General features: G+C 33.6%; 2 protein-coding genes across 2 annotated transcripts; both read right to left on the bottom strand.

Annotated features, from left to right (window-relative positions):
* Positions 1–109,254: 109,254 nt before the first annotated feature.
* On the bottom strand, positions 109,255–111,073 carry LOC139900914 (uncharacterized). Its single transcript, XM_071883662.1, has 3 exons — positions 111,050–111,073; positions 110,288–110,799; positions 109,255–109,879 (listed from the first exon to the last, which is right to left on the bottom strand). The coding sequence occupies exons 1-3, from the start codon at positions 111,071–111,073 to the stop codon at positions 109,255–109,257; spliced, it is 1,161 nt and encodes a 386-aa protein (XP_071739763.1).
* A 40-nt stretch (positions 111,074–111,113) lies between these two features.
* On the bottom strand, positions 111,114–112,001 carry LOC139900915 (uncharacterized). The gene has a single exon (XM_071883663.1). It carries the CDS (start codon positions 111,999–112,001, stop codon positions 111,114–111,116), a length of 888 nt encoding a protein of 295 aa, XP_071739764.1.
* Positions 112,002–144,179: the final 32,178 nt, after the last annotated feature.

A 144,179-nucleotide genomic window follows, 5' to 3' on the forward strand; every position in this document is an offset into this window, starting at 1 on the left:
GACTTGGTTAAGATGATGTAGATACATCAATGAGTTGTACACTTGAAGTTATATGCATCAAGGATGAGAACCATGATGAACATCAAGCACCAAGACCACCGGAACCCTTTTTAAACTCACTGTTCTGTCCAAAACCTACTGACCTGATGCTTCTAGAAAAGACCAATAGACCTGGGCTGTTCTAACCTTGATTTTTAGATAGAACTTTTCGAGTAGATAACTTTTCATATAGGACTCGTCTTAATCCGAGTTACAGTTTAGGATTTATGGCCCTCCGATCGTTACTATGTCCTTTAACGTTGTGCAGAAATTTCTGACCTACTCGCACTTAGACCGTCGCCACGGTCAAACCAAGATGAGTTTGCTTCTGTAAATTTTACCACACTTAAGGGACTCATAGACGGAGCCATGGCCACTGGTCTCACCTTAATTCAGTAAGGGTAGAGGCCGTGGTGACTGACTGAATTCAGACTTTGTTTTAAGCTACTTTCATAAGCGAAACCTACTTTACGCCTTTTGTTTAATGATGATTGATGATGACCCTTAAGACCTTAAATACATACTTTTAAACCTATTAAGACGATTTACTGACTTAGTACTATTTGACTTAGGTTGAGGACTTCGGACCATTTACTTGCACACCTTTCCCGACTACTACTTTACCGCTACATATCATTGTGAGTTATAGCATTCCCTTTTTACTTTAACTTATTTTGGGAACTGAGAATACATGCGGATTTTATGTTTTACATACTAGGCACGAGTACTTAAACTTATATATGTGTGGGTTATACAACGGCATAAACATTCCCTTTAGCTCGGTAACGTTTAATCATTGGTTTTTGAACCGTGAACGCGAATCTTAGATATGGATCCATAGGGTTTGACATCCCCACTCGGGCTAGTCGTGCTAGCAGTCAACAAGTGTTTAATACTTCGTAAACATACGCACTCGCCAAGTGTACTTTCAGGGGGTATTTTAAACGTTAAGTTAGTTACCAAGTGCCCACGGTTAACATATACTTTATCATACTGTTTTGAAACGCTCTTTGTAGCACTGAAATCTCGTGGCCTACCTTACATACTGTTATACTTAAACTATAGCTCACCAACCATTGTGTTGACATTTTTAAGCATGTATTTCTCAGGTGCTTGAGGTTGCTTCCGCTGTGTACTAGTCGTGCTGTAGAACCCGCTGCTTAGAGTTGTCCACGCATGAACTACTTTACTTTGCATTCAAACATTCGTACTTTTGAACTATGACTTGTAATGACCATTGTGGTCACGTACACTTATTATTTGCTTCTACTTAGTGAAGCATGCTTTTGAAATGTAAAACATTTGATGTCGGTTATGACATCAGCTTTTTATCATGAGTGCAACTTCTTTAATTACAGCATATAGTACTTAACCTTGTAATGATCCTGTCGTTGATGATGCGTACACGATGGTTTTGTACGGGGCATCACATTTGGTATCAGAGCATTGGTTGTAGGGAATTAGGTTGCATTAGTGAGTCTAAGACCGACCCGAGTAGGATTCACTAATAGGACTAATCTACAACTTGCTAGTTTACTTGTTTCCACTGAGCTTACTACATGCTAATGCTTACTTTTTCTGCTATATGCCGTATGCTACTACATGATTTCACTACTGCATGATATTACTTGCTTTCGATTGCATGCTACTTCTGTACGATTCGTTATTATTGCCATGCTACTTATTGTTATACATGATTTAAACTGTTGGCCTATTATTTGCTTGCTTTATGACATACTGACATGAAAAATTTATTTTTCCTTGTTCAGATGTCGGATGTTCCACCTACTGGCATTTCGGGCAGTACAGACTCAGACCCCGTCGCCCTACCTACTGCTACACCTGCTGCTGCTACTGCCGATACACACTAGTGATCCCGGTGCTTCTACTTCCGGAGCTGGTACTAGTGCACCTACCCCAGTTTCTGCTCCCGGACCCTCGAGGTCACAGCCCCGCATTGGTGGTATTGAGATCCCCGCGGAGTTCGGGGAAGGGCTGTTTCGTAACCACATGCGCACGCCTTGCCGACGCACTCCGGACGGACATTTAGTCGTGATTCCGCCAGGCAGACACAGACAGATGTTGGCCGCCTTCGGACGTTTCGGATTACCAGCTCAGCCACCAGTGTCACCATCACACGATTCGGATGACTCATCATCCGCCGATTCTTCATCATCAGACAACTCCAGCGATGATGAGGATCCTGCTGATAGACCTATTCAGGCACCCTCCACCCCGCCGAAGAAGCGGTACCGTTCCGACGGCACCGTCATTCCAGGGGTGAATGGAGGTCGTGCTTTTACTGACGCATTTGGCCATCATCGTAGGGTTACTGCTCGTAAACGAGTTGTGCCATACCCTGCCGACCCACAGATAAGTAAGGTTCCCCGTTACGTATTGACTATTCCTGGAACCGTACCACCTAGATTTAGATACGGACCACTTACATCTAGGGACGTACCGTCTACATCCGGAGCCGGACCATCTACATCAGCACCACCGGCACCTCCCGCACCACCCGCCCCACCTGCACCGCCTGCCCCACCAGCTCCCTCTAACGAGGAACTGATGAGGGAGATTGAGACTCTCCGAGCTCGAGTCACTTTCTCGAGGAGCAGTTGGCTCGAGGAGCAGTTCACCCGCCTTCACCGTAGGACTTTGTATTTAGATTTCATGATGTAATCTAGATATAGTTTCATGTATTTCATATGTATTGTACGAACTTATTCAGATGTATGAAACTTATTATTATTAATGAATGGAACTTTGCGTTATTTAATTCTTGCACGATGTTCTATTTACATTGCTGTACGATGATTCTGTGGTATTTGTACCTAGGTGCATTATTTAATAACATGTGATGTTTTGATTCCATGTTGGTCACTATATACTGTATTATTACTACTTGCATACTGGATTTTGACTTGAGCCAAAAATTTTGTTTAGAATACCATGGCTAACGGAAGATCCACACCTACCGCCGCCCAGATTGAGGACATGATCAACGAAAGGGTCGTTGCAGCCCTAGCAGAAAGAAATCTCGAAGCTCCACCGCCACCACCACCGGTTATTCCACCCGTTCGAAATGGGTGTACATACAAGGAATTCCAGAGCTGCAAACTGCATAACTTCATCGGCACCGAGGGACCAGTTGGTCTCACCAGATGGTTCGAAAAACTTGAATCAATATTCCGAGTTAGCAACTGTTCGGAGGACAATAAGACCAAGTTTGCACCTTGCACGCTATCAGACGGCGCTCTAACGTGGTGGAACACGTTAGCTCAAGCGAAAGGTATCGATGAGGCGTATGCTACGCCATGGGAGGAATTCAAGGCGGCTATGATTGATGAGTATTGTCCGAGAACCAAAATTTAGAAGATGGAAATTGAATTCATGCAGTTGAAGGCCGTAGGGAATGACCTTAACAGTTATAATCGTAGGTTTTTGGAGTTAGCATTAATGTGTTCGACCATGGTCACCCCCGAATTCAAGCGCATGGAGAAATACTTCTCGGGACTTCCTAAGTCCATCAAAGGAAATGTCACCTCATCCAAACCACCGAATGTTCCCGAAGCAATGCGCATGGCGCATACTCTCATGAATCAGATCCTTATTGATGAGCCGGAGAAGGCTAAGTTTGAAGCTGGTAGTAGCGAAAAGAGGAAATGGGATAACAACCACAACAACCACAACAACAATAACAACAACAGGGGTAGAAGCTATGATCAAAACCCGGCGAAGCGACATGAAGGGTTCAGGAAAAACAACAACAACCCCAACCCCAACAACAACAACTCCAACCCGAACTACAAGGGCACGCTACCACAATGCAAGAGGTGCTACAAGCACCACACCGGGTATTGTAATGCTGTTTGTGAGAAGTGCAAGAAGAGCGGGCACATCGGTAGAGACTGCAAGACTACCACGATGACAGGGAGGTCGAACACCAACGGGCCGAAAAAGTGCTACGAATGCGGACAGACGGGCCATTTCAGAAATGCGTGCCCAAACAAGCGAAAAGACGGAGGACCACCCCGTGGTAGAGCTTTTAATGTTAATGCAAGAGATGCACGCGATAACCCCGACTTGGTGACAGGTATATTCAAAATCAACAATCTTTTAGCTTCTGTCTTGTTTGATACTGGTGTGGATAGAAGTTATGTATGTAGACATTTTTGCTATAAGATTAATTGGTCATTAGTCCCGTTAAAAGAAAGTATGCTTGTCGAGGTCGCAAATGGAAAACTTGAAAAGGTTGACCATATTAGTCGTGGAGCTATTATCAACATAGTTGGTGCAAATTTCGAAATTGATTTGATACCTATCAAACTGGGAAGTTTTGACGTGATCGTTGGTATGGATTTGTTGAGCAAGATAAAGGCCGATATTATCTGTGGAGATAAAGCACTTCGCATACCACAAGAAGATGGCGAACCACTGGTTATCTATGGAGAGAGATGTACCTCGAAGTTGAACCTCATTAGTTGCGTGAAAGTGCAAAAGATTATGAAGAAGGGACGCTTTTCTGTCCTAGCACATGTGAAAGCAGTAGAAACTGAGGTGAAGAGCGTGAACGACGTTCGAATTGTGAACGAATTTTCCGATGTCTTCCCAGAGGAATTGCCTGGATAACCGCCGCAGAGAGCAGTAGAGTTTCAGATTGACTTAGTGCCAGGAGCTGCACCTGTAGCTCGCGCACCTTATAGACTCGCACCTTCCGAGATGCAAGAATTACAGAGTCAACTACAAGAGCTGTTAGATCGTGGATTTATTCAACCAAGTTTCTCACCTTGGGGCGCACCTGTGTTGTTTGTGAAGAAAAAGGATGGATCCTTCCGTATGTGTATCGACTACCGTGAACTTAACAAATTGACAATCAAGAATCGGTATCCTCTTCCGCGAATTGATGATCTTTTTGATCAACTACAAGGATCGAGCGTTTATTCAAAGATCGATTTGCGATCCGGCTATCACCAGTTGAGGGTGAAGGAGAGTGATGTGATGAAAACTGCATTCAGAACCCGCTATGGTCATTATGAGTTTCTTGTGATGCCATTCGGTTTGACAAATGCACCTGCCGTGTTCATGGACCTCATGAATTATGTCTGCAAGCCTTACTTGGACAAGTTTGTTATCGTCTTCATAGATGATATCCTCATCTACTCTAAGAGCGAAGAAGAACATGAGCAACACCTCCGATTCGTGCTTGAACTCTTAAGACAAGAGCAACTTTACGCCAAATTCTCCAAGTGTGAATTTTGGTTGAAGGAAGTACAATTTTTGGGTTATGTTGTTAGCGACCAGGGTATCAAAGTTGATCCCGCCAAGATTGAAGCTATCAGCAAGTGGGAGACCCCCACTACTCCAACGCATATTCGCCAATTCCTAGGTCTCGCCGGTTATTACCGAAGATTCATCGAAGGATTTTCTCTGATTGCGCGTCCTTTGACCGCGCTGACTCACAAGGGCAAGAAGTTCATTTGGGAACCCGCACATGAATCGGCATTTCAAACTTTGAAGAAGAAGTTAACCACCGCACCTATCCTATCACTTCCTGAAGGCAGTGACGACTTTGTTGTTTATTGCGATGCTTCGAAGAGTGTTTTTGGTTGTGTACTGATGCAACGATCAAAGGTTATTGCCTATGCCTCCCGCCAATTGAAGATTCACGAGCGGAACTACACTACACATGATCTTGAACTTGGAGCCGTTGTCTTTGCGCTTAAATTATGGAGACATTATCTTTATGGAACTAAGAGCACTATCTTCACCGACCACAAGAGTCTCCAGCACATCTTTGATCAGAAGCAACTAAATATGAGACAGCGTCGATGGATCGAGATGCTCAACGACTACGATTGTGAACTCCGTTATCACCCTGGCAAGGCCAATGTTGTAGCTGACGCCCTAAGCCGAAAGGAGAGGACGGCACCTCTTCGTGTTAGGGCTCTGAACATCACCATTCATTCGAACCTCAACAACCAGATCAGAGTAGCCCAAGTTGAGGCTCTCAAGGAGGAGAACATATCTCACGAACATCTGAACATACTTGTCTCTCGATTCGAGGTTAGGGAGTCTGGACTCCGATGTTATGCCGGAAGAATTTGGGTACCTTATTATGGAGATCTACGAAACCTGATACTTGATGAAGCATACAAATCGAGATATTCGATTCACCCCGGTGCGGGCAAGATGTACCACGACCTTAAAGAACAGTATTGGTGTCCGAATCTTAAGAAGGACGTTGCGACTTATGTTGGTAAGTGTTTGACTTGCTCGAAGGTTAAAGCCGAGCATCAGAGACCTTCTGGTTTACTTCAGCAACCGGAGATCCCACAATGGAAGTGGGAAAGGATAACAATGGATTTCATTACTAAGCTACCAAAGACGGTGGGCGGATACGATACTATTTGGGTTATTGTTGACCGGCTTACCAAATCTGCACACTTCCTAGCGATGAAGGAAACTGATACAATGGAGAGACTTGCTCAGTTATACATCAAAGAGGTTGTATCTCGTCATGGTGTACCTTTATCGATCATCTCCGATCGCGATCCCCGTTTTGCTTCCAGATTTTGGCGTTCTTTGCAAGAAGCCATGGGAACTCGTCTCGACATGAGTACTGCTTATCATCCTCAGACTGACGGGCAAAGTGAACGAACGATTCAGACCTTGGAGGACATGCTGCGTGCATGTGTCATTGATTTTGGAAAGGCCTGGGAAAGACATTTGCCACTCGCCGAATTCTCGTACAACAACAGTTATCACTCTAGTATTAATGCTGCACCTTTTGAAGCATTGTATGGCCGTAAGTGCCGATCTCCTATTTGTTGGGCCGAAGTAGGCGAAAAGCAAATCACCGGACCCGAGGTAGTCCACGAAACCACGGAGAAGATTGCTCAGATTCAAGCTAGACTTAAGACTGCCCGTGATCGTCAAAAGAGTTATGCCGATCTTAAACGTAAAGACTTTGAATTCAATGTTGGTGATCGTGTAATGTTAAAGGTTGCACCTAGGAAAGGTGTGATCCGTTTTGGAAAATGTGGAAAGTTGAACCCACGATACATTGGTCCTTTCGAGATCTTGGAACGTGTTGGACCAGTTGCATACCGTTTGGATCTACCAGCACAATTGAGCTCAGTTCATCCTACCTTCCATGTATCGAACTTGAAGAAGTGTCTTGCTGCACCCGAACTTATCATACCATTGGAAGAACTTACTATTGACGACAAACTCCACTTTGTGGAGGAACCTGTTGAAATTATGGATCGTGAGATCAAAACTTTGAAACGCAACAAGATTCCAATTGTACGAGTACGATGGAATGCCAAACGAGGACCTGAGTTTACTTGGGAGCGAGAGGATCAAATGATGCGAAAGTATCCTCACCTTTTCCCGACTCCTCCATCTACTTCAGCTTAAATTTTGGGACGAAATTTTCTTTAACAGGTGGGTAATGTAACGACCCTGGAATTTCCAACATTTATTTATTAATAATTACTATTATTAATACGCGTGTTTAAACGAATGTACGTTATTACATTTACATGTTGCCATGATTGCCCGTACTTGACTTTTAAGGGCCCGAAACGTCTTTGTGACACCCGGAACTTTCACGAATAATATTTTTAGATATTATTTACATTCATGATTAAATTTATTAATCATTTTAATTAACTAAGGCTATTAGTTAGTTACTTGGGCTTTAATTGGTTTAACTTGTGATTTATTTGAACTTGGGCTTTGTTAGTGTAATGGACTCATGTTATTGGACTTCCAAGCCCACCCTACATTATTAATGGACTTAGTTAGCCCATGTCATTCACTTGTATGTATCATTTAGTGAGGAACTAGCTAGTTAAAAGAATTGGAATCTAGTTAACTTGTTATCCCCATGCATGCACCCTTAATAACCACACTTTTAGACTTTTACATGCTTGTAACCAACAAACACTTCTCTTCCCTTCTTTTTTTCTGCTGACCAACGACTTTCAAGGGGTGGGAGGGTGTTCAAAATTCTTTTCTTTGTATTACTTGTGCACTAGAAACCTCTCATTCAAACACACACATACTTGCAACTTTCTTTCCTCTCTTTTTTTCTCTCATTTTGTAAGTAACTTGAGACAACTCTTTCTTCTTTTCTTCTTGCAAAACCAAATACATACACACATGTATCATCATCATCTTTTTATCTTTGATGTTGTTTAATTACTTGATACTTGTTAGATGTTGTTGTTATTATCTTTATTTACTTGCATGTTTTCAAGAATCAAACTTCTTAGTTTAATTCTTCTTTTATTTTGAATCTTCAAGAACATACAAGACATAAACTCTCTAGTTTATGATCTCCACTAAATACTTGTTCAAAGTTTATAAAGTTCATGGTTGAAAGACATACTTGAAGTTCATGAAGTAAACTTTAAAGTTTACTTTCTAAAGATCAAACCTTGGTTTGAATCTTTAAAGTATGAACAACCATGAACCTTTTCTTGTTTATTTAAGTTTACTTCTTCAATTTATACACTTTAATTTCATGTAGTTATTTTACATGGTCAAGTACTACAAGTTAGTCTTGATCTCATATCTCTTGAACAAATTAAGTTAACTTTGAAAGTTCAAGAACACACAAATAAGTTTTCCTTAAATATAACTTTGGATCTAGACTTTTGAGTCTTGGATCTTCAAGATCAAACTAAGAACTATGTTCTACTACTTATGATCTTGATTAGTTAGTTTACTTTCAAGTTTGTAACTTGTTATTAGCTTTAAAGGCCATGTATGTGTTAGATCTAAGACCTTGATGCAACTTTGGTTCATCAAACTTCATACAACTCTTAAGTGAGTTGTGCTTCATGTCTTAGACTTGCACATGGGTTATGATGGTCAAGACTTGGTTAAGATGATGTAGATACATCAATGAGTTGTACATTTGAAGTTATATGCATCAAGGATGAGAACCATGATGAACATCAAGCACCAAGACCACCGGAACCCTTTTTAAACTCACTGTTCTGTCCAAAACCTACTGACCTGATGCTTCTGGAACAGACCAATAGACCTGGTGTAGCGACCCGACCAAATCATCATTGACGGCGCCGTCTACTTAGGTCCCGTTACGTGGTCATAAGTCTTTAAAACAACGTTTGACCAAAAGATATGTCGCATTCATTTCAAATGTAAAGGTTGTTCAAGTTTACATGAATAGTTCCACCACAAGTTACGATACAAAGTTTTAAGTACAAATGAAACTTATGCGACACAATTTAAAAGTATCCAAAAGACGCTCCATGTATGCATATATACTCGACATCCAATGCAAGTATCAAAATAATGAGCGGAAGCATGTATCATGTATCGTTCAAGGACCTGAGAAAAACATAGAAATCTGTCAACGAAAACGTTGGTGAAATCATAGGTTTAAGTAAGTAAGTACAAGTGAACCACAAGATTTGCATCAAAGAAATAATAGTAATACATTCCAAAAGTTTGTTTCACGAGCACCCAATTATCAAAGCTTAACATTCCATCCATTGTATACCCCATCCATAGTGCTAGAACAAACACTGATTCTCGAAAATATATTTCATCCGTAGACGGTAGCGAACCGTCAAAGATGAGGGTTGTCAACCCATATGGCCATATAACATAAGTTCTCGCTTACACCCGGCAAGTGTAACTAATGATAATCGAATTGAGGATTTTTGTTCTAAACTCGTATGTAGAATGTTTGTTTTCCCGTTCTTGTGTTCACTTAGTTCAAAAGAATCGTTTATGTTTTCTCATCCCAAATATAAGTTCAAAAAGAGTAAAAGTGGGACTATGATCTCACCTTTGATTGCAAGAGTGAAATAGTACTTCAACAAGTAAACGTGCAAAGAACAATGCTAGTCTCGACCTAAACAATTAGGTTGTATTAATAACGATAGTCACGAAGGGTCAAAGATGTTCAATTAGTCCTATGGCTCAATACGACTCGATTAATATAGCATGTGAAGCAAATTGTCATGTTTCATGCAAGATACAAGTATAAAAGCATGTTAGGAAGATTGCATAATTAATTGGTTAAGTTTGACAAAAAGTCAAACTTGGTCGGGTCAAAGTCAACGAAAAAGTCAACATGTTCGGGTCGGGTCCCGGACAAATTTTCCATGCTAATTATTCATATACAAGTATATTAAAACAAGTTTCATGTGAATCGGAGGTCGGTAGCTAGTCAAACATTTCACGTTAAAAGGGACCTGGAGGTCAGAATCTGTCCAGGCCATTTGGCGCGCCGCGCGGGGTAGGGTGCGCGCCGCGCGACCTGTGGTTCAGCTATTTTTCTGTCTTTCAAACTATGCACGAGCCAAAACCAATTCTAACACAATTCTTGACCCGCAAACACTTATAACGCCTATCATACACCGTTGGAAAGGTATTTTGACGAGGAATGCAACTAAACACATATCATCAATCAAACTTCCACTTATAACAACCAAAAACCGCAATTAAACATTCATAATCAAAGTTCAAGTTCCAAAAACGCATTTTATGATTCGGGCAACCAAATTACATGTATGTTATGCCGTTTCGAAGGTAATCAAACACACATTGCAACAAAACACTTAACAACAATATCTCATAGCATTTGACGCATCAAAATTTCATGTAAAGCTCATCAAACCCTAATCCAAGTTCTCAAAATCATTAATCATGTTCTTGGAGTTTCCTTAATCAACCTATACATGAAAACGAAGCTAATGATACTAGTAACACTTTTAAAACATGCACTTTAACAATCTAACAACATTTGATCATCCAAAATCAAGGATTTAGCAAGTAATTTTCATATTGGACTAGTTACGCCAAAAACAACGAATCGAGCATACGAATTACATACACGACATCACAATGAGCCATAGACACTAATTAACAACTTTATAACTCAAAAATCTCAAGAACACATAAAATTAGTGATTTTAGAAAGTTACCCAAATGAGATGAAGTTGGTATCAAATTGAAGAGGATGAAGAGAGGATTCCAAATATGTAGTTTATTTTGTTGTAAGCCTCCTAGATCGAATTTAGATGATGATTGAATGAATTGGGAAATTGGGTGTGTTCTTGCTAGAGAGAAAGAGAGAGAGAGTGTGAGGTGGTTGAATGGTGGTGATTGGGGTAGACTAGGTGACCTAGTCAACTAGTTTGCCCCGTGTCAATTTTAGTCCCTCGAGTTTGTAGTCGGGTGCGGAAAATACCTAAACGGAATATTTTAAAACGCGTATTAACGGGAGATGTTATAAACATATAACGGAGTTTAAATTAGTATAACGGAAAAGAAAACGGAAAAAGGTGGGATGTTACATTACCTACTCCTTAAAAGAAATTTCGTCCCGAAATTTAAGTAGGCGTAGTAGTCGTTGTTTCTTCCTCGAGATCTTGCGTTTCTGAATTCACAAATAGATGAGGATACTTCCTTTGCATTTGATCTTGTCTTTCCCAAGTAAACTCGGGTCCTCTTTTGGCATCCCAACGAACCTTGACAATCGGGATTCGGCTTTGTTTCAATGTCTTGACGGAGGTGTCCACAATTTCAACCGGTTCCTCCACAAAATGAAGTTTGTCATCCATAGTAAGTTCTTCGAGAGGGATGACGATATCGGGTTCGGCAAGACACTTTTTCAAGTTAGATACATGGAAGGTAGGATGAACGGAGTTCAATTGAGGCGGAAGATCTAAACGATAAGCAACGGTTCCAATACGCTCCAAGATTTCGAAAGGACCAATATACCGCGGATTTAGCTTCCCGCGTTTCCCAAAACGGATTACACCCTTCCAAGGTGCGACTTTTAACATTACTCGGTCACCGACTTGAAATTCAAGATCGTTGCGTCGTTTGTCGGTATAGCTCTTTTGACGACTTCGGGCCGTCCTAAGCCTATCTCGGATTTGAACGATTTTCTCGGTGGTTTCGTGAATGAGTTCTGGTCCGGTGATTTGCACGTCGCCTACCTCTGCCCAACAAAGAGGTGAACGACATTTGCGGCCATATAGCGCTTCAAAAGGTGCGGCTTTAATACTCGCGTGATAACTATTGTTGTAAGAGAACTCGGCGAGAGGTAAGTGCTTGTCCCAAGCTTTTCCGAAATCAACCACGCAAGCTCGTAACATGTCCTCTAAGGTTTGAATTGTACGTTCGCTTTGTCCATCGGTTTGAGGATGATATGCGGTGCTCATGTCTAAACGCGTTCCCAACGCTTCTTGCAATGTACGCCAAAATCTAGAAACGAAACGGCCATCTCGGTCGGAGATAATCGATAAAGGTACACCGTGTCGTGCTACGATCTCCTTAATGTAAAGTTGTGCAAGTTTCTCCATTTTGTCCGTTTCTTTCATGGCAAGGAAGTGTGCGGATTTGGTGAGACGGTCAACAATAACCCAAATGGTATCATAACCGCCCGTCGTTTTTGGTAGCTTGGTGATAAAATCCATCGTTATCCTTTCCCACTTCCATTGCGGGATCTCGGGTTGTTGAAGTAGTCCGGACGGTCTTTGGTGTTCGGCTTTGACTTTGGAACATGTCAAACACTTGGAAACATAAGTAGCTACGTCCCTTTTGATGTTCGGCCACCAATATAGTTGTTTAAGGTCGTGGTACATCTTATTGGCACCGGGGTGAATCGAGTATCGTGACTTATGGGCTTCATCTAAAATAAGGCTTCGTAGGTCCCCATAACTAGGCACCCAAATCCTTCCGGCGTAATATCGGAGTCCGGTCTCCCTAATTTCGAATCGAGAGACGAGAATGTTCAAGAGCTCGTGTGAAAGGTTTTCATCCTTGAGAGCCTCATCTTGGGCTACCCGAATTTGGCTATTAAGGTTTGTGTGGATGGTGATGTTTAAGGCTCGGACACGAAGAGGCACCGCTCTTTCTTTTCGACTTAAGGCATCGGCTACTACATTTGCCTTCCCGGGATGGTAACGAAGCTCGCAATCGTAATCGTTTAAGGTTTCAATCCACCTTCGTTGTCTCATGTTTAGTTGCTTTTGATCGAAAATGTGTTGGAGGCTTTTGTGGTCGGTAAAGATAGTACTCTTGGTCCCGTAAAGATAGTGTCTCCACATTTTAAGTGCAAAGACAACGACTCCGAGTTCAAGATCATGTGTCGTATAGTTTCGTTCATGAATTTTGAGTTGTCGAGAAGCATAAGCAATGACTTTCGTTCGTTGCATCAATACACACCCAAAACCATGTTTCGAGGCATCACAATATACAACAAAGTCATCATTGCCTTCGGGAAGTGACAAGATAGGAGCGGTGGTTAGCTTCGTTTTCAAGATTTGGAATGCGGATTCATGTTCGGTCGCCCAGATGAATTTCTTTCCCTTGTGAGTCAATGCGGTTAGAGGACGTGCAACCAAAGAGAAGTTTTCGATGAATCTACGATAGTACCCGGCGAGACCCAAAAATTGACGAATGTGAGTAGGAGTAGTAGGAGTCTCCCATTTGCTAATGGCTTCGATTTTTGTTGGATCGACTTTAATACCTTGGTCACTTACAACATGACCAAGAAATTGAACTTCCTTTAACCAAAATTCACACTTGGAGAATTTGGCATAGAGTTGTTCTTGTCTTAAAAGTTCAAGCACAAGTCGGAGATGTTGTTCGTGCTCTTCTTCATTTTTAGAATAGATCAATATGTCATCGATGAACACAATAACGAATTTATCGAGATACGGTTTGCACACGCGGTTCATAAGATCCATGAACACCGCCGGTGCGTTAGTGAGACCAAATGGCATGACAAGGAATTCATAACTACCATAACGAGTTCGGAAAGCGGTTTTGGAGACATCTTCCCCCTTAACTCTCAATTGATGATAACCCGAGCGGAGATCGATTTTCGAATATACACAAGACCCTTGTAGTTGATCAAAGAGGTCATCGATGCGAGGAAGAGGATATTGGTTCTTAACCGTCAATTTATTTAGTTCACGATAATCAATGCACATTCGTAGGGATCCGTCTTTCTTTTTAACAAACAAAATCGGAGCGCCCCAAGGTGAATGGCTAGGTTGGATAAAACCACGATCAAGTAGTTCTTGGATTTGACTTTGCAATTCTTGCATTTCAGATGGAGCGAGTCTATATGGTGCACGCGCTACGGGTGCGGCTCCCGGAATAAGATCGATTTGGAATTCAACCGGTCGATGAGGCAGAAGACCCGGCAATTCGTCGGGAAATACATCGGAATAGTCACTAACAATTGGCACATCATCGATGTGCTTCTCATCGGACTCGACTTTCTTAACGTGAGCAAGGATCGCAAAACAACCCTTACGGAGTAGTTTTCTAACTTTAATACACGAAACGAGGTTGAGTCCGGTGCAACTCTTATCGCCATAGACGATCAAAGGTTCACCATTCTCGATAGGAATTCGGATTGCGTTAAGATCACAAAGAATGTGAGATTTCGTTTTGACTAACCAATTCATACCGATTATTACATCAAAGCTTCCTAGTTCCATGGGTATCAAGTCAATTTCAAATTCCTTACCCAAAATGTTCAAAGTACACCCCCGGTAATATGTGTCGGCACTTAAGAGTTTTCCGTCGGCCACTTCGATGGAATAAGTAGTATCTAAAGGGTGTGGTGGAGTGCAAAGGGTAGGAGCTAAAGTCTTGGACACCAAACATTTATCGGCACCCGAATCGAATAAGCAAGTAACATAAGAGTTGTTGAGAAGAAACGTACCCGTGACTAGTTCATTGTCATCTCGGGCTTCCTCGGTGTTGATGTTAAAGGCTCGGCCTCGGTTGTTGGGGTTGGCTTTCTTCTTTGGGCATGCATTTCTATAATGACCCGTTTGACCACATTCGTAACAAGTGCCCATCTTTGGTGCATTGGGCCACTTTCGAGCAACGGGAGTGGCACTTTTACAATCGTTGGCCTTATGACCAACTCCTTGGCACCGGTGGCAAATTAACTTGCCACATTCACCAAAGTGATGTTTGTTGCATTTGTTGCAAAGAGGTAGGTTCCCGGCATAACCCCTCTTGCCGTCGTTGTTGAAGGGCTTTTTGGTGAAGGTGTTGTTGTTGTAGTTGGTTGATGGAGTGGCTTCCCATTTCCTTTTGTTGCCACCCGACTTGTCCTCGGCCTTAGGAGCCGGCACTACGATTTCGTCAACCGTTTCAATTAGTTGGCGAGCCATGTTCATAGCGGCTTGATGAGTAGTGGGTTTGGATGACATCACCCCTTGTTTGATGCTTTTTGGAAGACCGAGCATGTAGAGCTCAATCTTTTGAGATTCGGGGTTAACAAGATTAGGACACATCAAGGATAGCTCGGCGAAGCGTTGATTATAAGCTTTAAGATCATTTCCGACCGCTTTCAAAGCTCTTAGTTCTTCCTCAAGCTTTCGAGTTTCTTCGCGCGGAAAATATTCAACAATCATCTTTTCCTTTAGATCGGCCCAAGAGAGGGCATGAGCTTCATCGGTACCCACCGATTGAACATAGGTGTTCCACCATGTTAGAGCAATTCCGGAGAAAGTGTGAGTGGAGTATTTGACCTTGTCTTGATCCCGGCAACCGCTTATGCTAAAGACGGCCTCGGTTTGTTCAAACCAACGAGTAAGCACAACCGGTCCCCCGGTTCCATCATAAGTGTGGGGTTTGCACCCCATGAAAGCTTTGTAGGAGCACCCTTCGCTAGAGTTACCGGCTCCTTGGTTGTTGTTGTTGTTGTCGCGGTTGTTATTATTATTGTTGTTGGATGAGTGACCGGCCATGGCCGCATCTACGGCGGTGGCTATCATCCGTTCGAGAGCTTGTTCGGGAGTTTCATTGCGGCGTACACGACGAGGAGCCATTGTTCCTTCAAGACACAAGAATATCATTGATTAGTATTCTCAATAATACTAACCGTGATATAGAATAAAGATAAAGAGAAGTTTTTCCTCGACTCGCCTTAAATTCTTTATGTCATAATGTCGGAACGTTCATATGAGTCACCGTAATATAATCCCGAAAATTATATTACCCTGATTCATATGTGCATTCGACATCATTTCATATAGTCAAGGTGGCGCGTCAATCAAATTAAACAACGTGAGATTAAGATGAACTAAGAGTAGATATGAGTAGAAGCGTTCGAGTATAAATGCACAAGTAGTCAAGTAGTTCCTACTTCAAGTCTATATGCCGGTTGTAGTCTAGACTCACCAGTGTACCCTATGACTCGGGGTTGACACTAATGAACTCTAAATCCCTACAACCAACGCTCTGATACCATCTGTAGCGACCCGACCAAATCATCATTGACGGCGCCGTCTACTTAGGTCCCGTTACGTGGTCATAAGTCTTTAAAACAACGTTTGACCAAAAGATATGTCGCATTCATTTCAAATGTAAAGGTTGTTCAAGTTTACATGAATAGTTCCACCACAAGTTACGATACAAAGTTTTAAGTACAAATGAAACTTATGCGACACAATTTAAAAGTATCCAAAAGACGCTCCATGTATGCATATATACTCGACATCCAATGCAAGTATCAAAATAATGAGCGGAAGCATGTATCATGTATCGTTCAAGGACCTGAGAAAAACATAGAAATCTGTCAACGAAAACGTTGGTGAAATCATAGGTTTAAGTAAGTAAGTACAAGTGAACCACAAGATTTGCATCAAAGAAATAATAGTAATACATTCCAAAAGTTTGTTTCACGAGCACCCAATTATCAAAGCTTAACATTCCATCCATTGTATACCCCATCCATAGTGCTAGAACAAACACTGATTCTCGAAAATATATTTCATCCGTAGACGGTAGCGAACCGTCAAAGATGAGGGTTGTCAACCCATATGGCCATATAACATAAGTTCTCGCTTACACCCGGCAAGTGTAACTAATGATAATCGAATTGAGGATTTTTGTTCTAAACTCGTATGTAGAATGTTTGTTTTCCCGTTCTTGTGTTCACTTAGTTCAAAAGAATCGTTTATGTTTTCTCATCCCAAATATAAGTTCAAAAAGAGTAAAAGTGGGACTATGATCTCACCTTTGATTGCAAGAGTGAAATAGTACTTCAACAAGTAAACGTGCAAAGAACAATGCTAGTCTCGACCTAAACAATTAGGTTGTATCAATAACGATAGTCACGAAGGGTCAAAGATGTTCAATTAGTCCTATGGCTCAATACGACTCGATTAATATAGCATGTGAAGCAAATTGTCATGTTTCATGCAAGATACAAGTATAAAAGCATGTTAGGAAGATTGCATAATTAATTGGTTAAGTTTGACAAAAAGTCAAACTTGGTCGGGTCAAAGTCAACGAAAAAGTCAACATGTTCGGGTCGGGTCCCGGACAAATTTTCCATGCTAATTATTCATATACAAGTATATTAAAACAAGTTTCATGTGAATCGGAGGTCGGTAGCTAGTCAAACATTTCACGTTAAAAGGGACCTGGAGGTCAGAATCTGTCCAGGCCATTTGGCGCGCCGCGCGGGGTAGGGTGCGCGCCGCGCGACCTGTGGTTCAGCTATTTTTCTGTCTTTCAAACTATGCACGAGCCAAAACCAATTCTAACACAATTCTTGACCCGCAAACACTTATAACGCCTATCATACACCGTTGGAAAGGTATTTTGACGAGGAATGCAACTAAACACATATCATCAATCAAACTTCCACTTATAACAACCAAAAACCGCAATTAAACATTCATAATCAAAGTTCAAGTTCCAAAAACGCATTTTATGATTCGGGCAACCAAATTACATGTATGTTATGCCGTTTCGAAGGTAATCAAACACACATTGCAACAAAACACTTAACAACAATATCTCATAGCATTTGACGCATCAAAAGTTCATGTAAAGCTCATCAAACCCTAATCCAAGTTCTCAAAATCATTAATCATGTTCTTGGAGTTTCCTTAATCAACCTATACATGAAAACGAAGCTAATGATACTAGTAACACTTTTAAAACATGCACTTTAACAATCTAACAACATTTGATCATCCAAAATCAAGGATTTAGCAAGTAATTTTCATATTAGACTAGTTACGCCAAAAACAACGAATCGAGCATACGAATTACATACACGACATCACAATGAGCCATAGACACTAATTAACAACTTTATAACTCAAAAATCTCAAGAACACATAAAATTAGTGATTTTAGAAAGTTACCCAAATGAGATGAAGTTGGTATCAAATTGAAGAGGATGAAGAGAGGATTCCAAATATGTAGTTTATTTTGTTGTAAGCCTCCTAGATCGAATTTAGATTATGATTGAATGAATTGGGAAATTGGGTGTGTTCTTGCTAGAGAGAAAGAGAGAGAGAGTGTGTGAGGTGGTTGAATGGTGGTGATTGGGGTAGACTAGGTGACCTAGTCAACTAGTTTGCCCCGTGTCAATTTTAGTCCCTCGAGTTTGTAGTCGGGTGCGGAAAATACCTAAACGGAATATTTTAAAACGCGTATTAACGGGAGATGTTATAAACATATAACGGAGTTTAAATTAGTATAACGGAAAAGAAAACGGAAAAAGGTGGGATGTTACACCTGGGCTGTTCTAACCTTGATTTTTAGATAGAAATTTTCGAGTAGATAACTTTTCATATAGGACTCGTCTTAATTCGAGTTACGGTATAGGATTTATGGCCCTCCGATCGTTACTATGTCCTTTAACGTTGTGCAGAAATTTCTGACCTACTCGCACTTAGACCGTCGCCACGGTCAAACCAAGATGAGTTTGCTTCTGTAAATTTTACCACACTTAAGGGACTCATAGACGGAGCCATTGCCACTGGTCTCACCTTAATTCAGTAAGGGTAGAGGCCGTGGTGACTGACTGAAGTCAGACTTTGTTTTAAGCTAATTTCATAAGCGAAACCTACTTTACGCCTTTTGTTTAATGATGATTGATGATGACCCTTAAGACCTTAAATACATACTTTTAAACCTATTAAGACGATTTACTGACTTAGTACTATTTGACTTAGGTTGAGGACTTCGGACCATTTACTTGCACACCTTTCCCCACTACTACTTTACCGCTACATATCATTGTGAGTTATAGCATTCCCTTTTTACTTTAACTTATTTTGGGAACTGAGAATACATGCGGATTTTATGTTTTACATACTAGGCACGAGTACTTAAACTTATATATGTGTGGGTTATACAACGGCATAAACATTCCCTTTAGCTCGGTAACGTTTAATCATTGGTTTTTGAACCGTGAACGCGAATCTTAGATATGGATCCATAGGGTTTGACATCCCCACTCGGGCTAGTCGCGCTAGTAGTCAACGAGTGTTTAATACTTCGTAAACATACGCACTCGCCAAGTTTACTTTCAGGGGGTATTTTAAACGTTAAGTTAGTTACCAAGTGCCCACGGTTAACATATACTTTATCATACTATTTTGAAACGCTCTTTGTAGCACCGAAATCTCGTGGCCTACCTTACATACTGTTATACTTAAACTATAGCTCACCAACCGTTGTGTTGACGTTTTTAAGCATGTATTTCTCAGGTGCTTGAGGTTGCTTCCGCTGTGTACTAGTCGTGCTGTAGAACCCGCTGCTTAGAGTTGTCCACGCATGAACTTCTTTACTTTGCATTCAAACATTCGTACTTTTGAACTATGACTTGTAATGACCATTGTGGTCACGTACACTTATTATTTGCTTCTACTTAGTGAAGCATGCTTTTGAAATGTAAAACATTTGATGTCGGTTATGACATCAGCTTTTTATCATGAATGCAACTTCTTTAATTACAGCATATAGTACTTAACCTTGTAATGATCCTGTCGTTGATGATGTGTACACGATGGTTTTGTACGGGGCATCACAGGATTCCCCAAAAATCACTAAAAATCGCCCCAAAGTTGCTGGAATTTGTCAGGATAAAAAGTGATAAAAAGTTAGGGTTTAATTCCTTATTTATAGCTCCAAAACCGACAAAAGTAACGACCCGCGCCGCGGGCCTCACAACCGCGCCGCAGCTTAAAATGTAGCCAGAATCCAACATTTTTCACAATGCTCGACCCTCAAAATTAGGCATAACCCGCGCCGCGGCTTAGTACTTGCACAGATTCTCTTCCTTTTTTCACCATAAAAGTGCCCAAACCCAATTTGCTTCATCATATTAAGGCAACTCTGATACAATAACATATAACATACCTCAAAAGGATCAAAAAGGCATACAAAAGATCTTCTCGGCTCTCAAATCATAATCTTCCCAATTATCGCGAATAAAGACCAAAACCGTATCCGAATGGACTAAAAATGACGGATATTGCCATGATTAATATATAAGAAATATGCAATATCAAATCACCCCACACTAGAGTCTTGCTTGTCCTCAAGCAAAGTCGACTAAAAAATAATCTTCTACTAAATGATAACGTCTTCATAAGTGTAAGTAGAGCCAATGAATATAAACCAAAAGAAAAACTAGCATGGGTACAGTTTTAAGAGAACATATCAACAAATGTGACTTCCACTTGTAATCCCAAAATCTCCAACATCCCCAAATAAAGTATCGGCACAATAATAATACTAACTCGAACAACGTGCACCAAATATGTAATCCAAATAAATGTAGAGAATCTCGAACCTGATAATGACTTCAAATATAGAACGAGGATACAAGTGGAAACCATGAGCCGAGAAAGTGAAACCTTCGAACCAAAGAACCCTACGGGCTACCCCGCGATTGGTCAAGCCAATGCCTCCCACAGTACCTAACATCGTAAGATGTTGGTAAGAAAATAATGTGCTTAGGAGGATACACATTACGTCCAGATATCATCGATAATCATGAGGTGATTATCTGTGATGACCCGGAAAATTTCAACTAATTTAAACCAATTCTCTAAATGATTTAATATTATGTATATATATATATATATATATATATATATATATATATATATATATATATATATATATATATATATATATAGATATATATATTATAAGATGTACAAGTAAAACACTAATTGCTACTGTAAAAATGACTTTGCTACAGTAAAACACTATTTGCTACAGTAAAACACTATTTGCAACAGTAAAACACTATTTGCTACAGTGAAATCGTATATTGCTACATTGCTACAGTGGAAAGGCGTTGTATGATTCGGTAAATAAGGAAAGCTAAGTCCTAGGTATGTAGGACCCTTTGAAATCACTGAAAGAATTAGAGCAGTTGCTTATCGATTAAAGCTACCACAAGAACTTAGTAGTGTTCATGACACATTTCACGTGTCAAATTTAAAGAAATATTTAGCTGAAGAGAATGTCGTAATTCCTCTTGACAAAATACGAATCAATGATAAACTCCATTTTATCGAAGAACCTGTTGAAATCATGGACCGTGAGGTCAAACAATTAAAACAAAGCAAAATACCGATACAGTAAAACAATTTCGACTAATTTAAACCAATTCTCTATATGATTTAATATTATGTAAATATATATATATATATATATATATATATATATATATATATATATATATATATATATATATATATATATATATATATATTATAAGATGTACAAGTAAAACACTAATTGCTACTATAAAAACGACTTTGCTATAGTAAAACACTATTTACTACAGTAAAACACTATTTGCTACATTAAAACACTATTTTCTACAGTGAAACCGTATTTTGCTACAGTGCTACAGTGATTTGATACAGTAAACACTATTTGCTACAGTGAACGCTATTTTGCTACAGTAAACACTATTTGCTACAGTACACTATTTGATGTCGACGAACTAGCAAACAAAAACGGATAAGGCGACCATGCGATCGCATGGCAAAAACACTGAAAACTCATGCGATCGCATGAGCTACAGTAAATGAAAAAGTATTATAAATACACCAGTTTGCTCGACGATTTTTTTCAACTCTTTCTTATTCTTCTTCAATTTAAATTTATAATTATAATTATAATTTTAGTTTTAAGTTTAATAATAATAAAGTATATTCGAGGGTGTTTTAATTCGGGTTTCAAAGCGCTTTAAGCTAAGGAAATATTGGGAATTGTTCGGGGTATTGTTCTTGAATCCAAGGCTAACCATACAGTCGTCTACCATCATTACGTCTACGTAATTTGCCTACAATATTGAGTCTCAATATTGAACTGTGAGTTTATAGTCTCCCTTTTTAAATACTTTAAATATTTTTAGGCTGAGAATACATGCAAATTATTTTAAACGCAATAAGACACAAGTACATACTAAATTCTACACTGAGTTAAACCGAAAATCCCTTAGCTTTGGTAACTAGTAGCTGCCGGTACATAGAATATGGACTGGTGGGCGCGAATAATTGTATATGGATCCAGAGGGCTTGACATCCCCGTCCGAGCTAGAGCGCTAGCCTTTTAACGGACGTATGTTATTTGAGTTTAAGACACGTTGGTTTGCGTGTATTAAAACGAATGGGGTAATTATCACTATATCGTTAAGTTTAGTTACCAGGGTGCTCTGTTACGTAGAATCTATTGATAAACTTTTGATGAAATCTTGTGGTCTATCTTTATATATGTTTATGACTCGAGCAATTAAACCTATAACTCACTAACATTCGTGTTGACTTTTTAGCATGTTTTATTCTCAGGTCCTTAGACTGCTTCTGCTATGATGTGCTTGTTGACTGCATGGAGTCTCTCATGCTTTGTACAAAGTTTATTGCATTCAAAATAAAACTGCGTTGTGTAATAAATAATTGGACTGTGATGTCAACCTGTAAATTAAAGACTTATGTATTTTGGGGTTTTGTTTATACCTAAGCACTCGCCCACGTATTTATAACTTTCTATGTTTAGAAAGTCACTTATTTTAATGAATGCAATATTTTATCAAAACGTATCATATAGAGGTCAAAACCTCACTGTGGAATCAATGATTAACGTGCCGCGTTAATAGCAATTTTGACGGGTCGTTACATTATCTAATCCGTTAAATCAATCATAAAGATTGAGGTTCAACAGGCTTAAAAGCTGATATCTTACCTTTACGGAGGTTATCCACAGGGAATCTGATCAATCACTGACACTTTGTGTATCATGGTGCGCTTCCCATTTGGCTAGCAAATCTCCCTCATTGAGATAAGCTTTGACTACCAGTTTTCCTGTTTGATATTGAGGCCTTGTAGATTTCCAGTCGATTTTAGCAATGACTTTTCAAGATTTTTCGTCACCCGACAACTGGTCTGGACTACAACTTCTGAAATAAATCAGCAAGTGTGTCGTTCGGGAGACTTGACTCCCTTAAGGATGGAATGGATACATCCTGTGTGGTTAAATTAAGTGGTCGGACGCAACATTATCCTTGTTAGGAGAAACAATGAGGATCGCCCTATTAAAGTTTTCGATCTAGCGCATGGTCCGGTTTCGACCACACGCTACTATCACCGTTCATACGGTTGACACTCGCCTTGGTGCAAGTGACCTACGTATGAACTTTTACGTTCATGTAGGATTTCACATTCAAAATAATGAACATGTTTTGAAAGTTCAAGACTTTCACCTCTAACAGTACCTCATCGTGAAATGATGGGTAATGAAATGGTACCGCTTAAGAGGTATATGTACCAAATGAAATGGTTGGAAGACTTTACTTCCTTAATGAGTGGATCTGACTCACTCAGGAGTGCCAATCTATTTCAATTGACACTCAGTTTAAATCCCAAAAACCTTTGGGTGCCATAGTGAAATGTCCCGTTCATATTGATTATAAACGTTCCATATTAATTGATTTTGTTGCGAGGTATTGACCTCTATATGAGACGTTTTTCAAAGACTGCATTCATTTTTAAAACAACCATGACCTTTATTTTATCAATAAAGGTTTTAAAAGCATTACATAGATTATCAAATAATGATAATCTAAAATATATTGTTTACACATGACCATTACATAATGGTTTACAATAGAAATATATTACATCGACATATGTTTCTTGAATGTAGTTTTTACACAATATCATACAAACATGGACTCCAAATCTTGTTCTTATTTTAGTATGCAACAGCGGAAGCTCTTAGTATTCACCTGAGAATAAACATGATTTAAACGTCAACAAAAATGTTGGTGAGTTATAGGTTTAACCTATATATATCAAATCGTAACAATAGACAACAAGATTTCATATTTCAATACACATCCCATACATAGAGATAAAAATCATTCATATGGTGAACACCTGGTAACCGACATTAACAAGATGCATATATAAGAATATCCCCATCATTCCGGGACACCCTTCGGATATGATATAAATTTCGAAGTACTAAAGCATCCGGTACTTTAGATGGGGTTTGTTATGCCCAATAGATCGATCTTTAGGATTCGCGTCAATTAGGGTGTCTGTTCCCTAATTCTTAGATTACCAGACTTAATAAAAAGGGGCATATTCGATTTCGATAATTCAACCATAGAATGTAGTTTCACGTACTTGTGTCTATTTTGTAAATCATTTATAAAACCTTCATGTATTCTCATCCCAAAAATATTAGATTTTAAAAGTGGGACTATAACTCACTTTCACAAATATTAGATTTTCCGGGATGGTTGTCGTTCGGAACAAGTGGATGAAAAAGGTTTAGAATTGTGGATAGAATATAATCGTGACGAGATACCCTGGAAATGAGGCTGAAAATGGTGTTTTGGATAGGTTCGACGGTAAGTGCTTCAGGTTCTTCGCCAAGAGGTGAATTTGGTTGTTGGAAGGGATCTCCTTCTTCGCGTCTCCATTGATTATGTCGACTACGAAACCCATCCTCAATTCATCCAGAATTGATGATGGCTGATTGGTTGATCCATTCTGGCTACACTGCTTTCGGAGCTCGAGTGGAAATCCATATCGAAATAGCTGTCGAAATCCGAGGAATTCAAACTGGTTGAGGGATCCATCTCGTACGATCAGATGAAAGATTTTTGATATGAAAAAGATTATAGGATGTAGATTAGTACCCTGCAATACATGATTTACATATGCGTATATAATACTAAAATCCCATAAGTTACGGAGGAATCTACGGAATATGTCAGGCAAAGTTACAGTAACAGATACGCTAAGATATGAAGTAGCAGATACGTTAAGATATGAATTTTGTCTATACATTATTCATGCAATCCAGGCAGTAAGATATGTCTAGATTAAGAATGATAAGCAAGTGATTCCCTAAGAATGATAAGCAGGTAATTTTTGACACGAAATGATAAGCAAAACTTTTGACATGCAGACACGGTCGAAGTCCAGACTCACTAATGCGTCCTAACGACTTATCAGTTAGACACACTAATGCAGACCTGGTTCGCTAAGACCACCGCTCTGATACCAACTGAAAGGACCCGTCCTAATCCATCCGGACGAAGTCACCAACAACTGGTTCCATTGCGATGATCAACTCCAAATACTATCTTTAAAATGAGCAAATGTACAGCGGAAGATTTCTTTCATACCTGAGAATAAATATGCTTTCAAGTGTCAACCAAAAGGTTGGTGAGTTCATAAGTTTATCATAAAACAATAAAATTCATTATTTTGATAGACCACAAGATTTAAATCCTGCATGGTACAAATGGGCCCGAATCCTATACCCACCTGTAATGTACATGCGATATCTTTTAAATACAGTACACCTTTCTCGTGTACGCAACCATTTTTCATAAATCATAGTAACCGTACACATATCTCGTGCACAAAAACTAATACACATAACCTGTGTATAAAAATCATTCTCTCAATACATAACATTCATATCAATTGGTGGTAATTATCATGTCCACATAATTCAATGGTGGCAATTATCATATCCACATAATTCAACCGTGGCAATTATCATGTCTACATAATTAAACGGTGGTAATTATCATGTCCACATAATTCAATAATAATCCGCAGAACTTCTGTCTGCATAATAATTCATTCGAGGAATGTTTTGCTTGTGTCTATCTCGTCAAACATTTATAAAAGCATTTCATGTATTCGCAGTTCAAAACATATTTCAAGAGCATTTAATAAAGCAGTTGTAAAAATAGCGCATGTATTCTCAGTCCCAAAAATGAAAAGAGTAAAAGGGAATCAAATGAACTCACGCATATAAATATTGTAAAACAGTTAATAAAGCATTTGCATGTATTCTCAGCCCAAAAATGTTATGAGTAAAAAGGGAGCAAATGAAACTCACCATACAAAATTTTGTAGTAAAAATATTCATACAACAATACTGTACAATGCAGGGTTGGCCTTGGATTCACGAACCTATATCATTTATGTATATATTAACACATATAATGGTAATCAAACAAATTTATATATTATTAGTGATATAAATATTATCTTGATAGATTATGTGTTCATTAATAACTTAAATATATTTATTTTATATATTTTACATAAATAATTATAAAAATACTAATAGAGTTGTTATGTAATAACTATGTTTTTATATAAATCTTTTGTTTGTAATATTTATAACTATAATAGTACTAAATTAATAATATTAATAGTAATAATTATATTTAGTAATAATATTGAAAAGAATAATTTTGTTACTAACATTTGTCATTTTATTTGTATTAATAATAATAATGTTAATAATATTAATAAGGATAATAAAATAATACTTGATAAGTTTGATGATTATAACATATAACGTTCCTTTTTACCATATCTATATAACATCGTTCTTAATACTTAGTGGTTTAATTGTATCGTTAAGCGTAATCATAACCATATCTACTTTCATCTTAACATTTCTTAATTTATATTTTATTTTATATCATAATAATTAATATTCATAATAATAATAAATAAAAATAATAATAATGTTAATAATAACAAATAGGATAATAATACTACCTCTAAGAAATGAGCTCTTAAAAAGAAAATAAACACCGCTGCCCGGGCTTGAACCCGCGACCTCTCGCATACCCGCAAACTCGTCTAACCATTACTCCAAATCTGTTTTTCTGAGATATATTGTACCCGTTTATATTTAACTATTCTTTTCGACCCAACAAAGTAAGTTGACTCCTCAGCCCAATAACACACTAGTGTACGGCCCAAAGTAACAATAAATTGGATCTCAGTCCAATAAACCAACCAAAACGTTGCCTAAGAGAAAAAAAAAACTGGATCATAGGCCTCACGGCCCAAGAGTGGTAAAAAAAATGTCCAGTCCGTTAGATTAAATAACTGCATATGATATCATCATCGTTTTCTTTTCTTTTTTTTTTTTCTTTTTTTTTTAAAACTCGCTGTAATGTATTCAGATAAAAGTAGCAGCATAGTTGTGGTGGATTGGCGGTTAAAAAGAACAGAAACAAATTCGAACACTGCAACTCGATTACTTATCATCGTTTATCATTACGGTATCACCATTATCATTACTTCCATTACTGTTCATCATCATTGTCACCATTATTGTTACTTTACATTATCATCGTTTTCTTTATCATGACCCGTCGAATGTAAACATGAACTATCTTGCTGTAACAGTGGCCGTTAAATGATGGGTGAAAATGGTAGTTGTCGATGTTTGTCTAAAGAATGAAGGTGGTGGTGGGTTGATGGTTCGATTTAAAAATTCAATTATAGAAGTCGAAATTGAACAGCTGCACCATGATCGGTCAAGCAACATGTATCAGGTTTATGATGATGGATTTGTGGTGGTTCCATGAAGATCGACGGTAGCAAGTAATAGTTGTTCTACTATCATCACAAGCTCGAGTAATATAAGTGGGTTTCGAAGGTTATTAAAAGAGTGGGGGTTTACTATGGTTGAAACAGGAACAACACTGCAGCGATAATTACAGGGGTCTAGGTCGTAAAAAAAAATATATAAAACAAGCTTTAGCAGTGACGTAACATAACAGGTTATGGTGGTAAAAGGTGATGGGGTCTCGGTAGGTTTGAGTAGTCACGAAAGAGAAGAAGGTGAAAGGTGATATTTGATTTGATTTGACAACGAAGAAGGAAAAACAAATAAAATGGTTCGATGGTGGGGTGGTTGTTTTGGATGGCGATGGAGGAGGAAAGTGGTGGTTCAAGGTGGTGATGATGTGAGCTTTCATTTGGACCAAAACTGTAAACATTGTAGTAAATGGGTTTGGTTGTACATGGTGGTTGTTGTGATTTGCAGGAAAAAAAAGAGAGAGAGATGTAAGGAGAGAGAGATGGTCAAGGTGGTATCGTGTAGGTGGTTTCACAATGGTGATGGCCGGCGGTTTACAGTTGGTGGCGTCGTGGTGATCAAGAGGTAATGTAATGAGTGTTAGATTGAAATCTTCACCAAGTATCATATATATACAAATATATATATCTGTATCTATAATCCTAATTTAATAATTAATAATAATATATTAATAATTATATTATAAAATAATCATATAAGAACGTGTGAAAAGCAATACCAGTTGTCACCTATTTAATATCTACCGACAGTTTATCCCGGATGGTTATATCATGTCCATTGCTAAACAGTTAACGTATAAAAGTGTCCCTAAAAATCCCAAATTTTTAGATTAAATATATTTAATTACTTCACTCATTAACTGTCTGAAACCTGATAAAAAAGGTTCGATAATTATTTATTTTCTGTTCAATTTATATGTACGGAGTACTAATATTTAGACTTAAAAAGGTAATAATATTTTTGATAAATCTAACATCTTTTTAATCTATTTACAGTCTAATTTTTATTTCAATCCTTCATGAACATGTATAATATCTATATTAAAACTAACAAAACGTTAACCGAGTGTTTCTGACGTTTAATAATTAAGCCCGAAGTCATTCATTTTCAATATACTATATACATGTATATATATACATTATAAATAACAAGTTTTATTACATAAATGAATTTACTAAATATATATATATATATATATATATATATATATATATATATATATATATATATATATATATATATATATATATATATATATATATATATATATATATATATATATATATATATATTTTTAAAATAACATTAATATTATTATTCATATATGTATATATAATAATTTCATTACTTAGTATTTTATTTTACATAATTATTTATAACAACAATTTCATTCAATAGAAAAATATCAGTTCAAGTTATTATATAGATATATTTATTTATATATATCTATATACATATCTATTTTCAAATAGTTGTTCGTGAATCGTCGAGAACAATCGAAGGTCAAATGAATATATGAAACAGTTCAAAAATTTTGAGACTCAATTTTACAGACTTTGCTTATCGTGTCAAAATATTGAATCGTATCGAGAGTTTGGTTCAAAATTAGTCGAAATTTTCCGGGTCAATACAGTACCTACCCGTTAAAGAAATTTCTTCCCGAAATTTGAGTGAGGTCGTCATGACTAACAATAGAAATGTTTTCGTGACGATTATGAGTTGATAAATAGAGTTTTATCATTATGGATTAATACAGATAAAACGATTCGATGATGTGAAGCGTACGAGTGAAGCTGTCACAAAAGATAGAGATTTAACTTTTAACGTAGTCACAGTGGATTTCCGAAATTCCAGGAATGTAGGGAAACTCTTCGAAATCTAAAAGATTTGATTCTTCGGTGGATAAAGAAATTTAGATCTCTATAATTAAATACGGTGATTTTCTTCGATTACTCTGTCTGATATTTCCATTATAAATTAAGCTCTTTCGTTCCATTATTCTCACCATTCCTATACTTTCTTTCTTAGTTCATACATCCAAAAGATTTGTAAAAATGCTTAATCCAGTTCTGATCCTTGTCCTTATCCTCACTTTTGTAACAATCATTCTCCTTTTCCAACTTCCACCGGAGGAATCTGCTTTCTTCTACTTCGCACTTGGGGTTATAGTGTTTTTTTTTAATTCTCCCGTGTCTTTATGTTGCGATAAACATTGATATACACGGTTTGTAATTTCTACGTTGTTGTTGGGTTTTATATTTTCCCTTATATTTCGATGTCCCTGCTTCTGTCCTTCTATAATCATTGACATCCACAGTTATTACTCTCTCCAATTTACTGTGAATAATGGTTCAGAATTCGTAGGTATAGAGTTTCGAATGATTATAATGTTCTAAGCATAAAGGAACGTGATAGCATGATTTGATTTTCAAATTACCAAAATCACTGAGAATAGAACTATCAAGAATATACTTTCTTGATATGTTCAGAAGTTAATCAGAATGAAAGAGTCATGTAACATGACACATGATGACGTTATAATCTGTGAATCATCATGTTCTATTTAGAAACTCAGCATGACTTACTGTAATATAATCACGTTGATCAAGTGTCATTATATTATACTAACTCATGCATCAGTTCCCAACATTACTTCAATAACATTCATATTTTAAGCTTGAAGTTTACAGAATATAGAAACTAACAGTTTCTATATGATGTAACACTGATAGCACTAATAGATTAATGATTTCAGATAAGAATAGTTACGAAAATATCTTCAAAAATATGGAGGATATTTATAATGAAAGATACGATGATATCTTGGAATTTCTAATATCGAAAGATGGTGAAATTTTTTTTTCCGCAAGAGTTTGGAGTTAGAAGCAAGGTATTCGCTAATGATTTCATCAGAAACAGAATCATCAGGATTCTTAATGTACAAATTTAGTCCTTGTGATTTGTTTAGAGACTCCTTCGTAGTTTGCTCAATCAGTTTTTCAGTTTCAAACTTTTTCTGAGCTTTGCCAACATACAATTCTTTATCATCAACTTTTGGCTGTTGAGGTCGTTTACAGTTGCCTACAGTTTCTGCTGTTTCATTCAACTTTTTCAATGTTAAATGTATTGATTCGTAGGCTGGGTGCTTTTCAAAATTTCAGAATGAAACATCATAATTCTAAGAGATAATTGTTATATGTATACATATAACTGTTGATGTAGACAAGCTGCGAGGTTTCAAAATACTGATTGCTGATTCTCGATAACTGGTACGGCAATTATCGTTACAAAACGCGGATGAGTATATGATTGGGTTTTAACGAACAAATATAATGATTCTTCGGAGAACTTAAGTCGATGAGTAATGAAGCTGCTGATAAGTTTCTGTTAATGTGGTGAAATACAAACAGTTCCGCGGTAACGATGACGAAAGGCAGGCTTATAAATTAAGTTATAAAAAGTTTAATCCGAACGAAAGTCAAAGTTGATTTGCTGGAGCTATGACGAAATTGGCTAATTGGGAAAGGAATTGTAAATTTATTTTCGGTAGTAACAACGCCAAAGGAGCTAGCAAAGATACGTGTTAAATGTTTACTCAGGTTCTGAGTGTTTTAGGTGCATAACTATATGCATCAATCTTTTCTTTCGTTGATGAAGTGCGGTTGGTTCATCCTCTCGATTGAGGTGTTTTCAAGAATCATGAATGGTTCGAACGCAGATTAGAATTGTCGAGATACAAATGACGGTTAAGATGAAATCAAGTGGCAAACTTGAAGAATTGTTTAGTTTCATATGTTATAATCAATATTTTAATTCATTTTAATTGTCCAATGTTGGCAGTCCACAGTCGATAGTCCACAGTTAGCAGTCCAATAATTTATATATAGTTTAATATATAATATTCGAATTAATTAATACGTATCGTGACCCGTGTACATGTCTCAGACTCGATCACAACTCAAAGTATATATATTATTATAGAATCAACCTCAACCCTGTATAGCGAACTCTAACAATACAGCATATAGATTGTCTATGGTGATTCCAAATAATATATATATATATATATATATATATATATATATATATATATATATATATATATATATATATATATATATATATATATATATGCGTCGATATGATATGTCAAAACCTTGTATACGTGTCCCGATATTTAAATGCGTAAATAACAGTATTTAAATGACGATAAATAAAGTGCGTAAAATAAATAACAGAAATTAAATGACGATAAATAAAATTGCGAGATTATAAATTGCGATAAATAAACTGCGATAAATAAATTGCGATAAAATAAAATGTGATACAGAATTAACAGTTAGCTAGGAACAGTTAGCTAGGATCTTGTTAGCATGATTTCTTAACAAAATTTCATATTGGTAATTAGTCTGTTTCTAATCAATTTTTATTGTGTCCATTATTTCTTCATTATACCACTTGTTGGATTCCGATAAATCAAAATCCAAATATGAAATTGGATGAAAATAGTTATTCTGCGGTGAACGGATTCGTATATCTGTGGATGTAGGTAGGATAGTAAATGACTGTTGAATCGGAATTGAAAGAATGTACAGTGTAACTTATTAATGTGAAATCTAAATATTCCTCGGGTATTACCTACCCGTTAAAATATTTTCACCATTAACAATTTGTACAAAAGAATTATAATCTTTATGAAAACATATATACATATATATTTTCTTTAGATGTAATAATGGATTTAATGAGTTAATATGATATTAACTCATCCGATTTACCGTTAGAACAAGAATATATAATCTCTAAAACATTAGAGATTACATAATCGCCATGTCGAACGAAGATAAATGATGTAGAACGTCATGTAGAACGATGATTATACTCGAGGTACAGAATGAGATGTTGAGGCATGTGATGTTGAAACTTGGGTTGTTGGTGGTACTGTTGGTGCCGGTGATGTTGCTGAAGCTGGTAAGTTTTGCACCATATTCTCTAAATTAATTACTATAGCGCGAAGTTCGTTGACTTCTTCTATTATTCCGGGATGGTTATCGGTCGGAACAAGTGGATGAATAAGGTTTAGAATTGTGGATAGAATATAATCGTGACGAGCTACCCTAGAAATGAGGCTGAAAATGGTGTTTCGGATAAGTTCGATGGTAAGTGCTTCAGGTTCTTCGCCAAGAGGTGAATTTGGTTGTTGGAAGGGATCTCCTTCTTCGCGTCCCCATTGATTATGTCGACCACGAAACCCATCCTCAATTCATCCAGAATTGATGATGGCTGATTGGTTGATCCATTTCGGTTACACTGCTTTCGGAGCTCGAGTGGAAATCCATATCGGAATAGCTGTCGAAATCCGAGGAATTCAAACTGGTTGAGGGATCCATCTCGTACGATCAGATGAAAGATTTTCGATATGAAAAAGATTATAGGATGTAGATTAGTACCCTGCAATACATGATTTACATATGTGTATATAATACTAAAATCCCATAAGTTACGGAGGAATCTACGGAATATGTCAGGCAAAGTTACAGTAACAGATACGCTAAGATATGAAGTAGCAGATACGTTAAGATATGAATTTTGTCTATACATTATTCATGCAATCCAGGCAGTAAGATATGTCTAGATTAAGAATGATAAGCAAGTGATTCCCTAAGAATGATAAGCAGGTAATTTTTGACACGAAATGATAAGCAAAACTTTTGACATGCAGACACGGTCGAAGTCCAGACTCACTAATGCGTCCTAACGACTTATCAGTTAGACACACTAATGCAGACCTGGTTCGCTAAGACCACCGCTCTGATACCAACTGAAAGGACCCGTCCTAATCTATCCGGACGAAGTCACCAACAACTAGTTCCATTGCGATGATCAACTCCAAATACCATCTTTAAAATGAGCAAATGTACAGCGGAAGATTTCTTTCATACCTGAGAATAAATATGCTTTCAAGTGTCAACCAAAAGGTTGGTGAGTTCATAAGTTTATCATAAAACAATAAAATTCATTATTTTGATAGACTACAAGATTTAAATCATGCATGGTACAAATGAGCCCGAATCCTATACCCACCTGTAATGTACATGCGATATCTTTTAAATACAGTACACCTTTCTCGTGTACGCAACCATTTTTCATAAATCATAGTAACCGTACACATATCTCGTGCACAAAAACTAATACACATAACCTGTGTATAAAAATCATTCTCTCGATACATAACATTCATATCAATTGGTGGTAATTATCATGTCCACATAATTCAATGGTGGCAATTATCATATCCACATAATTCAACGGTGGTAATTATCATGTCCACATAATTCAACGGTGGCAATTATCATGTCCACATAATTCAATAATAATCCGCAGAACTTCTGTCTGCATAATAATTCATTCGAGGAATGTTTTGCTTGTGTCTATCTCGTCAAACATTTATAAAAGCATTTCATGTATTCGCAGTTCAAAACATATTTCAAGAGCATTTAATAAAGCAGTTGTAAAAATAGCTCATGTATTCTCAGTCCCAAAGATGTAAAGAGTAAAAGGGAATCAAATGAACTCACGCATATAAATATTGTAAAACAGTTAATAAAGCATTTGCATGTATTCTCAGCCCAAAAATGTTATGAGTAAAAAGGTAGCAAATGAAACTCATCATACAATATTTTGTAGTAAAAATATTCATTCAACAATTGTACAATGCAGGGTTGGTCTTGGATTCACGAACCTATATCATTTATGTATATATTAACACATATAATGGTAATCAAACAAATTTATATATTATTAGTGATATAAATATTATCTTGATAGATTATGTGTTCATTAATAACTTAAATATATTTATTTTATATATTTTACATAAATAATTATAAAAATACTAATAGAGTTGTTATGTAATAACTATGTTTTTATATAAATCTTTTGTTTGTAATATTAATAACTATAATAGTACTAAATTAATAATATTAATATTAATAATTATATTTAGTAATGATATTGAACATAATAATTTTGTTACTAACGTTTGTCATTTTATTTGTATTAATAATAATAATGTTAATAATATTAATAAGGATAATAAAATAATACTTGATAAGTTTGATTATTATAACATATAACGTTCCTTTTTACCATATCTATATAACATCGTTCTTAATACTTAGTGTTTTAATTGTATCGTTAAGCGTAATCATAACCATATCTACTTTCATCTTAACATTTCTTAATTTATATTTTCTTTTATATCATAATAATTAATATTCATAATAATAATAAATAAAAATAATAATAATGTTAATAATAACAAGTAGGATAATAATACTACCTCCAAGAAATGAGCTCTTAAAAAAAAAATAAACACCGCTGCCCGGGCTTGAACCCGCGACCTCTCGCATACCCACAAACTTTTCTAACCATTACTCCAAATCTGTTTTTCTGAGATATATTGTACCCGTTTATATTTAACTATTCTTTTCAGCCCAACAAAGTAAGTTGACTCCTCAGCCCAATAACACACTAGTGTACGGCCCAAAGTAACAATAAATTGGATCTCAGTCCAATAAACCAACCAAAACGTGGCCTAAGAGAAAAAAAGAAAAACTGGATCATAGGCCTCACGGCCCAAGAGTGGTAAAAAAAATGTCCAGTCCGTTAGATTAAATAACTGCATATGATATCATCATCGTTTTCTTTTCTTTTTTTTCTTTTCTTTTTTTTAAAAAACTCGTTGTAACGTATTCAGATAAAAGTAGCAGCATAGTTGTGGTGGATTGGCGGTTAAAAAGAACAGAAACAAATTCGAACACTGCAACTCGATTACTTATCATCGTTTATCGTTACGGTATCACCATTATCATTACTTCCGTTACTGTTCATCATCATTGTCACCATTATTGTTACTTTACATTATCATCGTTTTCTTTATCATGACCCGTCGAATGTAAACATGAACTATCTTGCTGTAACAGTGGCCGTTAAATGATGGGTGAAAATGGTGGTTGTCGATGGTTGTCTAAAGAATGAAGGTGGTGGTGGGTTGATGGTTCGGTTTAAAAATTTAATTATAGAAGTCGAAATTGAACAGCTGCACCGTGATCGGTCAAGCAACATGTATCAGGTTTATGATGATGGATTTGTGGTGGTTCTATGAAGATCGACGGCAGCAAGTAATAGTTGTTCTACTATCATCACAAGCTCGAGTAATATAAGTGGGTTTCGAAGGTTATTAAAAGAGTGGGGGTTTACTATGGTTGAAACAGGAACAACACGGCAGCGATATTTACAGGGGTCTGGGTCGTAAAAAAAATATAAAACAAGCTGTAGCAGTGACGTAACATAACAGGTTATGGTGGTAAAAGGTGATGGGGTCTCGGTTGGTTTGAGTAGTCACGAAAGAGAAGAAGGTGAAAGGTGATATTTGATTTGATTTGACAACGAAGAAGGAAAAACAAATAAAATGGTTCGATGGTGGGGTGGTTGTTTTGGATGGCGATGGAGGAGGAAAGTGGTGGTTCAAGGTGGTGATGATGTGAGCTTTCATTCGGACCAAAACTGTAAACATTGTAGTAAATGGGTTTGGTTGTACATGGTTGTTGTTGTAATTTGCAGGAAAAAAAAGAAAAGAGAGAGACGTAAGGAGAGAGAGATGGTCAAGGTGGTATCGTGTAGGTGGTTTCACGATGGTGATGGCCGGCGGTTTACAGTTGGTGGCGTCGTGGTGATCAAGAGGTAATGTAATGAGTGTTAGATTGAAATCTTCACCAAGTATCATATATATACAAATATATATATCTGTATCTATAATCCTAATTTAATAATTAATAATAATATATTAATAATTATATTATAAAATAATCATATAAGAACGTGTGAAAAGCAATACCAGTTGTCACGTATTTAATATCTACCGACAGTTTATCCCGGATGGTTATATCATGTCCATTGCTAAACAGTTAACGTATAAAAGTGTCCCTAAAAATCCCAAATTTTTAGATTAAATATATTTAATTATTTCACTCATTAACTGTTTAAAACCTGATCAAAAAGGTTCGATAATTATTTATTTTCTGTTCCAATTTATATGTACGCAGTACTAATATTTAGACTTAAAAAGGTAATAATATTTTTGATAAATCTAACATCTTTGTAATCGATTTACAGTCTAATTTTTACTTCAATCCTTCATGAACATGTATAATATCTATATTAAAACTAACAAAACGTTAACCGAGTGTTTCTGACGTTTAATAATTAAGCCCGAAGTCATTCATTTTCAATATACTATATACATGTATATATATACATTATAAATAACAAGTTTTATTACATAAATGAATTTACTATATATATATATATATATATATATATATATATATATATATATATATATATATATATATATATATATATTTTTAAACAAATAACATTAATATTATTATTCATATATGTATATATAATAATTTCATTACTTAGTATTTTATTTTACATAATTATTTATAACAACAATTTCATTCAATAGAAAAATATCAGTTCAAGTTATTATATAGATATATTTATTTATATATATCTATTTACAAATAGTTGTTCGTGAATTATCGAGAACGGTCGAAGGTCAAATGAATATATGAAACAGTTCAAAAATTTTGAGACTCAATTTTACAGACTTTGCTTATCGTGTCAAAATATTGAATCGTATCGAGAGTTTGGTTCAAAATTAGTCGAAATTTTCTGGGTCACTACATGATATACCCCATCTATCAAAGGAAAGCCTTTTATAAACTAAGGCATTTCTGGAAAGTCTTTCAAATGTTTGACAAGTTAATTTCACCATAACTAAATGTGCTGATGAATTCTGACCGACTCTAGACAAGATTTCCTTAATCTTATCCTCTGGTAGGTCTTCTAAAATATTCGGTTGTCTACCCTTAACGTCCATTTTGTTTTTATACTGTAAAATAGACAAGGATTAGATTCGTAATAACAAACAATACAAGCAATTTTTACATAGAACATAAAAGTACAAGCACACTACAATACATTAATTACACAACATGCTCACACCCCTCTAATCTGAATCACTAGTTTCTTCTTCTTCGGACTTGGTTCTTTTTCCTAATCTTCTAGGGATATATGATGTTCCTCTAATACGAGTCGTCGTTTTCCACATTGGTTTAGAAAAACCTGGTGATTTAGAGGTTCCCACGTTATTATCACGATATTGAAAATACGAGTGTTGACGGTACATATAAAGTTCATCGGGGTCGGAATCAGATTTCTCTATTTTGATGCCTTTTCCCTTATTATTTTCTTTTGCCTCATTAAATTGGATCGGGGTAATTTCTATAACATCATCGGAATCCTCATCAGGATCCGATTCATCGAAAAATTGGCAATTTTCCCAATATTTTGTTTCCTTAGCAGAAACACCATTGACCATTATTAACTTTGGTCCATTGGTTGAGGATTTTCTTTTATTTGACTGGTTTTCTGTGGTTCCTACTATTCCCCCCTCCGGAACCTCTTCTTCTGGTTCCTCTTCTTCCGGTTCCCCTTCTTCCGGTTTCGTTTCCTCTTCTTCCGGTTCTTCGGGAACTTGTGAATCTTGCCAATATATATTCGACTCTTCGTTATTATTAGGTGAGTCAATGGGATTTGTGCTAGAGGTAGACATCTATCACACAATATCAAACATGTTAAGAGATTAACATATCACATAATATTTACATGTTAATAATATATAGTTTCCAACAAAAATGTTAAGCAATCATTTTTAAAGAAAACACGGTCGAAGTCCAGACTCACTAATGCATCCTAACAAACTCGATAAGACACACTAATGCAAATTTTCTGGTTCTCTAAGACCAACGCTCGGATACCAACTGAAATGTCCCGTTCATATTGATTATAAACGTTCCATATTAATTGATTTCGTTTCGAGGTACTGACCTCTATATGAGACGTTTTTCAAAGACTGTATTCATTTTTAAAACAACCATAACCTTTATTTTATAAATAAAGTTTTTAAAAGCATTACGTAGATTATCAAAAAATGATAATCTAAAATATATTGTTTACACATGACCATTACATAATGGTTTACAATAGAAATATATTACATTGACATATATTTCTTGAATGCAGTTTTTACACAATATCATACAAACATGGACTCCAAATCTTGTCCTTAGTTTAGTATGTAACAGCGGAAGCTCTTAGTATTCACCTGAGAATAAATATGCTTTAAACGTCAACAAAAATGTTGGTGAGTTATAGGTTTAACCTATATATATCAAATCGTAACAATAGACCACAAGATTTCATATTTCAATATACATCCCATACATAGAGATAAAAATCATTCATATGGTGAACACCTGGTAACCGACATTAACAAGATGCATATATAAGAATATACCCATCATTCCGGGACACCCTTCGGATATGATATAAATTTCGAAGTACTAAAGCATCCGGTACTTTGGATGGGGTTTGTTAGGCCCAATAGATCTATCTTTAGGATTCGCGTCAATTAGGGTGTCTGTTCCCTAATTCTTAGATTACTAGACTTAATAAAAAGGGGCATATTCGATTTCGATAATTCAACCATAGAATGTAGTTTCACGTACTTGTGTCTATTTTGTAAATCATTTATAAAACCTGCATGTATTCTCATCCCCAAAATATTAGATTTTAAAAGTAGGACTATAACTCACTTTCACAGATATTTCCTTCCTCGAAAATAAGACTTGACCACGGATCAATTCACGAACCTATAGAAATATGTACATATATATCAAAGTATGATCAAAATATAATTACAACCATTTTTATTATGTTTTAAAGATTTGATTGTATTAAGTCAGCTGTCCTCGTTAGTAACCTACAACTAGTTGTCTACAGTTAGATGTACAGAAATAAATCGATATATATTATCTTGAATCAATCCACGACCCAGTGTATACACGTCTCAGGCTAGATCACAACTCAAAGTATATATATTTTTAGAATCAACCTCAACCCTGTATAGCTAACTCCAACATTACTGCATATAGAGTGTCTATGGTTGTTCCAAATAATATATATACATGGATCGATATGATATGTCAAAACATTTGCATACGTGTCTATGGTATCCCAAGATTACATAATATATTAGAATACATGTATAATATAATATAAGTTAGCTAGGATATGATTTGTATAGATTTTTTAAACATTTCCCGTAGCTAAAAAGATCAAATATATCCAATCCTGTTTTACCCATAACTTCTTCATTTTAAATCCGTTTTGAGTGAATCAAATTGCTATGGTTTCATATTGAACTCTAATTTAAGAATACAAACAGAAAAAGTATAGGTTTATAGTCGGAAATTTAAGTTACATGTCAATTACTAAAGAGGTAGTCATTTCCGTCGAAAGAACGACATCTTGATGACCATTTTGAAAAACATACTTTCACTTTGAGTTTAACCAAGATTTTTGGATATAGTTTCATGTTCATATGAAAAATCATTTTTCCAGAAGAACAACTTTTAAATCAAAGTTTATCATAGTTTTTAATTATCCAAACCAAAACAGCCCCCGGTTTCACTACGATGGCGTATATCCGATTTTATGGTGTTCATCGTGTTTCCAGGTTTTAAATCATTAAGTTAGCATATCATATAGATATAGAACATGTGTTTAGTTGATTTTAAAAGTCAAGTTAGAAGGATTAACTTTTGTTTGCGAACAAGTTTAGAATTAACTAAACTATGTTCTAGTGATTACAAGTTTAAACCTTCGAATAAGATAACTTTATATGTATGAATCGAATGATGTTATGAACATCATTACTACCTCAAGTTTTCTGGATAAAACTACTGGAAATGAGAAAAATGGATCTAGCTTCAAAGGATCCTTGGATGGCTTGAAAGTTCTTGAAGCAGAATCATGACACGAAAACAGTTCAAGTAAGATTTTCACTCGAAATAAGATTGTTATAGTTGTAGAAATTGAATAAAAGTTTGAATATGAATATTACCTTGAATTATAAAGATAACCTACTTTAAATAACAAAGGTTCCTTGATCTTAGATGATTACTTGGAATGGATTAGAAAGCTTGGAAGTAAACTTGCAAACTTGGTAGTATTCTTGATTTTTATGAAACTATACTTATGGAATTTATGAAGAACACTTAGAACTTGAAGATGGAACTTGAGAGAGATCAATTAGATGAAAAAAATTAAAGAATGAAAGTGTTTGTAGGTGTTTTTGGTCGTTGGTATATGGATTAGATATAAAGGATATGTAATTTTGTTTTCATGTAAATAAGTCATGAATGATTACTAATATTTTTGTAATTTTATGAGATATTTCATGCTAGTTGCCAAATGATTGTTCCCACATGTGTTAGGTGACTCACATGGGCTGCTAAGAGCTGATCATTAGAGTGTATATACCAATAGTACATACATCTAAAAGCTGTGTATTGTATGAGTACGAATACGGGTGCATACTAGTAGAATAGTTGATGAAACTGAACTAGGATGTAATTGTAAGCATTTTTGTTAAGTAGAAGTACTTTGATATGTGTCTTGAAGTCTTTCAAAAGTGTAAGAATACATATCAAAACACAACATGTATATACATTCTAATGGAGTCGTTAAGTCTTCGTTAGTCGTTACATGTAAGTGTTGTTTTGAAACCTTTAAGTTAACTATCTCAATTAATGTTGTTAAGCCAATGTTTATTATATCAAATGAGATGTTAAATTATTTTATTATCATGATATTATGATGTATGAATATCACTTAATATGATATATACATTAAAATATCGTTACAACGATAATCGTTACATATAAGTCTCATTTCGTAATTCTTGAGTTAGTAGTCTTGTTTTTACATATGTAGTTCATTGTTAACACACTTAATGATATATTTAAATATCATTTTATCATGTTAAATATAGTGTATCAATATCTTAATATGATACATATGTATTTAGTAGACGTTATCATAACGATAATCGTTATATATATCATTTCGAGTTTCTTAACTTAGTAATCTCATTTCTTATGTATATCACACATTGTTAATATATTTAGTGAGATACTTACTCATCATAATCTTATGTCAACCATATATGTATGTCTATATATACCACAACATGTAGTTTTTACAATTTTGTAACGTTCGTGAATCGCCGGTCAACCTGGGTGATCAATTGTCTATATGAAACTTATTTCATTTAATTAAGTCTTAACAAGTTTGATTGCTTAACACGTTGGAAACAAGTTTAATATGCACGTAGCTATTGTTCCTAAAAAGGACAACACTGGTGAAACTCTAGGCTCCTCTTCCCACAGTATCACACCATTAAATGATGTAATAATAAAATGATATAGTTTCGGAAGTCTACTATACCAAGTAACCAAAAGTTTTTGATCTGCCACGTGATTCGGTCACAATCACGCTATGCAATCACCGCTCTCTCATGGTTTGCACCCGTTTGGGTACAGGTGACCTACTATTGAGTTCCCCTAACTTGTAGGATTTCATGTCCAATGATAATGAACATGTGAAACAATTTTGGCTTCTTTGAAATTACGAAATATACCATACATTACCAAGCCATATCATAAACAAGGGTTTTGGCCGAATTTTCAATTGGTTTTCTATTATTTTTTTTTCTTTTTCTCTAAATTTTCTCAAATTTTTTTTTTTATTTTCCCCAAAATTTTTCAATTTTTTTTACGACCAAAACCCGTGAAACGTCAAGTCTTTTAATATCAAAACTAATATGATAATGATTTCATTAACAACCAACCCGAGAGATTTTACATCCCCACCCCACACTTGAGATCGAGTAATGTCCCCATTACTTGAGATCAAAAATAGATTAAAATCGAAAGGGTAAGAAAAATAAAAAACTTTATCGAGTTAACCACTGATCGTGGAATGAAAGTGACAGATGGCGCTGAACTGACTGCCAGCATAAGAACATCGTCCATTCCTGATCCTTACACCAATATCATCACTCATGCAGTTTTGATGAACTTAATGCCAGACTTCAAAATCGTTTCACCAACAAACCTAACAAACATAAAAGAAACTACATAAAACAGGACAAGGTGGCACCACCCGGTACCGAAACGCCTTGTCCCCGAATAAGTCTACAGTACATAATTAAAGTAAATAATTATCCAAGTACATAACCAAATAAAATGTTTGCAAACAAAATACAACATGATCATCGGGCTCCCAGGCCCTCCTCATTGAAAACCATCATACGGCCAATTGTCGTACGGATACTGCTGCTGAAACCTCTGATGCGCATCTTCCAACCTTTCCTGCTCACTATAAATCGGGGCCTACACTCGTGGCCGAACTGGACTACGATAATACACGGGTGTCTGAGCAGTAGTACCATAATAATGATCCGGGTTGAAGTAGAAAAGACGAGCATTGTGCCTTTGCCAATCGTTCTCATAAGCAATCCATTGCTGGTCATGTAAGGACTTGGCCGACCTCTCATCGACCCACTGCTGACTTTCCCACATACGGTCATTATGCGACCGTTGTTCTTCCCGAAAATCATTAAATCTATCTGCCACACCGATTTGAACATTATCAACCCTCGAAAACAAATCATTCCAAACTGTCTCTGAAACACCCCAAGGCTGACCACTACCCGAACCATAAGGCTCCTCTGACTCGGAACCAAAACACTTGTGGATGCGAGCCGCGACTTCCTCATCATCATCATGTCGCGCACCACTACCAATCGCTCCCCCTCGTTGAGACGGTTCAACATATTCAACTAACATAGACCGATTCGAGTTCCACATCAAAATTTGTGCATTAATATAAAATTGAACCCAAATGGTTTCATTGAATCGTGAGCCGGTGTACAACGAGTGAAGTTAATATTGAAAAACCGAGCAATTTTAGTAACATAATGACCACCCAAAAGTGGTTTTGCCTTTTGTTTCTCCATCGCATGCTTACGCAAATATTCACCTACCAAATTTGCCAAATCAGCAAACTGTCCATGCTTAATCATATAAATAGACCACAAATCATGATTCGTCACCTTGTCATACCCATTCACTCGTGCACAAAACGTGCAAACCAACAACCTCTGAATCAATCTTGCATCTTTGTCACGAATGTCTGACCCCTTTGATTCACTAGATATAAACGGATTCTTCTCACTCAGTTGATACCAATATTGTTGTGCATTAAAGAACTCGGCACCATAAAATTTAGTTTCTCTCAAATACTGTCCTAAAATGAAATCATCCATTTCGGGGTACAAATTTAATGCCCGACAAAGATCAAACCTACTCATTTCCCGATCCATTCCTTCTAAATGAAACTGTAAGAAACTCACATCCGAAATTGCACGGCGAGGATTAAAAGTTAACGTGGAAAAGAATTCCCACACCAACTCATCATAAATAACATCCGTACACAAAAACGCCTGCTCCCATGCGTGAATGAAATGGTTCCCCGGTTGTTTTATGCATGTAAGTACCTCTTGGAGATGAGTTCTCAAATGTCTTCCCGCTTATTTTAGCGGGGCCCAATCTAATTACCAAGTACCGGTGATGAGACGCCTTCTAATATATCCAAACCTTCCGGCATACTCTTCATCATCCCTTGACGCTTGTAACCAATTTTCAGGATTGGTTTGAATTTCCAAAAGTCTTTCTTCCTCCCTTTGAGCATTTGAGATTCTTTGCTTTTGTATTAACAAACACCAAACAAACAAAACACAAAAGCAAACATTTCCATTAGCATTAAAGATTAGTCCCTGCTCATATTCAAAACAATCCACATTTCAAGCATAAGTCAACCGTGGTCAACAAACTTCTACAAGCATAAATCAATTATGACCAACATTAAAACCGCAAACTATCAACCACAATAAATCATCTTTTCCAAATACTCGAACAATTATCATCCATTAGCAACATCTCAACATTACACTTAAGACGTTAAATGCAATTAACATTAGTGGAAAGATAATTTTAAACCCCAAATTTAGCAATTCAATCCAAAATTCAACAAACAAACTAGCACCAAGTCATCATAGCATCAATATCATGGCATCAATATCATATAAAAGCAAAGTAATCATAAGAAAACCATTCAATTAAGACTAGAACCCTAATGACCTGGCCAAATTGACACATCCCACACTTATCATTCAAGTCAAACCATAATTAACAAGACCCATAACCAATTTTTCCCAATTACTTATCTCTAATTCGAAATCAAACAAACCATGAAACCTAGAATCAAAGATATGCATCAAAAACAAAAAAAAAACGATTATGAATTTCATACATACTAATCATATTCAACAAAGACTCATGATAAATTTAAGCATTCATGACCAAAATCAACAACCCCACACTAATTCTCAACCTAATCCGAATTTAATCATCAAATAAGCATGTAATTAGGCAAGAACAAGATGAAGAAAGTTAAAATCGGACCTTAGGTGCCATGGATTAGAGATTTGATGAAGGAATTTAAGCAAAAATTGAAGATTAAAGATTAGGGTTTGAGAGATTTAAAATTCGTGCTTGAGTATGAGAGGAGAAGTGTGTTTTTCATTCAGCAAATAGCCCTAAATAAACTAATTTCCCGTCGGGTATAACCCTTGGGTCGGGTTTGACCCATTTCTTTTTATATAAAAATACGAATTTGGAATTTCCATCAGACAAGTCACGCGCCGCGGGTATACTAGCCGTGTCGCGGCTTAATGAATCAAAAACCCCTGAATTTTTAAAAACTGTCGACATTCATTTGAAGTGTTAGCCCGCGCCGCGGGGTCCCCAGCCGCGCCGCGGCTTAATACAGCTGGAATTTCCTTCACAAATTTTAAGTTTTTCCAACCAAATACCCAATTATCCACAACCAAGCCTTAACCAATGATCATATTGCACCTGTTTCAAGCATGAAAAATACAAACTACAAAAATTATTATACAAACTCTACAACAAAGGTTATAACCAAGATTTTCACGCATCGTTAGAGGTAAAGATGAGTTTAATCTCATCATCCACCTCTTGCGGTCCATCGACGAAATGTTTTATCCGATGACCGTACACTTTGAACTTTTCCCCTTTTGAGTTAACCAAATCAACCGCCCCATGGGGATAAACCTTACGAACAATAAATGGTCCTGACCACTTAGACTTCAACTTTTCGGGAAACAAACGAAATCGTGAATTGAAAAGAAGCACACGATCCCCCTCCTTAAATTCCTTAGGATCTTTTAAACGACTATCGTGCCACTTCTTTGTCCTTTCCTTACTAATCAACGAATTTTCATAAGCATCGAGCCTTAATTCCTCTAACTCATTTAATTGGCTCAAACGAAGGTGTCCCGACTCCTTAAGATCAAGATTGCTCGTTTTGAGAGCCCAAAAAGCTTTGTGTTCAATCTCCACCGGGAGATGACATGCTTTACCATAATGTAACCAAAAAGGAGTGGTTCCGGTTGGCATTTTGTACGATGTTCTAAATGCCCATAAGGCATCATTAAGCTTAAACGACCAATCCTTAGGATTAGAACCAATTGTCTTTTCAAGAATCCTCTTTAAAGCTCGGTTGGTGTTTTCGACTTGCCCATTGGTTTGAGGATGGTAAGATGTAGAAACTTTATGGGTCACCCCAAATCGTTTCAACACCTTTTCAAGTTGGGCATTACAAAAGTGAGTTCCCCGATCGCTAATTAAAGCTTTTGGGGCACCAAATCGAGAAAAGAGTTATTTAAGGAACGAAACTACAACGACTGCATCATTAGTGGGCAAATCTTGCGCTTCGACCCATTTTGAAACATAATCGATGGCAACAAGAATGTAGAGCTTATTATTAGATTTCGGGAACGGGTCCATGAAGTCAATCCCCCATATATCAAAAACTTCGCAAACTTGGATAACATTTTGAGGCATCTCATCTCGTTGGGTGATTTGACCCGCCCGTTGACAAGCATCGCACGATTGACATATTCGGTGGGCATCCTTGAAGATAGTAGGCCAATAAAAACTGGCCTCAAAGACTTTTCGCCCCGTAACTTGGGGACCATAATGCCCACCCGTCGGTCCATGATGACATTGAACAAGAATGCGCTCGCATTCCTCTCCGGAAACACATCGTCGGATCATTCCATCTGAATACCGTCTAAAGAGATAAGGTCCTCCCAAAAATAATACTTAAGGTCACTAAAGAATTTCTTACGTTTATGATGTGACCAACCTTTTTCTAAGAACCCACCAACCAAGTAATTAGCAAAATCAACGAACCAAGGGTCTTCACACTCCTCCACCATCATGAGATATTCATCGGGAAAATCATCATGAATAGTAGTCTCATCGAGAACCTCACGGGAGGGGTTCTCAAGACGTGAAAGGTGATCGGCCGCTAAGTTCTCGGCACCCTTTTTATCCCGAATCTCAACATCGAATTCTTGCAAAAGCAAGATCCATCTAAGCAGTCTAGGTTTAGCATCCGGTTTAGCGAAAAGGTACTTTAGAGCAGAATGGTCCGTAAAGACTATAGTCTTAGATAAGACTAAGTAGGACCGGAACTTATCAAACGAAAAGACCACCGCAAGGAGCTCCTTTTCAGTGGTAGTATAATTCAATTGTGCTCCTTGCAAGGTCTTGCTTGCATAGTAAATGGGTCGAAAATGTTTCTCGACCCTTTGGCCCAAAATAGAGCCAACAGCAAAATCAGACGCATTGTGATGGGTGCATTGATGAGTTTATCCTTCAGAAGATCGAATGCCTTTTGGCACTCGTTGGAGAAATTCCAAGGCGTGTCCTTTTCGAGGAGTTTGTTCATCGGGTTAGCAATTTTTCCTTAATGAACCGCCGGTAAAAACTGGCGTGCCCGAGAAAACTCTGAACACCCTTAACATCGGTGGGAGGTGGAAGGTTCTTAATAGCCGTTACCTTTACGGGATCCACCTCAATACCATCCCTAGAAATCTTGTGCCCGAGGACTATGCCCCCTTGTACCATGAAATGGCACTTTTCCCAATTGAGCAAGAGATTAGTTCTCACACCTTACCAACATCCGCTCTAAATTAAGAAGGCATGAATCGAAAGTGTCACTGAAGACCGAAAAGTCATCCATGAACACCTCCATGCAATCTTCTATCATATCATGGAATATGGCCATCATGCACCTTTGAAAAGTGGCCGGAGCGTTACAAAGGCCAAAGGGCATGCGACGGTATGAGAATGTGCCATACGGATACGTGAAAGTTGTTTTCTCCTGGTCCTCGGGCGAGATTAGAATTTGAAAATAGCCCGAAAAACCATCAAGAAAACAATAAAAGCTATTTCCCGCCAACCTCTCTAGCATTTGATCCATGAAAGGTAACAGGAAGTGGTCTTTGCGTGTGGCGTCGTTCAACTTATGATAGTCAATACAAACACGCCACCCCGTGACAGTTCGAATGGAAATTAACTCGATTTTATCATTGGCGGTAACTGTCATACCACCCTTCTTAGGTACACAGTGTACCGGGCTAATCCAAGGACTGTCAGAAATTGGGTAAATCAAACCTGCATCGAGGAGCTTAATGATCTCTTTCTTCATGACATCTTGCATGTGCGGGTTCAACCTCCTTTGTCGTTGCACCACAGGTTTAGAGTTATCCTCCATTAGAATTTTGTGGGTGTAATAGGAGGGACTAATACCCTTGATGTCGTGAATTTTCCACGCAATGGCCGGCTTATGGGCCTTTAGCATGGTCACAATTTCAGTTTTCTGACCTGTAGTAAGAGAAGAAGAAATAATTACCGGGAGCTTAGATTCCTCCTGCAAATAAGCGTATTCCAAATGATCGGGAAGTGGCTTCAATTCTAACTCAGGAGGTTCTTCAATTGAAGACTTGCTCCGGTAATCCACATCACGTTCGAGTTCTTTGAACTCCTCCTCAGTCGGCTCATAGCCATTTTCCATCAAGGTGGTCAAAATATCCACCTCCTCAACCTGCAACTCTTCATCAATTTCAACCAATGAACATTCTCTTGAACCCTGTAACTCTGGGAATTCCTACAAAAACTCAGACTGGACATTCACAGTGTTAAGAAAATAACATGTACCATCAGTGTAGGCAGGGTATTTTAAAGCATGGTCGATTGAGAAAGTTGCATGCAAATCATCTATCATAAGGGTCAACTGTTGGCCATAAACATCAATGATACATCTAGCCGTATTTAACAATGACCGACCCAAAATCAGTGGAATCCTTTCATCCACTTCCATATCCAAAACCACGAAATCGACCGGGAATACCAACGACCCGGTCTTAACTAGCTTATTCTCAATAATTCCACAAGAGAATTTAATGGAGCGGTCAGCTAGCTGAATAGCCATACGCGTGGGTTTTAACTCCCCGGGGTCTAGCTTTAAGTAAATAGAATAGGGCACTAAATTTATGCTAGCCCCCAAATCTGCCAACGCCCTCATACAATCCAAATTACCCAGTAAACAAGGGATGGTGAAACTCCCAGGATCCTCAAGCTTCTCAGGAAGCTTGTTTGCAACTACCGTTGAGTATGCGGCATTCAACCTGACTGAAGACACGTTCTCCAACTTCTTCCTGTTAGTTAGCAAGTCCTTAAGAAACCTTGCATACTTGGGCATACCTGCAATCACATCAATAAAAGGCAAATTTATATTAACTTTTTTAATCAAGTCCATGAACTTGGACTTTTCTGCCTCAAGCTTCTCCAATCTCTGCTTCCTCAGGAATGGGAGCGGTGGTTGTTACTCTTTAACTACCGGTTTGACAGCAACAGTTTCCGGTACCCTCACTACTTTCTCAATCACCTGTTCCGGCTCCTTTTCCCCCTCCGGTTCACTAACAACAACCGGCTCACTATCCTTAACCAACAGCACTCGCAACTCATACTCATCGGGCTTCCTCGGTGGATCATATGCTAAACCACTGCGGTTGGTGATAGCATTAACGTGCCCATTCTTCGGGTTATTATCTGTCTTACTCGGTAACTCCCCCGATTTTCTCTCATTATTCTGATTAGCAAGTTGACCAATTTGTTTCTCCAAATTCTGAATAGCCGCTTGTTGATTTCAAAACATTTAATCATTCATCTCATTGTTTTGAGTAACAGTAGTAACAAGCTGAGTTTGAGACCTCACAAGCTTTTCGATCATAGCTTCAAGGTTGGACTTTTTCTCTTCGGCTTGGGGTTTCTGAAAATACCCGGGAGCTTGCTGTTGATATCCTCCACTAGAACCTGGCTGGAACCTCGAACCTTGATTACCTTGAGGATTATAGGGATTGTTGAAATTCCTATTAAACTGTGCACGTCCCTGAAACTGATTGTTGTTCTGTTGACTAATATAAGCGATCTCTTCTTTCTGGTTCATAGTCAAACCCGCATCACAATCTTTTCCTAAGTGTAATCCCCCACAAAATTCACAACCAACCTTAATACCATGCATATCCTTCTCCAACTTCTCCAAGTGTCTACCAAATTTGTCTAACTTAGCATTAATAGACCCATAATCAACATACGCACCAGTGGTTTCGGTTCTCTTAACTGACGCTGAACGAGTATAAGCAGCTTGATCTAGTGCCTCTTCTTCGGTCTTATCCATTAAAGTTCCACCTGCTGCTTGATCTATACTCTGACGAGTTGGTATGTCACACCCCTAATAAAAAATCTAGACCTTTTGTAAATCATTCAACCCGTGTTGCGGACACGAGCGTAACATATTAGAATAACTGTCCCAAGCATCAAACAATGGCTCACTGCTCTTTTGTCTGAATTGTGAAATATCTGCTTGAAGTCTAGCAGCTCGAGACGCAGGGAAAAACTTTGCTAAAAAATTATCCACCAAAACTTCCCAAGAGGTAATCGCTCCCTCTGGCTGCTTATCTAACCATCTCTTAGCTTCTCCCTTCAGAGTCCAGGAAAAAAGCCTTGTCTTGATCGAAGTATCGGCAACCTCATGCAGCTTTAAAAAGTTGCAAACATCATTGAAAATACGAAGATGCTCGTTAGCATCCTCACTATCCTTGCCATGAAACTGGCAGTCAGAAGAAATCAAACTCAGAATCGGACCTGTAATTTGAAAAGGCTGAGTGATGTTCGGTTGAGTAATCGAATTGCCTTGGCCAGCTCGGGTGGCCTTCAACTTTTCTGCCATAGTCTGAGGACAATTTGGTTAATCAACCATCTCTTCAGTCTCGAAAACATATAATAAAACGTAAGAATCTCCTTCTTCTCTGACTTCAGGTGGTGTATCGGGCACCACAGTCTCAGAACTACTACCTAAATTAATTATATTAGCACTCGAAGAAAAATATGAATCCACTGTAGACTGTTACTCTTGACTTAACACTCTGAATAACTCTCTTTCGGGTTCGTCAAACGGTTGAAGAATCGGAGAATTAGAAGAACGCGTATGTGGCACGCACTACATGTTATCTGCGAAATCACAACTAACAACTGATTAAATGCACCGATTCAACTGAGAATAAATGAAAAGAAATAATAAACTAAAACTAAAACTAAACTAAGAACAATTAGATAACAAGCTTAATTTTCGACACAACTGTTGCCCGGCAGCGGCGCCAAAAACTAGATGTGTAAAATCACGTCTATAATTTATATAATGGGAAATACCGGTTAAAAGGATTACTACACACGAACGGGCATTGTACCCGATCGTGCAATAGTATAAAGTTGGTAAATCCGTATTCGTTCCAAGGACAGTTTAGACGTGAAAATTAAGATTGTAACTAATGGAAATAAACTAAGTTAATCTAGAAAATGGAAATTACGAGATAATAGTCTTGGTGGCTATTTAACGATTAACCAAATCAAAGATAGATTTAATTGATAACAAGAAAGAACAATATTTTTGGTATTTTAAGATTTAAGCTTTAAAGCAAGCAAACAAGTAAAAATAAGATAGTTGAAATCAAATAGGAGAACGAATGTTTGTCTAGACCTTTTACACCTAGTATTGGATGCATTTAGATTAAGCCCCAGTTATTATCTAACTAATGTGAATTGTGATGACCCGGGAATTTCCGACCAGATTTAAACTTAATCTTCATATGAATTCGACATGATAAGCAAAGTCTGTAATGTTGAGTCTCGAAAACTTTGGAACAGATTACATGACTGCATTTACCCTTTGACTATTCCCGACGATTCACGAACAACTGTTGTAAATAAAAATGTATATATAAATAAGTATATATGTAAATAATTATACATTATAAATTTAATTATTATGTGATGAAAGATAATGTAAGATAATTTAAAACTTGATATTCAAAAACATAATTATATATATATATATATATATATATATATATATATATATATATATATATATATATATGAATTCTATATATGATTATTAGTTATACGGATATTGTAATAGATTAGAAGATATAACTATTAAATATTCTGTATGTGCCAAAATATAAAATATATGATATAATTATTAAATATTATAACATGTAATATTAATATATTAAATTGCAAGATAAAAATATAGTTGATGTAGTAACATTAATATTATTAATATTATTTTCATTATTATCAACATTAGTATTATTAGTATTATTTTTAGTTAAAATATAATTATTATATTAACGTTATTACTTTCATTATTATTATTAATGTTAATATTAATATCATTTTTATTATACTTAGTAATAAGACTAGGATTTTGGTCATTATTATTATTATTATATTCATTATCATTATTAAAGTTATCATAAAACTAAATTCAATTTATTAATATTATCAGTAATAATATTATTATCAAAGTTATAATTACTATTATAATTTTCATTATTTATTAATGTTAGTATTATTAATATAATTATTGTTATTATTATTGATATTATTAGTATTAATATTTCTATCACTTAGTATTTTTTTTAAGATAATATTCAGTAGTAACATTACTAGTACTATTTTATTTCTATTATGATATTAAAATTATTATTATTATTATTATTATTAATTATATAATTATATCTATTAATTATATCTATTAATTAAATATTATATATATAAAATCACGAAATAATTAACACAATTCGATTCCAGGTACCTTTCAATCTGTAGCTATATTTGTTTTTTGTCTCTAGATTGTTATACGTTACTATCAAATTATCAGATTCATAAAAAAAATTGTGTAAGGTCCTTATCTTCTTTATATATTTATTTTATTTTATTTGTCTGCTCTTGAGTAAAATTCGATTGCAATCTTATTTAAATACAGCAATTCATGGAGCATTACTGTCAACCAGATTCATTATCACTATCAATATCATTCACAACAATCAATAACTGTTTAAATCAAATTAAATCATATTTTTTTTTGTATATACTCTGCACGACTCAACTTTTCTGTCAAATTACGAATTCGAAATTCATTTAAAAATTCATTAATGCAGTTAGGTTAGGATTCAGTTATTTGATCTTTCTGTAAATTATCATCTTCCAATTTCTAAAAACGAACGAGAATTTAGGAGTCAAAGTTTCAGTTTTCAAAAGTCAACAATTGTTCTTCATCAAAATTCGAACTTGTTTCGACGATTCCAGTTAAATTGACGATTCTAATAGTTTCCAAACATAAATTACAATGTATTTCATGTTGGGATCTTGGCCTATAACGTTACCATTTATGAAATCAAATTTTTTTTTTTTAAAACTGCAGCGACAGCAGAATGTTTGCTGTTTCATTTTTTTTTCATTTTTTTTATTTCACGATTACATTTTATTATTTTATGATTGCTATACATCATAAACAAGGCTACAAATTCGTTTTTTTTTTTTATAATTATTAAGATTGATTTTGGTTATGATGGAGTTCTGTTGGAGAAGAAGATGAACATATAATTTACGGGTTATAAAAATTTAAATGGGTAAGTGATCAGATAAACATCAGACAGTGTAATGGTTCAGAGGGTTTGCATGTATCCGAGAGGTCTCGGGTTCGATTCCGGGCTAGAGCACTCTTTTTGTAAAAACTCCATAACAAGGGTATACTTCTTATTGTTTTTATATATCTATTAATATTGTTATAAATACTATTATTATTGCTATTGCTATTGTTATCATTATTATTAATGTTATTTTTATTATTTTAATTGTTATTATTATTGTTATTATTATTATTGTTATTATTAATTTTTGGTATTATTACTAAGTATTAAAGTTGTTATTATTGTTAGTGTTACTAATAAGTATTAGTTACCGTTAATTATTATCATAAATAATAAATACAATTATATTATTATTATCATTAAGATTATGACTATTATTATCATTAGTATGAAAATGATATAATTCCCATTAATATTAGTATTAGGATAATTTTATAATTTTTAGTATTAGTATTAATATAAGTGGTTTTATTAACATTATCATTATTATTTTAATTAATATTTGTTTTAATGACATTGTTATAATTATTAAGATTATTATGAATATTATTAACATAAGTATTATTATTAACAAAATCATTATTATTATTAATATTTTCATTATTAATAAAGTTATTATTATGATCATTAGTAAAACTTTAATATCAACACTATCAATTTAACAAATAAATATTTTGTACATAAAAACACATTTATTATATATACTATAAATATATTGATATTCCAAATAACTATATGAAAAACATATTATCATTATACATATGTCTACATATGACAAAATTAGGTATATTAATATAATACTAAATATATATAAATACTGATATAACTACAACAATCAATTTTGATATATATATATATATATATATATATATATATATATATATATATATATATATATATATATATATATATATATATATATATATATATATATATATATATATATATATATATATATAAACAAGCATATATAACACATAATTTAAGATACAATAAAAATATATGATTTTAAATGAAATCGAGTATGAATATTATAATTACAATTATATAAATAACCCATATTAATAAATGAAATTATGAGATTTCCAGTATACGTTTTAATATCTAAATGAATGATATAGGTTCGTGAATCCGAGGCCAACCCTGCATTTGTCAATATTGTCATATGTATTTTTACTACAAAATACATTAGGTGAGTTTCATTTGCTCCCTTTTTAAATGCTTTTGCAATATATATTTTTGGGACTGAGAATACATGCGCTGCTTTTATAAATGCTTTACGAAATAGACACAAGTAATCGAAACTACATTCTATGGTTGGATTATCTAATCGAATATGCCCTTTTTATTAAGTCTGGTAATCTAAGAATTAGGGAACAGACACCCTAATTAACGCGAATCCTAAAGATAGATCTATCGGGCCCAACAAGCCCCATCCAAAGTACCGGATGGTTTAGTACTTCGAAATTTATATCATGTCCGAAGGAGGATCCCGGAATGATGGGGATATTCTAATATGCATATTGTTAATGTCGGTTACCAGGTGTTCAATCCATATGAATGATATTTTGTCTCTATGCATGGGACGTATGTTTATGAGAAATGGAAATATGAAATCTTGTGGTCTATTAAAATTATGAAATGATTATTTATGATAAACTAATGAACTCACCAACCTTTTGGTTGACACTTGAAAGCATGTTTATTCTCAGGTATAAAAGAAATCTTCCGCTGTGCATTTGCTCATTTTAGAGATATTACTTGGAGTCATTCATGACATCTTTCAAAAAGACGTTGCATTCGGGTCGTCGCGTTCATCAAGATTATTATTAATTCAATTATAGTTAGATATATTATGAAGTGGTATACCTGCCGTCAACTTTTGATGTAATGAAAGATTGTCTTTTCGAAAACGAATGCAATGTTTGTAAAATGTATCATATAGAGGTCAAGTTCCTCGCGTTGTTATCAACTGTTGTGAATCGTTTATAATCGATATGGACTTCGTCCGGATGGATTAGGACTGGTCTTCACAGTTGGTATCAGAGCGGTGGTCTTAGTGAACCGGGTCTGCATTAGTGTGTCTAACTGATAAGTCGTTAGGATGCATTAGTGAGTCTGGACTTTGACCGTGTCTGCATGTCAAAAGTTTTGCTTATCATTTTGTGTCGAAAATTTCCTGCTTATCATTCTTAGAGAATCACTTGCTTATCATCCTTAGTCTAGACACATTTTATTGCATTAATTGCATGATTAGTGTATAGACAAAAATTTATATCTTAGCATATCTGCTAATTCATATCTTAGCGTACCTGTTATTGTTACCGATGCCTGACAGCTTCCGTAGATTCCTCCGTAACTTATGGAATTTTAGTATTATATATGCATATGTAAATTATGTACTGCAGGGTACTAATCTATATCCTATAATCTATTTCTTATCGAAAATCCTTCATCTGATCGTACGGGATGAATCCCTAAACCAGTTCGAGTCCCTCAGATTCCGATAGCTATTTCGATAGTTATTCCGACACCTATTCCGACATAGATGTTCACCTAAGCTCCGAAAACAGCGTCATCGGCATGAATCAACCAATCAGCCATTATCAATTCATCTGATGGGTTCGTAGTCGACTTAATTAATGGAAACGCGCAGAAGGCAATCCCTTCCACCAACCGAATTCACCTCTTGACAATGAACCTGAAGCGTTTACCGGTGAACCTGTTCGAGACACCATTTTCAGTCTCATTTCCGGGGTAACTTGACAAGATTATATTCTATCCACAATTATGAACCTTATTCATCCGCTCGTTCCGACCGACAATCATCCTGGAGTAATAAGTCAACAAACTTCGCGCTCGAATAATCAATTCGAAGAATATGGTGCAAAATGTACCAGCTTCAGCAACATCACGGGCACCAACAGTACAATCAATAACAGCACCAGTACCATCAACAATCCATGCCTCAACATCTCATTCTATGCCTCGAGTATAATCATCATTCTATGTATCGTTCTACATCAATTATCTTCGTTCGACATGGCGATATTGTAATCTCTAATGTTTTAGAGATTATATATTCTTGTTCTAACGGTAAATCAAATGAGTTTAATATCATATTGACTCATTAGATCCATGATTATATCCGAAGAATATATATATATATATATATATATATATATATATATATATATATATATATATATATATATATATATATATATATATATATATATATATCTTCATAAAGATTGTAATTAAAAATTCATTCGTACAAACTGTTAATGATGAAAATATTTTAACGGGTAAGTAATACCCGAGGAATATTTAAATTTCACATTAATAAGTTACATTGTACGTTCTTCGAATCTGTTTCAACAATCATATACTATCCTACTTACATCCACCGATATACAAATCCGTTCACCACAAAATAACCATTTCCATTCAATTTCATACTTGAATTTTGATCTATCAGAATCCAACAAGTGACATAATGAAGAAAACATTGGACAAAAATAAAATTTATTAGAAACAAACAAATTAACTATGAGAAATTTTGTTAAGAATCCACGCTGACAAAATCCTAGCTAACTGTTCCTAGCTAACTGTTAATTCCTTATTACATTTTAATTATCGCAATTTATTTATCACAATTTAATTATCGCAATTTTAATTATCGTCATTTAATTTCTGTTATTTACTTTACGCACTTTATTTATCGTCATTTAATTTCTGTTATTTATTTTACGCACTTTAAATATCGGGACACGTATACAAGGTTTTGACATATCATATCGACCCATCTATATATATTATTTGGAAAAACCATAGACACTCTATATGCAGTAATGCGGGAGTTAGCTATACATGGTTGAGGTTGATTCTACAATAATATATATAGTTTGAGTTGTGATCGAGTCTGAGACGTATACGGGTCACGACACGTATTAATTAATTCGAATATTATATATTAAACTATATATATGAATTATCGGACTGTTAATTGTGGACTAATAAAATTGGACAATCAAAATGAATTAAAATATTGATTAAAACATATGAAACTAAATATTTCTTCAAGTTTGCCACTTGATTTCATCTTAAACCTCATTTGTATCTTGACAATTCTAATCTGCGTTCAAACCTTTCATGATTCTTGAAAACACCTCAATCGATAGGATGAATCAACCGCACTTCATCTACGGAAGGAAAGATTTATGCATATAGTTATGCACCTGAGAAACTCTCGGCAACTGAGTAAAAGTTTAACACGTAGCCGCGTCAGATCCTTTGGCATTTATTAGCAAAAATAACATTTCAACTCTTTTTCAAATTAGCCAATTTTATCACATTCAGCAAATCAACTTCAACTTCCATTCGAATTAGCCTTATTATAACCTTGATATATAATTTTCCCTGTCGTCATCGTTACCGGAAAATCGTTTATATTTCACCACATCAGCAGTAAAATTACCAGCAACTTCAATGAATTTGGACTTTCCAAAAAATCATTATATTCATTGAAACCCCATATTGTATTCATCTATAACCTGTAACAATAATTGCCATCCCAATTACCGGGAATCAGCAATCAATACTTTGAAAACTCACAGCATATCTACATCAACAGTTATATGTATGACATTTATCTCTTAGAATTATAATCTCTCATTCTGAAATTCTGAAAAGCACTCAGTCACAAATCAATACTCTGAATGTTGAAAAAGCTGAATGAAGCAGCAGAAACCATAGACAACCGTAAACGATCTTAATCGTCAGAAGTTTGATGATAAAGAATAATATATTGGAAAAGCTCAGAAACGTTAGAACTGAAAAATGGATAGAGTTAACCATGAAGGAGACCAAGGACAAATACAAGGACCATACCCTATATTCAAAGAATCCAGATAATTCTGGATCCGTTGAAATCTTTAGAGAATGTCTTGCTCCGAAGTCATGTTAAAATCTTGCGAAAAACCTTTCTCCATCAACCATCGAACTTAGAAATTCTAAAATATCATCATCAATATCTTCGATATTTCTGAGGATATTTTCATAAATATTCTCGTCCGAAATTATATACCTCTTCGTGCTTTCCTGTGTATCATTATATTGGAAACAATCAATAGAAAATTTAGTACCGAAAAGCAGATTATGCGAAACTATGAAGAAATCCGTGGACAAATCACAAAGAATAAGTTTGACTTCAAAGAATCCAAATGATTCAATGTCTGCTAAAGTCTTTAGTGAATGTCTTGCTCCTTACTCTAAACCCTTGCAGATAATAGTTTCTATCATCCTCTGATCTTAGATATTCCGAAATATTATCGTATCTTTCATTATAAATATCCTCCATATTTTTGGAGATATTATTGTAACTATTCTTATCTGAAATCATAAATCTCTTCGTGCTATCAGTATTACATCATATAGAAACTGTTAGTTTCTATATTCTGTAAACTTTCGAGCTTAAAATATGAATGTTATTGAAGTAATGTTGGGAATTGATGCATGATTTAGTATAATATAATGACACTTGATCAACGTGATTATATTACAGTAACTCATGCTGAGTTTCTAATGGGACGTGACGATTCACAGATCATAACGTCATCATGTGCCATGTTACATAACTCTGTCATTCTGCTTAACTTCTGAACATATCAAGTAAGTATATTCTTGATAGTTCTATTCTCAGTGAATATGGTAATTTGACAAATCAAATCGTGCTAATACGTTCCTTATTATTTAGAACATTAATAATGTCCATTCTGAAACTTATATCTGCGAATTCTGGACCATTACAAGAGATGCCAAATCGCCAGAAGAAGAAACGAAGGGACAAAGCTCTGAAATAGAAATTAGAGTATAAATCACAGAAAATAAGGGGAAGTATTAACTGGGGATGACAATGATTTCAGAAAAACATAATCAAAGATTTCGAAGTATAAGGGAAGATATAAAGCCCGATAACAACACATAAATTACAAACTGTGTATATCAATGTTTATAGCAACATAAAGACACGGAAGGATTAAAAGCACTATAACCCCAAGGGCAAAGTAGAAATAAGCAGATTCCTCTGGTGGAAGTTGGAAAAGAAGAATGATGGTTGTGATAGTAAGGATAAGGATAAGGATTAGAACTGGATTAAGCATTTTCAAAATCTTTTGGATGTATGAACTAAGAAAGAAAGTATAGGAATGGTGATAATAATGGAACGGAAGAGTTTAATTTATAATGGAAATATCAGACAGATTAATCGAGACAGATCACCGTAATTATTTACAGAGATCTTAATTTCCTTATTCGCTGAAGAATCAAATCTTTTAGATTTCGAAGATTTTATTTGAATCCATTGAATTCCGAAATTCAACCATGACTAGTCAAAAAGTTATGATGAAACATGTCCTTCTTATTTCACTCTTCCGTGATAGCTTCATTCGTACGCTTCAAATAATTGAATTGTTATTCCATATTACTCGATGATAAAAAAAAAAAAACTCTATTTATCAGCTCATATTCGTTAAGAAAACATATTTATTGTTAGCCATGACGACCTCACTCAAATTTTGAAATGTCCCGTTCTTATTGATTAAAAACGTTCCATATTAATTGATTTCGTTGCGAGGTTTTGACCTCTATATGAGACGTTTTTCAAAGACTGCATTCATTTTTAAAACAAATCATAACCTTTATTTCATAAATAAAGGTTTAAAAAAAACTTTACGTAGATTATCAAATAATGATAATCTAAAATATCCTGTTTACACACGACCATTACATAATGGTTTACAATACAAATATGTTACATCGAAATCAGTTTCTTGAATGCAGTTTTTACATAATATTATACAAACATGGACTCCAAATCTTGTCCTTATTTTAGTATGCAACAGCGGAAGCTCTTAATATTCACCTGAGAATAAACATGCTTTAAACGTCAACAAAAATGTTGGTGAGTTATAGGTTTAACCTATATATATCAAATCGTAACAATAGACCACAAGATTTCATATTTCAATACACATCCCATACATAGAGATAAAAATCATTCATATGGTGAACACCTGGTAACCGACATTAACAAGATGCATATATAAGAATATCCCCATCATTCCGGGACACCCTTCGGATATGATATAAATTTCGAAGTACTAAAGCATCCGGTACTTTGGATGGGGTTTGTTAGGCCCAATAGATCTATCTTTAGGATTCGCGTCAATTAGGGTGTCTGTTCCCTAATTCTTAGATTACCAGACTTAATAAAAAGGGGCATATTCGATTTCGATAATTCAACCATAGAATGTAGTTTCACATACTTGTGTCTACTTTGTAAATCATTTATAAAACCTGCATGTATTCTCATCCCAAAAATATTAGATTTTAAAAGTGGGACTATAACTCACTTTCACAGATTTTTACTTCGTCGGGAAGTAAGACTTGGCCACTGGTTGATTCACGAACCTATAACAATATATACATATATATCAAAGTATGTTCAAAATATATTTACAACACTTTTAATATATTTTGATGTTTTAAGTTTATTAAGTCAGCTGTCCTTGTTAGTAACCTACAACTAGTTGTCCACAGTTAGATGTACATAAATAAATCGATAAATATTATCTTGAATCAATCCACGACCCAGTGTATACGTATCTCAGTATTGATCACAACTCAAACTATATATATTTTGGAATCAACCTCAACCCTGTATAGCTAACTCCAACATTCACATATAGAGTGTCTATGGTTGTTCCGAAATATATATAGATGTGTCGACATGATAGGTCGAAACATTGTATACGTGTCTATGGTATCTCAAGATTACATAATATACAATACAAGTTGATTAAGTTATGGTTGGAATAGATTTGTTACCAATTTTCACGTAGCTAAAATGAGAAAAATTATCCAATCTTGTTTTACCCATAACTTCTTCATTTTAAATCCGTTTTGAGTGAATCAAATTGCTATGGTTTCATATTGAACTCTATTTTATGAATCTAAACAGAAAAAGTATAGGTTTATAGTCGGAAAAATAAGTTACAAGTCGTTTTTGTAAAGGTAGTCATTTCAGTCGAAAGAACGACGTCTAGATGACCATTTTAGAAAACATACTTCCACTTTGAGTTTAACCATAATTTTTGGATATAGTTTCATGTTCATAATAAAAATCATTTTCTCAGAATAACAACTTTTAAATCAAAGTTTATCATAGTTTTTAATTAACTAACCCAAAACAGCCCGCGGTGTTACTACGACGGCGTAAATCCGGTTTTACGGTGTTTTTCGTGTTTCCAGGTTTTAAATCATTAAGTTAGCATATCATATAGATATAGAACATGTGTTTAGTTGATTTTAAAAGTCAAGTTAGAAGGATTAACTTTTATTTGCGAACAAGTTTAGAATTAACTAAACTATGTTCTAGTGATTACAAGTTTAAACCTTCGAATAAGATAGCTTTATATGTATGAATCGAATGATGTTATGAACATCATTACTACCTTAAGTTCCTTGGATAAACCTACTGGAAAAGAGAAAAATGGATCTAGCTTCAACGGATCCTTGGATGGCTCGAAGTTCTTGAAGCAGAATCATGACACGAAAACAAGTTCAAGTAAGATCATCACTTGAAATAAGATTGTTATAGTTATAGAAATTGAACCAAAGTTTGAATATGATTATTACCTTGTATTAGAATGATAACCTACTGTAAGAAACAAAGATTTCTTGAGGTTGGATGATCACCTTACAAGATTGGAAGTGAGCTAGCAAACTTGAAAGTATTCTTGATTTTATGAAACTAGAACTTTTGGAATTTATGAAGAACACTTAGAACTTGAAGATAGAACTTGAGAGAGATCAATTAGATGAAGAAAATTGAAGAATGAAAGTGTTTGTAGGTGTTTTTGGTCGTTGGTGTATGGATTAGATATAAAGGATATGTAATTTTGTTTTCATGTAAATAAGTCATGAATGATTACTCATATTTTTGTAATTTTATGAGATATTTCATGCTAGTTGCCAAATGATGGTTCCCACATGTGTTAGGTGACTCACATGGGCTGCTAAGAGCTGATCATTGGAGTGTATATACCAATAGTACATACATCTAAAAGCTGTGTATTGTACGAGTACGAATACGGGTGCATACGAGTAGAATTGTTGATGAAACTGAACGAGGATGTAATTGTAAGAATTTTTGTTAAGTAGAAGTATTTTGATAAGTGTATTGAAGTCTTTCAAAAGTGTATAAATACATATTAAAACACTACATGTATATACATTTTAACTGAGTCGTTAAGTCATCGTTAGTCGTTACATGTAAGTGTTGTTTTGAAACCTTTAGGTTAACGATCTTGTTAAATGTTGTTAACCCAATGTTTATAATATCAAATGAGATTTTAAATTATTATATTATCATGATATTATCATGTATGAATATCTCTTAATATGATATATATACATTAAATTTCTTTACAACGATAATCGTTACATATATGTCTCGTTTAAAAATCATTAAGTTAGTAGTCTTGTTTTTACATATGTAGTTCATTGTTAATATAATTAATGATATGTTTACTTATCATAGTATCATGTTAACTATATATATATCCATATATATGTCATCATATAGTTTTTACAAGTTTTAACGTTCGTGAATCACCGGTCAACTTGGGTGGTCAATTGTCTATATGAAACATATTTCAATTAATCAAGTCTTAACAAGTTTGATTGCTTAACATGTTGGAAACATTTAATCATGTAAATATCAATCTCAATTAATATATATAAACATGGAAAAGTTCGGGTCACTACAGTACCTACCCGTTAAATAAATTTCGTCCCGAAATTTTAAGCTGTTGAAGGTGTTGACGAATCTTCTGGAAATAGATGCGGGTATTTCTTCTTCATCTGATCTTCACGCTCCCAGGTGAACTCGGGTCCTCTACGAGGATTCCATCGAACCTTAACAATTGGTATCTTGTTTTGCTTAAGTCTTTTAACCTCACCATCCATTATTTCGACGGGTTCTTCAATGAATTGAAGTTTTTCATTGATTTGGATTTCGTCCAACGAAATAGTGAGATCTTCTTTAGCAAAACATTTCTTCAAATTTGAGACGTGGAAAGTGATATGTACAGCCGCGAGTTGTTGAGGTAGCTCCAGTTGGTAAGCTACTGGTCCGACACGATCTATAATCTTGAATGGTCCAATGTACCTTGGATTTAGTTTCCCCCGTTTACCAAATCGAACAACGCCTTTCCAAGGTGAAACCTTAAGCATGACCATTTCTCCAATTTCAAACTCTATATCTTTTCTTTTACTATCCGCGTAGCTCTTTTGTCGACTCTGGGCGGTTTTCAATTTTTGTTGAATTTGGATGATTTTCTCGGTAGTTTCTTGTATTATCTCCGGACCTGTAATCTGTCTATCCCCCACTTCACTCCAAAAAATTGGAGACCTGCACTTTCTACCATAAAGTGCTTCAAATGGCGCCATCTCAATGCTTGAATGGTAGCTGTTGTTGTAGGAAAATTCTGCTAACGGTAGATGTCGATCCCAACTGTTTCCTAAATCAATAACACATGCTCGTAGCATGTCTTCAAGCGTTTGTATCGTCCTTTCGCTCTGTCCATTAGTTTGTGGATGATAGGCAGTACTCATGTCTAGACGAGTTCCTAATACTTGCTGTAATGTCTGCCAGAATCTTGAAATAAATCTGCCATCCCTATCAGAGATAATAGAGATTGGTATTCCATGTCTGGAGACGACTTCCTTCAAATACAGTCGTGCTAACTTCTCCATCTTGTCATCTTCTCTTATTGGCAGGAAGTGTTCTGACTTGGTGAGACGATCAACTATTACCCAAATAGTATCATAACCACTTGCAGTCCTTGGCAATTTAGTAATGAAATCCATGGTAATGTTTTCCCATTTCCATTCCGGGATTTCAGGTTGTTGTAGTAGACCTGATGGTTTCTGATGTTCAGCTTTGACCTTAGAACATGTCAAACATTCTCCTACATATTTAGCAATATCGGCTTTCATACCTGGCCACCAAAAATGTTTCTTAAGATCCTTGTACATCTTCCCCGTTCCAGGATGTATTGAGTATCTGGTTTTATGAGCTTCTCTAAGTACCATTTCTCTCATATCTCCAAATTTTGGTACCCAAATTCTTTCAGCCCTATACCGGGTTCCGTCTTCCCGAATATTAAGATGCTTCTCCGATCCCTTGGATATTTCATCCTTTAAATTTCCCTCTTTTAAAACTCCTTGTTGCGCCTCCTTTATTTGAGTAGTAAGGTTAGTGTGAATCATTGTATTCATAGATTTTACTCGAATGGGTTCTCTGTCCTTTCTGCTCAAGGCGTCGGCTACACATTTGCCTTCCCCGGGTGGTAACGAATCTCAAATTCGTAATCATTCAACAACTCAATCCACCTACGCTGCCTCATATTCAGTTGTTTCTGATTAAATATGTGTTCAAGACTTTTGTGGTCGGTATATATAATACTTTTGACCCCATATAAGTAGTGCCTCCAAGTCTTTAATGCAAAAACAACCGCGCCTAATTCCAAATCATGCGTCGTATAATTTTGCTCGTGAATCTTCAATTGTCTAGACGCATAAGCAATCACCTTCGTCCGTTGCATTAATACACAATCGAGACCTTGCTTTGATGCGTCACAATAAATCACAAAATCATCATTCCCTTCAGGCAATGACAATATAGGTGCCGTAGTTAGCTTTTTCTTCAATAATTGAAACGCCTTCTCTTGTTCATCCTTCCATTCAAATTTCTTCCCTTTATGCGTTAATGCAGTCAAGGGTTTTGCTATTTTGGAGAAATCTTGGATGAATCTTCTGTAGTAACCAGCCAATCCTAAAAATTGACGCATATGCTTCGGAGTTTTTGGGGTTTCCCACTTTTCAACGGTTTCGATCTTTGCCGGGTCCACCTGGATACCTTCTTTGTTCACTATGTGACCGAGGAATTAAACTTCTTCCAACCAAAATGCACACTTTGAAAACTTAGCGTACAGTTTTTCTTTCCTCAATACTTCTAGCACTTTTCTCAAATGTTCTTCGTGCTCTTGATCATTCTTTGAGTAAATAAGTATGTCATCGATGAAAACAATGACAAACTTGTCAAGATATGGCCCACACACTCGGTTCATAAGGTCCATGAACACAGCTGGTGCGTTAGTCAATCCAAACGGCATAACCATAAACTCGTAATGACCATAACGCGTCCTAAAAGCAGTTTTTGGAATATCATCCTCCTTTACTCGCATTTGATGATATCCAGAACGTAAATCAATCTTCGAATAAACCGACGAGCCTTGTAGTTGATCAAATAAGTCGTCAATTCTCGGCAGTGGATAACGGTTTTTGATGGTAAGTTTGTTCAACTCTCTGTAGTCAATACACAACCTAAATGTACCATCCTTCTTCTTGACAAACAAAACAGGAGCTCCCCATGATGATGTGCTTGGTCGAATGAAACCACGTTCTAATAGTTCTTGCAGTTGGCTTTGCAGTTCTTTCATCTCGCTGGGTGCGAGTCTATAAGGAGCATGAGCTATTGGTGCAGCTCCTGGTACAAGATCTATTTGAAATTCAACAGATCGATGTGGAGGTAGTCCCGGTAATTCTTTCGGAAATACATCAGGAAATTCTTTTGCGACGGGAACATCATTGATGCTCTTTTCTTCAGTTTGCACTTTCTCGACGTGTGCTAGAACAGCATAGCAACCTTTTCTTATTAGTTTTTGTGCCTTCAAATTACTAATAAGATGTAGCTTCGTGTTGCCCTTTTCTCCGTACACCATTAAGGGTTTTCCTTTTTCTCGTATAATGCGAATTGCATTTTTGTAACAAATGATCTCTGCTTTCACTTCTTTCAACCAGTCCATACCGATTATCACATCAAAACTCCCTAACTCTACTGGTATCAAGTCAATCTTAAATGTTTCGCTAACCAGTTTAATTTCTCGATTCCGACATATATTATCTGCTGAAATTAATTTACCATTTGCTAATTCGAGTAAAAATTTACTATCCAAAGGCGTCAATGGACAACTTAATTTAGCACAAAAATCTCTACTCATATAGCTTCTATCCGCACCCGAATCAAATAAAACGTAAGCAGATTTATTGTCAATAAGAAACGTACCCGTAACAAGCTCCGGGTCTTCCTGTGCCTCTGCCGCATTAATATTGAAAACTCTTCCGCGGCCTTGTCCATTCGTGTTCTCCTGGTTCGGGCAATTTCTAATAATGTGGCCCGGTTTTCCACATTTATAACAAACTACATTGGCATAACTTGCTCCGACACTACTTGCTCCGCCATTACTCGTTCCGACACCATTTGTTCCTTTCGTTCTGTTAACCCCTGGTCCGTAGACCTCACACTTCGCCGCGCTATGACCATTTCTTTTACACTTGTTGCAAAATTTGGTGCAGAACCCCGAGTGATACTTTTCACACCTTTGGCATAACTGCTTCTGATTGTTGTTGTTGTTGTTGTTGTTGCGGTTGTTATTGTTGTTGGGATGATTGTTGTAGTTGTTGTTGTTGTTGTTGTTGTTGTTGGGCCATTTGTTGTAGTTGCGATTGATGTTGCGATTGTTGGGATAATTGTTGCGATTATTATTGTAATTGCTGTTGTTGTTGTATTGGTGATTCTTATCACCGTTTTCCTCCCACTTTCTTTTGACTTGCTTCACATTGGCCTCTTCAGCCGTCTGTTCTTTAATTCTTTCCTCAATCTGGTTCACTAGTTTGTGAGCCATTCTACATGCCTGTTGTATGGAGGCGGGCTCGTGTGAACTTATATCTTCTTGGATCATTTCCGGTAATCCTTTCACAAACGCGTCGATCTTCTCTTCCTCATCTTCGAACGCTCCCGGACACAATAGGCACAATTCTGTGAATTGTCTTTCGTACGTGGTAATATCAAATCCTTGGGTTCGTAACCCTCTAAGTTCTGTCTTGAGCTTATTGACCTCGGTTCTGGGACGGTACTTCTCGTTCATCAAGTGCTTGAATGCTGACCACGGTAGTGCATAAGCATCATCTTGTCCCACTTGCTCTAGATAGGTATTCCACCATGTTAACGCAGAACCTGTGAAGGTATGCGTAGCGTACTTCACTTTGTCCTCTTCAGTACACTTACTTATGGCAAACACCGATTCGACCTTCTCGGTCCACCGTTTCAATCCGATCGGTCCTTCGGTTCCATCATATTCCAAAGGTTTGCAAGCAGTGAATTCTTTGTAGGTGCATCCTACACGATTTCCTGTACTGCTAGATCCAAGGTTATTATTGGTATGTAACGCAGCCTGTACTGCGGCTATGTTTGAAGCTAGAAAAGTACGAAATTCCTCTTCATTCATATTCATGGTGTGTCGAGTAGTCGGTGCCATTTCCTTCAAAATAGTCAAATGGAACAAGTTAATCATACAGAATATTAAGAGTAGTTAATAGTATTTCGTAGCATAATATGAACTCATTTATAAAAGCTTTTTCTTCATATTAGCGTTTTATAAGTTTAAATTCGGGTAGTACCTACCCGTTAAGTTCATACTTAATAGCTAATATACAATTCAACTACTACAATTCTATATGAAAAACTGATTATAATAATATTTCGCGTTCAAACTTTTATACAATATTTTACAAACTTACAATACCGCTTATTTTACATAAAGCATGAAATATAGCACACAATAACTTTGATACAAGATATAGTTGTGAAGATAATTCTAGCTAGTACACAAGTCGTTCAGCAAAGGCAATAAAGAAACGTAATTCATACGTCCAGAAACAAGTCATGCATTCTGGTTTTACTAGGACTACTTCCCATCCTTGGTCTTGTGGAACATAACCGTTATGGCCGTTGATAAGACAGCGTGTTGTAACGTCGTCAAAGGGACGAGGGTTACGTAATGTCCAACAGTCCCGTAACAATATTAAAACCTCATTTCTTACCCCAATTACCGACTCCGTCACTTGTGGGAACGTTTTGTTTAATAGTTGTAGCCCGATGTTCTTTTTCTCACTTTGGTGAGAAGCGAACATTACTAACCCGTAAGCATAGCATGCTTCTTTATGTTGCATGTTAACTGCTTTTTCTAAATCATGAAGTCCTATATTCGGATACATTGAGTCAAAATAATTTCTTAACCCGTTGCGTAAAATAGCATTTGGGTTCCCCGCAATATATGCGTCAAAGTAAACACATCGTAACTTATGGGTTTCCCAATGTGATATCCCCCATCTTTCAAACGAAAGTCTCTTATAAACCAAGGCATTCTTGGAACGTTCTTCGAATGTCTTACAAACTGATTTCGCCTTAAATAGCTGTGCCGAGGAATTCTGACCGACTCTAGACAAGATTTCATCAATCATGTCTCCGGGTAGGTCTCTTAAAATATTGGGTTGTCTATCCATTTTGTGTTTTTATACTGTAAAATAGACAAGAGTTAGATTCATAAAAAAAATTACTTATTAATACAAGCAATTTTTACATATATCATAAAGCATAAGCACACTATATTACATATATTACACCACACGAATACAACTATCCTATTCCGACTCACTCGTTTCTTCTTCTTCGGTTTTGGTTCGTTTTGCCAAGTTTCTAGGGATATATGATGTTCCCCTAATATGAACCGTCGTTTTCCACATTGGTTTAGAAAAACCTGGTGGTTTAGAGGTTCCCGGGTCATTGTTACAACTTAAGGGCTTCGGGGGTTGACGATACATATAAAGTTCATCGGGGCTGGAATTAGATTTCTCTATTTTTGTTCCCTTTCCCTTAATATTTTCTTTTGCCTTTTTAAATTCAGTTGGGGTAATTTCTATAACATCATCGGAATTCTCGTCGGAATCCGATTCATCGGAGAATTGGTAATCCTCCCAATATTTTGCTTCCTTGGCGGAAACACCATTGACCATAATTAACCTTGGTCGGTTGGTTGAGGATTTTCTTTTACTTAACTGTTTTATTATTTCCCCCACCGGTTCTATTTATTCATCCGGTTCCGATTCTTCTTCCGGTTCCGATTCTTCTTCCGGTTCCGACTCTTCTTCCGGTTCCTCTTCGGGAACTTGTGAATCAGTCCACGAATCATTTCAATTTACATTTGACCCTTCATTATTATTAGGTGAGTCAATGGGACTTGTTCTAGAGGTAGACATCTATCACATAATATCAAACGAGTTAAGAGATTAATATATCACATAATATTCACATGTTAAAAATATATAGTTTCCAACAAAATTTGTTAAGCAATCATTTTTCAAGTAAACACGGTCGAAGTCCAGACTCACTAATGCATCCTAACAAACTCGATAAGACACACTAATGCAAAATTCTGGTTCTCTAAGACCATCGCTCGGATACCAACTGAAATGTCCCGTTCTTATTGATTAAAAACGTTCCATATTAATTGATTTCGTTGCGAGGTTTTGACCTCTATATGAGACGTTTTTCAAAGACTGCATTCATTTTTAAAACAAATCATAACCTTTATTTCATAAATAAAGGTTTAAAAAAAACTTTACGTAGATTATCAAATAATGATAATCTAAAATATCCTGTTTACACACGACCATTACATAATGGTTTACAATACAAATATGTTACATCGAAATCAGTTTCTTGAATGCAGTTTTTACATAATATCATACAAACATGGACTCCAAATCTTGTCCTTATTTTAGTATGCAACAGCGGAAGCTCTTAATATTCACCTGAGAATAAACATGCTTTAAACGTCAACAAAAATGTTGGTGAGTTATAGGTTTAACCTATATATATCAAATCGTAACAATAGACCACAAGATTTCATATTTCAATACACATCCCATACATAGAGATAAAAATCATTCATATGGTGAACACCTGGTAACCGACATTAACAAGATGCATATATAAGAATATCCCCATCATTCCGGGACACCCTTCGGATATGATATAAATTTCGAAGTACTAAAGCATCCGGTACTTTGGATGGGGTTTGTTAGGCCCAATAGATCTATCTTTAGGATTCGCGTCAATTAGGGTGTCTGTTCCCTAATTCTTAGATTACCAGACTTAATAAAAAGGGGCATATTCGATTTCGATAATTCAACCATAGAATGTAGTTTCACATACTTGTGTCTACTTTGTAAATCATTTATAAAACCTGCATGTATTCTCATCCCAAAAATATTAGATTTTAAAAGTGGGACTATAACTCACTTTCACAGATTTTTACTTCGTCGGGAAGTAAGACTTGGCCACTGGTTGATTCAAGAACCTATAACAATATATACATATATATCAAAGTATGTTCAAAATATATTTACAACACTTTTAATATATTTTGATGTTTTAAGTTTATTAAGTCAGCTGTCCTTGTTAGTAACCTACAACTAGTTGTCCACAGTTAGATGTACAGAAATAAATCGATAAATATTATCTTGAATCAATCCACGACCCAGTGTATACGTATCTCAGTATTGATCACAACTCAAACTATATATATTTTGGAATCAACCTCAACCCTGTATAGCTAACTCCAACATTCACATATAGAGTGTCTATGGTTGTTCCGAAATATATATAGATGTGTCGACATGATAGGTCGAAACATTGTATACGTGTCTATGGTATCTCAAGATTACATAATATACAATACAAGTTGATTAAGTTATGGTTGGAATAGATTTGTTACCAATTTTCACGTAGCTAAAATGAGAAAAATTATCCAATCTTGTTTTACCCATAACTTCTTCATTTTAAATCCGTTTTGAGTGAATCAAATTGCTATGGTTTCATATTGAACTCTATTTTATGAATCTAAACAGAAAAAGTATAGGTTTATAGTCGGAAAAATAAGTTACAAGTCGTTTTTGTAAAGGTAGTCATTTCAGTCGAAAGAACGACGTCTAGATGACCATTTTAGAAAACATACTTCCACTTTGAGTTTAACCATAATTTTTGGATATAGTTTCATGTTCATAATAAAAATCATTTTCTCAGAATAACAACTTTTAAATCAAAGTTTATCATAGTTTTTAATTAACTAACCCAAAACAGCCCGCGGTGTTACTACGACGGCGTAAATCCGGTTTTACGGTGTTTTTCGTGTTTCCAGGTTTTAAATCATTAAGTTAGCATATCATATAGATATAGAACATGTGTTTAGTTGATTTTAAAAGTCAAGTTAGAAGGATTAACTTTTATTTGCGAACAAGTTTAGAATTAACTAAACTATGTTCTAGTGATTACAAGTTTAAACCTTCGAATAAGATAGCTTTATATGTATGAATCGAATGATGTTATGAACATCATTACTACCTTAAGTTCCTTGGATAAACCTACTGGAAAAGAGAAAAATGGATCTAGCTTCAACGGATCCTTGGATGGCTCGAAGTTCTTGAAGCAGAATCATGACACGAAAACAAGTTCAAGTAAGATCATCACTTGAAATAAGATTGTTATAGTTATAGAAATTGAACCAAAGTTTGAATATGATTATTACCTTGTATTAGAATGATAACCTACTGTAAGAAACAAAGATTTCTTGAGGTTGGATGATCACCTTACAAGATTGGAAGTGAGCTAGCAAACTTGAAAGTATTCTTGATTTTATGAAACTAGAACTTTTGGAATTTATGAAGAACACTTAGAACTTGAAGATAGAACTTGAGAGAGATCAATTAGATGAAGAAAATTGAAGAATGAAAGTGTTTGTAGGTGTTTTTGGTCGTTGGTGTATGGATTAGATATAAAGGATATGTAATTTTGTTTTCATGTAAATAAGTCATGAATGATTACTCATATTTTTGTAATTTTATGAGATATTTCATGCTAGTTGCCAAATGATGGTTCCCACATGTGTTAGGTGACTCACATGGGCTGCTAAGAGCTGATCATTGGAGTGTATATACCAATAGTACATACATCTAAAAGCTGTGTATTGTACGAGTACGAATACGGGTGCATACGAGTAGAATTGTTGATGAAACTGAACGAGGATGTAATTGTAAGAATTTTTGTTAAGTAGAAGTATTTTGATAAGTGTATTGAAGTCTTTCAAAAGTGTATAAATACATATTAAAACACTACATGTATATACATTTTAACTGAGTCGTTAAGTCATCGTTAGTCGTTACATGTAAGTGTTGTTTTGAAACCTTTAGGTTAACGATCTTGTTAAATGTTGTTAACCCAATGTTTATAATATCAAATGAGATTTTAAATTATTATATTATCATGATATTATCATGTATGAATATCTCTTAATATGATATATATACATTAAATGTCTTTACAACGATAATCGTTACATATATGTCTCGTTTAAAAATCATTAAGTTAGTAGTCTTGTTTTTACATATGTAGTTCATTGTTAATATAATTAATGATATGTTTACTTATCATAGTATCATGTTAACTATATATATATCCATATATATGTCATCATATAGTTTTTACAAGTTTTAACGTTCGTGAATCACCGGTCAACTTGGGTGGTCAATTGTCTATATGAAACATATTTCAATTAATCAAGTCTTAACAAGTTTGATTGCTTAACATGTTGGAAACATTTAATCATGTAAATATCAATCTCAATTAATATATATAAACATGGAAAAGTTCGGGTCACTACAAATTTCGGGACGAAATTTCTTTAACGGGTAGGTACTGTGATGACCCGGGAATTTCCGACCAGATTTAAACTTAATCTTCATATGAATTCGACATGATAAGCAAAGTCTGTAATGTTGAGTCTCGAAAACTTTGGAACAAATTACATGACTGCATTTACCCTTTGACTATTCCCGACGATTCACGAACAACTGTTGTAAATAAAAATGTATATATAAATAAGTATATATGTAAATAATTATACATTATAAATTAAATTATTATGTGATGAAAGATAATGTAAGATAATTTAAAACTTGATATTCAAAAACATATATATATATATATATATATATATATATATATATATATATATATATATATATATATATATATATATATATATATATATATATATGAATTCTATATATGATTATTAGTTATACGGATATTGTAATAGATTAGAAGATATAACTATTAAATATTCTGTATGTGCCAAAATATAAAATATATGATATAATTATTAAATATTATAACATGTAATATTAATATATTAAATTGCAAGATAAAAATATAGTTGATGTAGTAACATTAATATTATTAATATTATTTCCATTATTATCAACATTAGTATTATTAGTATTATTTTTAGTTAAAATATAATTATTATATTAACGTTATTACTTTCATTATTATTATTAATATTAATATCATTATTATTATACTTAGTAATAAGACTAGGATTTTGGTCATTATTATTATTATTATATTCATTATCATTATTAAAGTTATCATAAAAATAAATTCAATTTATTAATATTATCAGTAATAATATTATTATCAAAGTTATAATTACTATTATAATTTTCATTATTTATTAATGTTAGTATTATTAATATAATTATTGTTATTATTATTGATATTATTAGTATTAATATTTCTATCACTTAGTATTTTTTTAAGATAATATTCAGTAGTAACATTACTAGTACTATTTTATTTCTATTATGATATTAAAATTATTATTATTATTATTAATTATATAATTATATCTATTAATTATATCTATTAATTAAATATTATATATATAAAATCACGAAATAATTAACACAATTCGATTCCAGGTACCTTTCAATCTGTAGCTATATTTGTTTTTTGTCTCTAGATTGTTATACGTTACTATCAAATTATCAGATTCATAACAAAATTGTGTAAGGTCCTTATCTTCTTTATATATTTATTTTATTTTATTTGTCTGCTCTTGAGTAAAATTCGATTACAATCTTATTTAAATACAGCAATTCATGGAGCATTACTGTCAACCAGATTCATTATCACTATCAATATCATTCACAACAATCAATAACTGTTTAAATCAAATTAAATCATATTTTTTTTTTTTGTATATACTCTGCACGACTCAACTTTTTTGTCAAATTACGAATTCGAAATTCATTTAAAAATTCATTAATGCAGTTAGGTTAGGATTCAGTTATTTGATCTTTCTGTAAATTATCATCTTCCAATTTCTAAAAACGAACGAGAATTTAGGAGTCAAAGTTTCAGTTTTCAAAAGTCAACAATTGTTCTTCATCAAAATTCGAACTTGTTTCGACGATTCCAGTTAAATTGACGATTCTAATAGTTTCCAAACATAAATTACAATGTATTTCATGTTGGGATCTTGGCCTATAACATTACCATTTATGAAATCAAATTTTTTTTTAAAAAAAACTGCAGCGACAGCAGAATGTTTGCTGTTTCATTTTTTTTTCATTTTTTTTATTTCACGATTACATTTTATTATTTTATGATTGCTATACATCATAAACAAGGCTACGAATTCGTTTTTTTATAATTATTAAGATTGATTTTGGTTATGATGGAGTTCTGTTGGAGAAGAAGATGAACATATAATTTACGGGTTATAAAAATTTAAATGGGTAAGTGATCAGATAAACATCAGACAGTGTAATGGTTCAGAGGGTTTGCATGTATCCGAGAGGTCTCGGGTTCGATTCCGGGCTAGAGCACTCTTTTTGTAAAAACTCCATAACAAGGGTATACTTCTTATTGTTTTTATATATCTATTAATATTGTTATAAATACTATTATTATTGCTATTGCTATTGTTATCATTATTATTAATGTTATTTTTATTATTTTAATTGTTATTATTATTGTTATTATTATTATTATTATTGTTATTATTAATTTTTGGTATTATTACTAAGTATTAAAGTTGTTATTATTGTTAGTGTTACTAATAAGTATTAGTTACCGTTAATTATTATCATAAATAATAAATACAATTATATTATTATTATCATTAAGATTATGATTATTATTATCATTAGTATGAAAATGATATAATTCCCATTAATATTAGTATTAGGATAATTTTATAATTTTTAGTATTAGTATTAATATAAGTGGTTTTATTAACATTATCATTATTATTTTAATTAATATTTGTATTAATGACATTGTTATAATTATTAAGATTATTATGAATATTATTAACATAAGTATCATTATTAACAAAATCATTATTATTATTAATATTTTCATTATTAATAAAGTTATTATTATGATCATTAGTAAAACTTTAATATCAACACTATCAATTTAACAAATAAATATTTTGTACATAAAAACACATTTATTATATATACTATAAATATATTGATATTCCAAATAACTATATGAAAAACATATTATCATTATACATATGTCTACATATGACAAAATTAGGTATATTAATATAATACTAAATATATATAAATACTGATATAACTACAACAATCAATTTTGATATATATATATATATAAAAAACAAGCATATATAACACATAATTTAAGATAAAATAAAAATATATGATTTTAAATGAAATCTAGTATGAATATTATAATTACAATTACATAAATAACCCATATTAATAAATGAAATTATGAGATTTCCAGTATACGTTTTAATATCTAAATGAATGATATAGGTTCGTGAATCCGAGGCCAACCCTGCATTTGTCAATATTGTCATATGTATTTTTACTACAAAATACATTAGGTGAGTTTCATTTGCTCCCTTTTTAAATGCTTTTGCAATATATATTTTTGGGACTGAGAATACATGCGCTGCTTTTATAAATGCTTTACGAAATAGACACAAGTAATCGAAACTACATTCTATGGTTCGATTATCTAATCGAATATGCTCTTTTTATTAAGTCTGGTAATCCAAGAATTAGGGAACAGACACCCTAATTAACGCGAATCCTAAAGATAGATCTATCGGGCCCAACAAGCCCCATCCAAAGTACCGGATGGTTTAGTACTTCGAAATTTATATCATGTCCGAAGGAGGATCCCGGAATGATGGGGATATTCTAATATGCATATTGTTAATGTCGATTACCAGGTGTTCAATCCATATGAATGATATTTTGTCTCTATGCATGGGACGTATGTTTATGAGAAATGGAAATATGAAATCTTGTGGTCTATTAAAATTATGAAATGATTATTTATGATAAACTAATGAACTCACCAACCTTTTGGTTGACACTTGAAAGCATGTTTATTCTCAGGTATAAAAGAAATCTTCCGCTGTGCATTTGCTCATTTTAGAGATATTACTTGGAGTCATTCATGACATCTTTCAAAAAGACATTGCATTCGGGTCGTCGCGTTCATCAAGATTATTATTAATTCAATTATAGTTAGATATATTATGAAGTGGTATACCCGCCGTCAACTTTTGATGTAATAAAGATTGTCTTTTCGAAAACGAATGCAATGTTTGTAAAATGTATCATATAGAGGTCAAGTTCCTCGCGATGTAATCAACTGTTGTGAATCGTTTATAATCGATATGGACTTCGTCCGGATGGATTAGGACGGGTCTTCACATGAATTATCTAGTCGGTTCACCTGGAATTCCCCAGCGCAAACACTTCAATTAAGATTACACGACACGGAATTCCCCGTAGCCTAAGACCTCATAATTGTGACCAAATATTTCGACTGAGATGAAGACTCGAATCACAATCACACCAACTCTCGTTGCATATAATTCACCCCTTATTTCGTCTAGCCTTTTGAATTCTATTTACTCTTGTTTCTGAGTAAACAAACGATCAATTAAGACAAACCAATTGTAAATTTATGTACTAAATTAATGAACTCTCGTCCTATCAAACAAGTACACAACCAATTGAATCAAAAAGTCTAGCTTTAATAAGAATCGTTCTTTAATTCAAACATCAAAACATCATAAATTAAACGAATAACTGATAAGTAGCATCCAACACATAGGTTTATAAGTCTAGACAAACATTAAATAACTTAACCAATAACCATGGCAACAATAGAAATCAAAAACAAACAATTAAGATAATTCATTATTGTTGATAAGAGTTAAACCTAATTGAAATCTTGATCTTGAACGATTGACGAATCAAAACGTGTTTTCGGAATGATTGAGTTGATTAGATGATGTTGGGATTCCCCAAAAATCACTAAAAATCGCCCCAAAGTTGCTGGAATTCGTCAGGATAAAAAGTGATAAAAAGTTAGTGTTTAATTCCTTATTTATAGCTCCAAAACCGACAACAGTAACGACCCGCACTGCGGGCCTCACAGCCGCGCCGCGGCATAAAACGTAGCCAGAATCCAACCTTTTTCACAATGCTCGACCCTCAAAATTAGGCATAACCCGCGCCGCGGCTCAGTACTTGCACAGATTCTCTTCCTTTTTTCACCATAAAAGTGCCCAAACCCAATTTGCTTCATCATAATAAGGCAACTCTGATACAATAACATATAACATACCTCAAAAGGATCAAAAAGGCATACAAAAGATCTTCTCGGCTCTCAAATCATAATCTTCCCAATTATCGCGAATAAAGAACAAAACCGTATCTGAATGGACTAAAAATGACGGATATTGCCATGATTAATATATAAGAAATACGCAATATCACACTAACTGAGACGAATCCTAAAGATAGATCTATGGGCTTTGGCATGCCCCAGTCAGAGAATTTGAACTACTTTAGTACTTTGATTTTGTACAGATAAGTTCCTGTATGTTAGGGGATATGCTATATGCATCTTTGTTAATGTCGGTTACCAGGGGTTCATCGGGAAAATGATTTTTATACAGACGGAAATCCTGTATGTTGTTTAGGAAAATGAAATCTTGTGGACTATTAAAAATTATGGAAATCATTGTTTATGATAAACCTATGAACTCACCAACCTTTTGGTTGACACTTTTAAGCATGTTTATTCTATTAAAGAAATCTTCCACTGTGAATTTGCTCATTTTAAAGATATTACATGGAGTCGTTCATGGCATATTTCAAAAGACGTTGCATTTAAAATCGTCATTGAGTATCATATTTGGAAATCATCACAGTTGTTAGGTTTAAATGAGTTGCTATACTGTGTGCATATTTTAAATGAGTTTTAAATGTTACTTTTTTTTGTTCTTGAGAACCAAAATGATATTATATATATACATATACTTATGTAGATTGACATGCACACATACATACATCTTGTTACTTATCCTGCTCGAGACCATCACCATCAACCACCTTTGGTCACCCATCAACCACCACTACCATCTTCTTTGGTCACCACCACTTCACCTCCACGACACCATCAAAGACCACCTTTGATCACCATGAACCCCATTAAATTATTATTACCTTTGTGTTTCCTATTTCTGTCACCAAGAACCACCACATCATCATCACCATCGAAACTAAATCAACACCACCAACTTCGTTTTCCTACTGCTGTTATCTGTTTCTTTGACCGCTGCAGACAACCATCAAACCGAACACCCATGGTCACCATTAAACTGCGGTTTTTGTTTCTGTTTTAGTTTGATACAAAGCCAACAACCATCGGGCTGTTGCTTCCTATCTTCTGTTTCATGTCCGTAAACCACGAACCACCATCAATTACCTGCTGCTGTTACATCTGTTTTCTGTTTCTATTCAACTGCTTCTGCTCTAATCTTTCTGTTTCTCTGATCATCATCACCGTAACCATCACCATTTAACATTGCCTTGCTGCTGCACTTTGTTTCTGTTCAAAATAAATAAATAAATAAAGAAGCAGCTTCTGCTGCTGCTATATTTATGTCTGAACAATAGCTAACATCATGATGATGATGATCGTGGGACGATGATGATGATCGTGAGATGATGATGATGATGATGATCGTGAAAAATTGATGATGATACAGTGAAGAATTTGAACGACGGAGATGGTGATTGATGAAATGATGATGATTGATGATGAGATGATGATGAAGAATCTGTGAAGATGATGATGATAACATGATGCTATAGATGATGATGATCATGGAAGATGATAACAGTTGATGATGGAAATTGATGATGATAACGAAGGAAGATGATCATGATGATGATGAATGGTGATAATGATAGATGATGATAATGATATGATGATGAGTAATGAAAGATGATGATGTTATGATGATGCGAGTATGATGACGATAGATGGATGATGGATGATATGATGATAATGATCATGATGATGTTATGATCATGATGATGATGATGTTATAATGATATTATAATGATGATGAACGACGACATGATGATGATGGTATATTATTATTCTTATCATTGTAGTAGTAGTAATAATAATAATAATAATAATAATAATAATAATAATAATAATAATAATAATAATAATAATAATAATAATAATAATAATTATTATTATTATTATTATTATTATTATTATTATTATTATTATTATTATTATTATTATTATTATTATTATTATTATTATTACTTTTATTATCATTATTATTATTATTTTTATCATTATTATTATCATTATTACTCCCTCCGTCCCATATTTATTGTCACAAGACAAAAAAAACACAGTTTAAGAAAATCCCACTAACTTCATTTCTCCACCAACGAAACATCTTCTCTCTCCAGATCCACTAATGAAATATCTTCTTTCCTTTCCATTTATAGAAGTGGACAATTAATTTGAGACATCCCAAAATAGAATAGTGGACAATAATATAGGGACGGAGGGAGTATTAAAATTATTATTATTATTATTATTATTATTATAGTAATTATTAATATTATTATTATTATTAATATTATTATTATTACTATTATTATTATTATTATAGTTATTATTATTATTATTACTAATATTATTATCATCATTATTAATATTATTATTATTATGATTAGTATTATTATTAATATTAATTATTAACATTAATATTAATTTAATGAAATATTATTATTTTTATTACTTTTATTAACATTTATAATATTATTATCAAGTATTATTATTAAGTATTATTAGTATTAAGAATTATTATCAATATTATTGTTTTTATTGTAAAAATAACACAACTTTTTATTTATTATTATTATCATTATCATAATTTTTATATATTTTTATTATCATTTTTATTATCATTATTATTATTATTGTTAACATTATTATTATTATTATTATTATTATTATTATAAAAAACTAATTTTTTTTATTATTTACCGAATAAATATTAGTTATATAAAAATATATTTAATACATATAACATAACTATACTAATATTTTTATAATAAATATTAATTATTTAAAGTATATAAAATAAATATATTTAATTAATTTATTAATGAAACATATAATTTATTAATATAACAATTATATCACTAATAATAATATATAAATTTGTTTCAATTACAATTATATGTGTTAATATGTATACTTGATATAGTTTCGTGAATCCAAGGCCAACCCTGCATTTGTTCACTTCCGTAGTATGCATATTTTACTACAAAAATCGTATCATGATTTTATTTTCTCCCTTTTTATTAAATGCTTTTGCAATATATATTTTTGGGCTGAGAATACATGCGCTTTTATAAATGTTTGACGAAATAGACACAAATACTTAACTACATTCTACGATGAATTACTATACAGTATATCCCTGTTTTTCCTTGGTAACCTAAGAATTAGTGTACATAATAATCGACACTAATTGACGCGAATCCTAAAGATAGATCTATGGGCTTTGACATGCCCTAGTAAGAGAATTTGAACTGCTTTAGTACTTCGATTTCGTACAGATGAAGTTCATGTATGTTGGGGAATATGCTATATGCATCTTTTTTAATGTCAGTTACCAAGGGTTCATCGGGAGAATGTTTTTTATACAGACGGAAATCATGTATGTTGTTTATGAAAATGAAATCTTGTGGTCTATTAAAAATTATTGAAATCATTGTTTATGATAAACCTATGAACTCACCAACCTTTTGGTTGAAACTTTTAAGCATGTTTATTCTATTTAAGAAATCTCCCGCTGTGCATTTGCTCATTTTAAAGATATTACATGGAGTCGTTCATGACATATTTCAAAAGACGTTGCATTCAAAATCATCATTGAGTATCATATTTGGAAATCAGCACAGTTGTTAGGTTGTAACATATTATTTATGATGATTGTCTATACGTAGAAGTCATCAGTTGTCAAAAAAACCTTAGAATTATATACGATGTGTCTTTTAAAAGAATGTAATGTTTGTAAAACGTATCATATAGCGGTCAGTACCTCGCAATGGGACCAGATGTTGATGTATTCATCTATATGGATTTGGACGGGTCGTTAAAGTTAGTATCAGTGCGTTGGTCTTAGCGAACCAGATTTTGCATTAGTATGTCTAACCGGTGTTTATTAGGATGCATTAGTGAGTCTGGACTTTGACCGTGTCTGCATAGTATAAGTTTTACTTATCATTTTTTGTCGGAAAATATCTACTTATCATTTTCAGTCTAGACACGTCTTATTGCAATTATTACATAGATAGTGTATATACAAAATCACATCCTATCATATTTATCACAATAGACTTTGTCTGATATCTTCCGTAAATTCCTCCATAATATATGGAAATATCTTTACTATAAATATATGTCCTATGTGATGAGGATATTATCCTGTATCCAACACTCATTTCCTATCAAAATCCTCTATCTGATTGCATAAGGTGGATCCTACACATAGTTCGAGTTCCTATAGTTCCGAGGCCGATTCTAAAAACTCTGAAGGTAGTGTGACCGAAGTGCCCCAACTGGCTGACTACACTTATTTCTGGAGGAAATGGGGATGGATCCGAGACATTCTTACTCGATGAAGGAATGAAGAGGGTGAACCCTACAATGAACCAAATCTGCCTCCTAATATAGGAGAACTTGACGCGCTCACCGGTCAACCAATACCGTTTTCACACTCATTGCCAGGATATTCTACCTCGAAGAACGCATACATAGAATTATGTTGGTAATTCAACCCCTACTCCCGACTACTAATCAAGTAGGATTAGTGGAAGAATTCGGGGAGCTTCATGCTAGGCTTGAAGGAATAATGGAGACCCTGGAGGGTACGGTACATAATTTGGAGGATAGGCTTGCGTTTACTACATCAACATCACCAATATCAGCAGCAGCACCATCGGCACTAGTTCCATTAGCAGCTCCAACAGTACAAATAGTATCAACAACATCGGCAGCACCAGCAGCAAGAGCATCATCCCCAGCACCGCAAGCACTGTAAGCACCAGAAGCCCCACAAGCTCCGTAAGCACCGCAGACATCACAAGTACCGCAGGCACCGAAGAGTAACTAGAATCATGAGTTATAATTCTCGGTTTACGATTATATATATATATATATATATATATATATATATATATATATATATATATATATATATATATATATATATATATATATATATATATATATATATATTGATATCGTAATAAAACTCTTTTCATATTAGCCATGACATGTGAATTTTTAACGGGTAGGTAATGCCCGAGAAAGATTACAAAAAGTTTTAAAAGATTTTTATCATATTTAATTCACATATGCTATCATGTACATCTTTCATCAACGATTTACCAACCGTTATCTATAATCTCTACCTTCGACAAATTATAAATTCATTCTAAATAAATCAAGGTTACTATTCTAATATTACACATCTATATAACCGAAAAAATTTTTAGACACCTCTATTCATGAAAACCAGGAAACCTCGTTCGTGCCTTTCGAAATTCACGATAGTTCTACTTCAACTATCATATTCATATAAAAGCTATATTCTACACCTGTGTACTTCGATTCAGGATTTTTAACAATGCTTCAGTTATGAATCACTTCTTTAGATCGGTAAACTTTGAGAATGCTGACGAAACAACTACAATCGTAGATGACCTTAACGGCCAAAAGTTGATAATAAAAGAATGGTACGTTGGAAAAGTTCAGAAAAAGAATTAAAGGAAATCTTCCTTTCTCATTCCTCACATATGAACATCTTTAAAATTTTCAAAGATATCTTCACAATTATTCTTGTCTTCGTACTATTCTTAGTACCCCTTCAGGAAATTGATTTAGGTTTCTAGATTTCGATAACAACACTTGAGGTTTTAAGTTCATTGATCTTCTAGAGTAATATTGGAATGAAAACATGAGTTAGTGCAATATAATGACACTTGATCAACGTGATTATGTTACAGTAAGTCGTGTGAAAGTTCTAATGGATTGTGAAGATGGTAATGCTTGATCAACCTTACCTTCACCGTGAACCATGTTACTTGACTTGTATTCATCATGAAACCGAACTCGACTCGAGAAGGGCAGTCATAAAACTATCCGCGTATCAATCTCGAAGAAATCTTTAATCTTATCATTCTTATTCGATGAGACGTTCGTAGACAACTAAATTCTTTCTATTAAGAATCCGAGTTCACATCTGGTACCAAAATATTCTTGTTTTCAATTTCGACAGCCATCAGCCAAATTTTGGGATGAAATTTCTTTTAACGGGTTGGTACTGTGCCGACCTGGAAAATTTCGACTTATTTTTAATTCAAAAGTCTAAATGATTTAATATTTCTGACACGATAAGCAAGTTAAATGGTCTCAGATTTTTTTAAAAACATTTTAAGCATATTCAATTACCCTTCATCAATTCCCGACGATTCACGAACCACTTGTTGTAATTAGGTATGAAAATGTATGTATGTATGTATGTATGTATGTATGTATGTATGTATGTATATATATATATATATATATATATATATATATATATATATATATATATATATATATATATATATATATATAATTTCTATACATAATTATTATTATATGTATATATGTATAATGTAACATATATAAAAATGTATAGATATTATATGTACAAATTTATAATATTTATTCCCATGTAAATAATTACAAGTTAATATATTATTGTGGTATTAATAGTAATATTATTATTAATAAACAAGTCTAATACAACCCTATGAAGATTTAAAAATTAACGTTAGTCCATAATTAAGTTATGTAAATTTTAGGTTTGCTAAAAATGTATTTAAATATCTTAGGTTGAGCTTTAATACTCCGTACATTTTACTTGGAATTGAGCGCTAATAACAGGTCTAATTTTTATGATTGGTTTTACACAGTTAATGACCAAAATAAATAAATGTATTTAATATAAAAGACGTATTTTTATTTTAACTTTTACCCGTCACTGTTTAGAACAGAGCACGAAATAATACCCGTAATAAAACTGTCGGTACAAAAGTACAAATTAAATGGCTGCTATACTGTGTGCATATTTTAAAAGAATTTTAAATGTTACTGTTTTTGTTCTTGACAACCAAAATGATATTATATATATACATATACTTATGCATATTTACATGCACACATACATACATCTTGTTACTTCTTCTGCTCGAGACCATCACCATCGACCACCTTTGGTCACCCATCAACCACCACTACCATCTTCTTTGGTCACCACCACTTCACCTCCACGACACCATCAAAGACCACATTCGTGAAGCGACCCGTCCAAATCCATAAGGACGAATACAATAAAATATGTTTACATTGCGAGGTATTTGACCTCTATATGATACATTTTACAAACATTTCATTTGTTTTTAAAAGACAAACTTTCATTACATTGAAAGTTGACAGGCATGCATACCATTTCATAATATCCAAACTATAAATGACCTAATCTGTCATTTACTTAATAATAATCTTTATTGAATTCAACGACTTGAATGCAACGTCTTTTGAAATATGCCATGAGTGACTCCAAGTAATATCTTTAAAATAAGCAAATGCACAGCGGAAGATTTCTTTCAAACCTGAGAATAAACATGCTTTCAAGTGTCAACCAAAAGGTTGGTGAGTTCATTAGTTTATCGTAATCAATTATTTCCATAATTTTAATAGACCACAAGATTTCATTTTTCATAAACATCATTCTCATATCAGGCATTTCACAAACTGCATAGAGATAAAAATCATTCATATGGATTGAACACCTGGTAATCGACCTTAACAAGATGCATATAGAATATCCACATCATTCCGGGACAACCTTCGGACATGATAAATTCGAAGTACTAAAGCATCTGGTACTTTGGATGGGGCTCGTTGGGCCCGATAGATCTATCTTTAGGATTCGCGTCAATTAGGGTGTATGTTCCCTAATTCTTAGATTACCAAACTAAAAGGGGCATATTCGATTTCGATCATTCAACCATATAATGTAGTTTCGATTACTTGTGTCTATTTCGTAAAACATTTATAAAAGCATCGCATGTATTCCCAGTCCCAAAAATATATATTGGAAAAGTATTTAAAAAGGGAGCAAATGAAACTCACAATACAGTATTTTGTAGTAAAAATACATATGACGACATTGAACAATGCAAGGTTGGCCTTGGATTCACGAACCTATATTAAGTATATATATATATATATATATATATATATATATATATATATATATATATATATATATATATATATATATATATATATATATATATATGTTGGTCAATATCTGTCTAACAATTTAGATCAAGTCGTAGTGTATCACAATCCTAATGCTCGAGACTAATATATACAAAAGTCAACAAAAGTCATCTTGACCAAAATGACTTCCAAAAATTGTATAACATAAATATAGTCGTTTTATATATTTAAATATATCTATCGGATTTTATTATAGTAAATAATACAAACCATTTATTAATAAATATAAAGTTATAATAAAGTTTATTTATGATAAAAATATACTTTTATATATCTCAATTAATAAGATTTATACAGTTTACTCAAAATCATAAATATATAGTAGTATGTACTATTAATGTAATTATATTACGTATGGTGAAAATATCTTTGTATCACATATTTGATAAAATAATATTGATAATAATAATAATAATAATAATAATAATAATAATAATAATAAGTAAGGTTGCACTATTTTATAATAATAATATTAATTATTTTTATTAATAATAAAATAATAATAATAATAATAACAATATTTATATTTACTAATGATGATATTAATTATGATAAAATGGTAATTCTAATCATGATAATCATAATAATAACGATGCTTTTTAATATTAACTGTAATAATAATAATATTTTATAAAAGTAATAATTCTATTCAAAATGATAAATTTTTAATCATGATAATACTAAAATGATAATAATAATGATATTTTATAATAACAATGATATTTCTATTAAAAATTATAATTTTAATAAAAATGATAGTTTTAATATTAATGATACTTTTAATAATAATGATGATGATAAAAATAATAAAATGATAGTTTTGTTAAAAATATTAATTATTTTAAAAATATTAATAATAATAATAATAATAATAATAATAATAATAATAATAATAATAATAATAATAATAATAATAATAATAATAATAATAATAATAATAATAATAATAATAATAATAATAATATTGATTATTAGATAATAATAATAATAACAATAATAACGACGATAACGATAACAATAATGATAACGATAACGATAAGGATAACGGTAACGATAATAATAATCATTTTAACAATAGTACTTTAAAATTATAGATAATTCAATTGACAATATCTTTTAATCCGTTCATCGAAATCATACACTTTCTAAATGAAGAGTTATTAATTTTTCGCCAGCTTTTCAACGACATGCATATCATATACCTTATCTCAATCGTATATGTATCAAATTCATAATCTATCATAAGCTATTTAATGACGAAATTAAACATACAAGCATGCACAATCATATATACTCGAGCGCTAGTCAGGGATACATTACTAATATATAAAAGTTAAGTTATGAGTGCTCACGTATCAATATTGTGATTCAATATTGTAGGAAAGTACGTGCACGCAACGGAGATGATAAACATTAGTTTGACTCACGAGCAATACCCCCGAACCATACCATAACTTCCATAGTTATAACCCATAATTTCCTTAGCTCTATCCTGCTCGCAAAACCCGTTTTGAATAGCTCGTACGTACCCTCGTCGTAATATTTTATGTATAATACGAATAATAATACTCATTATTATAAGATTAATAATAATATTAATCCTAATATTAATAATAATAATAATTATTATTATTATAATGTATATAGAGAGAAACATATAGGAGAATGAATGATTCAAGATACTGGAAAAACACTCAATTTATAGTACTGAACCTCACCAACCCTCTCATGCGATCGCGTGAGGATGTGAGGGTGGTCTCATGCGATCGCATGAGGCCTAGATCCAGCTAATATTCGTTCAAACAAGGCTGCCGACAGTTTGTTTACTATAAATATATATTTATATAATTGATCTTTATAATTATATATATTATATAATATTCTCGAACGTAGTTGACTTGTACTTTTAGTTCCAATGACTTGTACGTGGTCGCTCGACTTAAGTCCTAGTTCCGGTTTTTCGAACGACGTTTCGTACGCTTAGAAAAACTAACACTTTACGTTACGCGACGTGTACCTTTAACAATAATTAAACTAAATCATCGATAGACTATTTTATCCAAAGTATAATCTCTTTATTTGAGTGTTGTGGTCATTTCTTCTATAAATCAATGACTCGTTGTTCACCAAAATATATTATTTTAAAACAAAACGTTTTATGACTTACTTTATTATTATATCTCGTTACATTGTAAAGTACACATATATATATTTTTATCTCAAAATATAAGTTTAAAATATTTATAATATAATATTTAGTTTTTCAAAAGTAACTATATTTCAAGACTCATTTATAATCGTTTAAATGATAGAAAATATTATATCATTTTACGGTTGCATTTTTGAAACACAATATATATATTTGTAATTTATAATATATAGCTTTAATTAAGTTCTTCAACCTTCACTAACAAAGTATCTTATAAAACATTTTGATAATAAAATTCTTTCAAAATTGAAAACGTTTTAGTACTAAATCAAATAAATATAATAACTTTTATTTTCCAAAACTAATATATATTTAAGAATTATTTTGTTAAAGAAAATTAAAATAATGGAAAGCTTATATCATGTTTAAAAAGTAAAATTTATATATAATAGGTTTCAAGTTTTTAAATCACTAAATATTGATGGGGCGTGAGATAAAGTCCAAAGGTTAAATGAACGTATGAAATCATCTTAATGTAAAATGTCGATATCCAACGTCTAAGTTATTTACATTTCACATTCCAACTTTAAGATGAAAGTTAAAATAGTTATCTTATTAAAATCACGAGGAAAATGTTGTAAAGCATGAATTGAAAATCAAATAGGAATGTCCACTAATATTTGTCTAGTACTCGATAATTGGCATTTTGTTCTTACTTGTAAATCACTTTATCATTTATTCCGAATACCGTTAAAAGGAAAGGTTTTCTAAATCAAAGTGGACCTCTCAACAGAGACTCGTAATCATACAATGTATCTGATAAATCAATCATTTGATATTATCTTCTAATTCCATCGATAACCATATTGAAATAAATACGTTTATGTAAAGTATTATACGTTTAATACTTTGTTAATATTCCCAAGTTATTATATATACATATACCTATATATACATAATCATATCAATTAAATAATGGTTCGTGAATCGTCAGAATTTGGTCGAGGTTAAATGAATGTATGAACATAGTTTAAAATTATTGAGATTCAACTTAACAAACTTTGATTATCGTGTCGGAATAATATAAAGATAAAGTTTAAATTTGGTCGGAAATTTCCGGGTTGTCACAATTCGATCACCATGAACCCCATCAAATTATTATTACCTTCGTGTTTCCTGTTTCTGTCACCGAGAACCACCACATCATCATCACCATCAAAACTAAATCAACACCACAAACTTCGTTTTCCTACTGCTGCTATTTGTTTCTTTGACCGCTGCAGACAACCATCAAACCGAACACCCCTGGTCACCATTAAACTGGGGTTTTTGTTTCTGTTTTGGTTCGATACAAAACCAACAACCATCGGGCTGTTGCTTCCTGTCTTCTGTTTCATGTCCGTAAACCACGAACCACCATCAATTACTTGCTGCTGCTACATCTGTTTTCTGTTTCTATTCGACTGCTTCTACTCTAATCTTTCTGTTTCACCGATCACCATCATCGTAACCATCACCATTTAACATTGCTTTGCTACTGCACTTTGTTTCTGTTCGAAAAAAATAAATAAATAAGCAGCTTCTGCTGCTGCTATATTTTTGTTCGACCAACAGCTAAGATCACGATGAATGATGACGATGATCGTGAGATGATGATGATGATGATTGTGAGATGATGATGATGATGATCGTGAAAAATTGATGATGATACAGTGAAGAAGTTGAACGATGAAGATGGTGTTTGATGAAATGATGATGACTGATGACGAGATGATGATGAATAATCTGTGAAGATGATGATGATAACGTGATGTTATAGATGATGATGATGATCATGGAAGATGATAACAGTTGATGATGGAAATGGATGATGATAACGAAGGAAGATGATCGTGATGATGATGAATGGTGATAATGATAGATGATGATAACGATATGATAATGAGTAATGAAAGACGATGATGTTATGATGATGCGAGTATGATGACGATAGATGGATGATGGGTGATATGATGATAATGATCGTGATGATGTTATGATCATGAGGATGTTATAATGATGTTATGAAGATGATGAACGGCGACATGATGATGATGATGATGATGGTATATTATTATTATCATTATAATAATAATAATAATAATAATAATAATAATAATAATAATAATTATTATTATTATTATTATTATTATTATTATTATTATTATTATTATTATTATTATTATTATTATTATTATTATTATTATTATCATTATTATTTTCATTATTATTTTCATTATTATTATTATTATTATTATTATTATTATTATTATTATTATTATTATTATTATTATTATAGTTATTATTATTATTATTATTATTATTATTATTATTATTATTATTATTATTATTATTATTACTACTACTACTACTACTACTACTAATATTATTATCATCATTATTAATATTACTAGCTTAAAACCCGCGAATTCGCGGAATTTTTTTATGGACGAATCAAAAATTGAATTCTCAGAATAGTTATATTTTATATAGTATTTATTAAGTTGTTAAGAAACCAAAACAACTTCAATAGTAATGTTAAATTACTGTTCATAAAGCAAATAACTTATAAACTGGAAAAAAAAAATACATAGTTGAAAACCATGTAACCTATTGTTTTGGTGAGCCGTTGACACGGATATATGGAATATACAGAAACCCACATAACCTATTGTATTGTTAAGTAGTTCACCTTCACAACGTGAATATGTGTCTAGCTTAAGACCCGTGAATTCGCGAAATAACACTTGAAAAATTGTCGTAATGGAGTAAATACATTATAGGGAAGTAAATGAAATTTTTATTTAGTTACATGATATTACATTAACTTTAGACTGGAAGAGAAAAGAGAACCACATTCGTTAAACATATTAGTACATCTTTTGAGCTTACACTTTTCATTTCTATCGTTTAAGCTCCCCAGATCCGATAGCAAAACCTAACCTAGCCTAGCCTGCTAGCATTGTTGAACCCTAAAGAAATGTATAGCCTGCAATCAATAACCAAATATTCGTTATATGTCAACCGATATGACCACTTGTGATTAAAGGTTAAAATTGCACCAATTGACTGAAATGAACCTTCAGATCCGAAGGCATTATGTTTTGATATTATTTGACTCGGTAAACTTTGAATTAAACTTTGTATTCAAGTCTAAAAAACATGATACTTTGTCAATCACTAAAATCCTTGGACAGTTCCTGGAACAACATGGATGTACTGAAGACATCATATACATTAATCATTAAAAATAGAACATTTAACAAATGCAATTATTTCTTTCATCTCTCTACACAAAAAGAAATGACAAGTCAATAGTAATAGTAATATATAAATAAATGAAAGAAGAAAAACAACAAATGATCTTCAAAATTGTTAAAGTTGACTCCGTTCGTCAAAGATTTTGGTAAACATTTCACCAGGCAGAAATTTTTTTCTTTTGTCTTCTCAAGCTCGGTCTGCTTGTGTGATCGCACATGCTCTGGAATACTCTGTCCCTATCTTTTAAGTCCACACCCAAGATATAATACACTTCACAAAATAAAATGTAAACATCATAAGTGGGTAAACCCTGTAGAATGGGTCGGTATATAGATGCTGCTAGGTATATCCCCAGCTCTGTCAGGAGGGAAGCTGAACCATAACCTTCTTGGAAATATTGACCATTTCTATTCCGTCCTTGGCGCATCAAATATGCACCTTATAAAAGATTAATTTAGATAATAGTAAGATTTCGCAAAATAAGAGATGTGAAGGCAAAGATCAGTCACATGTACCCTAGCTGAGAAGAGACATTGTAGCATCAGTAAAGTGAAACGCAAATGTGAGGCCATCTTCTGACTTATCCCTGGAATCAAAGTATCAATAGTTAATATTGTCTAATTTCTCCTAAGATATTAAGGGTGATCATTATAAATATGTTACATAATAGTTGTTTGCCTCTTTTCATTTGAGGGAGCCTCACTAGCAAGTCGGGCTGCTTGAACTGCTGCAGATGTAGTTTCAGGAGTCGCTCACAAAATGTCATATATTATTTGTTCACATTCAATATGTAATTAAAATTAAAAATCAGATTATAAAATAACAATACAGCTTTCATAATGGGGGATGATTCTAACACACCCTTTTTTGATCCTCACACACCTATTTTAACTTTTTACTCTTCTAATAATACCCCATTTCTTTAAATTGGTGTGTGAGGATCAAAAAAGTGTGTGTTAGAATCATCCCCCTTTCATAATCATATTTAAACGTACATTGATTATTCATAAGCTACAAATTTTGAAGCAAAAAGTTGTGGGTCAAACCAATCCAACTTTCCCGGAACTAAAACCTACTTATATGTTGTGACACAAGCACCCATTTCATGACCCACCTATGTTGCCACCTCTAAACATGATACAAATACAAATACAAATAAATTTAATAATTAAAAGCAAGGTTGTAAAAGACGCGAGTCGAGAACGCATCGGTCACGCCTAAAAAACGACGCGTCGGACGCAACGTTGACGCAACGGCCGTTGACTAACGTTGACTTTTAAAATATTTTTATTAAATATATATTTATATATAATATTATATAGATTAAATGTTAAAATATAAACTAAATTTACAATAAACATGAACAATTAGCAATTATTAACAATATTACAAAAAAAATAAAGAAAATTGACTGACTTTGACTAACGTTGACCGTCTTTGATCGACTTTTTCCAACTTTGACTGACTTTTTCGGACTTTGACCGACTTTTTACCATTGACCAACTTTTTAGCAACGATGCATCGGCCATGCCTAAAAAACGACGCCTCGGCTGACGCCTTGGTCAAGTCGGCCGACTTTTACAACACTGATTAAAAGTATAAAAGATATTAATAATTTTTTTTAAACTGCAATAACAAATGCACCTTTATCGAACCCGAAAACTTATAACGGCAATCCCGTTGAATCTAATAGGATAGTACTACAGTTTGCATAAGAGGTGCAACTTGCGATGGGTGATGTATAAAAAGGAAGAAGCCTAAAAACATGTATAGAATGTTTAAGAACTACAAACGCAAGTCAATGTCGTATAAGTCGAATCAAAAACTCGCATTTACAGCACTCGAACTTCTTACATAACGGTTAATGCTAATGGGATCCTAGTCATTGAAATATATGTATATGAGTACATGACAAGAACACAAGGAAAACTAAAAAAAATCGAAAACAACGTTTCACAGTCGTAAACCTCATAAATGTAAATCAATCAAGTTTAATGGCAGATTAGGACTCACATTCTTCAATCAAATAAGTTTGTTTACTAAATGTAAGGAATATATTTTGTTTCAGTTAAAGAAGAGTCATCACATTAAAATTAAATATTTTCCCTACGGAAGATTCAATACACAAAAATCATTGCCCATAAGTGAATGAGACTAACAATGGAAAGCATGATGATATATTTTTATACATAAATAGTAATCAATATTAACATCTAATATAGTAATCGATCTAATCATATTGTACTATAAATAAATGCAATTAGCTATTTAAAGGATTGATCCAAACTATACATTACTTTATTGTATTCAATGGTTAACTACAGTATTATTGAAATATCATAAGAGTACCATAACAGAGTATCACATACTATATATATCAGCGAAATAGGGTACATTAAAGTTTACAAAGAATATGAATGGAAATAGAATATGGATGAAACATATGTGCTTATCCATGGCAATTATCATGCTTTGACATCAAAAACGTAAAAGCAAATTAGTGCCAAATCGATCAAAATTCTAAACAAAAAATTTAAAACTCACCACAACTTCCGGAAATATGATCAATTTTAAGTCATGAAAGCTTACTCTCAATATGAGGATTCCCGTAGCTCTTCCTGGAAGCTTCAAAAAAGGAACCATCTATCTGTTCTCGTCTTACTAAAAAGATAAACAATTATGATAATTATGGATGTATAGGGCAAATAAATGACTACCAAGCTTATATTTAAATATTTATTAGCATTCATAAAAATATCAACACAAACATAACGTCATTACTAAATGCTCAGCATTATCTGACCATTGAAAGTATGCAACATCACACTTAATAATTTCGCAGGAAACCAAATCAACATAAAATACAAGTGAATCAAAATAGGCAGGTCAAATATCAGGTTCTGTTTAATAAATAGCAAATCTTGATCATGAATGTCACAATTTCAAATTTCAGGCATCAAATTTTATAGAAATCCTACAACTAATTAATAATGTTCATTCTCCATTTGAGGTACACTCACCAAACGCATCACTATTTTTCCAAAAGTCTAAGACAATCATATTTGAAGTAACAATAGACTTACTTGATGAGTAGAAGTCTTTGAGTTCCTGGATTCATAGAATTTAAATAGAAAATTACATGAATCGATAAATACATAATGATCGATTAAATATTATATAAAAATTTGAAATAAGATGTGATTACCTGGATTCATAGAATTTAAGGTTAATTTTTGAACCTTAATCTTCATAATCATCTGTATTACATCGCAATTTTGATATAGAAATCTAATTTTTGTCGTCGATCTACATCATAATCTGTCTCACACTTTAACAATCTTAATCTTCAAGTTATAATTGAATCGATCATAAAACCGATTATTCTTCATGTTACAATTTTGATACTAAACCGATTGAGTTGGGGAGTAATTTTAGGGTTTTTTTTTTCTTCTTTGGATGTCTTGAATGAGTTTAGTGTTTAACAACCCCTAATTTAGGTCTTCTAACGCGTGTCTTTTTTAGCATGAGGGTTATTTAAGTCTTTTTATTTGAGAGTTTAATCTTTATGAGGTCATAAAGATGAAGATGAGTCATCAATTTGTGTGGTATTGATCCAATTTGATTTTTAGAATAAATCGCTAGGATTTGATTTTGACAATTTTGATGACTCATTTATGTGTTTCTTTTAATATATAGATAGAAGATAGAAATAGATAGAAATAGAATAGAATAGATTATTATTATGATAAGTATTATATTATTATTATTATTAATATTAATTATTAACATTAATATTAATATTATGAAATATTATTATTATTATTACTTTTATTAACATTAATATTATTATTATCAAGTATTATTATTAAGTATTATTAGCATTAAGAATTATTATCAATATTATTGTTTTTATTGTAAAAAAAATACAACTTTTTATTTATTATTATTATCATAATCATAATTTTTATATATTTTTATTATCATTTTTATCATTATTATCATTATTATTATTATTATTATTAACATTATTATTTTTATTATTTTTATAATAATAATTATTATTAATATTATTATTATTATTATAAAAAAATACAATTTTTTTATTATTAATATTATTTTACCAAATAAATATTAGTTATATAAAAATATATTAATACATATAACATAACTATACTAATATTTTTATAATAAATATTAATTATTTAAAGTATATAAAATAAATATATTTAATTAATTTATTCATGAAACATATAATTTATTAATATAACAATTATATCACTAATAATAATATGTAAATTTGTTCGATTACAATTATATGTGTTAATATATATACTTGATATAGGTTCGTGAATCCGAGGCCAAACCTGCATTTGTTCAGTTCCGTCGTATGCATATTTTACTACAAAAATCGTATCGTGAGTTTATTTGCTCCTTTTTTTATTAAATGCTTTTGCAATATATATTTTTGGGCTGAGAATACATGCGCTTTTATAAATGTTTGACGAAATAGACACAAGTACTTAACTACATTCTACGATGAATTATTATACCGTATATCCCTGTTTTTGCTTGGTAGCCTAAGAATTAGTGTATATAATAATCGATACTAATTGACGCGAATCCTAAAGATAAATCTATGGGCTTTGACACGCCCCAGCCAGAGATTTTGAACTGCTTTAGGACTACGATTTTGTACAGATGAGGTTCCAGTATGTTGGGGGATATGCTATATGCATCTTTGTTAATGTCGGTTACCAGGGGTTCATTGAGAGAATGATTTTTATACATCACCATGGACGCTTACAATTTTTATTTTTAGTTTTTTAAGCTTGAATAATCTTTATTTATGAAATTATTATTATAAAAATTTATTTAATACTATACATAAAAATTCTAAGCTTTGGCGGTTATTTTTAAAGAAACGTTTTTTGAATAATTTCTTTTAAATTACCTCAACTATATTGTTTGTCTGAAATATTAATTTTTCGTTTGCTTGTGTATAGTTACATATTCCGTATTTGTTACTGTATTTCTTATTGTTACTTGGATTATAATTGACTTTTTCGTATTAAGTTAAAATTATGGTTTTCCGAACGATAATACAATAATAGGTTAGATTTCAATGGTTGATGTTCTTGATTTAGATATAACATAAATTAAAATGAGTAAATTGCAAAGATAACCCAAACACTATTTTTTTCTAATAAATGGTATATCAATTATTTCTTTGTTTATAAACAGTTTGATTACAATTTAGTGCGTAAAGGCGTCTAATTTAAAAATAAGGTATAAATTGACACCTTGAAATTATTTTTATTTATTATTGCTAACATATATTTCCATGTTATTTTTTATATATATTTTTTTATTTTCATGTCTTTATATATATATATATTTTTATTTCCATGTCAATTTATATTTAAGGGGAAAATGTCTTGAATGGTGACATAAAAATCAGTTTTTCTCAATAAAGGGTATATCTATTTTATTTTTATTTTTATTTGTATCAATATCAATACATTTCCCAGAAAGGATATCAGATCGAAAAATCTATATGTGTTACCATTTATTGAAAATAAGTGATTTTTATATTACCTTTCTACGCATTTTACAAAATTACAAGAGATTGGAATATCTATATGTCTACCATTGAATCAAACATGCGTCTGAATAAAAGATCCTACATTCTTACTACATCAAATGCCCTATTACAAATTGAAAACATTTATACAAATACACACACGAAATTAACCACCCACTGAACACCAACAAAACATTGAACCGAACAAAAAATGTCGTCCTTACAACGCGAAAAGTATAAAATCAACTGAAAGACTGTTCAAACTAACAACGATCGATCACTGCATATCGCAACCAAATCTTTTGACAAGGATTCACTAAAACTACGCCCAATAAACATTAAACCATCTTCACGGACTGAACTCCCATTAAAACCCTTATCGACCGAGAGAGGGAGGAGAAAGTTGCAAATATTGGTAATGGAAAGTGGCTAAAGATAGACACTCATGAACATCGGCTAAACTGGGAGCCGAAAGTAGCAAAAATGGAGTGGGAGGGTAAAAATTTAAATTCTAGGCAGAGAGAATGTTAGATGCATAGTGTTCACATCTAATATAGCTGAATTTCTTGATGTATGTGTTTGTTTTTTTAGTTTTAGTTATCAATTCAACTTTTATTTTCACAACTAAACTAAGTATTTAATTTTTTGTTTTGTTAAGTTTTATATATTCAAATGAATCTAGTGAACATTTAATAGAAGATGATATATATCAAGAAATCACTTTCGATATGCATTTTGGGGCAAAAAGTGTTGGGTTATCAGAACACGTACTATATGTTGTTGATTGTTTTGAATTTTGTTCAAATAAGTTGAAATTTTATTTTTCTTTTTTTTATATCTATAGTTGTGTTTGGCACACAAACTTATACTCCATCCATTTTTTTTGTGGTCCTAAATTGATACTCCACTTACATAAATATATATAAAAGTAATGTAGTAAATTCTTTTATAATCTTACTTTATGCATATAAAACAAAAAAATAGGTAAAAAGTAAAGGATAAAAATGTAAAGTAATAAAAAATACACTGTGATAATGAAATTTATTAAACTTTGTGTCCATTTATCTGTGAACTATTAAATATTAGAATATATTAGTAGTGTATAGTTATGGTCCAATACAAATCTAATAAGTACACGCTCCAGTAACAAGATATAGTTTCAGTTTTCTGTTACAAACTAGTTTAATTCAAACATACCTCATGGTAATAATATTGGCCCCCTGCTAAGCAGCTATCACGGACTACCCATGGTCAATCGGTACTCAATAAACGTATGATACACCAGTTCTATTGCCCTCATTCCATTTATCGATCATCTTTGAAGTCAGTAAGGTAGTGAAATTATATTTGTGAACGATAAGTCTTTTGGCAATAGTTTGAATAATTAACTCAATCCTATTATGTGCTCATATATATAATACAAATTTACGTCTTAAACATATCTATTCTATCTATATTTAATTCATCATTAAACTTATACACTAATTGTAACAAATGATTATCTAGTTCAATCGGTTGAAGTGATCTTTAAGTTAAATCTATTTATTAGAATAAACAAATTAACAAACCTGTGAATCAAATTTCAAGAAATATATCCCAAAAACCTAAAAATCAAATCCCTTACTTGAATCAATTCCCTTCCTTTGGATGTCTTACAATAACCGGTACAAACTGAGTACGCTACTTCTCTTGCAACTCTTCGCGCCAATATTACGTGTGGTGGCACTATCGTCTCGTATGATCCATAATCATCTTCAAACAAATCAGACTCGATGTATCGAACACAACATATGTTTTCCGGAATACAAATAGGATTCGAACGTTTCTTCTTCTTCTTGCTTCTAGTTTTGTATTTGCGAGGTTGCCAATTAGTATAATCATTTTCTTGTATATTTTGTGCTTCAAACTCCGCGAAAGTCACTTCTGACTCATCAAATTCTTCTCCCGTCATCATGATGTACGTGTATATTTCAGAACTCAGTTGATAAACACTAAAACGAACTTGTGAACTTATTTCGAACGATAAAATGATGGCGTATATAAGGTAAGAAGAATTTATGTAAAGAAATGAATCAAAGATTTAAATGATATGTGAAGAGAATGAAAATGAATCGTAGAACACCCATCGACATAATATATGTAACTACATGTGGGAGTTTATTATTGAATGTTTTCTTATACTCATCAAAGTCTTTTGCTTTTAAATATACACAACTTTTATACCAAACCCTTTGAACAAGCATTTGTATATATTGTATTGTATGCAATTGTATACGTTAATGAAGTCAACCAGAATATTCATTTATGCATAATAATATTTTTAAACAAGAATTTTGACATCGAATCCTCTCATTTGTCACCCCGTTAGGAAAAAATCCCTGCATCCATCGCGGAATGTGTACTCGGAATGCTTTAGATTAACTGCTTAGCCCGCACAGAGTGAAGGATATCAGATGCACAACCTTGGAGAAAACTCTCCCCAAGGATTTAAACCTGCACCTATTTTTCAAGAATGGGGGCCCAGAACCAACTGAGACTTTTTACCACTCAACCAATATTTCGTTGGTCATTTATGCATAATATTATACCGGGCAAACAGTTCATGTTGGTTTGGTTTGGGTAACGAGTCGGTTTTGGATTGAAATGAGTCATGAGTCAAACGGGTAAAAATTTTAACGGGTATAAATGGATCAAGTTGGGTCGATTTGAGTAATAAGTCGAAACGGGTAATAGGTCAAACGGGTCAAATAGGTCCAAACAGTTCATATACTTTACATTTGATTTTTTTATATATAAGAAAATATTAATATACATCATAATTGATATAACTATCAATGCTTTTATAAATGATTGACGGACGAACCTTGTTATGCTCAATCCATTTGACCGATTCACATGACCCATTAGATCTATCTCTATTGATTGAGTTTTAGAATTTGATACCCATTTGACCCGATAATTTATAGTATTTTATTAATACCTAATAAGTTGGAGAAATATTTGCTGGACCTTTTTTTTAAGTTTAAGTTTAGATTGTCACGCCTATTTTTTTCAATAACCAATTGACACAAAAATTTGACCCGTTTGACCTAAATTTGAAAGTATGGTTCTCAGTTGCCAGGTATACATAATATATGGTTTAACATATATATAGTTATATACTCCGTATAGTTCTACATACCAACATTGTATAATACCTATCTCTAATGTACCTAAATACGTGAATAATATACATTAACATAATAGTGCTTAAATAAGTACATTATTATTTTTTTTGAAAAGCAAGGTAATTTTATTAAAGAAGAAATGAACATGGGTATTGAGGACATGCATGGCCTTACAATTAGCGACAAGGACAAAAGATTAAATTATCTAGTAAAACTAGACGAAAGAGACCACAAAAGATAGGAGAATATCACTTCAGCCCGGACCATAAATATATGGGTTTAGGAGCAATCATTCCAATCGATCTTGAACTTCTTCGCACGAAATGAGATCCATAGGAATCTTTTGACTTGGATTTCGTTGATGATATTTGGAACACTCCAATCCTTGTTTTCAAAAATCTTCAAGTTTCGCCCTTTCCAAATCAAGAAGCTTGTAACCCATTCAATTGCTTGCCATACGATTGATGTTTCTGAAGTGTTCGGGATCTTTCCTAGAAACATATCATCGATGTCGTTGTAATGGACTGCGCCTTTGTTACACCATCAGAAGATTCTTTCCCACACTTCTTTGACCTTTTACACTTTAGAATCATGTGTTCAATGGATTCAATATCATCGTTGCAAATAAGGCACCAGACTGAATCTAGGACTATGCCCCACTTATCTAACTCCACACGAACTGGGAGTCTTTTTAATTTTAAGCGCCAAATAAAAACACCAACCTTTTGAGGGATTAAATAGTTTCACATGGTTTCCGAATTTTGATGAGCTACATTATGTGATGACCCGGAAATTTTCGAACAAATTTAAACTTTAATCTTTATATTATTCCGACACGATAAGCGAAGTTTGTTAAGTTGAATCTCAAGAATTTTAAACTATGTTCATACATTCATTTAACCTCGACCAAATTCTAATGATTCACTAACCATTATATGAACGGACATGATTATATATGTATGTGTGTATATATTATTACTTGAAAACGTTAACAAAGTATTAGACGTATAATACTTTACACGAACGTATTTGTTTCGATATAGGTTTAATATAATTATCAACGGAATTAAAAGATAATATCAAATGATTGATTTATCAGCTACATTGTATGATCGTGAGTCTCTATTGAGAGGTCCACTTTGATTTAGGAAACCTTTCCTTTTAACGATATTCGGAATAAATGGTAAAGTGACCTACAAGTAAGAACAAATATGTCAATTAACGATTACTGGACAAAAGTTAGTAGAGATAAACTTTCAACACAATGATTGTTTTGTGTCTCTTGATAAAGTTAATTATTTAGTTTTCTTAATATTGAAAACGTTTTACGACATAGATGAAACCTTTTAAAGAATGATTTTGAATATAACTGATTCTGGAAAACTAAATTATATTTATTCGATTTAGTTCAAATATATGAAAGCGTTCTTCGAAATAATAGATTTTTAATTAATATAACGTTTCGATAAAAAAATGTGAATGTAATTAGTTTTAGAGAACTATAATTATTCGATTTAGTATGGACACGTTTTTCGATATCAAGAAAATGTTGCATTCACAAAATCATCACCATCTATCTTATTTTGACTGCATTGTCAATGGAAGTACTATTGTAAACTATTATTTACGTTGATTGTTTATATGTAGAAATCATCAGATGTCGGAAACCTTTAATTTAAATATTCATATATGGTGTGCCTTTTCAAAAGAATGCAATGTTTACAAAACGTATCATATAGAGGTCAAATACCTCGCAATGAAATCAATGAATGACGTGTTCGTCCATATGGATTTGGAGCGATCGTCACAGTTGGTATCAGAGCGTTGGTCCTAGCGAACCAGGTCTTGTATGAATGTGTCTAACTGATAGTTGTTAAGATGCATTCGTAAGTCTGGACTTCGACCGTGTCTGCATGTTAAAAGTTTTGCTTATCATTTCTTGTCGGAAATTACATGTTTATCATTCTTAAGTCTAGACACGTTTTCCTGCATTTATTGCATAAATAGTGTATAGACAAAAATTCATATCTTAGCGTATGTGTTACTGTAAACTTTTCCTGACATCTTTCGAAAATTTCTCCGTGATTTATGGAATTTGGTATTATATATACATATGTAAATTATGTATTGAAGAATACCAAACTAAATTCTATAATCTAATTCATATCAAAATCATCTCCCTAATTATACAAGATGGATCCCGTATCTAATTCAAATTCCTTAAACTCCGACAGCTATTCTGATATGGATATTCACCTGAATTCCGAAGATAGTATAACCGAAATGGATCAACCAATTAGCCATCATCTATTCTGGATGAATTAGGGATGGGTTCGTAGTCTACTTAATCATTGGAGACAAGAAGAAGTTGATCCCTTCCATCCACCACATTGTCCTCTTGGCGAAGAATTTGAAGCACTTACCGGCGAACCTGTTCGAGACACCATTTTCTCTCTCATTTCCAGAGTATCTCGTCACGATAATATACTATCTCAAATTATGGATCTTATTCATCCGCTCGTCCGAACCGCCAATCATCCAGGTGTAGTAGAAGAAGTCAACGAGCTTCGCGCTCGGGTAGTGGCTTTGGAGAATATGTTGCAAAGGTTACAAGCACCAGCAGCATCACCGGCATCAACAGTACCACCGACAACAAAACCAACAGTACCATTACCACCACCAACAACATCCGCATCGCAAACCTCAACTTCACAATCTGTTCCACGAGCATCAACGTCATACGCACCGTAGTTACCAAGAAATACCAGCAACAATAACCGATGAAGTATTAACTCATTTCCCCTGAAGAAATTTTATGTATATTTAATATATATGAATTTTGAAATCAAAATAAATCTTTTCGTACTAAGCTATTACGTGTGAATCTTAACTGGTAGGTACTACCCGGTTAGTTCATATTACTAATATGCAATGATGTACATCCTTCCTTAACAACTTAACCATCGTTAACTACAATCTCTGTTTCAATCCAATGAATTTCATTTCATAATAAACCAAGTGTATTATTCAATTACATAATTGATTTTACATTTTCATTTTCGATGTACTCGAAACTATCCAGAAAACATCATCTGTGCCTTGTAAGGTTCACAAGAATTTCACGAGCATCAACATCCTTCACCAAGGAATATCAATAAGAATAAATAATGAAGTATTGATTTCATTAGCGAAATACTCCGCAAAGATTAAGTAATCTTTAATATTTTAGAGATTATTCATTTCTAATTCCAGCCAAAAATCAAATGAGCTTAATATGATATTAACTCATTAAATCTGTATTACATCTGAAGAAAATATACATACATATATTTTCATAAAAACGGTAATAAAAAAATTCTTTTGTACAAAGTATTAATTGTGAAATCTTTAACGGGTAGGTAATACTCGGGAAATATATAAGTTCACAATTAATATGTTATACTGTACATTCTTCAACTTTGATTCAAAAATTATTAACTATGCTCACAGCGATATACAATCGTTTCCATACAAATTCAATTACATATTCTGATATTGACGGATCAGAATCCAAGCCAAGATTTAACGGGTGACATCATTCTTAGATCTCTACATCTTTCAAAGCTATACTTTGACTTCAAAAAATGTGAAAGATCCTTTAGCATTGTTATTACCGAAAATAATCTTGCAATCCCTTTTCAAAGTATCCAGTTTTACCACACTTTCAACCAGTCAACTTCGACTTTTCAGATTAGCCTTATTATAACCTTGACATATACGTTCTTGTTACTGGGGAACCTTTCATGTTCCACCACATTAGCAGTAAATTTACCAACAACTTTATTAATCCTTGACCTTTCAAAAAATCCTTATACTCATTGAAATCCTATCATGTACTCATCCACATCTTGTAACAATAATTGCCATACCAACCACTGGAAATTAGCAATCAGTATTTTGAATCTCGCAGCATTTTCTACGACAACAGTTATATATAGATAACATCTATCTTCTAGACCTACATACTTCGAATGTGAAGTTTCTGAAAAACATCCCAAACTATGAACTAGTTCTCTGAAATTGGAAAAATGCTGATGAAGCAGTAAAAACTGTAAACGACCTTAACAGTCAAAAGTTTGATGATAAAGAATAGTATGGTGGTAAAGCTGAGAAAAAGAGAAGGTTTGGAACTGGAAAACGGATTGAGCAGACCATGAAGGAGGCTGTGGACAAATCACAAAGATGAAATCTACCTTCAAAGAATACAAATGATTCAGTGTCTGCTGAAATCCTTAGCAAATACCTTGTTCCTTACTCTAAAACCCTTGCGGACAATATTCTTCATCATCCTCTGATCTTAAATGTTCTAAGATATCATCATATCTTTCATTATAAATATCTTCGATGTTTCTGAAGATATCTTCACAACTATTGTTATCCGAAATCATTTACTTCTTTGCACTATCTGTGTAAAATCATAAAAGAAACTATTTTAGTTTCTAAATTCTGAAACCTTCGAGTTTAAAATATGAATGTGTTTGAAGTAGTGTTGGGAACTGAAGCATGAGTTAGTATAATATAATGACACTTGATCAACGTGATTATATTACAGTAAGTCATGCTGAGTTTCTAATGGAACGTGATAAAGGTTCACAAATCATACCCTCATCATGAACCATGTTACATAACTCTTTCATTATATTTAACCTATAAACATATCAAGAAAATATTTTCTTGATGATTCGGACTTTTTCGGATATTCTGGTAATTTGACAAATCAAGACCGTGCCATTACAATTTCCTTCTTAGAACATTAACTATGTTTATTCCGAAATTCATATCTACAAATTTTGGACCATTATCCGCTTGACTTAAGGTCGGGAAGAGAAAACAAAAGCATGAAGCTCTGAAATATAATGGAAAATATAAAGCCCGATAACAACCTCGAAATTTACAAACCGTGTATATCGATGCGTATAGCAATACAAAGACACGGGAGAACGAAAAACACTATAACTCCAAGGTAATAATAGAAGAAAATAACTTCCTCTGGTGGCAGATGAAAAAGAAGAATGAAGGATACGATAGCCAGGAAAATATCAATAATCAGAACTGGATTAAGCATTTTCACAATCTATTGGGATGTTTAAAATAAGGAAGAAGATTATAGGAGTGGTGAAAATAAATGAAACAGAAGAGGTCAATTTATAGCGAAATATCAGACATAGCAATCGAGGCAGATTACGCATTTAATCAAAGGAAATCTTAATTTCCTTAAATTCCGAAGAATCAAATCTTATTTAGATTATGAAGATTTTCTATTCCTTAAATTTCGGAAATCAATCGTTACTACGTCAAGAGATAAGATGCATCTCTATTCTCTATTTCACTTTATTACAATAACTTTCCTCATACGCTTCGAGTAATTGGATTGTTTTATCCATATTATTCAACGGTGATAAAACTTAATTAATCGACTCATATTCATCATAAAAACATTTTTATTGTTAGCCATGACGACCTTACTCAAATTTCGGGACGAAATTTCTTTAACGGGTAGGTACTGTGATGACCCGGAAATTTTCGAACAAATTTAAACTTTAATCTTTATATTATTCCGACACGATAAGCGAAGTTTGTTAAGTTGAATCTCAAGAATTTTAAACTATGTTCATACATTCATTTAACCTCGACCAAATTCCAATGATTCACGAACCATTATATGAACGGACATGATTATATATGTATATGTGTATATATTATAACTTGAAAACGTTAACAAAGTATTAGACATATAATACTTTACACGAACGTATTTGTTTCGATATAGGTTTAATATAATTATCAACGGAATTAAAAGATACTATCAAATGATTGATTTATCAGATACATTGTATGATCGTGAGTCTCTATTGAGAGGTCCACTTTGATTTAGGAAACCTTTCCTTTTTAACGATATTCGGAATAAATGGTAAAGTGACCTACAAGTAAGAACAAATATGTCAATTAACGATTACTGGACAAAGGTTAGTAGAGATTAACTTTCAACACAATGATTGTCTTGTGTCTCTTGATAAAGTTAATTATTTAGTTTTCTTAATATTGAAAACGTTTTACGACATAGATGAAACCTTTTAAAGAATGATTTTGAATATAACTAATTCTGGCAAACTAAATTATATTTATTCGATTTAGTTCAAATATATGAAAGCGTTCTTCGAAATAATAGATTTTTAATTATTATAACGTTTCGATAAAAAAATGTGAATGTAATTAGTTTTATAGAACTATAGTTATTCGATTTAGTATGGACACGTTTTTCGATATAATAGAATTTGATTGTTAAAATGTTTTTATGGATTTTCAATGATATGAAAATGAAAAGAAAGATAAAATAAAGGTTTCTAATGAGCACTAAAAGACTACAACATTTCATCTCAAGATTTCAAGTTAAAATGATGGAAATCACTAAACCTGTGCACTTGCACGAGAAAAATCATAACTAAATCATACTGACTCAAAAAAGGGTGATTCAAGTGTCCAGACGTCCGTAACTCAAAACTCTACAACTTTCGTGAAGACACCATACGCGGACCACGTACCTATCTACGTAAAACGCGTAATGTTTGTCGACATAAAAAGTTTGTCGACATAAAAAGTGATGGCGACTTACCTTTTTCTTAAATTAGGCACAGTTTATTATTATTATATTATATATTATATTATTATATTATTAGTTTATATATATATATATATATATATATATATATATATATATATATATATATATATATATATATATATATATATATATATATATGAACGAAGTACTTGTGATTAGGAAATTAAAAACACACACACACTCACATAAATAAATCACTCTATATATTTCCTAGCTTAAATTTTAAATTAGTAGTATGATATTGTAACAAGTGATACACAGGTATTTTAATTCGGGTTACAAACCGATTATAACTAAGGAAACTATGGGTTATTGCCAAGGAGGTTATAGGTAATATTCGGGGATATATTTATGAATCAAACCTAGTGTTTATCATCTCCGTTACGTCTACGTACTTTCCTATAATATTGAATCTCAATATTGATATGTAAGTACTTATATTTTATCTTTTATATAATAATTGTGTATCCATGTCTAGTTCTCGAGTATATATATATTTAGACATGCTTGTATGCTAAATTTCGTCGCTAAACAGTTTATAATGAATCACGAATTAAATACATATATTACTGGTAAAAGGTATATGATATACATGTTTTTGGAAAGCTAGCGAAAAATCAATAACTTTTCATTTAGATATCGAATAGTTTCGATGAACGGATTAAAAGATATAAGCAACTGAATTATGATTGACGTTAATTGAAATTGCTTTTGAATCTACAATTAAGATTTAAACAACTTGTTTACGAGATTGATAAAATGAATTTTTAAATATTACCAACCGAGTAAATGAATCCTTATATAAGGCATGTCTCGTTTTGTTGAACTAAAGTCAGAATGACTTTTTGAAATGACTTTTGATAAACTTTTGTATGTCGATCTCAAGCATTAGGATTGTGATACACTATGACCTGACCTAGCTTGATAGACATTTATTGACCAACATATGTTCTCTAGGTTGAGATCTACGGTTATTTGGTAATCCGAGATTCGGTCACATTTTGGTGAACGACTTTATATGCTGCTAAGGTGAGTTTCATTTGCTCCCTTTTTAAATGCTTTTGCATTATATATTTTTGGGCTGAGAATACATGCACTTTATTTTAAACGCAATGGATACAAGTACATACTAAATTCTACACTGAGTTTGAACCGAAAATCCCTTAGCTTTGGTAACTAGTAACTGCCACTTATAAGAACTGGTGGGCGCGAGTAGTAGTATATGGATCCATAGGGCTTGATATCCCCGTCTGAGCTAGAGCACAAGCCTTTTAACGGACGTATGCAATTTGAGAAGCGTACACGTTGGTTTGCGTGTATTATTAAGATGATTATACAAAGGGTATAAATTATATATACGTTAAGTTTAGTTACTAGGGTGCTCAAATTCGTAGAATATTTTGATAAACGTTTTTGGATGAAACAACTGAAATCTTGTGATCCACCTTTATAAACAGATTATGTATAACACTAAAACTATGAACTCACCAACCTTTGTGTTGACACTTGTTAGCATGTTTATTCTCAGGTTCCCTAGAAGTCTTTCGATGTTTGCTTATATGTTATACAAGCCATGTGCATGGAGTCATACATGATTTATTCAAGAAAACGTTGCATTCACAAAATCATCACCATCTATCTTATTTTGACTGCATTGTCAACAGAAGTACTATTGTAAACTATTATTTACGGTGATTGTTTATATGTAGAAATCATCAGATGTCGGAAACCTTTAATTTAAATATTCATATATGGTGTGCCTTTTCAAAAGAATGCAATGTTTACAAAACGTATCATATAGAGGTCAAATACCTCGCAATGAAATCAATGAATGACGTGTTCGTCCATATGGATTTGGAGCGATCATCACACATTAAGTATTCGATTGTTCAGAATATCAGTGCAGCATTTGGAAGTATAAACTCCGTTATCCTGCATCGTCCAGGCCCAACAATCTGGATGATCTTCCCTGAATTTGAATGTGTTCAATAAAGTCAACAATTGGGCCAGTTCATTTGCGGTCCTTCCATATGGGGTTCACAGGCCCAATTTAGAGACTACGCAGACCCACATTTGATTTCCCTATCCGAGACAAGTGCATCTTCTTTTGAATCAAGTCTGAATATCCTGTTAAACTTCTCGCACAACAACACATTACCAAGCCACAAGTCTTTCCAAAATAAAGTTTGTTCACCATTATGGACTTTTTTAACAAATGAGGATGGGAAGTCAATATTCAATTTCCTTAGATGTACTTCCAGCTTTTGGATGTTAATCCAAATGGGGCCTCTATTACAAAAAGTATTTGTAAGACAATGACCCAAACCCCCATCCTGACCATAAATACTTTTGAAAATTGTTGCCCAAAATGAATTACTTTCTTTGTGAAACCGCCACCACCATTTCCCTAACAAAGAAAAAATTTTTGCTTTGAGGGAACCGATGTTATACCCGCCTTTTTCATAACTCGAGAGAATAGTATCCCAACTAACCCAAGATATTTTAGATTTATCACCTGACCCACTCCAAAAAAGTTGACGACGAATACCTTTTAGCAAGTCGATGACACCCGAAAGAGCACGGAATAGGGAGAAAGCGTATAGCGGGAGACTACTAATAACCGACTTTATGAGAGTGAGCCGACCACCAAATGATATCAATTTTGACTTCCATTCCGCTAACCTACACCGAATTTTTTCAATATATGGTTCTCACTTAACTTTTTTATTCATTCGTTGCCCAATTGGAAGCCCAAGATATGAAATTGGGAGGTTCCCTGCATTACAACCAACATGTGAAGCAATAGAGTCAATGGTGTTTTTCGGCACCCCTACTCCGTACAAACAACTTTTTGCAAGATTTACTTTCAACCCCGAGATTTTTTCGAAACATTTGATGATCTTCATAAGGTTAAGGATGTTTCTTTTATTCTATTCCCCGAAGAGTATCGTGTTATTCGCGTATTGAAGATGCGAGACAACTACTTTATTCGCACCTATCTCAACACCTTTATATATGTTACATTCAATTGCATTCTTAATCAACAAGTTTAAGCCCTCTAGGGCCAAAATGAATAAATAAGGTGATAACGGATCTCCTTTCCTCACCCCCTTCTTTAACACGAATTCGTTTGTTGGTTTACCATTTACGAAAACTGAAACGCTACCCGAATTGAGACATGCCTCGATCCACGAAATCCATCTATGTCCAAAATCCATTCCCTTCAAGACCTCGATTAAACATTTCCAATTTAAGCTATCAAAAGCTTTCGCAAAATCCGCTTTAAACACTAGGCTCTTACACTTTCTTGCTTTTAGATCGTCGATCGTTTCATTTGTAATTAGGATACTATCCATAATATATCGACCTTTAATGAAAGCACTTTGCTCGTTACTTACAAGTAGAGGGACTACTTTTTTGAGCCTATTTGCCAACACTTTTGCTACTATTTTGTACAAACTTCCAATCAAACTAAATGGTCGATAATCAGATAATCCTGTTGGAACTTTTTTCTTTGGGACCAATGTTATAAAGGAGGCATTACAACCTTTCAAAAACGATTTGTTTTCCCAGAATCCTTCGACAGCTTTTAGAAGTTCTTCCTATATGAGCCACCAAAAATATTTACAGAATTTGAGATTGAAACCATCAGGTCCCGGGGCTTTTAAGTCTCCACTTTCCTTTAATGCCGACCATATTTCTGATTCTGTGAAGGGTAGTTCCAGAGAGTCTGAGATTTCGGGACTTAGTGTTTTGAAGTTGAGCCCACGAATACCATCATCACTTGGCTCACTGTCGTTTATCTTTTCGAATTTATTTTGAAAAACAGGAAAATTTCATTTTTTATTATACTAGGTTTCTCCTCCCAGACTCCATTCACAAAAACCCCTCTGATCTTTGAACTATTAAGATTTCTTCAGATTGTTGAGTGGAAGAATCGCGTGTTATCATCACCCTCTGCCGCCCATTTGAGTCTTGACTTTTGTTTAAGCATTTGGGCCTTGACTCTATACTTTTGAAGCAAATTGTTTCTAGATTTCACCCATTCCACACGTTCACCGGAACTTAAATTACTCTCTTCTGCTTTCTTTTCCCATTCTAAGGCATCCTTTTTAGCATTCTCAATCTCGATATCAATAGAACCATACTTGATTTTACTCCGTTTTCTTAGTGCATCTTTTACATTTTTTAGTTTATTTTGAAAAACACAGTCTTTTCTATTACCTTCCACCTGGACATTCCATGCATCTATTATAATTTTCTTAGCCACTTTATCATCTAGCCAAATATCGAAAAGCTTGAAGGGTTTGGGACCGAAGTCTTCGCTTTTGTCATTAAGTAAATTAGGGCAGTGATCTGACGTGTTTCGATCTAGGGCTGTCACAGAGATGTCATCCAATAACCGAAGGAATTCGTCCGAGACTAAGAAGTGATCCAATTTACTTAGCTTCACCAAATTGTCACTGATTCTCGTGAATTTTCTACCATGTAGAGGGATTTCGATTAACTTCATATTTTCAATGAACTCATTAAACATATTTGTTCTTTGTTCATGAAAGACACAATTTTGTCTTTCCGATTGGTCACGAACTTCGTTAAAATCACCACAAATTACCCATGATGACACATGGTATTTCATCAGCTCCTCAAGTGCATCCCAAAAAACTTTCTTTTTTGAGTCACTATAGGGACAATATACGTTTACAATGATAGTTTCTTCACTCTTACCCGTCCAGTCTCTTTTGATTGCAAGGTAGAAATCATGTACAGTAGCATCATTAACTACAAAAACAATGGATCCCATATTACTAATAAGCCACCTTCTTTTCCTATTTTTTTCTTCTTCACATATTCAAAGTTGGCGTTTCTGATAGTGCTCCAAATGAACATATATTTAAGCACAATATCCTTCCAATATGTAAAGCTTTTAGTTGTAATTGTTCTATTTTTATGTAATATTCGTTTAAATAAATAAGTGCGAAGACAAAAGAAGAAAACGACGATTTGAAGACGCAAATGATCAAAAAGCTAAAAAGTACAAAGTACAATCCAAGTGGTTCAAATTATTGATAAGAAACGTCTAAAAATTACAAGAGTACAAGCCGCGAAATGCAAAGTACAAGATATCTACGCGTACGAAAGGACGTTCAAAAATCCGGAACCGAGACATAAACCGGGCGTAAATGCGCGACGCAACGGACCTAAAATTACAAGTCAACTATGCACAAGAATAAAATATAATATATAAATAATTATATAAATTATTTATATATTATATATATATATAATAAATATGTCGACAAAGCTACGATCCAAAATTTGGTGAGCTGGAATCCGAAGCTCCGCACTCGCGGAGCTGTAAAGGGTAAAAACTCCGCACTCGCGGAGCTGTCTGTTTCAAAATCTGCCTATAAAAGGCCACGAATTCTGCTGAGTTACAATCGATCCATCTATATATATATATATATATATATATATATATATATATATATATATATATATATATATATATATATATATATATATATATTATATTATATTATTAGTTTTATATTAGATTAGTTTAGGTAATGTAAAGGTTAATTACGGGTTTTAAAGTCGGAACTCTATCCCTGTAACACTACGCGATTAATAATCACTGTAAGCTAAATTCTCCCTTTTTAATTATGTATCGTACTTCAGTTATTATTATGCTTATTTGAGCCGAAGTAATCGTGATGTTGGGCTAAATATTAAGACGGGGTTATTGGGCTTTGGACCATAATTAGGGTTTGGACAAAAGACCGACACTTGTGGAAATTGGATTATGGGCTATTAATGGGCTTTATATTAATTAAATGATATCTCGTTGATTTAATATAGAGATTTATAATTTAACGTGTTTATATATAACCACATACGCTTGACTGGGTACGGTGGGCGGGATATCTATAAATAATGATAATTGTTCATTTGACCGGACACGGGGATGGATTAATAGTCACTGGACTCATTAAAACAGGGGTAGATTACATTCAAGGGTAATTGGTGTAATTGTTAACAAAGTATTAAAACCTTGGATTACACGCAGTCGATAACCTGGTGTATTCATTAAACAAAGTATTAAGACCTTGTTACAGTTTGAATCCCCAATTAGTTGGAATATTTGACTTCGGGTATAAGGTTAATTTGGCGAAGACTCTCGCACTTTATAATTATGACCGATGGACTATTATGGACAAAACCAGATGGAGTTATTGAATAATCCAGGACAAAGGACAATTAACCCAGGGTAATAAATTAAATCAAAACGTCAAACATCATGATTACGGAAGTTTAAATAAGCATAATATATTTTATTTCATATGTCCTCGTACTTTTATTTATTGTTATTTTAATTATTGTTATTTATTTTATCGTTAGTTAAATATCGTCATTTACTTTGCACTTCGCTTAAAATATAAAATCGACAAACCGGTCATTAAACGGTAAAACCCCCTTTTTATAATAATAATAATTTTAATATATATATTTATATTTTGTACAAATATAGTTATATAAAAATATAGTGTAAAATAAGTCGTCTCCCTGTGGAACGAACCGGACTTACTAAAAACTATACTACTCTACGATTAGGTACACTGCCTATAAGTGTTGTAGCAAGGTTTAGGTATATCCCATCTGTAAATAAATAATTAAAACTTGTGTATTTTATAGTATTTCGTATTAAAAATATAACTATTTCGCGCACCACCTCGCACAACATCAAGTTTTTGGCGCCGCTGCCGGGGACTCGGCGAAACGCTATATTTTTAATATATATTTGTAAAAATATATTTATATTTAATTTTGAGAAAAACAATAAAAAAAATGCGTTTGAACCTGCAATTAAAATCTGAGTCTACATAACTCCGCGATCGCGGAGAGTAACACCTATAAATCCACGCGATCGCGGGATAAGGTCTGACAGGTCAAGCCTTTGCATTTATTACGAATTTAGGGTTAAATTTTTATATATTATTTATTATTTAGGGTTTAATTAAATAACATATATATTTCTAGTTTTAATATTTATTTTGTAATATTAAGTTTAAATATTATTATTAATTATAAAATTAATACTTTTATAAAATAATAATATGAAAATAATATTTTTATAAAAATAAGTAATTTTATCATTTTTTTTGTCTCTTTTTATAAATTGTATATTTTAAACATTTGTATATTTATCGTTCGTAATTAGTTTTATACTTCTAGATTTTTAGGCTTTGCCGTAAAATCTCTTAAGTGCTTTTTCTTTAGATTAAGATTTAAGCGCTGATAGTGCTCCAAATGAACATATATTTAGTAGCAATATCCTCCCAATATGTAAATTATTTAGTTGTAATTGTCCTATTTTAAGTTGTAATCGTTTATATTAAATAAGTGCGAAGACAAAAGGCGAAAACGACGATTTGAAGACGCAAATGACCAAAAAGCTCAAATGTACAAGATACAATCCAAGTGGTTCAAATTATTGATGAAGAACGTCTAAAAAAGATAATAGTACAAGTTACAAAACGCAAAGTACAAGATATTAAATTGTACGCAAGGACGTTCGAAAATCCGGAACCAGGACATGAGTCAACTATCAACGCCCGACGCAACAGACTAAAAATTACAAGTCTACTATGCACAAGAATATAATATAATATATAAATAATTATATTAATTATTTATATTTTATATTTATATATATAAAACGTCGGCAAAGAAGATCCAAAGGGGTGTGAGCTGTATTCTATATCCCCGCGACTCGCGGAGTTCTCAGGCACAAAGTGCCGCGACTCGCGGAGCACAGACATTTCAGAATCCCTATAAAAGGTCGCGAATTCTGCCGAGTTTATAAACATAATAATAATAATACTCCCTAGTATAATATAAATAAATATATATATATGTATATATAGTATAGATTAGTGTTATATTAGATTAGTTTGGGTTATGTAAAAGTTATTTTTACGGGTTTTTAAAGTCGGAGCTCTGTCCGTGTAACACTACGCGATAAATAATCAATGTAAGCTATGTTCTCCTTTTTAAATTAATGTCTCGTACTTAAGTTATTATTATGCTTATTTGAGCCAAAGTAATCATGATGTTGGACTAAATATTAAAGACGGGGTAATTGGGTTTTGTACCATAATTGGGGTTTGGACAAAAGAACGACACTTGTGGAAATTAGACTATGAGCTATTAATGGGCTTTATATTAAATTAACGATACCTCGTTAATTTAGTATAAAGGTTATGATTTGAAGTATCTATATATAACCACATACGCTTAATCGGACACGATGGGTGGGATATTTATAAGTACGAATTATTGTTCATTTGACCGGACACGGGGATGGATTAATAGTCAATGGACTCATTAAAACAGGGGTGGATTACATTCAAGGGTAATTGGTGTAATTGTTAACAAAGTATTAAAACCTTGGTTTACACACAGTCGATAACCTGGTGTATTCATTAAGCAAAGTATTATGACCTTGTTACAGTTCGAATCCCCAGTTAGTTGGAATATTTGACTTCGGGTATAAGGTTAAATTTGCCGAGCAGTTTATAATTATGACCGATGAACTATTATGGACAAAAACCAGATAGGTTTCAAATACATCCAGGACAAAGGACAATTAGCCCAGGACAATAGATTAAAATCAAAACGTCAAACATCATGGTTACGGAAGTTTAAATAAGCATAATATATTTTATTTCATTTTCCTCGTACTTTTATTTATTGTCATTTTAATTATTGTTATTTATTTTACATTGTTATTTAAATATCGTCATTTACTATACGCTTCGCTTAAAATATAAATCGACAAACCGGTCATTAAACGGTAAACCCCCTTTTATATATTATTATATATAATTATATATATTTTGTACAAATATAGTTGTTTAAAAATATAGTGTGCAATAAGCCCGCTCCCTGTGGAACGAACCGGACTTACTAAAAACTATACTACTCTACGATTAGGTACACTGCCTATAGTGTTGTAGCAAGGTTTAGGTATATCCATTTTGTAAATAATTAAAACTTGTGTAATTTGTATCGCTTTTCGTATAAAAAATATATAGTATTTCACGTACACCTCGCACGACATCAAGTTTTTGGCGCCGCTGCCGGGGAATCGGCAGAACTCTATATTTTTAATTCATTTTTGTATAAATATATATTATTTTTAGAAAAACAATATAAAATCCTAAAAAAAAAAAAAAAAAAAAAAAAACCGAAAAAGAAAAAAAAAATTTAATATATATAAATCTATTTTTAAGATATTTTTAAAATTATAAAGTAGTTCTATTTTTATTTAAGTTTTTAAATATATGTTTTTATTATACAAATATTTTGATATAAAACAGAAAAAAAAAAAAAAAAAAAAAAAAAAACGTCGAATTTCAAACTGTACCAGAGTTGAATTCTGGAACCCCGCGACTCGCGGGGTTTGCAGCTTCGGGAACCGCGACTCGCGGAGCCGTCTGACACGAACCTGGTCCAGCAATTAATACGATTTAGGTTTTAATTATTTATTATTATTATTATTAAACCTAATTAGGTTTTATATATAATATTATTTAGTTTAAGTTTTTAATTAATTTGTAATATTAAGTTTTAATTAGTTTTATTTATATATAAAAATTAATACTATTATAAAAAAAATAATATTTTTATAAAAATTGTATTTTTTACAACTTTTTGTATATTTTTATATTTTGTCCCTTTTTATTTGTTTTTAGCGTAATATTTGTATGTTTTTCGCTCGTATTTAGTTTTAAGACATAGTTTTTGCCGTAGCTTATTTTTATTTCTAGATTTTTAGGCTTTGCCGTAAAATCCCTTAAGTGCTTTTTCTTTAGACTAAGATTTAGGTGCTTTAGAATTTTGCGACGCCATTTTTCGCTTTAGTTTTAAATAGATTTTAGTGCCTTTAAGTAATTGCCGTTTTCTGAATAAAATTGCATTTACCTTTAGACCTTTAGGCGCAACTTTTTAGATATAATTTTTAGACTTTTAAGTTACGACGCGCTATTTTCTTATTTTTATTTTTCGACGTTTTTCGACGCGCATTCTTTTTCTTTCTTATTTCTCGACGCTTTAGTTTTTAGGACTTAGAAATTTTCTCTATTTCTTATCTAATATCTCAAACAGAAAGAAAAATTATTTAAGTGGTTAAATTAATGGACGTTGACAATTTTCTGCTTCGTAGTAATAGTTGGATTTGTTAGTGGCTGAGTTGTGAGCTTCCGATTTAAAGGGTTCTGGCTCCCTGCTGCATCTTTTGGCTATTCGAAACGTGGGCAAAAGCAGAAAAGTCTATTAATTGGACAACTTATATAAGTTTTTCTATTTTTATAACTAATAGGATAATTAGTAAATGCACCACATTGTAGCTAAAATTTGGCCATCGCAATAAAATGGAAAATTTTGAAAACAAGGCTATGGAAACTCTTTTTGATATCCAAAATCAATTAAATCAATACTCTCAAACGAGTGTTGATGACAATTCGTTCGGTCAATCTTGGATCACGAATGACGAAACAAAAACTGGTTGCGAAATCTGTGGAGATTATCACTCAACATGGGAATGTTATTATTACGTTCCTATGAAAAATTACGCACCCACGGAACCTGAATGGAATGATTATGAAGAATACAATTCAAATTGGGATTATTCCCAATAATATATCCAAACTCAACAACCAGTAGACGAGGAAAATTACGTGTCTGAAAATTTATTAGACAATATGAAAATCAAACTCGAAGAACTCAATGCTCAAAATGAACAAATGAGAGAGTTTGTAAACCGGCAAGCTGAAACTCTATCAGACTACACACCTGTTGATCTGAGGAGTCGTGTGCAAGAAAATCTCATATCATCGAATTTTGATGAATTCGAGAGCTCCGAAATCACCAACTATCCCGATGATACTTTTTATTCAGTCTTACCAATTTCACAACATATCGACACATTAGCCTCTACCGACGAAATCATCGATCCATCAATGGATAAAGAAGAAGTAAGGGTAACAAATTGGTACTCTTGGGAATACGATAACGTTGAAAATTTTACCCCCAAGGCCAAACCGAACTTCACCATTCCACAACCTTCCAACCCAATATTCTCAATAGACGAGTCATCCACCGGAAATGAACTACGAGCTGTAATAGATAATGACACCTCGAATTTCACCCAATTGGGTAATAGAGGTGAAAACTTTGACGTCGAGAATAAAAGGAAGGAAACGTTAGAAATTGTCCACCCTATAATATGTATGTCGGTGTATATCGATCCATTTGACCAAGAACCAGAAAAGAGACATATCCATTTACTAAAAGCTACACTTAAAAAAGAATTAAGTAGTGACAATCGGGCGAGTCTAAACTTTAAACCCATTGATATATTATACACCACCCGAGATGTAAATAACTGGCTCACTATTTTAATTCGTGGAACTTATTCTACCGACTTCACATGTCGTCAGCTAAGTATGGGGAAGTCTAACCCCACTTAACGTTAAATTCAGGGTTCGGGTTAGTGCATAACTCGTTAATAAAAAAGCACAATTAGGGTAAAAGACACATTTTCAAATATTAGCAAACAGTTCAGAAAAGCAACCGTTTTTGAAGAAAAACATGTGTGAAATAACAAAAGAAGGAATGAACGATGAGGCGCGCCATCTATCATTCGACGAGCTTTGTAATTACAAACTGGGTATTTTCAATCACTTTTCTACACTAATCACCCTCATGAATTTATAATTATAGTCTGATTTCATGCTAATGAGGGCATTGCATGATCTCAAGTGTGGGGAAGGGTTATAAATTCTCTCGGGTTTACACTTGGTTTATTTGCCAAATTTTGTGAAAATTTGAAAAATTTTCAACTAAATGAAGTCAAAATCATGTTTATACATATTTATGAACGATGAAAACTAGGTGTTAATACCGAAATTATCGATACCTCGAAAAGGACATAAATTGAGAAACAACCCAAAATGCTTGAATTCATTTAAAATGGAATAAAGGAGAATAAAAAGGCAAAGAAAGAAACTAAGTGTGGGGAGAATGTACCAAGTTATTCAATTAAAAACTATCTATCACATGTTTCTGTAAAGTTTATTGCAGGTGCTTTTGTTTGGACTAAATTAACTGTTTTACCCTATTTACTGTAACATACTTGAAAGAAAGATGGATCTACACGATGAATCAATTCCATCATTAAAAGGAAGTAAAGTCTTCTGAAAAAGACACGCGCTTCTTGATTTAGGTCAAGAAGTTGTCGTCCAGACCAGCTGTAGGTTGACGAAAAATCTAGAAAAGTCATCACTAAAATCAGCAGGAAATCCACGGACCTCAGCATCAAACAGGGTCGCCAAGTGGTCAGATTTATCCCAACCATGAGAAGGATTTATCTCGTACAATGGGGGGGCACCGTGCAAATTAGCTTGATAAGACTAATGAATCAGATCCTCAAAAAGGATAATCTCCTTAAAGATTAAAAATCAGCTTTTAAGACTGATATTACTCAATCCTTGAGATTGACCTTAAAGATTGAGAATTACAAACTCATGGAATTCAATGATATCTAAACTCGAGCTTGAACGAGAAAATATTTTGATCAAATTATAAACCGATTTGTTTTCTGAAAACCCATTTTCAATGCGTTCATTACCATTGAACGTAAAATCCTAGGAATTCACCGGGAATTCATTAGGTCACCTGAACCAAATCAGGTGTCAACCGTAAGAACGGTGGTTGCATAGCATGGTCGAAGACAGGACCTTGTGCCAGACCGAAAAATTATAAGGGTGAGCTTTACTATTGCTCCTACAAAGGATAGTAATTGCGTCCAACACGTTATAGACCATAATTAAAAGCATGTCAGGGGACATTGCCTTAACAGTTGCTTGTTCAACGCTTTCCTTTACAACCGGACGGTAGTTTACCGAAAGGTAATATACGAAGCTAGTAAACTGGACGTGTTGCTTTCCTAATACAAGGTTAGAAAGTGGGTGACACAAAACCATAAGTTTTGAGCTAAAATTTTCAAATCTGAAACCCACAAAACCCACAAAAATATTTTGCAAACACCGGTGAAGGGTTATTCCGGAAAACTTATCTAGGGTAAAAGCTAGATTGAATTTTCAAAAGATCAAATGTTTTCATAAAGATCCAATTTCCTTAAGGATCTACATTTTCATAGTCATGTGGGACTGTAAACCGCCTTTCAAATGTGCACTTTGCTTTGGAAACCGAAAGTAAATCGGCTATTTGATTGCAAGTGTCGTTGACCTAAACCCGAGGCAACTGTAGATGACACACCCACCTTTAACCATGGTTCTATTGTTACTATCATTGTTTATACCACCATATCAAAATCACTAATGTACAAAGTGTGATGAATAAAAAAGTAATTCATGTATGTTTTTATTTCAAGTTCTGAATTGCTTGAGGACAAGCAACGTTCAAGTGTGGGGATATTTGATAGTGCTCCAAATGAACATATATTTAGTAGCAATATCCTCCCAATATGTAAATTATTTAGTTGTAATTGTCCTATTTTAAGTTGTAATCGTTTATATTAAATAAGTGCGAAGACAAAAGGCGAAAACGACGATTTGAAGACGCAAATGACCAAAAAGCTCAAATGTACAAGATACAATCCAAGTGGTTCAAATTATTGATGAAGAACGTCTAAAAAAGATAATAGTACAAGTTACAAAATGCAAAGTACAAGATATTAAATTGTACGCAAGGACGTTCGAAAATCCGGAACCAGGACATGAGTCAACTATCAACGCCCGACGCAACGGACTAAAAATTACAAGTCTACTATGCACAAGAATATAATATAATATATAAATAATTATATTAATTATTTATATTTTATATTTTATATTTATATATATAAAACGTCGGCAAAGAAGATCCAAAGGGGTGTGAGCTGTATTCTATATCCCCGCGACTCGCGGAGTTCTCAGGCACAAAGTGCCGCGACTCGCGGAGCACAGAAATTTCAGAATCCCTATAAAAGGTCGCGAATTCTGCCGAGTTTATAAACATAATAATAATAATACTCCCTAGTATAATATAAATAAATATATATATGTATATATAGTATAGATTAGTGTTATATTAGATTAGTTTGGGTTATGTAAAAGTTATTTTTACGGGTTTTTAAAGTCGGAGCTCTGTCCGTGTAACACTACGCGATAAATAATCAATGTAAGCTATGTTCTCCTTTTTAAATTAATGTCTCGTACTTAAGTTATTATTATGCTTATTTGAGCCAAAGTAATCATGATGTTGGACTAAATATTAAAGACGGGGTAATTGGGTTTTGTACCATAATTGGGGTTTGGACAAAAGAACGACACTTGTGGAAATTAGACTATGAGCTATTAATGGGCTTTATATTAAATTAACGATACCTCGTTAATTTAATATAAAGGTTATGATTTGAAGTATCTATATATAACCACATACGCTTAATCGGACACGATGGGTGGGATATTTATAAGTACGAATTATTGTTCATTTGACCGGACACGGGGATGGATTAATAGTCAATGGACTCATTAAAACAGGGGTGGATTACATTCAAGGGTAATTGGTGTAATTGTTAACAAAGTATTAAAACCTTGGTTTACACACAGTCGATAACCTGGTGTATTCATTAAGCAAAGTATTATGACCTTGTTACAGTTCGAATCCCCAGTTAGTTGGAATATTTGACTTCGGGTATAAGGTTAAATTTGCCGAGCAGTTTATAATTATGACCGATGAACTATTATGGACAAAAACCAGATAGGTTTCAAATACATCCAGGACAAAGGACAATTAGCCCAGGACAATAGATTAAAATCAAAACGTCAAACATCATGGTTACGGAAGTTTAAATAAGCATAATATATTTTATTTCATTTTCCTCGTACTTTTATTTATTGTCATTTTAATTATTGTTATTTATTTTACATTGTTATTTAAATATCGTCATTTACTATACGCTTCGCTTAAAATATAAATCGACAAACCGGTCATTAAACGGTAAACCCCCTTTTATATATTATTATATATAATTATATATATTTTGTACAAATATAGTTGTTTAAAAATATAGTGTGCAATAAGCCCGCTCCCTGTGGAACGAACCGGACTTACTAAAAACTATACTACTCTACGATTAGGTACACTGCCTATAGTGTTGTAGCAAGGTTTAGGTATATCCATTTTGTAAATAATTAAAACTTGTGTAATTTGTATCGCTTTTCGTATAAAAAATATATAGTATTTCACGTACACCTCGCACGACATCAGGCGCTTTAGAATTTTGCGACGCAGTTTTTAGATTTTAGTGCCTAATTAAGTTATTGCCGTTTTGGATATAGAATTCCTTTAAGATTTAATAACTTTAGGCGCAACTTTTTAGATCTAATTTTTAGACTTTTAAGTTTCGACGTTTTTCTTTCTCATTTTTATTTTTCGACGTTTTTTTATGCGCTTTTTCTTTTTCATTTCTACGCTCTAGTTTTTAGGACATAGAATTTTTTTTCTTTAAATTTCGACTAAAAATTATATTAAGCGATTAAATTGATAGACATCCAAACTTTCTGGTTCGTAGTAATAGTTGGATTTGTTAGTGGCGAGTTGTGGGCTTCCGATTTAAAGGGTCCTTGCTACCTGCTGCATCTATTGGCTATTCGAAACGTGGGCAAAAGCAGAAAAGTCTATTAATTTGATAACTTATATAATTTTTAGTTTTATAACTAATAGGATAATTAGTAAATGCACCACATTGTAGCTAAAATTTAGTAATAAGTGTATTATGGAAAATTTCGAGAATATGTTGGAAACTCTTCCTGACATACAAAATCAATTAAATCAATACTCTCAAATGAGTGTTGATGAAAATTCGTTCGGTCAAATTTGGATCACGAATAACGAAACAATAACTGGTTGTGAAATCTGTGGCGATTATCACTCAACATGGGAATGTTATTATTACGATCCTATGGAAAATTATGCACCCATAGAGCCTGAATGGAATGATTATGAGGAATACAATTCAAATTAGGATTATTCCTAAGAATATATCCAAACTCAACAACCAGAGGACGAGGAAAATTATGTGTCTGAAAATTTATTAGATTATATGAAAATCAAACTCGAAGAATTTGATGCTCAAAATGAACAAATGAGAGAGTTTGCATATAGGCAAGCTGAAACTCTATTAGACTACACATCTGTTGATCCGAGAAGTCGTGTGCAAGAAAATCTCATATCATCGAATTTTGATGAATTCGAGAGCTCCGAAATCACCAATTATCCCAATGATACTTTTTATTCAGTCTTATCAATTTCACAACATATCGACACATTAGCCTCTACTGACGAAATCATCGATCCATCAATGGATGAAGAAGAAGTAAGGGTGACAAATTGGTACTCTTGGGAAAACGATAACGTTGAAAATTTTACCCCCGAGACCAAAGTAGTGGAACCGATAAGGACCGTTAATGAAGAAGAATTTGCTTCGATCTAGCCACAACCTTCCAACCCAATATTCTCAATAGACGAGTCATCTACCGAAGATGAACTACGAGCTGTAATAGATAATGACACCTCGGATTTCACCCAATTGGGTAATAGAGGTGAAAACTTTGATCCCGAGAATGAACGGAAGGAAATGTTAGGAATTGTCCACCCTAAAGAAATATGTATGTCGGTGTATATCGATCCATTTGACCAAGAACCAGAAAAGAGACATATCCATTTACTAAAAGCTACACTTAAAAAAGAATTAATTAGTGACGATCGGGTGGGTCTAAACTTTAAACCCATTGATATATTATACACCACCCGAGATGTAAATAACTGGCTTACTATTTTAATTCGTGGAACTTATTCTACCGACTTCACATGTTGTCAGCTAAGTGTGGGGAAGTTTAACCCCACTTAACGTTAAATTAGGGGTTCGGGTTAGTGCATAACTCGTTAATAAACATGCATGATGAGTAAGGGTAAAAGACGCATTTTTAAAAATTTGCAAACAGTTCAGAAAAGCAACCGTTTTTGAAGAAAAACCTGTGTGATAAAACAAGAAGGAATGAACAATGAGGTGCACCATCTATCATTCGACGAGCTTTGAAATTACAAACTGGGTATTTTTAATCATTTTTCTACACGAATCACCCTCATGAATTTATAATTATAGTCTGATTTCATGCAAATGAGGGCATTGCATGATCTCAAGTGTGGGAAAGGGTTATAAATTCTCTCGGGTTTATACTTGGCTTATTTTCTAAATATTGTGAAAATTTTAAAAAATTTCAACTAAATGAATTCAAAATCATGTTTATACATATTTATGAACGATAAAACTAGGTGTTAATGCCAAAATTATCGTTACCTCGAAAAGGACATAAATTGAGAAACAACTAAAACGCTTGAATTTATTTATTAAGATATAAAAAGACGCATGAAAAAAGCCAAGTGTGGGGAGAATGTACCAAGTTATTCAATTAAAAACTATCTATCACATGTTTCTGTAAAGTTTATTGTAGGTGCTTTTGTTTTGGACTAAATTAACTGTTTTACCCGGTTTACTGTAATATATTTGAAAGAGAGATGGATCTACACTATGAATCAATTCCATCATTAAAAGGAAGTAAAGTCTTCCGAAAAAGACACGCGCTTCTTGATTTAGGTCAAGAAGTTGTCGTCCAGACCAGCTGTAGGTTGACGAAAAATCTAGAAAAGTCATCTCTAAAATCAGCAGGAAAACCACGGACCTCAGCATCAAACAGGGTCGCCATGTGGTCAGACTTATCCTAACCATGAGAGGATCTGTCTCGTAAAATGGGGAGGGCGTCGTGCAAATTAACTTGATAAGACTAATGAATCAGACCCCCAGAAAGGATAATCTCCTTAAAGATTAAAAATCAGCTTTTAAGCCTGATATTACTCAATCCTTGAGATTGACCTTAAAGATTGAGAATTACAAACTCATGGAATTCGATGATTTCTAAACTCGAGCTTGAACGAGAAAATATTTTGATCAAATTAAAACCGATTTGTTTTCTGAAAACCTATTTTCAATGCGTTCATTACCATTGAATGTAAAATCCTAAGAATTCACCGGAATTCATTAGGTCACCTGAACCAAATCGGGTGTCAACCGTAAGAACGGTGGTTGCATAGCATGGTCGGAGTCAGGACCTTGTACCAGACCGAAAAATCATAGGGTGATCTTTACTATTTCTCCTACAAAGGATAGTAACTGCATCCGACACGTTTTAGACCATGAACATCTGCATGTCATTAGACATTGCCTTAATAGTTGCTTATTCATCGCTTTCCTTTACAAGCGGACGGTAGTTTACCGAAAGGTAATATACGGAGCAAGTATACTGGACGTGTTGCTTTCCTAATACAAGGTTAGCAAGTAGGTGACACAAAACCGCAAGTTTTGAGCTAAAATTTTAAAATCTGAAACCCACAAAACCCACAAAAGCATTTTGCAAACACCGGTGAAGGGTTATTCCAGAAAACTTATCTAGGGTAAAAGCTAGAATGAATTTTCAAAAGATCAAATGTTTTCATAAAGATCCAATTTCCTTAAAGGATCTAAATTTTCATAGTCATGTGGGACTGTAAACCACATCGTTACTATCATTGTTCATACCGCCGTATCAAAATCACTGATGTATAAAGTGTGAGAATAAAAAAAGTAATTCGAGTGAAGTGTGATTTTATTTCAAGTTCTGTATTGCTTGAGGACAAGCAACGCTCAAGTGTAGGGATATTTGATAGTACACCAAATGAACATATATTTAGGCACAATATCCTTCCAATATGTAAAGCTTTTAGTTGTAATTGTTCTATTTTTATGTAATATTCGTTTAAATAAATAAGTGCGAAGACAAAAGAAGAAAACGATGATTTGAAGACGCAAATGATCAAAAAAGCTAAAAAGTACAAAGTACAATCCAAGTGGTTCAAATTATTGATGAGAAACGTCTAAAAATTACAAGAGTACAAGCCGCGAAACGCAAAGTACAAGATATCTACGCGTACGAAAGGACGTTCAAAAATCCGGAACCGAGACATAAACCGAACGTAAATGCGCGATGCAACGGACCTAAAATTACAAGTCAACTATGCACAAGAATAAAATATAATATATAAATAATTATATAAATTATTTATATATTATATATATAATAAATATGTCGACAAAGCTAGGATCCAAAATTTGGTGAGCTGGAATTCGAAGCTCCGCACTCGCGGAGCTGTAAAGGGTAAAAACTCCGCACTCGCGGAGCTTTCTGTTTCAAAATCTGCCTATAAAAGGCCACGAATTCTGCCGAGTTACAATCGATCCATCAATCTCTCTATCAATATATATATATATATATATATATATATATATATATATATATATATATATATATATATATATATATATATATATAATATTTATTATTAGTTTAGTTTTATATTAGATTAGTTTAGGTAATGTAAAGGTTAATTATGGGTTTTAAAGTAGGAACTCTGTCCCTGTAACACTACGCGATTAATAATCACTGTAAGCTAAATTCTCCCCTTTTAATTATGTATCGTACTTCAGTTATTATTATGCTTATTTTAGCCGAAGTAATCGTGATGTTGGGCTAAATATTAAGACGGGGTTATTGGGCTTTGGACCATAATTGGGGTTTGGACAAAAGACCGAAACTTGTGGAAATTGGATTATGGGCTATTAATCGGCTTTGTATTAATTTAACGTGTTTATATATAACCACATACGCTTGACTGGGTACGGTGGGCGGGATATCTATAAATACTGATAATTATTCATTTGACCGGACACGGAGATGGATTAATAGTCACTGGACTCATTAAAACAGGGGTGGATTACATTCAAGGGTAATTGGTGTAATTGTTAACAAAGTATTAAAACCTTGGATTACACGCAGTCGATAACCTGGTGTATTCATTAAACAAAGTATTAAGACCTTGTTACAGTTTGAATCCCCAATTAGTTGGAATATTTGACTTCGGGTATAAGGTTAATTTGGCGAAGACTCTCGCACTTTATAATTATGACCGATGGACTATTATGGACAAAACCAGATGGAGTTATCGAATAATCCAGGACAAAGGACAATTAACCCAGGGTAATAAATTAAATCAAAACGTCAAACATCATGATTACGGAAGTCTAAATAAGCATAATATATTTTATTTCATATTTCCTCGTACTTTTATTTATTGTTATTTTAATTATTGTTATTTATTTTATCGTTAGTTAAATATCATCATTTACTTTACTCTTCGCTTAAAATATAAAATCGACAAACCGGTCATTAAACGGTAAAACCCCCCTTTTTATAATAATAATAATTGTAATATATATATTTATATTTTGTACAAATATATTTATATAAAAATATAGTGTAAAATAAGTCGTCTCCCTGTGGAACGAACCGGACTTACTAAAAACTATACTACTCTACGATTAGGTACACTGCCTATAAGTGTTGTAGCAAGGTTTAGGTATATCCCATCTGTAAATAAATAATTAAAACTTGTGTATTTTATAGTATTTCGTATTAAAAATATAACTATTTCGCGCACCACCTCGCACAACATCAGTTACCCCAAATGAATTTAATGAATCTGTGTGAGACTTCGTCGCATTTGGATTCCTGGATTACAGCTACACCCGGTTGCTCAACACGTCTTAATTTTCTGAAATAATTGTACTTGCCTTCTGGGCCAAGATCGTTACCAAAACCACGAATGTTTCAACAAAATATCTTCATAATTAGAGAGATAATAAAGGGGATAAAGGGGGTGTTTTATTGGGATTTAGATTCCCAACGTACTCCCAATTTCTCCCCAAATTCTTTCATTCCGACACTTCTGTCTGAGTTGAGACTACCAGATTTTGCATTCTTTCCAGTTAAGATTGTTTTTGGTTTAAAACGATTTGCTGATCTTCTTTTTTTGGGATATGGCATGAGGAGTGCGAGCTTTTCTTTTGGCGTGAAGGATTCTAGATGATGATTTCCATTTAAGAATAGAGCTCCATTGGTGATCTTTTTGAGAATTTTTGATTGTGTTGAAGGGTTACAGATGGTTGTACAATGTTGGGATTTAGAGCGGAAGGGGTAGGTTGGGTGTAGGGTTTTGCCTTATGTCCATAATCATTACTAGCCAGACTTGTAGGACGATTGTTGCAGGGTTGTTACGATCTTTTTAGGGGAATTTTTGACTGGACTTGATTGTGAGATATAGGGTGTTTACGTGGAATGGGTTTATGGATTTTCGTTTAGGATTTTGGATGAATCTAGCTGGGTTGAATTGGAGACATGATAGCTTGGTTAGGTTTTAATTGAGATTTTGTTTGTGTTTGGCCAGGGTGATTTGGAGAAGGTGTAGGTTGGTTAGGTTGGTTTTGGCTAGCATTACGGACGTTGTTTCGAGCATGGACGTGAGAGTTAGGGTTAGCGTAGTGAAGGTTAGGGTTTTGCGGTTCAACTGTTGTTGTTTTTAAGATCATTGATTTCTTTTTTCCGATGGTGTTATCGGTTTAATTAAGTTTACGAATTGGGCTGATGATATGGTTGCTTTGTTCAATTGGGCTGGATTGAGCTTCGTTTAACATTGGTCTAGAATAGAATATTTTAAAGACACGAATTGGGATGGAGTTTTCCGTATGGGGAGAGTTTGAAAGGCTTTTTGGGCTAGGAGCTAATGGGCTGTTACTCAACGAGGGATTGGAATTTGTAGTGTTAGGCTTAGGAGAAGAGTTTTGATGGGCCTTATGATCGTAGAAAACGAGATTGGAATTTGGATTCTGAGTGGGCTGGGTGAAGTTGGGCTTCTTGAGGATGGTTATGTTAGGTTTGGGCAGGACCTCGTGGGTTTTGGTTGTGTTGGGCTTATGGGATTTGGTTGGGCTATTAGGCTCATGTGTTTTGGTTGGGCAGTTGGGCTTGACTTGAGAGGGGTAAATAGGTACATTATGTAATAATAGTCAGTGGCGGAACTTGAACCCGGACACAGGTGAGGTGAATGTAAAAATTTAATAAAAGTTTCAATGCCAGGAGGGTAAACACTAAAAAAACCTTATTTGTTAGTAAAAAAAAAAATTTAGTGTAAATTTTTTTTTTTTTTTCAAATCCGGAGGGGGCGGGCACCCCCTCCGGATATAACTAAATTCCGCCCCTGATAATAGTGTCATTGGATTGTAAATCTGATAATGATAAGTATAGTTTAAATCTAAAAGACAGCAAAATACAAATATATCATGCAAAAAGGTACACTTAAGCTGTTGGACGATCCCCTTCATAATTTTCTTATCGTTTTACCATTACACACGTATGTAAATACATAAATTTGGATGTCACCTTTCATCACATGTACTGCACTTAATTTTCAGAAGTATAGTAACCTTATGGCAGAATATTTCAAATCCCTTAAAAAGATACTAAGGAACTTTACAGAGATAACAATAAGAAAAAGAAAAATTGTTGTCATCTTGTATTCTTATAAATGCTTCATGAATTAAGATACAATCTTTTTTAGAAGAGAATATGATTTGCAAAAAAGCCATGAACAACATATTAGAATTGGAGTAGGTAAGATAAAAACAAAAGGCCAGCAAGTACATCCCTCTCCCTTTTACTCTTCAAACAAATTAGAGCCTACATTTGAACATATAGATGTTGTCCTAGAAAAACACAGGTACCAACAAAGTTCAAAACACTTCCAATTTGTGTTATGATTTTTGACAATAAAAATTGTAGCATGACAGGATATGTGCTTATGGGTCTAAGAACAATATCTATATGTAAGCTTTATTCAATTACGTTACATAGTAATAAATAAATAAATAAATAAATAAATAAATAAATAAATAATCACAATCTATCTTCTATAGTATCTATAGTGTTCTATCTATCTATAGTATCTTATAAAATTGCTGTTTAGATGATGTCACTTTTGAAGACATGGTGAAATCTAATGCAATGTCATGACATGTGTAATTATATTAGAGTATTTGCTTATGTAATGAATCTTTAATAAATAAAATTAATTTAAAATTTAGTAATTAAAAAGGGATAAAATAAATAAAAGAAGCTTACTTAATACAACGAAATAGTTTTAAAACATTTTACATTTTCGTTTTGAATACCCCGTCTGTCACAACACTAGCTTTTCCACTTAAGATGTCTAGTTTGACTTCTTTAAATTACCTTTTCCGACATGACGAGTAAATTTATTAATCTATGTCTTGGTTTATTTTAGGGTTTTTATAGCCCTAAGGGTGCATTTTAAGTCTTACTTGATAGGGTGTTACTTCACATTTTGCATAAAGTTATAAACTCTAACTTATCATCATAAACCCTAGTTTACTACTATAAACCCTAGCTCATTTTCATAAACCCTAGACTTATAAATTATATCTTTATATTATTATTAACTCAAAAAATAAATTTATTAACCAATTATTTAGATTAAAGGCTTGAAACATTTTCATTTGAACATTTGTCCATAAGATAGAAACATTTCTACACTTCATCATTTCCACAACTAGTCTTGATTTCTTTGAACTTAACCATTTCTTTCATTTAACCAACCTTAACCTATCTTGATTTGAACCTAACCTTAGCTTACTTCCTAAACCCTAAACATACAAGTAAACATCTTAGGATCAAACATTAGAAAGCCTACACAAGTACATGTACACTTGCAAAACCAAAAATTGACTAGAACATCACACCATCATCATCATCATCAACGTTTTCATCATCATCATCATCATCATCATCATCATACACCATCACCAAAATATCTTCACTTATACTTCCTACCTAAGCTAAGCATCGTGCAAGACACAATCATGATCTTTATTAATGGTTCTAGGTGAGTCACTCCCTCCCCCTCCTCTCCTTGTGCCACATCCCACACCACCACCACCATGATCTCTATATAAAGCTCACTTCTACCCCTCATTCATCCATTTCTCCATTCACCTTTCCCTCTCTACTCTTTCTTACTCTCAATTACAGATCTTAGGCCATCTATTAATCATTTTCTTGAAGCTTTAGAAGTAGATTTCAACAAGGTATAACTAGCTAACTTAATCTCTTCATCATTTCTAGTCAAAAATCAAGAACCTTCATGGTGTAAAAAGCTAGATCTAGAGTGTTAATTCACTCAAGGATGATTATAAAGCTAACATTGATTTTGATACTAGATCAGTATACTTAAGATCTATATATGTCCAATCTCTTAAAATGAGGTTAAAGTAAGAACCAAAGTGATTATACTATGTAAAACTATTTTGTCTTTGAGCTGTCCAAATTTTTACTTGAAGTCTATGACCTAAACATCAACTTATGTTTGCTCTTTGGAACTCATGAATTTATATGATGTTCATATATGTGTTTGAGACTTCTAGTAAAAGTTTCATGATTTAACTCCAAGAGAAAGTCATTTTAGAATTTTATTTGGTGAAACATGTTCAGATTCATGGTAATCTGACCAAGGGTCAAAGATTCATGCATAGCTCAAAATATAAAATAGATTTCGAACCAAAGTCTTCTGATCTAATTAGTACACTTAATAAGGAAACTAAGGACAGTAAAATCACTTAAATCCATTAAGAAATCATCAAGATATAGTCCTATCTAGTTGACACAAGAGTTTGTTGAAGTAAGAAATTAGTCTAAAACCTTATCTCCAAATACAATGTTAATGAAGACTTTGAGACTATTCCTTTTGGGAACAGGCACTTTTATATGTGCTAAGGCTTCTGTAAAGTTCTTGAGTCAAATAGATAAGTTCTTCTATTTTTAAATTTGCAAAATATTGTATTGTGTAAAACTGAACTGTTTTGCACACTTGTAAGGAAATGAACTTTTGACCAAATTATGTTCTGAGTTTAGAGGCTAACCTTACATGGTTAGAACCTACACTCAAAGCCCTTTCCATAGATACTAAGTTCACTTAAAATGGATATCTAGATCTTTAGAAACACCTACACTTATGTCATGATAAAACTAGTCGAAAACAATCTTTTTCTAAAAACTATGAACTAGTAACTTTTGAAACCAAGAATCGATTTGGACATGTAAGATTACTTACGAGATTGATATTAAACCTTAAATAAGTACTATATCATATAGTAAGACCTCTGACCTATTAACATTTCATTAGGTCTCAAGCCCGAAACACCGAACATAATCTAACCATTTACTGTGAACGCTTCGCACCGCTTTACTTGTGAGTTCGTAGTCCCATTTTTAATCAATCTTTTATACTTTTGGGATGAGATAATACTTGTTTACTGTTTTACATATTGGAATCAAGTACTTACAACTATATTCTATGTTGAGTAACAAAGGTCAATTTAGAAAGCCCGATTTTGATATCGTTAATTACCGGTTTGGTAAACGCGAATATTATGAATAGATCTATTTGAGGATGACTCCTCACATCAGGATAGGCCTACTAGGATATCGGATGCATAACCTTCAACCACTTGCACTTATACCTTAAGTGACGCTTGTTTTCGGGTACTTTTACGTTAACGTTCGATATCGAAAGCTCATGAACTAGAATAACTTTTTAACTGTTTTATACATGAAATCTTGATGTCCATTAACTATGCATTGTAACTAAACCTATGAACTCGCCAATATTTATATTGACGTTTTTAAGTATTTATCTCAGGTACTTAACTTTTGGAAGCACTTTCAGGTCGGGCATCGTGGAAGTTTTAAAAAATGTCTTTTGTTAAATCTAGTATTGATAGGCTAGATTATGATGTATTTGTATTTATACTATGTCTGTACTTGTATTTTCTAACCACGATGTACCAAAACTAAAAACAGAGACCGTGATGTAATAATATTTATGTTTTCGCTGCTACGTTGACTATGACCTGGGACACTATGTTGAAGTTCACACCACGTCTTGGGAAATCGAGACGGGGGTCGTGACAGACATGGTATCAGAGCTTGGGTTATAGAGAATGTGGACAACAATAGTGTGTCTAGACCTGACCAACTAGGATTGCATTAGTGTGTCCCGTCTATAACCGAGTCAAAATTTTCCGGTCTCTATTTTTTTTCTTTTCTTTTCGAGTCATATATTATTACTTTTACTCGTCGAAAATTGTATAGGCTAACTTTTATATGTTGTGTATGTTAAGATGGCTTCGTCTAGTTCTATGGGATCCAACACCGTGACTGCACCTATCATTGTTAGTGATGATTCAGACGATAACTCTAATAGGAACGAGTTTGAGATGTATCGACCATTCTGGCGATGATGGATCTGGGTTAGGGAAATTTTAGGTAGATGGAACCAACAAGAAGGAACCCCTTATCATGAACATAATGTGCCTCCGACCATTAACGGCAGGGATGGATTAATGGGTCAAACATAGCAGGATACGATTTATACCTTGTTTGCTAGAATCTTTAGGCATGAGACACATATTGAGCGACTTCAAGGGATGGTTGATTACTTGTACATCCAGGAGAATTAAGATGCTAATGAGTCTCGTTTTAATGAGTTTGAGGAACTACACTGTACACAACATGTGGAGATCGAGTTGTTGAAGTACCGAGTGGATGATTTATCGGCTAGGAATCGTGACCTTGCGGAGCAAGTGACTAGTTTAGGAACTCGTTTGAATGAAGTGGTTTCGATGGTTAATGCCATTGTTCCCCAGTAGTTCTATCGTTAGGAATTAGGAGTGTTGATTTTCTAGCTTACACTCTTAAGATGTTCTCATTTCGGATATTATAGGTTAAGTAATTTATGTATTAGTTGTTTATATGTATGAAAGGAACTAACGGGTAGGTTAGATACCCAAATTTTGTAATATTGAAAAGACTATCTTAATTGATAACTTTTATATTATGATTGCTTGAGTTCAATTTCATATTATGAACAATTATATATATGTTACTTATAATATCTCGAATATTTGAAATGTCTGTAGTTAGAAAATGCCTCCAAGGAGAAATCCAAACACGGGAATGAGTGTTGCTCCAATTGAGGAGATGGTAACTCAAAGAGTAGCTGAAGCAGTTGCTAATGCTGAAGCAAGACGTGCAGGAAATGCCGCGAATGAAAGGAGACCCGAAGTGGCAAACGTTCAGCAGCGATGCAATTACAAGGTATTTATGGGTTGTAAGCCCCAGAGTTTTTCAGGAACGGAAGGACCCGTAGGGTTAATGAGATGGCTTGAAAAACTAGAATCAATATTCCAAATCAGTGAGTGCGCAAAAAATGATCGATTGAAGTTCGCATCATGTACTCTTTTGGATAGAGCCTTAACCTGGTGGAATTCTTTTGCCAAGTCTGTGGGTACTGAAGTTGCATATAATACGCCATGGGAAGAATTCAAGAAGCAAATGATTGATGAGTATTGCCCGAGGAATGAGATTCAGAGGCTAGAAACTGATTTGTAGAACTTAAAGTTACAAGGAATGGATATCTCAGGATATACTAATCAATTTCTTGAGTTATCTTTAATGTGCCCAACCATGGTTACTCCCGAATATAAGAGAGTTGAGAGATATATTTGGGGTTTGTCAGAAGACATTCACGGTAATGTTCTGTCATCAAAACCAGAAATGATCCAGAGTGCTATTCGTATGGCGCATGATTTGCTGGCGCAAGTAGTGCGACGTCAATCAATCAATGCTAAGACGGATGTGAAGGTTACGACTGAGAAGCGTAAGTGGGATGGAAACCAAGAAGGTAATTCTAAGAAGCAAGGAACTGCCAAGGTGGAGAGTTCGAATAGCAAGTATGCAGGAAAGAAACCCTATTGCAGCAGGTGCACGAAACATCATTTCGGTGTGTGTACAGTAGTTTGTGAGCGATGCAAGAAGCAAGGACACCTTTAAAAGGATTGTAGAGTTTGTTTATCAGGGAATGATAAGAACGATAAGAACAATCAGAATGTTTGCTTTGGATGTAGTCAAGCAGGGCATTTCAAGAAAGAATGTCTTAAGGCTAAGAAGGGTGAAATGGCTAAGGGCCGAGCTTTTCAGATTACCACGAAGGAAGCTCGTGAGGACCCAGAATTAGTCACGGGTACGTTCCTCCTAGATAATCATTTAGAATCTATTTTATTCGATACCGGCGCTGATAAAAGTTTTATAGCTAAGGATTTTAGTGTTGCGATAAATAGGCCTTTAACTCCCTTAGACACTAGATATGCTGTAGAATTGGCAAACGGTAAGTTGATGAAAGTAGATAAGATTTTACGAGGTTGTGCCTTAAATTTGTCAAAAAATTTGTTCGAGGTTAATTTAATGCCCGTTGAGTTAGGAAGTTTCGATGTTGTTATTGGCATGGACTGGTTATCTAAGAACCATGCGGATATTAATTGTGCGGAAAAATCTATCCGTATACCTCTTGATAATGGTGAGAACTTAGTCATCCAAGGAGATAAGAGCAAGGTAAACCTTAATATTATTTCCTGTATGAGAGCTCGAAGATATCTAAAGAAGGGATATCCTTGAATTCTCGCGCACGTGAAAGAACTCAAAACCAAAGAAGTTGGATTAGAAGATGTTCCAGTTGTTCGTGAGTTTCCTCAAGTATTCCCAGAAGATTTGCCAGGATTACCTCCGCATAGACAAATTGAATTCCAGATTGATTTAGTTCCCGGAGCCGCACCAGTTGCCAAATCGCCTTATCGATTAGCTCCTTCAGAATTGCAGGAACTATCCAATCAACTCCAAGAATTGTTGGATAAAGGATTTATTCGACCTAGTGTTTCTCCGTGGGGTTCTCCAATCTTGTTTGTCAAGAAGAAGGGCGGATCTTTCAGAATGTGCATTGACTATCGAGAGCTGAATAAGCTTACAGTCAAGAATCATTACCCGTTACCAAGGATAGATAATCTATTTGACCAATTGTAAGGGTCAAGTATTTATTCTATGATCGATCTCAGATCAGGGTACCATCAATTAAGAGTTAAAGAGGATGATGTGCCTAAGACAGCATTCAGAACGCGCTATGGTCATTATGAATTTTTGGTAATGCCGTTTGGTTTAACCAACGCTCCTGCAGTATTTATGGATCTGATGAACAGGGTATATAAGCCGTATCTAGATAAATTCATCATAGTATTTATCGATGATATTTTGATCTACTCCAAGAATAAAGAAGAGCACGAGAAACATTTGAGATTAGTTTTACAACTTTTGGAAAAAGAGCATTTATATGCTAAATTTTCAAAGTGTGGTTTTTGGCTCGATTCAGTCCAATTTTTGGGTCATGTGGTTAATAGAGAAGGCATTCACGTTGATCCTACCAAGATTGAGGCTTTTAAGAATTGGGAAGTACCCAAGAACCCGTCTCAAATTCGTCAATTTCTAGGACTTGCTGGATATTATAGAAGATTTATTCAGAATTTCTCTAAGATAGCAAGACCGTTGACTGTGTTAACACACAAGGATAAGAAATTTGAATGGTCCTCAGCACATGAATCTGCTTTTCAGATGCTGAAACAGAAGTTGACAACCGCACCTATATTATCACTACCGGAAGGAAATGAAGATTTTTTGGTTTATTGTGATGCGTCTAGGCAAGGGTTAGGATGTGTTTTAATGCAACGACAGAAGGTCATTGCATATGCATCTCGTCAACTGAAGAACCATGAGCAGAATTATACAACTCATGATATGGAGTTAGGAGCCATCATGTTTGCATTGAAAATATGGAGACATTATCTATATGGGACCAAGTGTACCATATACACTGATCACAAGAGTCTTCAACATATTTTCAATCAGAAACAGTTAAACATGCGACAAAGATGTTGGGTAGAGCTTATAACGGATTATGATTGTGATATTCGATATCATCCAGGAAGAGCGAACATTGTAGCTGATGCACTGAGTCGCAAAGAAAGGGTTAAACCTCTGAGAGTTAGGTCATTAAATATGACTATTCAGACAAACCTTGCGTCTCATATTCAAAATGCATAATCGGAAGCTATGAAGGAAGAGAACGTGAAGAAGGAAGGAATTAGTGAGAAGGATAAGAACTTTGAAGTTAAGAGTGACGAAACCCGATATTTTGCAAACAGAATTTGGATTCCAAAGATTGGTGGATTGAGAGAGCTTGTGATGGATAAAGCACACAAGACGAGATATTCAATTCATCTAGGGTCTGGGAAAATGTAACATGACTTAAAGGAATTCTATTGGTGGCCGAATATGAAGGCTGAGAATGCAACTTATGTTGGGAAATGCTTGACATGTTCGAAGGTCAAGGCTGAGAATCAGAAACCATCAGGGTTATTGCAGCAAACTGAGATTCTCGAATGGAAATGGGAAGGAATTACGATGAATTTCATTACAAAGTTGCCAAAGACTGCGAAGGGTTATGACACTATTTGGGTAATAGTGGATCGACTTACGAAATCTGCACATTTCTTACATATGAAAGAAACCGACAAGATGGAAAAGTTGGCAGATTTGTATATCAAGGAGATTGTCTCTAGACATGGAGTTCTAATTTCTATTATCTCTGACCAAGATAGCAGATTTACTTCAAGATTTTGACAATCTTTACAAAAAGCCCTAGGTACTCGTCTGGATATGAGTACGGCTTATCATCCCCAAACTGATGGGCAGAGTGAGGGAACTATTCTGACGTTTGAAGACATGCTCCGAGCATGTGTAATTGATTTTGGAAGTGGCTGGGATCAGTATTTACCTTTAGCTGAGTTCTCGTATAACAATAGTTATCACTCAAGTATAAAGGCTGCTCCATTTGAAGCTTTGTATGGAAGGAAATGTAGATCACCATTGTGTTGGAGTGAGATTGGTGATTCACAATTGACAAGACCCGAGATTATCCAAGAGACAATCGAGAAGATCTTCCAGATTCAAGAAAGATTAAAGACGGCAAGAAGTAGGAAGAAGAGTTATGACGATGTCCGAAGGAAATTTTTAGAATTTCAAGTGGGTGACAGGGTATGCTAAAAGTTTCTCCATGGAAAGGAGTAATAAGGATCAGGAAGCGAGGAAAGCTGAGCCCAAGATATGTAGGACCTTTTGAGGTTATCGAGAGGATTGATCCAGTTGCATATAGATTGAAACTGCCACAGGAGCTTAGTGGTATTCATAATGCTTTCCATGTTTCAAACTTGAAAAAGTGTTTGTCGGATGAGAATTTAGTGATTCCTTTGGAAGAACTAAGTATAGATGACAAATTGCTTTTTGTTGAGGAGCCAGTAGAGGTATTGGATCGCGAGGTGAAAAAGCTTAAGCATAGTAGAATCCCAATTGTTAAAGTCCGTTGGAATGCCCGGAGAGGTCCAGAGTTCATGTGAGAATGTGAGGACCATATAAGGCAGAAATATCCCCATTTGTTCGATAATCGAAGTACCTCCTAAATTTCGAGGACGAAATTTTTCTTAACGGGTAGGTAATGTCACAACACTAGCTTTTCCACTTATGATGTCTAGTTTGACTTCTTTAAATTACCTTTTCCGACATGACGAGTAAATTTATTAATCTATGTCTTGGTTTATTTTAGGGTTTTTATAGCCCTAAGGGTGCATTTTAAGTCTTACTTGATAGGGTGTTACTTCATATTTTGCATAAAGTTATAAACCCTAACTTATCATCATAAACTCTAGTTTACTACTATAAACCCCAGCTCATTTTCATAAACCCTAGACTTATAAATTATATCTTTATATTATTATTAAATCAATAAATAAATTTATTAACCAATTATTTAGATTAATGACTTGAAACATTTTCATTTGAACATTTGTCCATAAGATAGAAACATTTCTACACTTCATCATTTCCACAACTAGTCTTGATTTCTTTGAACTTAACCATTTCTTTCATTTAACCAACCTTAACCTATCTTGATTTGAACCTAACCTTAGCTTACTTCCTAAACCCTAAACATACAAGTAAACATCTTAGGATCAAACATTAGAAAGCCTACACAAGTACATGTACACTTGCAAAACCAAAAATTGACTAGAACATCACACCATCATCATCATCATCAACGTTTTCATCATCATCATCATTATCATCATACACCATCATCAAAATATCATCACTTATACTCCCTACCTAAGCTAAGCATCATGCAAGACACAATCATGATCTTCATTAATGGTTCTAGGTGAGTCACTCCCTCCCCCTCCTCTCCTTGTGCCACGTCCCACACCACCACCACCATGATCTCTATATAAAGCTCACTTCTACCCCTCATTCATCCATTTCTCCATTCACCTTTCCCTCTCTACTCTTTCTTACTCTCAATTACAGATCTTAGGCCATCTATTCATCATTTTCTTGAAGCTTTAGAAGTATATTTCAACAAGGTATAACTAGCTAACTTAATCTCTTCATCATTTCTAGTCAAAAATCAAGAACCTTCATGGTGTAAAAAGCTAGATCTAGAGTGTTAATTCACTCAAGGATGATTATATAGCTAACCTTGATTTTGATACTAGATCCGTATACTTAAGATCTATATATGTCCAATCTCTTAAAATGAAGTTAAAGTAAGAACCAAAGTGATTATACTATGTAAAACTATTTTGTCTTTGAGCTGTCCAAATTTTTACTTGAAGTCTATGACCTAAACACCAACTTATGGTTGCTCTTTGGAACTCATGAATTTATAAGATGTTCATATATGTGTTTGAGACTTCTAGTAAAAGTTTCATGATTTAACTCAAAGAGAAAGTCATTTTAGAATTTTATTTGGTGAAACATGTTCAGATTCATGGTAATCTGACCAAGGGTCAAAGATTCATGCATAGCTCAAAATATAAAATAGATTTCGAACCAAAGTCTTATGATCTAATTAGTACACTTAATAAGGAAACGAAGGTCAATTTAGAAAGCCTGTTTTTGATATCGTTAATTACCGGTTTGGTAAACGCGAATATTATGAATAGATCTATTTGAGGATGACTCCTCACATCAGGATAGGCCTACTAGGCTATCGGATGCATAACCTTCGATCACTTGCACTTAGACCTTAAGTGACGCTTGTTTTTAGGTACTTTTACGTTAACGTTCGATATCGAAAGCTCATGAACTAGAATAACTTTTTACCTGTTTTATACATGAAATCTTGATGTCCATTAACTATGCATTGTAAATAAACCTATGAACTCACCAATATTTATATTGACGTTTTTAAGTATTTATCTCAGGTACTTAACTTTTGGAAGCACTTTCAGGTCGGGCATCGTGGAAGTTTTAAAAAATGTCTTTTGTTAAATCTAGTATTGATAGGCTAGATTATGATGTATTTGTATTTATACTATGTCTGTACTTGTATTTTGTTACCACGATGTACCAAAGCTAAAAACAGAGGCCGTGATGTAATAATATTTATGTTTCCGCTGCTACGTTGACTATGACCTGGGATACTATGTTGAAGTTCACACCACGTCTTGGGAAATCGAGACGGGGGTCGTGACAGACATGGTATCAGAGCTTGGGTTATAGAGAATGTGGACAACAATAGTGTGTCTAGACCTGACCAACTAGGATTGCATTAGTGTGTCCCGTCTATAACCGAGACAAAATTTTTCCGGTCTCTATTTTTTTTTTTCTTTTCTTTTCGAGTCATATATTATTACTTTTACTCGTCAGAAATTCTATAGGCTAACTTTTATATGTTGTGTATGTTAAGATGGCTTTGTCTAGTTCTATGGGATCCAACACCGTGACTGCACCTATCATTGTTAGTGATGATTCAGACGATAACTCTAATAGGAACGAGTTTGAGATGTATTGACCATTCTGGCGATGATGGATCTGGGTTAGGGAAATTTTAGGTAGATGGAACCAACAAGAAGGAACCCCTTATCATGAACATAATGTGCCTCCGACCATTAACGGCAGGGATGGATTAATGGGTCAAACACAGCAGGATACGATTTATACCTTGTTTGCTAGAATCTTTAGGCATGAGACACATATTGAGCGACTTCAAGGGATGGTTGATTACTTGTACATCCAGGAGAATTAAGATGCTAATGAGTCTCGTTTTAATGAGCTTGAGGAAGTACAATGTACACAACATGAGGAGATCGAGTTGTTGAAGTACCGGGTGGATGATTTATCGGCTAGGAATCATGACCTTGCGGAGCAAGTGACTAGTTTAGGAACTCGTTTGAATGAAGTGGTTTCGATGGTTAATGCCATTGTTCCCCAGTAGTTCTACCGTTAGGGATTAGGAGTGTTGATTTTCTAGCTTACACTCTTAAGATGTTCTCATTTCGGATATTATATGTTAAGTAATTTATGTATTAGTTGTTTATATGTATGAAAGGAACTAACGGGTAGGTTAGATACCCAAATTTTGTAATATTGAAAAGACTATCTTAATTTATAACTTTTATATTATGATTGCTTGAGTTCAATTTCATAATATGAACAATTATATATATATATTACTTATAATATCTCGAATATTTGAAATGTCTGTAGTTAGAAAATGCCTCCAAGGAGAAATCCAAACACGGGAATGAGTGCTGCTCCAATTGAGGAGATGGTAACTCAAAGAGTAGCCGAAGCAGTTGCTAATGCTGAAGCAGGACGTGCAGCAAATGCCGCGAACGAAAGGAGACCCGAAGTGGCAAACGTTCAGCAGCGATGCAATTGCAAGGCATTTATGGGTTGCAAGCCCCAGAGTTTTTCAGGAACGGAAGGACCCGTAGGGTTAATGAGATGGCTTGAAAAACTAGAATCAATATTCCAAATCAGTGAGTGCGCACATGTTAGAACCTACACTCAAAGAAATGAACTGTTGACCAACTTATGTTCTGAGTTTAGAGGTAACCTTACATGGTTAGAACCTACACTCAAAGACCTTTCCAGAGATACTAAGTTCACTTAAAATGGATATCTAGATCTTTAGAAACACCTACACTTATGTCATGATAAAACTAGTCGAAAACAGTCTTTTTCTAAAAACTATGAACTAGTAACTTTTGAAACCAAGAATCAATTTGGACATGTAAGATTACTTAAGGGATTGATCTTAAACCTTAAATAAGTACTATATCATATAGTAAGACCTCTGACCTATTAGCATTTCATTAGGTCTCAAGCCCGGAACACCGAACACAATCTAACCATTTACCGTGAAGGCTTCGCACCACTTTACTTGTGAGTTCGTAGTCCCATTTTTAATCAATCTTTTATACTTTTGGGATGAGATAATACTTGTTTACTATTTTACATATTGGAATCAAGTACTTACAACTATATTCTATGTTGAGTAACAAATGTCAATTTAGAAAGCCCGATTTTGATATCGTTAATTACCGGTTTGGTAAACGCGAATATTATGAATAGATCTATTTGAGGATGACTCCTCACATCAGGATAGACCTACTAGGCTATCGGATGCATAACCTTCGACCACTTGCACTTAGACCTTAAGTGACGCTTGTTTTCGGGTACTTTTACGTTAACGTTCGATATCGAAAGCTCATGAACTAGAATAACTTTTTAACTGTTTTATACATGAAATCTTGATGTCCATTAACTATGCATTGTAACTAAACCTATGAACTCACCAATATTTATATTGACATTTTTAAGTATTTATCTCAGGTACTTAACTTTTGGAAGCACTTTCAGGTCGGGCATCGTGGAAGTTTTAAAAAATATCTTTTGTTAAATCTAGTATTGATAGGCTAGATTATGATGTATTTGTATTTGTACTATGTCTGTACTTGTATTTTCTAACCACGATGTACCAAAACTAAAAACAGAGACCGTGATGTAATAATATTTATGTTTCCGCTGCTACGTTGACTATGACCTGGGACACTATGTTGAAGTTCACACCACGTCTTGGGAAATCGAGACGGGGGTCGTGACACCGCCTCTTGGAAAAAATAAAAAATCTAGAAACTTACATTCACTTGTATATTTTTATTGGCTATGTATCTCCCGTGTCACTATAGGAATGAGAATGGATTAGATATGAATCGGGTAACGTCGTATCCATATCTATTAATTTTTATTCATCTATATCCATATTCATTTAGTTTCAGGTCATCCATCCATATCCATATCCAGTGGATTAAGCGGGTTAATAGATATCCAATGGATATTAAAATTTTGTCATAATATTTTCTATTATGCGATTAAAATAAAAACGTAGTATAGCAAAAAGGAATATAACATGACAAATTAAAATAATTGATAAGAATGTATAATCTTTGTCGAAGATATAACAAAAATTGTTAAATTTACTATAAAACATATATTATAAAAAATTAAATATAAAATTTGTGAGTTTGTTTTATTAGATATACGTGTTTTATTGTAATATATTGTACTTATTTCAATATAGGGTTAAAAGCATAATTTAAATATAACGGTAAATGAACTTGTAATAGTAAATATGTAACCATATATCTATATTTATGTATTTGTATATGTATTTCGGGTGGTAATGGATATATCCATGGATGAAATTTTTCATCCGTGTTCATATCCAAATTCATTTAGGCTCATCCATATCCGTATTCCAATCCATTTAGGTTCATCCATATCCATCATGAAGCGAGTGGATCGGGTGAATATCCACTGGATCGGATGGTCACTGCAATCCATAGTCACTATATGAATTTAAACATCTACCAAATTATTTGTTCTTCAGATTTGTTTCACTTCTAATTAAACTCCATATTATCTAAATTTCAATCGAGTCTTTCTTTCTTCTTATGTTAATTTCATATCTTTAATTCCAATTAGAAAATCAATTCCTCAAAGCTCTCGGTGTCCGTGGTCGATTTCTTCGTCGCCTTCAACTGACGTCGGGTCGACGTTCGATACGACACCGGCCCGCGTCGTGCTCGCCGTAGGTGACTCAACATCGGCGTACCAACGGTGGTTTT

This window comes from Rutidosis leptorrhynchoides, chromosome 3 (genome assembly GCF_046630445.1).
Source record: "Rutidosis leptorrhynchoides isolate AG116_Rl617_1_P2 chromosome 3, CSIRO_AGI_Rlap_v1, whole genome shotgun sequence".
NCBI lineage: Eukaryota > Viridiplantae > Streptophyta > Magnoliopsida > Asterales > Asteraceae > Rutidosis > Rutidosis leptorrhynchoides.

Excerpts from the sequence above, each read along its gene's own strand:
- LOC139900915 (XM_071883663.1), bottom strand. The coding sequence starts at position 112,001 with ATGGGATCCATTGTTTTTGTAGTTAATGATGCTACTGTACATGATTTC.
- LOC139900914 (XM_071883662.1), bottom strand. The coding sequence starts at position 111,073 with ATGGAGTCTGGGAGGAGAAACCTA. Across the intron at positions 110,800-111,049 it reads AGTCTGGGAGGAGAAACCTA|GAAGAACTTCTAAAAGCTGT; the intron begins GTATAATAAAAA and ends TGGCTCATATAG. Across the intron at positions 109,880-110,287 it reads GGGGTGAGGAAAGGAGATCC|GTTAGCGGAATGGAAGTCAA; the intron begins GTTATCACCTTA and ends AATTCGGTGTAG.